The 144,179-nt window shown below is 40.1% G+C and overlaps 2 protein-coding genes across 2 annotated transcripts; one reads left to right on the plus strand and one right to left on the minus strand.

The window, feature by feature from the left end:
- Positions 1-33,138: 33,138 nt before the first annotated feature.
- Positions 33,139-41,329, minus strand: LOC124267150. Its single transcript, XM_046702044.1, has 5 exons — positions 40,621-41,329; positions 38,297-38,451; positions 36,655-36,743; positions 34,631-34,823; positions 33,139-33,683 (listed from the first exon to the last, which is right to left on the minus strand). Exons 1-5 carry the CDS (start codon positions 40,925-40,927, stop codon positions 33,567-33,569), a joined length of 861 nt encoding a protein of 286 aa, XP_046558000.1. The 5' UTR covers positions 40,928-41,329; the 3' UTR covers positions 33,139-33,566.
- An 8,223-nt stretch (positions 41,330-49,552) lies between these two features.
- On the plus strand, positions 49,553-92,751 carry LOC124267127. Its single transcript, XM_046702006.1, has 11 exons — positions 49,553-49,724; positions 69,572-69,928; positions 70,549-70,605; positions 78,928-79,116; positions 80,729-80,917; positions 82,722-82,931; positions 83,795-83,836; positions 84,841-85,071; positions 86,931-87,179; positions 88,292-88,588; positions 92,525-92,751. Exons 1-11 carry the CDS (start codon positions 49,553-49,555, stop codon positions 92,749-92,751), a joined length of 2,220 nt encoding a protein of 739 aa, XP_046557962.1.
- Positions 92,752-144,179: the final 51,428 nt, after the last annotated feature.

Raw genomic sequence — 144,179 nt, forward strand, 5'->3', positions numbered from 1 at the left:
TATTGATCTTCAGTAACCCATGCTTGCATCGTAACGGGCGACTCAACGGGAGATCAGATTTGGTCAGACTCCGCTGACTGGGTTGACACATGTCATTGGTTCCCCAATTGCGCAGATCGATGCTCATGCTGTTGGTCACCGGATTGTCTGGTCAGACTCGATTATTTACAGACCGCCTTCATATGGCTGGAATATTGCTGAGTGCGGCGTAAATCCTCAACTCCTTCACTCATTTGTTTGTAGAGAATACGCCAGCTGGAATGGCAAGCTAACTGGACCTGCACTCACTCACCCATTCATTTTTATAAAGAAAATATCCAAGAAATCGAGCCCCATAGTAAATACACGCACGCGCACACACGCAATTCCATTTCATATCCATGTAATGTCCATATATGGATTTATACGTATAGTTATCATGCTAGCCATTTAAAATTAAAATTTCATGAGTGAAAAGAAAGAGTCCAAATAGCGAAAGTATTGTCCATAAAAGAGTGTTTCAACATGGATGTTGCTAACGGCCATATTCATTTTTCATATTTGGAATATCTTCATCGGTAGTCCTATCGTTCGTTGGAATGGTCATCATAGCTTAGCTATAGAGTAAGGAGCCAGTTGGTTATCAGATAGTCGCCTTCCAGGCCCACGTGCGTTCTACCACAGGGGAGCTGTGGTCGAGTACAGTTGTCTCCCATGGATTGTGATAACCGTTGGCACCTTCGTTGAGTCTCAATACTAACGCTACCGCCAGTATAAAGCGATCGAGGGATGCCGGTTATTTTTGGGAGAACGCGACCGACATTATTAGCAGGTCGAACAATCTTGTCCCAGATACACATTAATTTTGCTTGTTGAAGTCGAATTTAAGATTTGCATGTTTATGCCAACTATTACTATTTGGAAATATTACCAAGGATAGAGGGCACGTCGTGGCGTGCTTTATCCATTAGTTTGGGGTGCTGAACCAGATCGATCTCTGAGAGCAAGCACGGCATGAGTTATAGGTAAGCGTGGTGTAGGAATTGGTTTTAAGTTTTGCGAATTAAGGTTGGGGCCGTTATGATTTTCGATATGTGCGCTACGGTTTTCCAGCACGGTTATGTTAATAACCTACAAATGCCATTTAGAGGATTGGTCCAAATGTAACATATGTCATGTTTAGGATTACACTTTCTCCAGAAGGTGTTGGTTCAAATCCAGATGGAACCCGACCCTGAATAATGTGCAAAGAGTCTGTACTTTACTGAAAAGAAATGTAATTGGGGGGATGAGGCATGCTGTGATTTGGAAAATCAGAGTATCTCGAAATTATAATTGCTTTCTAAGGGCTGCGATTTGGCTTTCAGACACTTGTATGTTTCTATCTCGGTCTGCCATAAGCTGGGTTGGTAAGATTTTCAAAGTAACACCTGGTAGTGGTGCTTGCTGTGTTGGAAAATCAGGTAGGTATATAATGATTGTATATATACCCTCTGAATGACTTCTAATTAACCAAGTACAGTCAGTATTAGCTACGAGTCGTGATGGAAGTCCCCAGGTAACGTATTGTTGCAAAGAGTCTGTCTGGAGTTTGTAATAAGTCAAGACATACACACGAGAAAGATGTTAAATACCGCCATCCGCTGGAAGGTTTGAGTTCGATTTGACTCATCCCTTAAAAGGCGAGAGAGTCCATCGTGTTAATTCTGACATTCCACCCGCCAAGCCTGCTTACGCCATAGGGAATTCAAATAAATTTATATTCCTCACTACTCGAAAATACTAACAGATTTGAAACTTCTCCCTTCAATAAATTAACACTAAACAGAGGTGTCTACCTTAGACTCCCAACTTTACTGGAAATATCCACGAATACATCCTAAATAAACACCTACTCACTGAACACTGCTTGGACACTTATGTTTTGAACAAAAACTCCAGCACTTCATACAGGTCGAGGATCCTAATGGAGTCTGTCAGACCACAATGATGTATATTTAAGGTTCCTGATTAGTCCAACTGTTCCAGTTTTTATGTAATATGGTGTGCGCCGAGCCAGTTGGCCCAAGAAGGTCTCCTCCCGCAGGTCTCTTCTATGACTTTATAAACGAAGATGGTTTTCACACATACGAAGGCAAGGCTACCTGCAAAAGCAAGTCCAGCAATTAGATACCAGCGCTACCTATCCAGGAGTTTGCGGGATCCGGCGCTGTAATCATGGGGCATCCTGCTTAGAGACTTCTCGTGCGTTTGTTTACTGAATTAATATAAACGAAGAAATGGAATTCAAATGGTTTTTGAATTTCAAGAAACTAGATGCTCAGGCGAAAATGTTTCATTCCAGCCCTCCACTGACCTACGGATTTGTTTTCGTTTGTTTATAAGTCAATTACAACAGAGTCTAGCAGAAAGAAATAATATTAGTTGTATGTTATTACTTGTCAAGTGTTTTGCCTGTCTAGTATTCCTGAAACCCCACACCCAAGAAGGTAGAGAGGAAAATACATTAATGCTTTGTTTTGCTAAATAAAAGCATTTCACACGACGGGGAGACTCCCACAAGAGATATACTTGTGATGTAGTGTAATCGATATAATTTATTTACATTGTTCAAAACTGCAAATAGAAACAAATTTATTCACATTTGTTATTGTATTGGCATAAAATTAATATATTCTAAAGACGTTCTCGAAAAGAAATAACTCTTGGTCGTTTTTACGCTGCACCAGGGACGTTGCACTGCTGAAGGACAAACCACATTATATAAGCGGTGTTTTGTGTATGTTTATTGTTTCACACACCACTCCAACAATAATTCCAGCTATATGACGGCGGTCTGTAAATAGTATGTAATCCAGTCTGGACCGGATGATCAAACGCCGAGCATCGACCCTTGCAACTAGGAACCGATGACATGTTAATGTCAACCAAATCAAGCGAGCCTGACGGTCGTTTGGTCGCCTCTTGCGGCGAGGGCATGGGTTAACGGAAGAGACCAGTTCTAACCCGGATGCTTTGTTGGGTTTCACGGGGATGATACGATGCGCACTATGCAGGTGCTTGGCGGAGGTCCTAGGACGCGGGTTTGGTGGCAGCTCTGGCAGAAGCAGGCGCTGTCAATGAAATTAATCTGTTTCGTACGGTGTGAGAAGTTTGAGCCTTGCGTTTGTTTGCGGTGCATTGTCAGCACGAATCACTTTGCCCAATCAGCCAGGTATGGTATACCAGAACGTGTTCGGGGGTCCGTCTGGACGGGGTGAGATGAGTGAGTTTTAGTTTGTACGAGCGCTTTGGTAATGTTCCGGCAATGGCCAATATCACGTGGGGGACATCGGAAATGGGTTTCGCGCATTGTGCCCATCGGCATGACGACCGAACGCTTTGCCGATGGCTGCACTTGCTTCCATCCTGAACCAGAGGCTTTTGCGCGGGCGGTTTGAATAGCTGACGGTATTTTGTTTCCGTGTGACTCTTGCCCCCGCTTTCCGTTTGCGTTTTGCAGTTTACGGTTTGCGCTAGGGGAACTGTTTTGGCAGAATAGGCCGGCGGTATGCATAGCATAATCTCCGTGATCGGCAGACTGTGTTTATTCTAGAGACTTCAAACACAGCCCACAACAACAAACACCTTTAACGGCCCTGCAGCAACGTTTGACGAGGTTAAAGATTTGCACTGAGAGTCAGAGTATTTAAAAATATGTTACTACTGCTCTGAGTGTTAGCCGTTGTATGTGTGAGATTCGCAATTTACCGTGCGCTAATTCAAAATTAGCATATATTTTACAACCCTTGTGTTGAAATGCAAATCCAACCAAAATAACCGTATGGCGCCTACAGTTATCAATTTGTTTTGGGTGTCCAGTAAATAATGGCGACAGAAACATTTTTCCAGAATCATAAGAAAATCCATCTCTGCTTTTCGCAAAATTGAAGTACTTATGACACCAGGTGTTTCGCGAATAAAGTGGAAGCAGGAGTTAAGAAATCATTACCAAGTTAAAACCATATTCTCGTTTATCTACAATATAGCTGAGATATTTCCGGTGTTTAATGCTGATGCACGAGATACCTAAGAGGAAATATATCATCACATCTTCATCTCATCATCATTATCATCTTCGTCATCATCATGTCATCGTCATTGGCGAGATTATGTTTACTGGAGATGCATGGGAAGAGTTATTGAACACGTTGTTCGCCGCAAAATCCAGTAGTGTGACGACGAGGATCAAGAAGAGTGATGCTTCACATCTTGCACGAGTTAAAGAGTCAAAACCGGGATTGTGGCGTCACCGACTGTTTCAGAAGAAAATATATTTTGTGGTTTGAACTGAAATTACCATTACCCTCACAAACGATTCAACATACACGGAATTTGAGAAGTGTAATACTGTGGGAAGCGGGAGTGTAGCACTGCAGTTAGATGCGGTTATCGCACCTACAGGCCGTGTTCTATTCCCACACGTGGCTTACGATGTGTGCGGTGCGTGCCCAAACTTTGCTTGAGGGGCGACAAAGTGGAATGCATAAAGGAAGCAAGATTTATGGATGTCGAAGCTTCTTTTCATTGAGAATATAACACACGTAATGAAAAGTGGACGTCCACACAAATCTGCTTGTTCTAAATTATAACATTTCAAACATAGAAGAGGATTCCAGAGAGGTGCATAGACGGATCAAGAGGGGTGGTGCAGGGGTGTGCGCTATGGAAACTCTCGTAGAAAACTCTCGTCCTGAAAGTAATGCTTCATAACGTTCAATGAGGAAATGGACGCATAACCCTACCCCTACCCCCTACCCCACCAACTTTAACACCACAAGGACACCCTGGCGCAGGCTTTACAAAGGCGCTCATAATCTACTTTCGCCGATGCGAGTCGTACCGAAATATTTGCCGGATCAGGGGAGTTCGGGTCCCCGATTTAGATTTGTCGGCGTCGTACGCATTCTCGATTGTTTTGCTACTTAATCCACGGTGGGGAGATCGTGCGAGCTAACGGACTCGGTACGGGTGAGGGGCTTTCGCTGACTTGGTTCATGTCACGTAAATATCTCAATGGCGGCGATCGATGCTCATGTGGTGTTGATCACTGGATTGTCTGGCCCAGACTGGATTACTTACAGACCGCTGCCACGCAGCTGGAATATTGCACGAGAGCTGCATTGAGCTAAACTCACTCACTCACTGACTCACTTTCTGTTAGATCATGCATCATGAGGACGCATCTTCCCTCTTTGGCAACTACCAAGGGCCTGTCCTCTACAGCGCTGCATTTCGCTATGCCAAGAGTTACGCCCATTATTCTCGTAAGGATCTGATCACCGTAGGTTGCCAGGCTCCTAGCGAAGGGTCATTTCGAGAGCTTTCCCCAACATATGGCTGGCGTGTAAAATAACTCCCAGCAGCGCAGCACCGCTCCACCTCAAACTCCACTGCTGCAGCTGTTCTTGCGATAAAGACAATAACATAAGCTAGAAGCCCGCTGTGAATCACTAAGTAAAATCGACAGTCTTTGAATCACCCCAATCTTTTCTGAGGCTGACCTGCTGGAGGACGGTCATTTGGTCACATATTTTAGGACAGTAATGCTTCCGCTGATTTTAGATGATTGCACATCCTAAGAACTATGTTATAGGAACCACTGGCGGCAGAAGTTGTAGAAGACAACATACCGATTCCAGTTGACTGTATCAGAAAATAGGTCAACAGGGGCTAAGATAGAGACCCTAAGGATTTTCCACTTGTACTGCCGCACTGTTATATAGAACGCTGTCCAAGTGTGAAACTAATCTCTAAGCAATCTCTGTAAACTTTGCGTCGCGTGGCACGGAACATTAACACGCAGATTGGGAATGGGGACTACAGGGCGTGAGGTAGGACATTGTTACCCAGCTTGACCAGAACTGGGATAACTACCATGAAATTATATGTATTTACCTTTAATTAATATGCATTTAATCGACACACAATTATTAGGATTAGGGAATCACCTGCAGCTGTCTTAACTGCTGTTTACAAATGATGAAACGTTATAGAGCTGAAGTGGAACAGGAATTCTGCGTTTTCATATTGCGCTTTGGTGTAATTACGCTATCGTGGAGTTCAAACACCACAAGGGAACGACCAATTAATATTACTGGTTGTGGAGATTGAATTCCACATCGATCACGTTCGTTCCTGGTTTTAGTGTTAACCAGAAAATGGGGTTTTACGAATTTGTTTATCTCAGTTGTGGTGGCTGCAAATGTGTGCAGTATTGTCGTTTTTTATTTATATTGGGTGATGACAGGTTATCAAAGTGGTATTTCTTGTTAGAGGTTCGGCAAATGCTGCAAAATATGCAAATATTTTTGTGTTGGGATGGAACAGTTCTAGCAGCCAACGTTTAGTTTTGTCCACGTTACGTCAGCCATTGTCCACCGAATAAGCGTTTTTTACCTTTCCTTTTCAAACCTGCGGTCAAATTATGCTCATCGGTATTTTCAGGATCATAATCCCTGGTCGTAGTCCGTCTCCTGAGACCCAAGACAATACAGTAGTATAAAAGAGTCTAAATCAGCGCAGCCTGGAATGAGCTTCTGCTCATGTCTAGATCTAGATTGCCTCAGACTTAACATTCCTGGGGATTGTTTCTGGACCCCTTTCCGGATTTTATTCATTTGCTTTTATTTGCCGGCTATATTTTCAAGAAGGATAACCTTCTTTCTTTTAAAATACATGTCAGTCTGTTATCACATGGTAGGTCCCTATCATCCCATCACACACCATCATCGTCATTAATATAATGCTCATCAGTATGTATATTATATATACTCGTATCTTCACTTTCTCTAGCTAGTAGTGTTTTGGATGATTCGAACTCCGCTCTAGACCCGTAATCGCCAGCACACAAAGGCCTCCGATCTAAGCCATTCCGTGTATACCTCTGACCAAGTTGCATGAAGTGGCATGGCTCTCATGGTCAGCTATGAATACATGCAATGCCATTTTAGAAAGTGGTGTTATAAGGTAGAAATGCATCTCTAAAACCTTCTGCCACTTAGAAATTACGGCATACATTATTTTCATTTTGCGGTAAATCTCATTATTGCTCCAGTGCTGCGGATCTTTGTGGGAAAGTAATGAGAGACGAAATGTGGCGAGAATTGATAAAGATATGTGTATTTTTAATTGTTTTAGCTTGATCGTGCCATTTAATTAGATGGAAAGAGCAGAACACATCCGTCATGAGAGATGAACAGATTAAGCTGACGTTAGTAATACTATCAAGAACAACTGTGAAGGGATGTTTCGCCGATCACTCACTAACTCACTCACTCACTCACTCACTCGTCGTGCAGTCACAGTCACCGTCGTCGACCGCCCTCATCGAATTGAATGTAGCAGCGGTCATCATCAGCTTCATCATCGAGTGACGACATCGTCAGCAATATCATCGTCAACAAAAACACCATCGTCAGCAATGTCATGATCAACGATAACACAATCGTCAGCAATATAATCATCATGCAATAAAACACCATCGTCGGCAATATCATCAACGAAGCGAAACCACCATCGTCAGCAACATAATCACCAGCAATAACACCATCGTCAACAACCACCATCATCAACAACAATAACTTACCGTCGTCAGTAATATCATCATCAACAATAACGCACTATCGTCAATGGCAACATAATCAACAGCAATAGCCATAATTCGTAATATCATCAACGAAGTAAGATTTTAAAACCACCATCGTCAGCTACATAATCAACAGCAATAAATAACACCGTCGTCAGCAATATAATCAACGAAATAAAACCACTATCGTCAGCTACATAATCAACACAAAACCATCATCGTCAGTCAGTAACATAATCAACAGCAATAAATAACACCATCGTCAGCAATATAATCAACGACAAAACCACTATCGTCAGCTCATGATCAATAGCCAAAGCAAAACCACCGTCGTCAGCAACATAATCAACGAAGCAAAAAGGTATCATCGTCGGTAATATAATCAACAGCAAACACAGCATCCTCATTAACATGGTTAAAGAGAAACAGATATCATCATTGTTTGGGCGATAATCGTCGTTCTATTGATAGCATCAAATTATTCAATATCATCAAAGCATCACATTCCTAGCAATCACCAATTCAACATCAATATTTATTATTTTTGCATACAATTGTCATTCGTCCTCGGAATCGATACCATAAATAATACCCTGAACTTGATGATCAAAGAACGCATAGCTCTGTCAAACATTCAAGAAAAATTGGAAACTGACAGATTTTATAAGCATGAAAGTAAATTTGAAACAGAGCTTTTTGTATTTGTTAAAAGTTCTGGTGCTTGCATTTTTCTTTCGCAGCCTATGCACCGCCCAATTTACAGCTGCATCTTAACGAACATTCGATTTCTTTTTTGAGACAGTTTTCACCCAGGCCATAGGGGCGCCTTTGATATTCCATCTTTGGGGAGGCTGATCCCCGGCAGAAGGCTGACAAAACATATAATGTTTGGGTTGTAAGTTTTTTCCTGTTTAACGTGCAGAAGAATTCAAAATAGAACATCGCGAACCACTACCGCAAACTGTAGAGGGTTAGAGCAACCACAATGTAAGACTCGTCATGGCCGTGGCTCCTAACCTCGCACAGAAAGCTACGATCTGAAGTCATACTCAGAAAGTTTACAAATTGCAGATCGTAAAAATGAAACGGACGTAAAAATGGGTATTCCGTACGCCTCTATCTGATGATGGTGGTGGTGAGTGAGGTGGAGTTGTTTTACGCCGCTTTGTAATATTTTCATCAATATCACGCCGGGACAGCAGAAATGGGCTTCTCACGTTATTGCCATGTGGGAATCAGGGCGGTTTAAAAATAATAACAAAGATTAAAATTGGAAGAACGTTTGCCCTAACTTGCGCTGTTCACCTAGGGGAGGGGGATGTTTGGTTGTCTAATGGTTAATGCGTTAAACTCGACACACCAAAACCCGGTTCGATTCCCCTATATTGTACCGCGATTGTAGCGGCGCATTTCTGGAAATATTACTAAAATCGGCGTAAAGCATACTCCTCTGTATTTGTATGTATTTGCCATTTAAGCCGTTTTTAATACCTTTTGTTATTTTTTGGTGAGACACCGCACTGCTGGGGTTAGTGCTCACCGACTTGGTACAGCGCCAACAAGAGATCTGGAACGCCGGGTTTTATACTCACAGTCCGCTGATTCTTGTTAGAGTTACGTTAAACAAGTGTAAAACACAAAGAAAGCTGAAATGAAAAGAACACTGACACGCCTTAACCTGTACATGGGGGTCTATGTCCCAGAGCTTACAAGACAGATTTCATTTATTAGCTGCAGGACAAAAGAAAACAGACACATGCTTGATGATGGCTTAATAATACAAATATCATTGTAGGCCTACTCGATTTTTCCTCTGAACTCCTTGGAAGTATACTAAACTTACCTCTCAGGCAGTAGATGGTTAACAGTCTTACGTTATTCCATCCTGCAGGAGTACCATTAACAGCTGGGTGAACAGGGACATGTTTCGACCAAAGGATTGTCCACAGAGACACACCATATGTGCTATATGTGCTTCAGTGAATGGTAGAGTTTAGTTTTACGCCGCTTTTAGCAATATTCCAGCAATATCACGGCTGGGGACACCAAAAATGGCTTCACACATTGTACCCATGTAGTAAATGGAACTCGGCGTGACGGGCCAATACATTAACCACTAGGCTACCCACCGCCCCATATGTGCTTCAATGTAGGACAAGACCGAAGCTGTGGAAACTCATATGAGGTCAAGCTGTCGATACCAATCCAACTACTGTAAGCCAAGGGGCATATTTATTACAATGTGTTGGACGTTTCGGTGTAGTAATTGAGTGAGTTTAGTTTTTACGCCGCACTCAGCAATATTCCAGCTATATGGCGGCGGTCTGTAAATAATTGAGTCTGGACCAGACAATCCAGTGATCAACAGCATGAGCATCGATCTGCGCAATCGTTTCGGTGTAGATGATAAAACCGTTATCAAGCAAATGATGGATTGTCCACCGAGACATCATATGTGTTTCTGTTTCTAACCTCATCACCCGTGAAGATCCGGGTTAGAATTGATCTGCAGTAACCTATGCTTGTAGTTACAGGCGACTAACGGGATCGGGTGGTCAGTCGGACTTGCTTGATACGCTGACTTGGTATCGAATTTTAGATCGATCCTTATGCTGCTGATCACCGGATTGTCTGGTCCGGACTCGATTATATACAGACCGTCGCCATATAAGCTGGAATATTGCTGAGTGCGGCGTAAAACAACAAAGAAGCAAAATTCATCACTTGCTTGATAACAATGTCAGCATCTATACCGGAACATCGCATATATTGAAATAAAGGTGTAAATCAATAAAACTATTCACCACACCTATTCCTAAATGCCACTGAAAGAAGTAACTCTCATTTACAAAACCCTCGTGTCACCCCATCTTCATACGCTGTGGAATGGACAGTGACATAGCCAGCTTATCAGAGCGTTCGCTCGTCACGCCAGGTTGCTTCCACTCATAGCTACAGTAGTGGTGAACCCGGTTTATGGTATCCCCGCTGTGATATTGTTGGAATATTCTTTACAACAGCGCCAAGCCTCAGCCACTCATATTGTGGCAAAGTAGGCTTGCCTTGGCATGTTTTGCAAACATAAGCTCTAAAGTCAGGGAGACCTACATCCAAACTTTTCAGAGCGTTATGCGAAGCTTGTTGTCGCATTGCCAGGGGAGATAAACCTGTCATAACTAAAATGTTGTTAACGTGTTACATTCACAATAAACATTTAAGCCGAGTCAAGTTTCGAGAAAAACATCAAAATGGTGGACCTGCTACCTGTACATATATCACCAGTAGATCGATGCTCATGGTGTCAATCACTGGACTGTCTGGTCCAGACGCGATTATTTACAGCTGGAACAATGCTGAGTGTAAACAATAAACAAACGTATAACACACCCACAGCACATCTAAGTTTTACGGATCTATGAGTTAAGGATATATCCTTTGAGTTTCTGACATTTTTGGCTTTGCTTGTTATCGTCGACTTCATTTTAACGACAATCAAAGGGTATGTCATCCTCGATATCTCCAGGGTATACGTTACGATCACTCACTGCACTATACCTGGATGCATCCGCACTTGGCCCGATAATTATATTACCTCCTTTGCACCGCGTCCTCATTCTCACAGTAGCCAATCAGCTAAGCCGCGTTACGTCAAGGCTTGCCAGTGTCAACAGCTTGACAGCGGTCGCGATCGCGAAGGTTTGTTCTGGCAATACCACTCAGATTTGAAAATAATACAAACAAATTGACAGATCTGAAACTTTACAAAACATGTAAATTAAACTCCTTCCACATCTTCAGAGTAACCTCTGCATCTATTGTGTTGCCAAAGTTTAAACGGTTAGATAATTTAAGAAGTGAAAGTGAGTTGTAACTGGTTCCTTTTAACTTCCCAGCGTAGACATCTGATTGGATAAAAATCCAGGCAAAGGGAGGTAATAAAATCAACATAAAAAGCCGTGGATGCATCCAGGGGTATCAGTCTGAAGAGAATGAAAATGTAACGTATACCCTAAGAATATCGAAGATGATGTTATATGTTATGTTATACCCAGAGAAAACGCAAACGCTGGGAGATGAGGATGATTTTCGTATCCCGAGTCAGCATGGTGGATGTACAAACGGCTGATAGCTGAGTGAGTGAGATTAGTTCTTACGCATGCTCTCGGCGATATTGGCAGGGGTGTGTAAATAATCGAGTCTGGACCACACAATCCAATGATCAACACCATGAGCATCGATCTACACAACTACGACACGATGGCATGTGTCAACCAAGCGAGCCTGACAATCCGATCGCCTCTTACGACTGTCAGCATGGAGTTACTAAAGATCAATTCCACCATGCGGCTGAAATGAGGTAGTACGCACTGAAATGAATTCTAAATATATTAATCACTAAAGCACCAGATTATTGTTCAAAGCGTATTCGGCACCATATTCCACTGCTGTCACTGACAAAATACAAAATACAAATATGTACGTACAGAGTCAAATACAAGGAAGATATATCAACTCAGTTAGCTCTCCGCAGTGAAATCCGCTGATGGATGAAGCGCTCGTAAAATATCTTTGACAGAATCTTAATGTACGAAGTAGCAAGCTGGAGTGAGATGCGCTGTAAAATATTCTTTCGAAGAAACATTATCAGTGTTGATAAAAGGCATATATAGACAATTCTGTCTTTGTTGGCCATGTTAGTAGAAGGATACCTTAATTTTTACAGTACTAACTATATTTACAATTGAAAGTGCCGCAGGTCACCCGTGACGATCCGGGTTAGAATCGATCGTGAGCAGCAATCCATGCTTGTCGTAAGTGGCGACTAACGGGATCAGGCGGTCAGGCTAACTGACATGTATATTTGTAACAGTTCACCGTATCCCGGTTGCGTAGATCGATGCTCCATGACATTGATCACAGGATTGTTTGGTCCAAATTCGATTATTTACAGACCGCCTCTATATATCTGGAACATTGCTGAGTGCGGTGTTATACAACAAACGAACATCCACAGTTAACTAGGTAGAACCCCTGTTATGTAATACACCATAATTTAAGGATGTCATTTGGATATATTCTTCAACTACTACCGTACGCAAAAAGCTGACAGAGTGTTTGCGTCTTCCAGCTCTTGTGACCACATTATGGCTCACTTTAAAAAACGAGGCGCCACAATCCGCCGTGCAGATTGAGCGATTGAGTAAGTGAGTCTGGTCTTACGCCACTCTTAGCAATATTACAGGAATATCACGGTGGGGGGCACCAGAAATGGGCTTCACACATTGTAACCATGTGGGGAATCGAACCCGGGTCTTCAAGCGTGACGAGGCGGACGCTTTAACCACTAGGTTACCCATCGCCCCTTGCACCAGTGACACCCACGCGTTTGATGATTATTGCCATTCTCGGTCCGTCTAGATTGCGTTTCGATGTTAATCAGCACCATAATGACGCTTCTAGTGAGTATTACGGTAAGGGGTTGTAGGGTAGCCTATAAAGCGTTCGCTCGTCACGCCGAGGTCCCGGGTTCGATTCTCCACATGACGGCAATATAAAGGCCATAAGTGGAACATTGATGAAAGCGAGGTAAACACTTTACTCACTCACTCAATTCGTTCTGTTCCTTAATATTTTTTTATCAACTAGTTTTCATATTCAAGCGATATAAATCCGTGTAATAAAGGGAGGTAACTATTGTAAAGCTGAAACACCGGCTGTCAAACAAAGCTCCTTCTATGGCGCCTGGTCAAAAGACGTTCTCGGCATGCTTCAGGGGGACTCTGGGAGGGGCAGGGCATTCAGTGTTCAAGGGGTGGAGTTATCAAGGCTGTCCGGAAATGTCTATGACAATCTCCAGCATGACACGTAGGTGTCGAAATGATGAGGTTGATTGTCGTCTCCATCATCTGATCTCAGCTTCCCAGGACAGACTCACACAGAGGTAGTTCCTTTGATGCACAGGATGACGTACCAGAAGAACGATCGGACATGACACAACGGACGAGGTATCCTTCCTTTCAGATGTCATCAAATTCGTCAAACATGCCTGGGAACACCATCACTGAAGCATAATCTGCATTTATGAAAACACAAATACTATAATCACCTTCTGTGTTTCGATGAAAAGGTTGAATTCCTTAAATGAATTCTGTTCTTGAACCCAGAGCAGAGCAATATTATTTCACACCTTTCTTTCTCATAATGTCAGTATTTCCCCAGCAAACGATGCACTTCGTCATTAAATGTTTAAACCATTCAAGGTATTCATTCAGTATCTTTTTTCAACAAAAGATGGACTCACATATAATGATGTGCTTTGTTTGTTGTTTAAAGCCGCACTCAGCAATATTCCAGCTATATGGAGAAATAGTGAAAGAGTGCATTCAAACCAAGCATTACGAATTACTCCTGTTCCCACACCGAGAGAGATTGATCAACCTAACCATCACTGTCACAATTTTATTATCTGTACTGAGGACTATCAATGCTGCTTTCAAATGGCAACGTTTGACAAACATTGTGTTCAGCAGTATTGGTCTGTGTTGAGTCAACTACAAAGAAATTTTTCATCCCAAAACATGCAAGCTGACCCCACTTTGCTGTAAAACAAAACGGGGGCGGTGGAGTAACCCTAGTGGTTAAAGCGTTGGCTCATCACGCCGAAGACCCGGGTTCGATTCCCCACATGGGCACAATGTGTGAAGCCACTTTCTGGTGTCACCCGCCGTGATATTGCTGGAATATTGCTAAAAGCGGCGTAAACTAAACTCAGTCAGTGTAAAACAAATCTATTTCCAAAACATGTTTCGATCTTTATTTGTAAGCAGCGGAATGTCTGAACTTTTACACAGTAGCCATAATTCAGATTTATCAACAGGGTGTTCTAGGTCATTGATCACTTGATTGTCTGGTTCGTTTGCTAAAGTCGCCGTCGCATGGCAGGGGTGTTTCTGTGTGTCGTAGGGCTGTAATTAGTAATTACTTCTCTTTTGACCCATGTAGATCCGGGTTATTATTGGTCTTCAGTAACCCATGCTTGTCGGAAGAGGCGACGAACGGGATCGAATTGGTCAGACTCGCTGGCTTTGTTGACACATGTCATCGTATGCCAGTTGAGTAGATCGATGCTTATGCTTTTGACCACTGGATTGTCTGGTCCAGACTCGATTATTTATTTACAGACCGCCGCCATATAGCTGGAACACTGCTGAGTGCGGCGTAAAACAATAACTAACCAACTTACTGTATGAATGGCGCTTGTTGCCGGTAGGACAGAACATGTTCAGCCCTTTGGGTTACACAACACCAAATGTTTTCTCAAAGACTTCTATAGTAACGTTACATTTTTTAAATTCATCCATGCTGTCAACAGCCATTCCATGTACACACATGGGTACAGTCTGGCCTTTAATCTACACTAAAAACACAAATCCCGGCTAACTTATCAGGCTAATTATCCGACCACAGGAAGCTGAGCACATCAACCCCAGTTCCGCACCAAATGTCACCTACTGGAAAATATCTGTACACACATTAAGCATCAGTCATGGTGATAAAAATGACAGCACTAAATACTTAAAAATGTGGTTGCAGATGGGTATTCCCGTGATTTCCGGCGACATAGTCTACCGTCGAGATATCGGACACGAGATTGTTGTCGTTCGTGTTTTCCAGTAGGAGGTGGTGTGCGATCGATTTGCTGCACCGAATGCTCATTTCTTGGAAAGTTGCTGCGATTGCTTTGCCGTAGTTGTTGTTGTCGGAGTGTATCCTGTATACTGTAGCAACTCCATTTGTCTAATTGGAAGTTCGAGCAACCTTGGTGTCGGGTCGAAAACAAATAGTTGCTGAAAAATGGGTAGCCCTAGCGAAAATGAGATTCTTATACCTTCATTAGGTTAATTAAGACTTAATTACGACAATACCTTGAACATTTAGCCTTTTGCCAGACGGACCCCATGCTCACTTAACAGTCAATATTTCCCAAAACGTTACACCGATTTTAGTGAAATTTTGCATGTACCTCCACCAGTAGTATACACAATGGTGGAACGGGATTAGGGACTTACCAAGGCCTTAATTTGGCTGCTAAAGTTTGTAGTTCCACTTATCATCGGATGGTGAAACCATCGTCACTCAGCAGCAAGATAGGGTAGGTATCAAATCCTGCACGACAGATTGTCCGGAAGATATTTGTGCATATCTGTAGAAATTGGTTTACGAATACTAGCAAAGATTGCTAAATCATGTGGCAAAATACGTAGAATAACAGGTTCAGATGTTAAATGTTTAAATGTTACATCTCTGTGTTGTTGTTTGATTTTAAGCGACGTATTTAGTGTTAAGCGAGGTTTGCTTTCGTCCCATGTGTTAGTTGCTGTTTTTGATAGTAACCGGAGATAAAATGCAGTTTTTCCAGCTAAAGATTTTGCTCCAAGTTTTGGGAACATTTTGGATTCTATGCCTAGCAAAAAGCAGACAAGACAAAAACAAAACTGTCCAGAAAAATTATTTAGATATGAATCATGTCATATTTAAACGAAGTCAAAAACTCATGGAAAAATTGTACCGGCGAATCCTGTCACGAGTGAGTGAGTGAGTTGGGTTTTATGCCGCTTTTAGGCGGGGGACAGTTCATTCACGAGCTTGACAAACATGTTACAAACACGATAAAACATTGTTTTCAAACTCTATGAAAATTAATACATTGAATATAATAGCCGAATGAGTTATTATAAAATAGAGCATGTTGCAGCTTGCATTTTGCATAGAGTATGATGATTGAATTGAAAAATCTTTTAATCTTCAGATAAGTGAGATTACTTAAGCTTATCACATGACAAATATATGGCACTGAAATGAATCCGACGAAAACCATTTGTTTCGATGATTGATCAGCTGTTATAAACCAATTACCAATAATGAGAATTCAACCAATTCCCAACACTAGTCAATACACATGGTTGTCATAGCTACTTTGCCTTTACAGCAAATTGAATCTATTCTCTGGGGAGAGGCAAAGCGTTTGGGTTGAATGAACCTCTCAAATTCAAAATGTCAAAACCGAAGATTATTTTTTTTTGTAAACAACCAAGTTTATTAATTATGAATGCCTGGAAATTACATTCTACTGTGATAAGTTCTTATCACTGAAATGATTTTGCGAACAAAGAATTATAATCTACATGATGTAGGAACATCTCGTAGGTTTAATGTACCGAAGATGAACAAGGTGGTGTAGATTTGATGATTTGCTGAACAAAGTATTGTCACTTGTCATCTGAGAATAGTTCGGAAAATGAGTTTCATTTTAAAGAAAGATTTAATTGATTAGCATACTTCTTGCTAAACACAATCAGTGCATCCCCACATCGCCGTTCCAGCCACGAGGGGCTCCATACATCCCCCGGCGCCAACACAACATCAACCCACAACAGCTAAATGGTTATCCATAAGATATTGTTATTATACTGTTTACAAAGAGCCACAGAGAAAGTCGGTTTTCCCAGTTAATGAGACTTTCTCCAGAGAATATATGTTAGCGATTTGTTTGTTCATCCGAACATAGGTGGTTGTGGTATGACATCGATCTGTTGTTACAATGGCATGGCGATGTCATTTTTAATTGTCGAATTAATGTTTTTCCACGACGATTTATGAACCGAAAATACGTTTACAAATAGCTTGGAATAACGGGTTCGTTCTGAAAGACCATAAACAGACAGGAAACTTATATGAGTGAGTGGGGTGTACAAGTGGCCCAGTATATAAACCGTGCTAGGATTATGTGACTGTGGGTTCGAATCCTGGATACGCTCTAATGATAATCACAGCTTGGCAGCATCAAAACCTTGCTTGGGATTCACCGAAGAAGTAACAGTTGTATGACGTGAGTGAGTGAGTGAGTGAATGGGTGGGTGAGTGGGTGGGTGGATGAGTGAATGAGTGAGAGAGTGAGTGAGTGGTTTTTTATGAATGAGTGAGTGAGTGAGTGTGGTTGGGTGGGTGAGTGAGTGAGTGAGTGAGTGAGTGAGTGGGTGGGTGGGTGGGTGGGTGGGTGGGTGGGTGGGTGAGTGAGTGAGTGAGTGAGTGAGTGAGGTGAGTGAGTGAGTGTGAGTGTGGATGAGTGAGTGAGTGAGTGAGTGGTGGTGAGTGAGTGACACCAATAATGGTCTCACGTGGCGTAGCTAAACTGGGATTCAAGCCCGGACCTCCAGCGTGTCGGGCGAACACTTTAACCACTCAATTACCCAACCGATCCCTCTTACATCAGAGACACACATCATGTAATACAACGTTCGCTGTTCAAAGTGTCCTGAAACCAAATTCACTCACAGCTATATAGAGTTTACCCAATACTGTTTATGAGTAAGCATGTTAAAGTCCATGAGTCTCATTAACCTGTTCAGACAATGACCTACATTTCAGCCGATCCGAATTTTCTTGTGTGAAAGTGAAACAAGACATCACAAACAACTATGGTTACACTGAATTCCAAGTCCTTCTTTCATAAGAAAATGGTATTTACAATTTTAAACTTTAATAACATCGTATTTCTATATTTTATGGCGAGGTGTAGGCAGCATGACCTTAACTAAGACGTCACAGACTGCCCCTGTTTGGTGAGGTCGTAAAATGATTCACAATACATCTGGCACACTGTTATGTGTTGTTTGTGCTTATTCAATGTAGTTCTGTAACGCAAAATGTGATTGAAATAATATCAAGTCCGTACCAGGCCGGCAAACTTTTCTAGCAGGAGAGAGCCTCGTTTTGAGATTTCCACGATTACCAGGTTTCCGTTTGTCAGAGTTCGCTGTACGACAGAGCACGCTGCACGACGTGTTTGCAAGGATTACAAGGAGCGTAGTGTTGCAATATACAAGTGTTTAGATGTATCAAATAATACTGATTAATAATTTATATGTATCCGGTTAAATGAATTGGTCCCAAAATTCTGGACTGGTTATTGTACGAAGTTGCGCAATAGGACGGGACCCAGTCAACAGGAAACGAGACTGTTGTGTAACCAATGTTTTGACTTGGAGGCGGGATCGGGTGGTCAGGCCCCGACTATATAGTAAAAATAAGACCTTAAAACTTTCTCTACCTTTTATTGGTATATTGAACTCTAAACACCGTCCCTCCTATCTGAAGGGTTAACAAGAAAACACTTACAACAATAATATTGATTTTGATTTTATGAAAAAAAGCAAAAATTATCTGTTGACTTGGCGCATTTTCACAGCGAGTCAGTGAAAATTCCGTCATTTATAGCGGAAGTTGTTTGTTTGGAGACGGGAGACGAGAAATGCCCACTGCACCTCCTCCGTCATAACTAGCATCAGCCACATTATTGTTTAAACACGACATAGCTTTATGTGAAAAATTATTTTAGGAACAACGAACAGACGACCCTAATTTCTTAGTTTTGTTTAAAGTGTTAATATTCTTCCGCCCCACCCAGAGTCACGTCGTCCTCTCTTCCGGGAGATATTTTAGCTTAACGGATATTTTAAGATTTTGCAACTTGATGAAATACTGGCGAAATTGTGACCAACGGGTTTCATGTCTTTCCAACATCCGATGATTTTTTTTTCTGGGTGAGTTGTGGATGCATCCTTTGACGCAAAAATAGTTTATTATCTGTTTGATAGAACAAATAATCTATTCCGTTTTCGAAAGGCAAGGTGTTTCGGACATGGTCAAGTGTGAATAGGTCAATTGTCATTAAAATACAGAAAGAATATCCCCGTAAAGATTGCTGTTCAGATTTGGCCTTCAGTAACCCATGCTTGTCGTAAGAGGTGGCGAGTGATCGGGAAGTCAGGCTCGCTGACTTGGGGAAAATCGTATCCCGTGATGACAGTCACCGGATTGCTTAGCCCGGTTTCGATTATATTCAGACCATGGCCATATAGCTGTAATACTGTTGAGTGGGTCATTAAACAACAAAATATAACCTCCACCCCCGAACCCCCCGGGGGTAAACGGAGGTCCCCGCATCTTATGTTGGTCGTAAGAGGTGACCAAAGGTCGTCCGTCCCGATGACCCCATCATTATTAGTTGGGTTGTTTTTTAAAGCCTCACTCAGCAATATTCCAGCTATTTGGTGGTGATCTGTAAATAATCGAATCTGGATCAGACAATCCAGTGATCAACATCATGAGCATCTATCTACGCAATTGGGATACGATGACATGTGTCAACCAAGTCAGCGAGCCTGACCACCCGATCCCGTTAGTCGCCTCTTCCGACAAGCATGTGTTATCAATTCTAACACGGATCTTCACGATGTTCATTAAGGTACCATAGTACCGCAAATGTGTCCGTCGTTCTGTCAATCCAACATGAACTACTGGATTGAGTAGATCGATGTTCATGATGTCAATCACCTGTCAAGTTCTCGTGGTGATCGTGTAAATGTTGGTAACGATTGTTGGTTGTCCAACACGTTTCCCCCATGTTACACTGCTTATGTCGGATCGCCCGTATATAATTCAAGTGGGATGAGGGGATTTGTATTAAAAGTACTACCGGAAATAGAAATAAACTGTTTTAGGCTGTTACTCTGTATCCTAAAATTACACAATTGCAAATGGCATATTATGTCGAAATAACCCACTTCGGCCTAACTGGGCGTTCAGTGGGATGTGTAATAGGATATCCAGAAAAGCACGTTGACTCGTAAAATCGGGCAAAACTTAAAAAATACGAATAGCTGCTGAAAACAATAGATTAGACTATAGATGGCAATTAGGTCGCTCAGCCAGGTATGACGACGGACCGTCGACTCACCTGGCATGAAATGCATGCGCTGTGTACAGGCACAGGGGTCATCTCAATGATATTTTATGCTTTTCATGTGTGTTGAACATGTCTCATCTATTGATTAACATCTTACGTGTCTTTCTTTCATAAAGTTTATGTTGTGATATGTACAAGAGGATGGTACCCATACCCATAGAAAAGTTTAAATCAGCCATCGTTTTAAATGTCTCAAAATATATGGGTCTCAAAATATCTTATCTCTATCTCCCAGCCCGACCCCAACCACCGTCTGCGACACCCGTTGTGGTTTTGCTTTTGTGATGACCCTCTTACCTGTTTCTTTTTATAGTGATAGTGAGACGCCATGGTAGCTATATCCTTAATAGTTTCAGTATGAAAGTTATTATTTTGTACGTCAGCTATCATTTATAATGAAGCTAAGTTTAATTTCAAACTGGGAATTTAAAAAGTGTCCTTTGTAATACAATATCATCGCACACTAATTTGCATAAAGCCATGGTCTGTCCCAAATAAGTGGCTTTGGACTTAGAAAACCCCCGCATTGCTCATTTCTGCACTAATTTCCCCCTCAGTAAAGTCCGTTTTCTACATATTCTATCTCCCTACCATTGAGACTGTAGTTAGGCCGAACTTAGTTTAACAGATACTAGTATTTCATACTTTCACATGTTAACCACACTTAAACTGTAGATATAAATGCGAAAAAACAGTTATTTTCTATTTCCGATAGTACTTTTAGATATATTTCTTTAGACAGCTCTTCAAGATATTATTTTGTCCCGTAAGAGTAGACACCAAACACAGTAAACACACAGTTATTATTTTCAGTGTACGGTGGTAGTGTGTATAATCACATCCCAGTTGCAATGCATGATGTTGATCACTGGGTTGTCTGGTCCAGACTCGATTATTTACAGACCGCCGCCATATAGCTAGAATGTTGTTGAATGCGGCGTTAAACGACCAACCAACCAATGTAACGTGTGTGCAGCCTGATTTCAAACCAGAATCCCAGTGACTGACATTCTGCTCAACATCTATCGCCGTCAGACAGGATTCTAACCCATCAACTAGAGTGACCACCCGGTGTCATTAGACGCCCTTGGACCATCATTGATTCCCAAGATGAAAAAAACAGATGGATGTTTTATTTAGAACTTGCATAACAAATGCACAAGCCCTTGTGGGAATGCTGCTGTTTGGTTGCAAACAGGAAAGATAACTTATGTAATTGACGTTTGACGTAGAAATATTCATTTGTTTTCATTTTACTAGTTGCATGAATATTTATTGAAGTTACATTTATAAAATGAAGTCAGGACTAGTTTACGCACAAAGGATATTTGCATGCAGATTTGCATGAAAAAGTCTCAGTACCATACCGGACAAAAAATATGTCGTCATAAATAGTAACGTTATTACATAAAGGACGGCTTTCTAGACCTTAACGGGTGATATTTGAGTAATGATATGAAGGTAAAATGCTCGAAGATACAGAGCACGGACTTCAACGAGCAATACCCGACATACACATTGTTGCGGTTCCAGCCATGCATACCCTGTGTTTCATGAGATCACGTCTCATTGTTCTTTCTGTTCTCGTCAAATCTCGAGTTATTTCGCGTGTGCTCGCTAACCCCTGGTGTCAATAGGACCCCGCGGAGAGAGGTTCTTCAGTCACGTCTCCACAACGAGGGTGTTATTTCTATCTTTCTGCAGCTGCGAAACAAACACGGTGTTGACAGAGCGGTCAAGCAGCACGCTTTCTGACCGTCAAGAGTCACATATACATGTCTGTATCTACTTGGACACTCTGTGTATAGGTCGGTTGGGCAGTTGTTGTTTTCCTGCCCATCCACAACGGTTCCTGAAGTGTTCCCCGACGGTTGCAGATGTTTGGAACTTTATCTCATCACGCGAGACCTGCTTCAGAAGCAAATCCCTTCGAGAAAAACTTTGGATTTTCGGTGAGGTGAAATGGTCTGTGCGTGTGTGTGAGGGAGTGTAAGTGAATGTGTGTTTGAGATTGTGTGTGTTTGAGATTGTGTGTGTTTGAGATTTTTGTGTGATTTTGTGTGTGTTTGAGATTGTGTGTGTGTGTGTGTGTGTGTGTGTGTGTGTGTGTGTGTGTGTGTGTGTGTGTGTGAGCGTGTGAATGTCTGTTCCCGCGTCAAACAATACTCACCTACTTCACGATTCATTTATCTTTTGCAACACAACATCATGCGCAGTTGTAACCGTGTTTTATTGTTTTAACATGATTTATTGAATTTGAGTGGTTTCATTCTGATAAACATTTGTTTTATGAATCTGAATTTTGAAGCAAAGTCGATTTTTTCTGCTTTGGTTTTCCTTTCATGAGTTTTGAGGGACAGCTGTATTAATTCTGTGGCCTTGCGCTAGAACTGGTTTCGAAGTCCCAAGATCCGCTGGATGTTGGATCGAATCCCATTTTTGACCCGACAATGTATTTCATTGTGTGTGTGTCTTCAGTGTACCTAGTCTCGTGGACTTGAGTGGAACTTTTTGGAAATACATCGGTCGAGTTTCCCGTGTATACATAGTATCTACTATACACACAAGAAAATGAAGTACATAGCATCCAGTAAACACACAAATAAGCGCTATAGCATCAAGTACACACACAAATAAACGATATAGCATACAGGACACACACAAATAAACGATATAGCATCCAGGACACACAAATAAACGATATAGCATTCGGTACACACACAAATAAACGATATAGCATCCAGGACAAACACAAATAATCTATATAGCATCCGGTACACACAAATAAACGATATAGCATCCAGGATACACTAATAAACGATATAGCATTCAGTACACACACAAATAAACGTTATATAGCATCCAGTACACACAAATAAACGATATAGCATCCAGGACAGACAAATAAACGATACAGCATTCGGTACACACACAAATAAACGACAAAACATCCAGGACACACACAAATAATCGATATAGCATCCAGTACAGACACAAATAAGCGATATAGCATCCGGTACGCACACAAATAAGCGATATAGCATCCAGTACACAAACAAATAAACGATATAGCATCCATGATACACAAATAAACGATATAGCATCCAGTACACACACAAATAAACGATATAGCATCCGGTACACACACAAATAAACGATATAGCATCCGGTACACACACAAATAAACGATATAGCATCCAGTACACACACAAATAAACGATATAGCATCCGGTACACACACAAATAAACGATATAGCATCCAGTACACACACAAATAAACGATATAGCATCCGGTACACACACAAATAAACGATATAGCATCCGGTACACACACAAATAAACGATATAGCATCCGGTACACACACAAATAAACGATATAGCATCCAGTGCACACACAAATAAACGATATAGCATCCGGTACACACACAAATAAACGATATAGCATCCGGTACACACACAAATAAACGATATAGCATCCGGTACACACACAAATAAACGATATAGCATCCATGATACACAAATAAACGATATAGCATCCAGTACACACACAAATAAACGATATAGCATCCAGTACACAAACAAATAAACGATATAGCATCCATGATACACAAATAAACGATATAGCATCCAGGACACACATAAATAAACGATATAGCATCCGGTACACACACAAATAAACGATATACACAAATAAACGATATAGCATCCGGTACACACACAAATAAACGATATAGCATCCGGTACACACACAAATAAACGATATAGCATCCAGTGCACACACAAATAAACGATATAGCATCCGGTACACACACAAATAAACGATATAGCATCCGGTGCACACACAAATAAACGATATAGCATCCGGTACACACACAAATAAACGATATAGCATCCAGGACACACACAAATAAACGATATAGCATCCGGTACACACACAAATAAACGATATAGCATCCAGGACACAAATAAACGATATAGCATCCGGTACACACACAAATAAACGATATAGCATCCGGTACACATAAACAAATAAACGATATAGCATCCGGTAAACGATACACACAAATAAACGATATAGCATCCGGTACACACACAAATAAACGATATAGCATCCAGGACACACACAAATAAACGATATAGCATCCAGTACAGACACAAATAAACGATATAGCATCCGGTACAATAACAAATAAACGATATAGCATCCAGTACACACACAAATAAACGATATAGCATCCGGTACACACACAAATAAACGATATAGCATCCAGTACACACATAAATAAACGATATAGCATCCGGTACACACACAAATAAACGATATAGCATCCGGTACACACACAAATAAACGATATAGCATCCAGTACACACACAAATAAACGATATAGCATCCGGTACACACAAACAAATAAACGATATAGCATCCAGTACACACAACAAATAAACGATATAGCATCCATGTACACACACAAATAAACGATATAGCATCCGGTACACAATAAAATAAACGATATAGCATAAACGGTTAGCATCCACAATAAACGATATAGCATCCAGTACACACAAAATAAACGATATAGCATCCAGTACACACACAAATAAACGATATAAAGCATCTCGGTACACACAAATAAACGATATAGCATCCGGTACACACACAAATAAACGATATAGCATCCAGTACAGACACAAATAAACGATATAGCATCCAGTACACACACAAATAAACGATATAGCATCCAGTACACAAACAAATAAACGATATAGCATCCATGATACACAAATAAACGATATAGCATCCAGGACACACATAAATAAACGATATAGCATCCGGTACACACACAAATAAACGATATAGCATCCAGTACACAAATAAACGATATAGCATCCGGTACACACACAAATAAAAGATATAGCATCCAGTGCACACACAAATAAAGGATATAGCATTGGTACACACACAAATAAACGATATAGCATCCAGTGCACACACAAATAAACGATATAGCATCCAGGACACACACAAATAAACGATATAGCATCCGGTACACACAAATAAACGATATAGCATCCAGGTTACACTAATAAACGATATAGCATTCAGTACACACACAAATAAACGTTATATAGCATCCAGTACACACAAATAAACGATATAGCATCCAGTGCACAGACAAATAAACGATATAGCATCCGGTACACACACAAATAAACGATATAGCATCCAGGACACACACAAATAATCGATATAGCATCCAGTACAGACACAAATAAGCGATATAGCATCCGGTACGCACACAAATAAGCGATATAGCATCCAGTACACAAACAAATAAACGATATAGCATCCATGATACACAAATAAACGATATAGCATCCAGTACACACATAAATAAACGATATAGCATCCGGTACACATAAATAAACGATATAGCATCCGGTACACACACAAATAAACGATATAGCATCCAGTGCACACACAAATACACGATATAGCATCCGGTACACACACAAATAAACGATATAGCATCCAGTGCACACACAAATAAAGGATATAGCATTTGGTACACACAAATACACGATATAGCATCCGGTACACACACAAATAAACGATATAGCATCCGGTACACACACAAATAAACGATATAGCATCCGGTACACACACAAATAAACGATATAGCATCCGGTACACACACAAATAAACGATATAGCATCCGGTACACACACAAATAAACGATATAGCATCCGGTACACACACAAATAAACGATATAGCATCCATGATAATATCCACAATAAACAAATAAACGATATAGCATCCAGTACACACACAAATAAACGATATAGCATCCAGTACACAAACAAATAAACGATATAGCATCCATGATACACAAATAAACGATATCCGGCATCCAGACATAATACACAAATAAACGATATAGCATCCGGTACACACACAAATAAACGATATAGCATCCGGTACACACAAATAAACGATATAGCATCAGGTACACACACACAAATAAACGATATAGCATCCGGTACACACACAAATAAACGATATAGCATCCAGTGCACACACAAATAAACGATATAGCATTTGGTACACACACAAATAAACGATATAGCATCCATACACAAATAAACGATATAGCATCCGGTACACACACAAATAAACGATATAGCATCCAGTACACACACAAATAAACGATATAGCATCCAGTACACACACAAATAAACGATATAGCATCCAGTGCACACACAAATAAACGATATAGCATCCAGTACACACACAAATAAACGATATAGCATCCGGTGACACACAAATAAACGATATAGCATCCGGTCCACACACAAATAAACGATATAGCATCCAGTGCACACACAAATAAACGATATAGCATCTGGTACACACACAAATAAACGATATGGCATCTGGTACACACACAAATACACGATATAGCATCCAGTACACACACAAATAAAACGATATAGCATCCGGGTACACACACAAATACGACGATTAACGATATTACACAAATAAACGATATAGCATCTGGACACACACAAATAAACGATATAGCATCCGGTACACACACAAATAAACGATATAGCATCCAGTACACATACAAATAAACGATATAGCATCCGGTACACACACAAATAAACGATATAGCATCCGGTACACACACAAATAAACGATATAGCATCCAGTACACACAAATAAACGATATAGCATCCGGTACACACACAAAATAAACGATATAGCATCCGGTACACACATAAATACACGATATAGCATCTGGTACACACAAATAAACGATATAGCATCCAGTGCACACACAAATAAACGATATAGCATCCGGTACACACAAATAAACGATATAGCATCCAGTACACACACAAATAAACGATATAGCATCGGTACACAATACACAAATAAACGATATAGCATCCGGTACACACATAAATAAACGATATAGCATCCGGTACACACACAAATACACGATATAGCATCCGGATTGCAGCATACAATAACAATATAAACGATATGGCATCTGGTACGCACAAATAAACGATATAGCATCCGGTACACAAATAAACGATATAGCATCCATACATACATAAATAAGCGATATAGCATCCGTCCACAATTACACAAAATAATAAACGATATAGCATCTGGTACACACACAAATAAACGATATAGCATCCGGTACACACAACAAATAAACGATATATAGCATCCGGTACACACACAAATAAACGATATAGCATCCGGTACAATACACAAATAAACGATAGCATCTGGCACCAATACAGATAATAAATAAACGATATAGCATCCGGTACACACAATAAACGATATAGCATCCAGTGAAACACAAATAAACGATATAGCATCCATGGTACACAACATAAATAAAACGATATAGCATCCGGTACACACACAAATAAACGATATAGCATCCGGTACACACACAAATAAACGATATAGCATCCAGTGCACACACAAATAAACGATATAGCATAATAAACATAGCATCCGGCACAAATAAACGATATAGCATCCGGCACACACAAATAAACGATATAGCATCCGGTAATAATGCACACAAATAAACGATATAGCATCCGGTACACACACAAATAAACGATATAGCATCCGGTACACACACAAATAAACGATATAGCATCCGGTACACACACAAATAAACGATATAGCATCTGGTACACACACAAATAAACGATATAGCATCCAGTACACAAATAAACGATATAGCATCCGGTACACACACAAATAAACGATATAGCATCCAGTACACACACAAATAAACGATATAGCATCCAGTACGCACACAAATAAACGATATAGCATCCGGTACACACAAATAAACGATAAAGCATCCGGTACACACACAAATAAACGATATAGCATCTGGTACACACACAAATAAACGATATAGCATCCAGTACACACACAAATAAACGATATAGCATCCAGTGCAGACAAATAAACGATGTAGCATCCAGGACACACAAATAAACGATATAGCATCCAGTACACACACAAATAAACGATATAGCATCCGGATAAACGATATAGCATCCAGTACACACAAATAAACATATATAGCATCCGGTACACACACAAATAAACGATATAGCATCCGGTACACACACAAATAAACGATATAGCATCCAGTACACACACAAATAAACGCTATAGCATCCGCTACACACACAAATAAACGATATAGCATCCAGTACACATACAAATAAACGATATAGCATCCAGTACACACACAAATAAACGATATGGCATCCGGTACACACACAAATAAACGATATAGCATCCGGTACACTCACAAATACACGATATAGCATCCGGTACACACACAAATAAAGGATATAAAGCATCCAGTACACACACAAATACACGATATAGCATCTGGTACGCACACAAATAAACGATATAGCATCTGGTACACACACAAATAAACGATATGGCATCCGGTACACACACAAATAAACGATATAGCATCCAGTACACACACAAATACACGACATAGCATCTGGTACACACACAAATAAACGATATAGCATCTGGTACACACACAAATAAACGATATAGCATCCGGTACACACACAAATAAACGATATAGCATCCGGTACACACAAATAAACGATAAAGCATCCAGTACAGACACAAATAAACGATATAGCATCCAGTGCACACACAAATGAACGATATAGCACCCATGAAACACAAATAAACAATATAGCATCCAGTACACACACAAATAAACGATATAGCATCCGGTACACACACAAATACACGATATAGCATCCGGTACACACACAAATAAACGATATAGCATCCAGTACACACACAAATAAACGATATAGCATTCGGTACACATACAAATAAACGATATAGCATCCGGTACACACACAAATAAACGATATAGCATCCGGTACACACACAAATAAACGATATAGCATCCGGTACACACACAAATAAACGATATAGCATCCGGTACACTAACAAATAAACGATATAGCATCCAGTACACACACAAATAAACGATATAGCATCCAGTACACACACAAATAAACGATATAGGATCCAGTGCACACAAAAAACCAATATAGCATCCAGTACGCACACAAATAAACGACATAGCATCTGGTACACACACAAATCAGCGATAAAGCATTTGGTACACACATAAATAAACGACATAGCATCTGGTACACACACAAATAAACGATATAGCATCCAGTACACAACAAAAATAAAGACAAATAAACGATGTAGCATCCAGGACACACAAATAAACGATATAGCATCCAGTGCACACACAAATACACGATATAGCACCCAGGACACACAAATAAACAATATAGCATCCGGTACACACACAAATAAACGATATAGCATCCGGTACACACACATAAACGATATAGCATCCAGTACACACGCTAATAAACGATATAGCATTCGGTACACACACTAATAAACGACATAGCATCCGGTACACAGACATATATACGATATAACATCCAGTACACACACAAATAAACGATATAGTACTCAGTGCACACAAATAACCGATATAGCACCCAGGACACACAAATAAACGATATAGCATTCGGTACGCACACAAATAAACAATATCGCATCCGGTACACACACAAATAAACGATATAGCATCCGGTACACACACAAATAAACGATATAGCATCCGGTACACACACAAATAAACGATTCAGCATCCAGTACACACACAAATAAACGATATAGCATCCAGGACACACCGATAAACGATATACCATCAAGTACATACCCAAATAAACGATGTACCATCCAGGACACACACAAATAAACGATATACAAACCAGGACAAACAAATAAACGATATGGCCTCCAGTACACACACAAATAAACGATATAGCATCCAGGACACACAAATAAACGACATATAGCTTCCAGTGCACACACAAATAAACGATAGATAGCATCCAGTACACACACAAATAAACGATAGATAGCATCCAGTACACACACAAATAAACGATGTATAGTATCCAGTGCACACACAAATAAAGGATATATAGCATCCAGTACACGCACAAATGAACGATAGAGCACCCAGTGCACACACACAAAAACGATAGAGCACCCAGTATTCGCAAAAATCATGCGACAGCAAAAGGTTCACGCACAAAGTGTACGATTTAGCATCTAGTAAACACACGAAGTGTACGATTAGTAATTTAATACACCAACAAAGTGTACAATTTAGCATCTAGCGCACACACAAAGCGTACGATTTAGCATCTGGTACACACACGAAAATATACGATATAGCTTCAAGTATGTACAGGAACTTTCGATAGCATCTAGTACACACAAACAAAGTGTACGATTTAGCATCTAGTGCACACACAAAGTGTACGATTTAGCATCTAGTGCACACACAAAGTGTACGATTTAGCATCTAGTACACACACAAAGTGTACGATTTAGCATCTAGTGCACACACAAAGTGTACGATTTAGCATCTAGAACACACACAAAGTGTACGATTTAGCATCTAGTACACACACAAAGTGGACGATTTAGCATCTAGTGCACACGACCATTTAGGTCACATAACGACCTTATAGAAATCACTGGAATAAATCCCACTGCCGGAAGCAACAATAACAACAGCTTCCTCTCTGAGCAGGTCAAATTACACAGCCCAAGTTCAAGGTGTGAGTTCAAATCCACACTCAGCGCTTTAAACTTTTGTGACCCACAATAACTAAAAGTTAATTAATGTGACATTTTAATTAACAAAAACACATCCTCATAACACAGCAGGCACCAACACAAACGTAAAGTAAAACTACTTGGTTAACAACCTGCCATAGAATTACTATCTTATTTATTTACAAGCAAAGAGAGATACAACAGCCAAATTGGACACGACAAATATGACCTGTGTGTCAATGTTAGATAAAATATACTCATTGTCAACGTCGGGTTTAGTGGACTCATAGCTTTGATTGTCAACATCTGCTTTATATACACCTGACTGTACATGTCTTTGATATCAACGTCAGATATAACATACACATGACCTTAATATCAACGTCAGATATAAAATACACATGGCTTTGATATCAACGTCAGATATAACATACTAATGACATTGATATCAAGGCCAGATATAATATACTCATGACATGGATATCAACGTCAGATATAATGTACTCATGGCTTTGATATCAACGTCAGATATAACATACTAATGACATTGATATCAAGGCCAGAAATAACATACTCATGACATGGATATCAACGTCAGATATAACATACTAATGACATGGATATCAAGGACAGATATAATATACTCATGACTTTGACATCAATGTCAGATATAACATACTCATGACTTTGATATCAACGTCAGATATAATATACTCATGACATTGATATCAACGTCAGATATAACATACTCATGACTTTGATATCAACGTCAGATATAACATACTCATGACTTTGATATCAACGTCAGATATAACATACCCACGACTTTGATATCAACGTTAGATATGATATACTCATGACATGGATATCAACGTCAGATATAATGTACTCATGACTTTGATATCAACGTCAGATATAACATACCCATGACTTTGATATCAACGTCAGATATGATATACTCATGACATGGATATCAACGTCAGGTATAACATACTCATGACTTGGATATCAACGTCAGATATAACATACTCATGACTTTGATATCAACGTCAGATATAACATACTCATGACTTTGATATCAACGACTTTGATATCAACGTCAGATATGATATCAACGTCAGATATGATATACTCATGACATGGATATCAACGTCAGATATAACATACTCATGACTTTGATATCAACGTCAGATATAACATACTCATGACTTTGATATCAACGTCAGATATAATATACTCATGACTTTGATATCAACGTCAGATATAATGTACTCATGACTTTGATATCAACGTCAGATATAACATACCCATGACTTTGATATCAACGTCAGTCATACCATGACTTTGATATCAACGTCAGATATAAATATACTCATGACTTTGATATCAACGTCAGATAACATATGACTTTGATATACTCAGATATGATTTACTCATGACATGGATATCAACGTCAGATATAACATACTCATGACTTTGATATCAACGTCAGATATGATATACTCATGACTTTGATATCAACGTCAGATATAACATACTCATGACTTTGATATCAACGTCAGATATAATATACTCATGACTTTGATATCAACGTCAGATATAATATACTCATGACTTTGATATCAACGTCAGATATAACATACTTTTGACTTTGATATCAACGTCAGATATAACATACTTTTGACTTTGATATCAACGTCAGATATAATATACTCATGACATGGATATCAACGTCAGATATAATGTACTCATGGCTTTGAAATCAACGTCAGATATAACATACCCATGACTTTGATATCAACGTCAGATATAACATACTCATGGCTTTAATATACTCATGACTTTGATATAAACGTCAGATATAATATACTCATGATATAACATACTCATGACCTGGATATCAACGTCAGATATGATATATACTCACGACTTTGATATCAACGTCAGATATAATACTACTTTGATATCAACGTCAGATATCATGACTTTGATATCAACGTCAGATATGATATACTCATGACTTTGATATCAACGTCAGATATAATTTACTCATGATATTGACATCACGTCAGATATGATATACTCATGACTTTGATATAAACGTCAGATATAATATACACAGGACGTTGATATCAACGTCAGATATAATCTACATATGCTTTGATATCAACGTCAGATATAACATACTTTTGACATTGATATCAAGGCCAGATATAATGTACTGAAGTCTTTGATCTCAACGTCAGCTTTAATGTACTCATTTCATAGATGGCAATGTAACAATAGTGTGCACATACAACGGAGAATAAACATCATAGTATACACACACGAGTTCCAGTCAGTATAAGGCGTGACTAGTACAGTATCAGTGATAGCGACCTCCTATACTTGTCTATATGCTAATGATGATTTCATCAACTGCGTGAACTTTTTCCATCAGCCATTTTGTTGTTGGTTGCAGAGAACGTCTTTGAGTGAAGGACTTGAAGTGAGCCCCGTCCACATAGATCTGAGATAACAAGACAGTGAGTGGGTCAGTTGATTTGAGTGTCTGTTCGTTTGCTTGTTGTTTAAAGTCGAACTCCGCAATAGTCCAGCAATATGGCGTCGGTTTGTAAATAATCGAGTCTGGGTCAGACAATCCTGTGATCAACATCATGAGCATCGACCTACACAATTGCGATACGATAAAATGTGTCGTTCAAGTCAGAGAGCCTGACCGCCTAAGTCGTATCTTTCGATTATTAACTGACCACCGCCATATAGCTGGAATGTTACTGAATTCGGCCTTCAACAACAAACAAAGGAAGAGACTTCTGAAATTCGAAGTTCCGACACAAAACGTGTATCCTTCAAACACTACGTTTCACCATATACGTTTATCTGAACATTAGCTATGACATGAAGACACGCTTTAAACGTGAAACTTTTATACCAAATTGAGAAAGTTATCATCAACAAAACTGAACTTTATAAAATGTGGGCGTTGGGGTGTTTTAATGTATGTTGTCATAGTTTGATATTATATAGTGTAAGAAGCCCGAATTTGCCGAAAACGGTAAACTTCTGTTATAACGAAATCAAAGAGACCACTAATTTTAGTTCGATAGTACCGTAGTTCGTTATACGCATTTCGACTAAAATACTGCAAGAGGCGGGGACCGAAAACTAAATCTTTCAGTTCTGTATAGGCGAGTTTGCTGTAAACGTAGTTACTACACTCCTAAGGGCGGCTTAAAGCCATACCAGTTGGGATTCGGATAAACATTTCACCTTCGATAAAATGGTACAGCCTTCTGTTGTTTTTCACAAATCAACACCCTGCATTGGTTTGACTACCTTAAAAAACAACATTTCCCCCCTTCCTTGAACCAGTTAACTTTAACTAAATTCTCAGTCACAGATCACTCACTCACTCACTCACTTCACCGCCTTCATATATAATTGTCCGCTTACCTCAAACGTGTTCGCTGTTATTTGGATTGTAAGATTAAACTGTTGATTGGCCACAAACGGAAATACATCATTTATATATTCTTCACTTTCCCAATATGTGCCGTAAGTGTTGAAAACTGTGCACTGGCAAGAAAATCTTGGCCCAATTACCAAAGACTTGACAGCCCCGTCATAGCACAAGTAGAAAACGGCGCTGAAACAACGAAACATGTTTTATGTTATGTATGGTGGCTGATTAGGGCCATCGCTTTCTCGCCTTAAAATTCGGAGGCGAGAAATGACCCTAATCAGCCACCATAGTTATGCCCTATCCTTTGTCCAGTGTTATACTCAAGCTCTATGCTACGTTCTATGTTTTTCACATTGGTATTGACCCGTGAAGATCCGGGATAGAATAGGGCTTCAGCAACCCATGCTTGCCACAAAAGGCGACTATGCTTGTCGTAAGAGGCGACTAACGGGATCGGGTGGTAAGGCTCGCTGACTTGGTTGACACATGTCATCGGTTCCCAGTTGCGCAGATCGATGTTCATGCTGTTGATCACTGGATTTTCTGGTCCACACTCGATTATTTACAGACCGCCGCCATATAGCTGGAATATTGCTGAGTGCGGCGTAAAACTAAACTCACTCACTCACATTGGTATTCAGTATAATTTCAATAAATGAGTGAATTTGTGGTAACGTTTCTTTGATTTGCTTTTTGTTTAACGTCACACTATATACAATATTCAAGCTATATGATGTCGGTCTGTAAATACTCGATTCTGGACCAGAGAAATCAGTGATTGATATCATGAGCATCGATCTACGCGGCTGGAGCACGATGACATGCTGAACCCAGTGAGCGAGCCTGACCAACCGATACCGTCTCTACTAACAATGGTCGCTGAAGACCAGTTCTAACTGAGAACGCGACTTTCAGCGGTATTCATCGCGTTAATTTAACGCAAGATGGGTGGTGGGGTAGCCAAGTGGTTTTGTCGTCCGAAAACCCCGGATTCGACTCTCAACATGGGTAAAATGTGGGAAGCCCATTTGTTTGTCCCCCGCTGTGATATTGCTGAAATATTGCTAGGAGCGGCGTAAAACTGTTTACCATGTAGGTGAAACCAACAAGGACGGATGTGTTCCTGATAAACCTAGGAACATGGCGGAGAACAGGGATTCAAAACCACGATCATGGGTGTCTTGCCTGCCAAAGGGGAACTGCGGCTCCTCAGGCAACTGGCATGTGTTTAGTACCCCAAAATACGGGCATCAATGTGCCGGGGATAAAAACGTGACAACAAAAGTTCCATTTATGTACTTGCATCAAAGACATAACAAGAAAAACGATTGAACTTATTTCACATCCACGGGAAATCTAATGTGTTTGCTGTCAGCAATTTTTGAATCGTATAAATATGACTTCTTTGATGTCATCATTCTTCATGTAAAGATAATCGAGTCTGGGCCAGACAGTCCAGTGATTTACATCATTAGGATCCATCTAAGCATCTGGGATACGATGTGTCAGCCATATCAGTGACGCTGACCATCGTATTACGTTATTCGTCTCTTACAAGTGTAACAAGTGTCACGGAATGGTGTTGGTGTGAAATAGTGATGATACCAAGTGTTAAAGAAAAAGGTGAGCGCATCCTGCTCTACAGTGGCATACACGTCCCCTGTCGATCGTCTACAGGAGACCCGTGAAGATCCGAGTTAGACTTGGTTTTCAGAAACCCATGATTGCCGTAAGAGGCGACGAACGGGATCATGTGGTCAGGCTCTCTGACTTGGTTGACGCATGACATCGCCTTCGTATCCCAATTGCGATGAATGCTGTTGATCATTGGATTGTCTGGTCCAGACTCGATTATTTACAGATCCCCATCATATAGCTGGAATATTGCTGAGTGCGGCTTTAACCAACCAACCAACCAACCAACAACCAACCAAAAATCTACAGGATATAAACTTGTATTATAACACGTATAGGTAAATTGATACAGAGAAAGGAGAATTATTCAGGGAAATACCTGGCAATACCGTCAAGTTGTCCGAGAACCGTCAGCGTCATTCCTGTGTGCAGCTCGGAACTGAAGAAGACAGTGTGCGTTTTCGCTACCTGGAAGAGAATATTTGTCCGATAAAGTGGACCCTGTAAACACCACTCGGTTAAATCGGTGGGTATGGTTCTGTACATAATTTAGCAATGCTCAAGTGACATAGTGAGTAAGCGAGTGAATTTAGTTTTACGTCGCTAATATTCCATCAATATCACGGCGGGGGACACCAGAAATGGGCTACACACATAGTACCCATGTGGGAATCGAACCCGGGTTTTCAGCGTGACGAACGAACGTTTAAACCACTGGGCTACCCCACCGCCCGGGAGTAATGTAACAATGATACATTTTAGATTCATACACAGACGAGTGTACACTGAACCACGAGACTAAAACATGACCCCAAGGCATGATGTATATACATGTTTTTTCTTTGTTTTATTCGTTATTTCTGGTTATCGTTTAGTTCCTCACTTAGAACTAGGGCTGCGTAATATAACCGATTTACCGGTATTTACCGGTTCAAACATGAAAACGATACGTATTGCGATACGCTGATCGAAAACCGGTATTTTGAAATGCATTCGGAAAACTTTGTAACACTCGGAAATCTTCGGATATTTCCGTTTTTAAATTGTTCCTTTCCTTGTTTCATTTGTGCCAAACATTATTCACATTTATATTTTGCCATGATTAAAAGTTTTCCTAAAGCCTAATCAAGCATTGTGATTTTGTTGTGTTTTTGCTTTACAAATCAAGCATTAACTCTATTATAAGTAGTTTTTTTGTTAAAAATATATCTTGCAATATATTGCAATACATATCGCAATACATGCTTTCGCATCACAATATATCGCAATACGAAAATTCCCTGCAATACCCACCCCTGCTTAGAACTATTTCAACGGTTAAATTTCAACTTTATATGAGTTACAGAAATGCCAAATGACCTCACGATAACCTATTTACGTAGTCGCCTCTTGTTTCTAACATGGGTTGCCGATTACCCGGATCGTCTTGTGGAACTGCCTTCTTTAAACTTCCATAGCTCACTAACCCAGTAGTCTCAATAGGAACGCATGTTTGTCAAATATTTGAGATAACAAGCTCTGAAAACTGCATAATGACGTTTTTGATTCCTATTCCTGGAACATTTTGGAAGACACATTCGTACAGTCACGAATCACTGGAGTGAGTGAGTGAATGAGTATGATTTAACGCCGCTTTTAGCAATATTCCAGCAATAGCACGGCGGGGAACACCAGAAATGGGTTTCACACATTGTACCCATGTGGGGAATCGAACCGGGGTCTTCAGCGTGACGAGCGAACGCTTTAACCATTAGGCTACCCCACCGTCCCTCACAAATCACTGGAAGTGACCACACTGAATCAGAGTCTGCCCTGACGGATTAAACATACACATTCTTTTGGTTGTTGTTTAACGCCGAACCCAGCAATATTCCAGCTATATGGCATAAGTCTATATAGTGGCAGTCGGTATATATTCATCTTCGATGTAACTATATAGTGGCAGTCGGTATATAATCAGGTCAGACAAACCAGTGATCAACATCATCAGCATAAATACATAAGCGAATTAGAAGACCTACTGCGTTATGTTCGAATGAATGGACACAATTTCGAACTCCCAGATGTTTCCATCGTCCATTGTCCAAACACTCCTGTTGGACGCCAGGGTACATAAACGATGTTCCATCCCGGCACAAGGGCGCCATCACCATGGATACGTTCAGAGAACAGTCAACTGTACCAAAACACATTTTGCAATTAAAAACTGATGTAAGAAAACAGACACGTTCCGTAGCTGGATTATATATATCACGCATTTGGTGCGAATTAGGTCAGGATTCCACACAAGATCAGGCCTAAGGCACATAACTTCGTAAACCGAATACCTGTCGATATTGCAAGAAACCATTGAATTAATGCACGAAGAACAAGAGGATAATATATCAAGAACAAAATACATTATGAAGTAGAGGCGAGGTGAGGTGAAATTGGGTTTTACGTCGTGCTTGAGAATATTTCGCTCTTGTGACGACGTGCATGCGTGTGTATGTGTAGGTGCGGCTGCTTGTACTAGCCCAGACTTAAGCTGGTTTTATAGTGCTAGCCCACTGAGATACCATGCCGCAGTGAAGCATGAATACCCCACTCAGACACATTATACTGACTCCGAGCCGACCAGTCCTTGTTGTACCCATTAATGCCGAGCGCCAGGCAGGGACCAACAAGTACCATATTTTAACGTCTTTTGGTATGACGCGGTCGGGGATCGAACCCGCGACCTTCCGCTCTCCGGGCGGACGCTCTAACCACTACACCACGGAGGCGGTCCTATGAAGCAGATAATGCATATGGAAAGAGATCGGCCAGGACGTGAAGATAGCACATCGGATATACTACATCTTGATAATATGTCAAAAAGAGAAAATGATAAGACATCAATGATACAATTGTCCAGCAAGAGGAAAATATAAGTACTTAACATTAAGAGTCAAGTAGATGTGTAACGATTCTAAGATACATCCGAAAAAGGACAAGATACGTCAAAATAAGACTTCAAGAATTTGATAATAAATCAAGAGAGTACTCATACACCAGGGAAAGAGGACACAGAGCAAACAGAATACATAGATACAGATACAGATACAGATACAGATACAGATACAGATACAGATACAGAAGATCACATATGTAGACGGCGATAACACAGAAAGGGGAAGATAATATATCAGAGAGAAAATAAGAAATAATCAATAATATACTCATGCCAATAATGGTTGTCACCCCCTTCAATTTCTTTTATTGGAGAGGGGGTGTGGGGTTTGGGTGGGGGGGGATGACAACCATTATTGGCATGAGTATATATCAGAAAGAAATGTCTTTGAACGACATTTAGAAGTGATATACATATGGTTTCAGAACTTATGACAACTTCTTTTTGTAAGTATCATAACATTTCGGAATATATTCTTACTCCTTCATCAGGTGATAAGATAAGATAGATAAGATTACAGATTGTAAGATAACACCTCGTGAAATGTAATATCAAGAGAATATAATATAACAAGGCATAAAAATGAATGCGCAACATGCTGGTAATACAATAGGAAAACATTCATCAGGAAGATAAAGTTTCAAGGAAGGATTCCTGGCTCCTGTCAGTTCGTTGATAGTGAAAACTAGAAATAATAAGGTCTTCTTTGTGAAGGGTTTTGTTAGAGATCTTTCACATAAAACATGAAAAAAAGTAAGTCTGACCTTTAAACTTCACCACACATAATTATGAATGAATGAATGAATGAGTTAAGAATTAACGTCACATCGGCAATATTTCAGCAATATCGTGACGAGAACATATTTGATACTGAAATGAAACATGTGTATATTATATAAACCTGTCGTCAAAGGACAGTAAAACAACTAGAATATCACAATAAGAGTTCAATAACTAGCGTGGAAAGTTAAAACTGATAGTACTATTTGGACAATACAATATATAAACAGGCTATAGATCGCCAACACCTGAAAGTAGATCACCATACCAGGGACCATGGGGACTTACAGTACCTTTGCTACCTGCATGGACACATAATTATGAACTAAAGCCTTTGTAATATGATATTTATTCCCGCTTGGAGATTGTTTTGATAGGAAATAATATCCAGCGGAGTGTTTCAAAGGGCAAATAATATCCAGCGGAGTGTTTTAAAGGGCAATAATATCCAGCGGAGTGTTTCAAAGGGCAATATTTACATATAGGAATTATATCTCCCATGAAGACGTTCTCCTCCGGAAGATGTTTGCTTCAGACACATTATTCGTTTATACCTTCCTCATACATTTACATGATAGTTTTCAAATTCTAAATCAGAAAATCTTTCCTTCTGTTTTATAAGTTTAGACATACCAATATAGGTCATCCATCCTGCCTCTTCTACGGCACTGACCACTGACCATGAAGGGATGGAGTAAAGCCTGCACTGGTTTGTTGAAGGTCGGACAGAAGCCTGTCGGCAGTCAGGGTCCAATCCGCATGCATTTATACAGTCAAGGCGATCCAAAGAAACGTTGGACAGCTCATTTCCATGGAATATATAGTTGTCTAATCCCTCATAGTAGAACAGGGTGAGGTTTTTGTCACATCCACAGAACACTTCCCAAACTCCAAGAAGAAGGAGAAAGCTTTTCATCAGCCAAAACAGCAGCATTGTCATACCACCCGGTTCCCAACTAACCAGCTTCTGCTACACTCTTGGCTTTTAGATATTATTGATCTTCTGAATATCCTCTTGCTGAAGTGGAGTCAACAACAAGCATGGTTACTACGGCCGTCAGTATCAATATTAGGGACGAGAATTGTATGGATGTCAACTTCTTTATAATGAGGAAAACTATGCAACAGCATCAACATGCATGAAGAAAGAGCAATTGAAGTGATCAAGCCCTTTCCAATTTCATAAGACGCCACGAAAAGTGCCCATTTTGCGATTCCAACTTTCTCACAGCATGCGTTTAGGAATCGATATTGAGTTGATACGATGCCACTTGTTTGCAGAATAGAGACCATTTGCTGTCATAAACACAAGCACAGGCCAGTCAATTGTTCACCAACAAGAACACGGGAACATATTGTGCAGGGGTTCCTTTCACGCAGCAACCTTTACTAAGGTTAACCTATATCCCATTCTTTAACATTGCGCTAACGTTACCTTAGTGACTTACCATCACCTTAGTGCTTTGTGAAAGGAGTCCCAGGTCAATATTTGAATTGCATCGGACATCTTTTTGTCACTAATTCGTCAGACTTTCTACTAAACTAACTACTAGAACATGGGGACATATCCGCATTTCAACCATGATTCGTTTTGAAAGTTAACGATAAGTACAGGTGTAAAAAGGTGAATGAACTTGTCCGGTAAAATGTATTATTGTATATAATTGTATAATTTGGCAGGGCAGGGCAGGGCAGGGCGTTGTGATGTATGATTACTGACTAAAAACAGCAAACAAGTCATGAGTAATGACCTTGATGATCTTAAACAAGATGTCAGTGTGTAAAGTTCGATAAACCTTATAACCAACAGATAGTGACCATTAACCAAGTACATGACTGTATAAAAGATGACTGTTTACCGGCAATCATGTATGGAAAAAGTGAACATATTCTAGTTATTTATACCTGTTTACCTTAGGTCGGTTACTTGAACTGTAATACGAAAATATTGATCTGCCACAAATGGAAACGTATAAACACATCCTTTCCAGTCTCAAGTGTCCTGACTGAGATGACAACTGTTGACGACTACACAATGAAGCATGTCGTGGTTGAATGCAGCGAGTCTATGAGCCCGTCCCACAAGGGATGCAACAGACTGAACAAAATGTAAACGATTGTTTTTCAAGACTATGTCAAGTCCTATGTTTTGCTTCATTGAATGTCATGCTTTACAGTATGTTCTGCAATGCTCGCTTGTATCTTAGTATGTGAAGGGCCAAGCGTTCGCTCGTCACGCCGAAGACCCGGGTTCGATTCCACACATGGGTACAATGTGTGAAGCCCATTTCCGCCCTGATATTCCTGGAATATTGCTAAAAGCGGCGTAAACCTAAACTCACTCACTCACTTTGTGTGTGAAGCCCATTTCTGGTGACATGTCATGCCCTACGTTTTGGCTCATTGAATGTTATGCTAAAAGCATATATTCAGTCACTATGTTGTATTTCTGTGAGTGAGTGAGTGAGTTAAGTTTTACGCTGTACTCAGCAATATTCCAGCCATATATCTGTAAATAATCGAGTCTGGACCAGACAATCCAGTGATCAACAGCATGAGCATCGATCTGCGCAATTGGGAACCGATGACATGTGTCAACCAAGTCAGCGAGCCTGACCACAAGCATGGGTTGCTGAAGGTACATTCTAACCCGGACCTTCACGGGTTGTATTTCTGTGTGCATAGATGTCGCTATAGACGTGAAATATAATCGTGAACGTGACGTTAAATAATTTTGTGTCACCTGTCTGTATGCACTTCTGTATCGCTGTGTTAAATGTTGCACTCAGGGCAGTGGCGTAATGATACTCAATCCGTTCTCTCCCGATATTGCTGGATTATTCACTCACGAACGCCGTTTCAGGGCTAATCCTTGCTCCTTCATCAGGTGAATGTCACTGAACTTCATTCACAACGACAGTAAACCCAATAAAGGTGACCACTGTTGTACAATTATCATCCATTAAGCTCGCCCCCACAGAATTCGTGTTCCCGTGAAGCAGAGAAGGAACTGTGGTATGTTTCACTAAACCGATGACAGGAAACCACATTTCGTCACCTGATCATTTCATTGTCAAATGACAGCTCTGTCTTAATGTGTGTACCGTGTGTGTCATCCCAAGCATTTCAACCTGAATGGTGTTAGTCATTTATACAACCATTCCCTTAGAAATACTTGTCGCTTTGTTTGTTGCCCCCCCCCCCCCCCACTTCTCTCACGTTGTTACATTGTTCACATACAAGAAAATTTTCCCCGAATCAGAAAATATTGTTAACACAGTCTTAACTCACCTTGTTGAAAAACTACCATTTTGGAAAAGTTATTTCTGACCATTGCTGATATTTATTTAAAATGAGTGAATGATTTTAGCTTTACGCCGCTTTAGCAATATGCCAGCAATATGCCAGCAATATCACGGCAGGAGAAACCAGAAATGGGCTTCACACATTGTACCCATGTGTGGATTCGAACCCGGGTCTTCCGTGTGATGAGCGAACGCTTAAACCAAATACCTCATCGCCCCTCTTTTATGACAGACTTGATGAAAGTTGATACATGTGTATTCAGTAGTGAGGCTAAACAAATATGTTATTTATTTACATTATTTATTCATGTTATTTAAAATTTGGCTTTTATTTGACAATTGCAATTTTCTCAGAATGCAGTTCCACTTCTGACAAAACTGTGGAACGATGGATCTCAAGCTTCAAATGCTAATTCAAACCGGTGAGAACCCCATCTTTATTCAAGACGTTCGAATATATTTTCGAGTTTGTACATGACCGCCACGGCAGACATCTTAGAAAATCGTTTGAACTTTAGTGTTTTCTTTGGAAATATTCACAATGTATGGTATTGGAGCATTTTATCTCCTTAGAAAATATTAACAGCTCAGGATTTGAAACTGAATTACTATCGTCGTTGGATATGTTTAAAATCTAACGCTATATGGCTGAGGTACAGTAGATGCGACATTAAATATTAACTCAATCTGTAATAATATAATTGTCATGAATATCAAACTCATTAGGGTAAAAGGTCTGAGTTCTTCAAAGCTCCACTTTCAACATATGACACATATGGCATGGTGCTCTGCAAATATTCCAAATGAACAAAGACACTAGTTAGTTGTTGACACACAGTTCACACAAGGGTTTACACCAATCCTGCATTTCATATAAAAATACAATCATGTATATAGATTAAATTCACATGCACAATCTACAGAGTAGTTTCACAGATGCAAATGACTGTAGAATGTAATATTTGATGATTAAAAGTTGTGGCCTAATAGTGTCATTGTGAATAGATCTTTGTTCTTGTGAACCATTGGTCAATATGGAGACTATTTAATGGTCGCCTTATACGACCGGAAATCTGTTGACTGACGCGTTGTGTTCCAGATCCGTATGAAGTCAGGTGCCAGATTTATCCAAATAATATTTGTTTGTTTGTTTGTTGTTTAACGCCCCATGCAGCAAATGGCGGCTATGTGAAGGTGGTCTGTAAATAATCGAGTCGGAACCAGATATGAACCATCGGTCTAGACAGTAGGGATACGATGACATGTATTACATATGTCAGCGAGTTTGATCTACACACACACACACACACACATCTACACACACACACACATCTACACACACACACATTTTATATATACGTTGTACAACAGTATGTTTCAACAGTTATATATTGTTCCTGTATATTCAAATCTTTGAAGGGCATCTAGAAGTGGAATGCATAGGAAAAGCAAGATTTTATGGATGTCAACTTCTTTGTTGTGAATAACACGACGTTTCGGAGTGTATGCTTGCTCCTTCATCAGGTGAATGGTAGGGAGTATAAGGGGGACACACACACACACACACACACACACACACACACACACACACACACACACACACACACACACACACACACACACACACACACACACACACACACACACACACACACATGGCCACACACACATTTCAACAACATGATTGTTCCCCGGTTAACCGTTTCGTTTCAACTTGGAAATCATCACGTAACAGAAATCGGGAGCTCGTCTGGGATCGACATTTAGTATGTTACAAAATTATTTTTCAGCATTTTTTTTATTAGAATTGTTTTGTTAAATATTGTGTGAAAGCACTTTGTTGTTCAGTGAAGAAAGGTTTCTTAGTCATCCTTCTACTTGACAAGTCTCTCTTTAAAAATGTGTGAACTGTTCAAATTGGCCAAATATTACAAACTTAACGTCAAATGTTGTATGCTTAACGTCGATGTCAAGATATATTTACATTCCTGGTCACATTTTGATCACTTTCCTGGTTGAGATAGAAACTTTGATTAATGACGAGTTGGCATTGATTGAGGAGAAGACGCTTCGTTTGTCTCTGATGAAATTGAAATGCGAAAGAGAAAATGACTTTGGAACACAAAATTCAGATGAAGCATTTGGAAGATGAAACAGAAACAAAGTTGAAACAACTTGATCTCTCTAACACAATATCTCAACAGGTATTGTTACATATTTGCAGGCAGATTAGACGTGTTCCGCCTTTTCAGATGTCGAAAAATATTTCTTTTATTTTGAAAAGGTGCATTACAAATTGAAATGGCCCGAAAATCAGTAGAATATGTTGTTGTAGCATATGTTGAGTGTTAAATTGGGAATTAACATTTATGGGCGATGTATGTCCTTGGTGTGTACAACGAAATTCTATTGACACGGGTGAACTGTGGAGTTTAAATATATCTGAAATAATAACCATCTGCATTCACGAATCAGGTGAATGCATTACGATTCTTAACAACGACCATTGTATGGCAGGAATATAAGGTCAAGGTTCCAAAAATACCCTGTAGTACCTTCTAGCACTCCAGCCAGCAATAAAGGCAGAGGTGGTGATATTCAACTCACTGCACAATGGCGAAGGTTCCAAAAATAGCCTGGGCTGAGTATCCAGGCTAAGAGTGATCTTCACACAATTGCTGGTCTGATTGTAACTTGAGATGTAATTTGAGATGCGAGACAAGAGGAAGGTCACCTTATATACAACCGAAAAAGAACTCCAGAAGATTATTAAACTTAATGGGTTGGCATTTAATGGAACGACCCATGGGGCTGTAGTACCCTGTATAACATTACCTTCCTGCACTCGACAACAATGTATTACACCCGACGACAATATTGTTACCCGATGAATACCAAACAGAGGTCATTGCAGATATTGTTGTTTTATTTTGTTTTTACGCTAAGAACTGTTCCAGCTATATGACGGCGGTCTGTAAATAATCGAGTCTGGACCAGACAATCCAATGATCAACATCATGAGTGTCGATCAACGCAATTGTGATGCGATGTCATGCGTCAACCAAGTCAGCGAGCATCACCACTCGATCCGGTTAGTCGCCTGTTACGACGAGTGTGGGAAGTCGCGGTGGCTGACTTTGTGTGCTGGCGATAAGGTGCCTGACTCTGAGGGTGTGGGTTCGAATCACGGATGGGACTCAACCCAACCCAACAAAGTACTTGATTCTCGTACTTTACTGAGAAAGTGTAATCCCAAATATAACATATGTTACATTTGACCACTTTCTCAATGGGATTGTGTATTCATGGGGATAGCTGAAGGACAAGTATAACCCCGATCTTCACGGGTTTGCCGATATTGATGAAAGCGTCAAAATAATAGGCTAGCGAAAGATACCGAAAACACAGAAAAATAAATGATTTATTTGAAATGTACGTTTAAACAAAAAAGTAAAATATGACCGGTTGTTTTTATGATTTCATTACTAGACCTCAGGCAATGACGAATAACAAATTTGTTCTGTTTTATGTTTGCACAAACATATCCAAGTATATTCTATTTTGCCCTAAAGCATATCTTTGAGGAAGTGAACAGCAAAGTGTTGTTTTCATTCAATTCATGAAAGTTTACTTTACACAGTCGTTTAAGCAAATGAAAGCAGTTCTCATCAAATAATGAAAAGTAGGTCCCACCGCCAGGCTGTGAAGGAACGACGGCCCCCGCCACCGGCGGCGTGTACGTGTACGCCGACATTGATTTGTGATGGAAAGGTCAACATCGGGAGTTGTCTTCATTTGAAAAAGGCGTAAGAAATGTTTGGAAGATTTGCTGGGTTTATCCTGTATTTGCCTCAGATTAAAGACCAAGCATTTACCGCAGATTAAAGATTTGGTATTCTCCGCAGATTAAAAGATAGTGAGGGGAAAGAGCAACGGCACTTCCCAAGAACAAGCACAATGAATGCCAGAAACTAAATTTCTTCATTGTTGCAGCTGGACATTATCGGTCACAAATTGGCAGTTTTCAGACCAACTGTCTGTGATCTGATTACAACCATGCCTTGATCGAAGATCATATTCACGCATTGATCAAATCGCGCTAACACCACATGCACCACGTATTTGCGAGCTGGTTTAAACACAGCTCGAATATAGATACACGAAGTAAACTATTCTCATATATAGCATATTTGTATTAGTATATTTTTTATTTAACTTATTACTTGTGATTTTAAAATTAAAATTGTATTTTCAATATTAACCAAAATCCATTCTGATTTTTCTTTAATGTAATTTATGAAGCTTGGTTTGTTTACTGCATATGCTCTTTCCTATTCAAAGTTCGTGTGCTTATGTTGTGATTGATATTTCTCATGTAATGGCTAATAGTTCTAATACCAATCTGATCTATAAACTTGGCATCATGATCTGATAAATATGCACATTTTATGAGATCGCCAAGCATGAACCTCTACACGTTCCCCACATCAATGACTTCCTTCATCAACAGAGTGAGTGAGTGAGTGAATTATGATTTAAAGTCACATCGGCAATATTTCAGCCATATCGTGACTAAAACTAGTTCTAAATTCATAATACATACATACAATATATAAAACCGTGTCAACGAAGGACAGTCAAACCACTAGATTATCACAGATTGAGTTAAAACAACCTAGCATATATTTTTAAAAGTAGAAAATTATTTTTGGACAATACAATGTATAAATGGGCTATATATCGCCAACAACTGACAAAACAGTGAGTGAGTGAGTTTAGTTTTACGCCGCTTTTTACAGTATTCCAGCAATATCACGGCGGGGGGACACCTGAAATGGGCTTCACACATTGTACCCATGTAGGGAATCGAACCCGGGTCTTCGGCGTGACCACCAAACGCTTTAACCACTAGGCTACCCACTGACCCTTCATGAGAACGGGTCTAGGGCACAAGCCAGCCGGACAAATGCAACCCGGACAAATGCCACCTAGGACAAATGCCACCCACATAAGAAACAACAACACCAACATAATATCATGTTTCTCATGTGTATTTGCATGATAATTCATTTTCATTTACACTCAAAAGAACAAAATAACATTCATTTTGATTTCACTATCATTTGGTTTTCATTTTTCTTTTTCAATATTAACAATAGACACTAGATTTATTTATATCCAACATTGGCACTAGTCGCACTATCTAGTACTAAATACGTTATAAAATACTTTATAAAAGATGCTGTATGTTTCAAACATGAGCACAAGCAATATTCGATCTGGAACAGGCGCCATCCCGGCAATGACTCCATCTGAGATGTTGATAGCAGCTACTGTCAGGCTGGGCCGATTCCTCCCATGTATATAATCCGACACTCTGAACCTACAAAAATATTGGAAATAGTAAAATATAGTAACATGGTAAAAATATATAAGTAAAGTATAGATGTTATAGATACATAAAGTCAACATTACCATGAAATTCAAATTTTACATCAAAATTGACTTCAGTATATCATCCCAGTTCACTGCAATACAATTTCACAAATCTGATGTTATGAGCTACAATCCTCGGGAATTCTCTTTGGTGCCTGTTTCTGAAATCTGCAGCAATGGCCTGGAGACGCTGCTGGCAATCCCGATATTGCTCCTGTGACTTATGATTTTCTGCCCGGCAAACATCTGGGTAATCACCTGGTCGGTCGGAGCTTGCTTCCTCCTCAACATATTCAAGAAACGCCAGATGCTGGGATGAAAACCTGCCACGCTTGTGAGTAATCTCCTGTGCCACCCTTCCAGGTTGTTGTTCGTCCTTGGTGGGTTGTCCAAAGTCCTCTGGTGCTGGTTCCAGCTTGATACCGAGAGCATTGATGGTCGTCGTCCTCGGTTGTGTTGGCGGCCGATGTAACTGTCCTCAGAGTAGTCCAGGTTCTCGAAGACATCGACCACCTGGTCTTCAGGGATGAACGCCAGGGCTGGTATCATCCCGGAGTGCATCTGCAGCTTGGGCGATGTTTCATATTCTGCCTGAAGTCCTGCACTCTGGATCCGCCAGTAGATGTTTTGACTGAGGTGGTAAAAACATCCCTTCACCTCGATTCCCTGAAATTCAGAGGCAACGGCATTCAATATGGCTTTCTTAAAGACTAGCATCAGCGTGCCTGGGGCACAGTCTGGGGCAAGTTCCTTGGCGAACACTTCCCTGTATGTCGTCTCCTGTTTGTTGGGCATGAGAGCATACACGCATTGCTGGTCAAGCAATGGATGGTGAAAAGCTGGAAATAGAGCCATGGGACTATCTTGAATGCTACATCAGCAAACCAGTGCTGGGAACGTGCGAGCAGGTCGAGATTCCATGTCGTCGAAAAGATGAGGATGCGGTTTGGGTTGTCTACGCCGCCATCGTCCTGAAGAAACTGCTCACCAGCTCCTGTTGTCTTATACCTCTCATGTATCAGCATTGCTCCTGGACTCTCTTGCTCGGGTAGTGCACCGTCATACCTTCGTCTCCGGCGTCGCACGTTCCGGCGTAGATCTGGAACAGGCAACATAGTTTTAATACCAAAAGTTTAATTAATAGTTAATTCAGTTTAGCATCAATTTAAGCTATATTACTTCAATAGCATACCTCTGATTGCACCTGGTCTGGGGCATGTGTGTGTTCGTGTAGGATGCCAACACACATCCAATACCTTCATCGACACCTTACACTCTCCCTTACTCTCTCCTTGGACTATCGACTAATATTCACGATATGTTAGATAGGCGTTTCCTAATGTTTGTCTAAACGGGATTCGGTCCTATAAGATACAGGGTGGTATCATACCTTGCCTTTATACATGTTCATCTTTCCAACGCTATTTAGCGAATGAACTGACGTCTTAAACATGCATTGTGTTAAATGCGACATTTTGTCATAATGCGATCATTGCCCTCGTGTTTTCTTGCGGTAAATATCTAATATTAGGAATAGCGAAACGTTCGCGCAATATATCATGTTGACCATTGGGAATCACAAGAGGTCCAAGATCGCTGTATCAGTTGTTTTCTGTTTCAGTGTACTGTGTATCTATTGTGAGTGTACTGTGTGTTTATTGTGTTAACTATTATTGTTCTGTGTGTGTAATATGCGTATACTGTCTGCTCTGAGCACAGTGTGCTAACACTTTTTATTACTCGCCCGTGGAAGATACTTCAGTGTAATATTTGTACACTAGTATGACGTCATAACTGTTTACAGTTATGACGTCACAATGCTAATACAATGGTATGACTCGCGGAAAGTCGTCACACTTTAGGCAGTTTCTCTCAGTTTATGTTGGAGAGTAATAAACAGAATACTAAACTTGCTTCCGTGAAATGCCATTTTCATAAAACTCGTGAAAGATTTTGATACCAAATCATTAACTCGTTTATCAAAAATAGTATTATACGGAAGGGCGTTTAGTATCCTCTATGAGTATTCGTACTGTGTATACTGTGAACGTACTGGATGTATACTTGAAAATTAGGAACAGTAGAGAAGAGTTTTCGATATGTGGAGATATTTGAATGAGATCTCCATCTGTAGATAATCATTTACAAATCATGATCAATCATCTAATTAAGCATTTAGTTTACAGACTAGCGATACTGACTGAACACAAGACATCTTACAAAAAACTCATCCAGTTACATTAACTAAAGACGAGCACAAACTATCAGTCTCTTTCAGGTCCAAGCAAAAAACCACATGTCTTTTGGTGCAGCAAAGAATACAAAAGCACTTGTTTTGAAAACAATGTAACTGACGTTGACAAAGATCGCTCAATTATGTGCTCTGTTGACCAAGTATTTAATGGAAACATTTCATCCCCGCCGCATATCAACCCACATAACATGCCTGAACCCTGGCTTAACTCCATGCAGCGGTAGGGGCATTCAAACACGTGTTATAATGCTTGGAACGATTGAAAAACATGCGTGCATGTTTACCTTCCGAGCTTTTTGTATTGGTTAGCTAAGCAAGACATTTAGACAGATGAACAAGTTATTTTGGAGGGGAGACACAAACGGAGGTTGGTTTTGAAGCACATGCTACACATTGCTGCTGATGCCACGAGCGCTGGGGGATGACTTTGGGGCAAACGGTGCAGACTGTTTTGGAAGATTGAAATATGGGAAGATATGTGGTTACTGTCAGTCTTTATTTCCCAACGTTACATGGATTGTCGGTCATTTCTGGGTTTGTGGACAAAACAATAGCGGATGAGGTTTGGGCTGGTATCTTACTAAAATTGTTTTACTCCGTGTTCTAGATCGGAGACACATGGAGTAGTTAGAAAAAGATAGCTTTTAAGTTTATAAGTCATAAATAAACAATATTCCATTGTATACCTATTAAACGTTATGATAATGGGCCATATGAAATGCACAAAATTATATATTATTAAGCATCTCAAAGCAATGCATGTATAATTGACAGTGTCATTATTTTGGTATTATTATCAATATTGATATTACTAAGTCTACAGTGACTCAACCCATAGCCATTCAATATAGAGTGGACAGAAGCACGTTTATCTACAAGGACCAGAACCCCAGAAGTCAAGCTTGCCAAACATGACAACCATCCACCTACTCTCCGTAGTATCTACATACCCGTAAAGATCCGGTTATATTAGGTCTTATCGTAAGAGGCGACTAACGGGATCGGGTGGTCAGGCTCGCTGACTTGGTTGACACATATCATCGTATCCCGATTGCGTTGATCGATGCTCATGATGTCAATCACTGGATTTTGATCTGGTCCAGACTCGATTATTTACAGACCGCCGCCATATAGCTGGAATATTGCTGAGTGCGGCGTTAACAACAAACAAACAAACAAACAAACAAACAAAAGGACATGTCGAGTAAATGGAGTTCAAGTTATTTAAATATTATTGAACAAAATCCCGCACTGATTAAAACCACAAAGAAGAAATCGAAAGAATTCCATTTGAATGTTTCCCAAATAAACAAATATGCCGACTACATGAATCTTTTGAATTGTTCTTCCTACTTAACCTCTGTGTGTTTGGATTGACATTGGCCTTGTAAACAAACCTTACGTTAAGTGTATAAGCAGACGATTCGAAGTGTTTCACTTGTGTTAATTAACAGACAGGGATTTTTTGTATACTTAAAAAATCGCTGGAAAAGAAAGCATACACCCAGAAAAGGTTGTGCAATTAGTTCCAAAATCAGCTTGGTTATTTTCAACCCAGGATCTAGTGAAGTTGTTTAGCATAGAACAACACTTATCAAAGTATACGTCAGGCATTTTTCGGATGACCATTATACCAATTTTACATAAGATGGTAGTTTCGGGCTTTGGGTCGGTTTAGTAACACTGTAAGAAAGATTAGAACCATGAGAGAAAGACGTTTTTACAACACTCACCCAACACCCAAACACCAAAACTCAAACCCACTCAACCCTAACACTCAAACCCATTCAGTTCTATTTCCTCAGTCAATTGCCGCAAACTTGTCTTTATAGCTCATTATCCCTAAAATTCTCTTTTTTGTCCATCTAACCAATCTTTTGGCATTAGAAATACTATGTAACCACGGGGCTGCACTGCTAGTCATTCAAGTATAGGTTTGGGAGAGTCCATTGGTAAAAAACACATTGTTCTATCACTGAACCAAGAATGTTTGAAACTGAACATTCTGGAAGTGTCTGCGATACGGCGTGACAAACATATACACTTCATCTCCAAATGGGATCCTTATTTTCTACACCTCACTTTGGCAATAACATTAACTGCCGCGAAAACGAACGGGTTTACCCAATATGCAAAGTTTGACGTTACCACAATGTTACTAAGCTGATGACAACCGATGGATGGATGGGACATTTGGACAACAACTTGTTTCTATCAACAGGAGCAATGTTGTGATGTAAGCTCTAACACCGATATTCAGCAAGTGATGATCCTACCACGAAACGTTGTTAATATTTTATAAACAAGTTGTCCATATATCTTGTCCTTAACTAGAGCTCCAATAATAAACGTCCAAAAGGCAACTAGATAATGGTATAGAACATATTACCATCGAAAAAAACTTGTTCGTTTCATATTGCAACCTTCAATTATGGATGTACTTTTTTCAAAATGTCTTTTGCCAGGGCGTGTGGCGACTTTATATTATATTTAGTTAACTTCGGAGAATTATTTATCAAAGGCGATTCATTGTACATGTATGTTGATCAGCAGCTGAGTGAGATTCGGTAAACACAACTAGCGATATTTATCTTCATATAATTAATCATAACTTCAGAATACCCGAAGCAAAAACATTAAAATTATTCCTACAACAACACAACGTCTGTCAACTGGTTTTGAAGTAACCTGAGTTACAACCACGCACACAGCCATAACAAATCACACAAACAGGTCTCGAACAAACCCAAACTTTCGGAATGTGGGTTGAAAGGTAATATATATGGACACTTGCTCACGCAAATATTTTCCTGCTGAATGCTTCCCCCCGACCGTCTACATGCCGCATTTGATGATGTTCGTACGGCCACTGACCAATATTGTCAGAACGATCTGCGCGGTGTGAAACAAAATTTGCACAGATTACAAAAGATTTTCTTGCGTGGTGTTTTGTTTGGGCATATGTTAGATCAGAAACCACATCTTGTTTGAATTGCCACGCATCTGGAATTGGCCAGCTTTAGGGGCGTGACACAATATTGGCCAGCACTCGCTTGCAATATGAAAAAGACCAAAGTGCAAAGTTTTATTCACAAAAGAACCTCGGCTGTCAGTTTTCGGCTGTTTGGCGTGAGGAAGGCGTGGTATTAGGCAGTAGTATGGTGTATCACGTCTCCACGAAAGACAAAAAAAAATTTCCGCGAAAATATTATTGTTACCTTGGTCCTATACACAATGCACAGAAATGACTTAATTGACAGAACTGCATCAGCTGTTATGTATCTTTACTGACAAAATATTTAACAAATATATTTTCAGAAACCATAATAAATAAAATTTTATAATAATCTGTACACTATGTTCTTTATATAAATTGGGCGGTGAAGTTAAAATGCTTTGGATTGCGTACTATAGAGGAGTTGGTAACATCTGAGGGAATGGGTATAGTCGGTGTACGGACAATCCCCATCAGGACAATTCCCCACTAGGACAATTCCCCACTAGGACAATTCCCCATACCTGTTTTGTAACCACTAGGGCTCATATTGGCAAAGCCAAACCAGAAAAATTTGGCCAGGAAGGTTAACTTTGGCTTAGGTATATCGATGACCTGAAAATATCAAATTGCCAATTTCCTTTAACTGCTTTACCTACCTGAATAAAAATACAGATATTCTCACCTGTTTTATGTTCAATTCAGTGTATATCAACGATTCACAGTGACAAAACACTCCCCTGAAAATTGTATGATGAGGGATATGTCTGTGACGGGTGCAGTCCTCGGGGCCTTGCCCTACCATCTATTATCGTTTATGTTCGATAGTGATTAGAGGTTTCATGTGATTCCTTCATTGTATTATGACCTCTGCAAATTATACCGAATTTTACACCTGTCACTATATTAATATCATGCAACAATCTTAAGAAATGACATAATGGACAGTGGTGTTGCGAATCATGACCACGAGTTTGAAATTGAGAATAGAAAAATAGGTAAAGGTTATTTTTCCGTTGAAAGGAAAGTTAAAACCTTGCATCTAATCAGGGCGTTGCACGGGTTAAGTTGGTTCTCACCACTAGGTGTTGACTCATTGACGTCTCGCCACCAGAGCTGTGTAGGTTAACGTTTGTTACGACAGTTAGAGTCAACACAGATTAACACACCCGAGTCCCTGCTGTGTATTTTTTCCAATCGGGCAAACTGTTAACGCAATAGCCCTCATGTTCAGACAATTTGTGACAGTTATTGCAAAATTATGGAAATGTATTTCGGCCAGTCTAAACAAAATTATCATCTACGTAAATATAGTAAAGTTTCATTTACGCAGAATATTCTTCCATCTACGTCGGAGGTATATCAAGGATATACTTTCATCAACTTTGAAGATACTTTCGTTGACGTAGATGATAGTTAGATGATACACTTATTATCCTACGTATCTTGGTTCGGACGTTGATATCGTGATATAATGTTAATAGACATATAGTTCATACAGATGTGACTATAGTTTTGTTTAATGAATTCATTTAATTCGGTTTTATATATTCTAACGCTGATACGTTACAAGAATTTCAGTTGTGAAATTAAAAAAAAAGCCAGATGAAAATATACCACCAACATGCTGCTAAACATTTAAATATACATATGTTGGAAGAGTATTCATAAGTGGTATTATGTATGGAAAAAATATCCAAATGCTTTTATGCAGATTGGTCGTTTTGAAAATAAATTCATTAAACCAAACTTCGACAATTAAATTGAGAGTTACTTTAATAAATGTTCTGTATTTCAATAAATACACGTCAAGTTTGAACGTGGAACAACTATTATCAATAAATATTAGGACAGAGGTTACATAAAACTATTGTCGATTACAGGAGAAGAAAGGTTACCAAGTTGACAATATTATATTAGATTATACGTTTTCCAACGTAGATTATTACAATCATATACAATGTACTTAAGTTTAAGCGTCATCTAAGTTGATGTTAAAACTACTTAAGACAGTGGTACTAATACACTTCCATAGAAAATGCCCGAATAGATATGGAAGAATACCCGTGAAGGTCCGGGTAAGAATGTGCCTTCAGTAACCCATGCTTGTAAGAGGCGACTAACGGGATCGGGTGGTCAGGCTCGCTGACTTGGTTGACGTATGTCATCGGTTCCCAATTGCACAGATCCATGCTCATGCCGTTGATCACTGGATTGTCTGGTCCAGACTTTATTATTTACAGACCGCCACCATATAGCTGGAATATTGTTGAGTGCGGCGTAAAACTAAACTCACTCACTCACTCATGAACAATATTTAACTGTTTTTCTTTCATATGTATGTTTATCTGAAACATAAATACATCACGTTCTTACTTCCATTATTCACTTCACCATGACACTGACATGGATCATATTTCTTTATCTTCTGTTATACACATATTTCACATCCGTAGATTGTGAATCATATACACCTTGTGTCACACGTAAGATGCAGTACAGTCAGGTATGATCGCTTCGAAAATTCCTTATGATTGTCCCCAGTGGGACACGTACCTGTCACCATCCAGTGTTTAAATGCAACTCGTGGCTGAGAACATTTTTGTACTTGCTAGTATTGCTGACAACCACAAGTCGCTAAATGATGCTGTAAATGCTCCGGGGGTAATATCATGGAGGATGCTGAGGTAATGATCATCCCAAAATCCCCATGCTCCCTAGTGAGGGGACCAACTTTAGTTGCTGGTGGCTTCAATAGTTAAGGATTTAACGATTGTAAAATAATATTGTGGCCAATTTGCTTTTAAATATTTTAGTTAAACTCTCACACCCATATGATCAAAATAACCATAGCTTTCATAACCCACTGTTATAATAATCAGATCCTTCCTGGTGATCAGAGTGAGCTGTGAGTTACATACATGGATGGATGGATGGATGGATGCATAGATCAATAGATGGATGGACCAATGGGTGGATGGATCAATGCATAGATCAATAGATGGATGGACCAATGGGTGGATGGATCAATGGATAGATCAATGGATGCATGGATGGAAAATGTCCTAGACCAACCAGTCCTGCTGAAATAGACGATTGTTTAAATGGATTACTGGCATTCAATAACAACACCAGGTGTTCGCGAATTGGGTAAGCGTCCTCCGCGCTACCGGTAACACATTTTTTATAAACACATATGTTCGTTACCAGACTTGGCACAACAGTACTCCAGATGACGGCATGTTAGCAAACCAGACAATCAAGTGATGTACCACACATTCAGTCACACGAGGACTACTGACTTTGTTCACAGTAAGGCGTAAGCTTGAAGACAAGGGAAAGCCCGAATTGACAGTTCTTAACAGTTTCCCTACTGGTATAGCATACAACCACAGTATCCCACAGTGTTAGCATTTATGTTTATCAACAATTTTATGCCAGGCAAGATATTGACAATACCTGGACAGTACCTAGCTTTTCCTGACGGTATCTTACCGACTGAACAAGTTTTCTCATTTTCAAATTCCTAAATGTGTAGTTTCAACTGTTTTAATAATAAGCGACAAGATCCATATTATTTAAGTCTCCATAATCACTAAAAAGCCTATGCTAAATGAAGAGTCCATTGTAAGCTTCCCAGGTATATTGACTTGCCTTTGTATGTGTTTGTGTCTCATTCCAATCCATGTTTAAACTTTGCTTACTCAATACATTATGATGTTGTTTTTGTTATGACGTCTTATTATGATAGTGTGACGGTTGAACGCATTAACTGACTGACTGACTGACTGATTATTGTTTTACGCCGTTTTTTGCAATATTCCAGCAATATCACGGCGGGGGACACCAGAAATGGGCGTTATACATTGTACCCAGAACGCATTAACCACAATGTTACCCAGGAAGCATAATAAAACGAATTACGAATTTATTTGCATCGACAACATGTACTAATTCACTATCTGATCGATAAATCACATATTTATTCACTATCCGTATACACCATTGTTGCAAGAGGTAGATCGTTTTCCCCGACAAAGAATGTGAATCCCATCCCTCAAAACGATATTTTTGTAAAAAAGATAATCTCTTAACATTCTTCCACATCTTACAGACTGAAAAAGCACACGTTACAGTATTGTGTTGTTGTGTCCAGTATTCTGAAGGTTAAGGATAAACAAGTGTCTTCTTCAATAAATTATCCAAATATTACAGCATATACACAAAGAGGGGTGTTCCATGCGAAGGGAACTCTAAATCCTAGAGATGATAAGCACCGTATGTCAAGGCAGTTTACAGAGCATCATGTAAGTATTTTGAAGGATTGTTTTACAGAGTGTGTATATGCGAACAGAACTATGTGACCTTTTAAGCAACAAAGCCATAACACTTGACATTCACTTTCACAGACAAAAGCATGCTTTGCTACAAACCAACAAGGCGAGTGTACAAAAATACCCGTCAAAGCGCTTTCTGGGACGTTCCGTAAACACCAGTTTGCCACACATACAGGTTTAGAAACACAAAGAATGTGGAAGGACATTCCCAATTCCAGCACCACCATGAAGACCAGGTAAGCCCAACCAACGCTGGGGTCGATGAAGAGCTTAGGATGGTCAACTAGGGAGCGAGGGGGTTCTTTATTGACTGGGTGGAGTTGGGGCTATTTGAGGCGTTTCGGACAACACACAGAAATGGTTTGATAAGGATGTGTAAAATGTCGCCAAATCAATTCTTCAAGTTTCAAAAATTCGATAGGTTCAATATTCAGAGCAATTTAATGACAAGTGCCTTACAAGTAGGTTCTTTAGGAACTTCTCTTTGGTTAGAATTAATAACAAACGCCAGTGTTCACAGACTGTTACTTTGTAATATAAGCATGCAGACACTGAACCAACTTGTGTATTTGAATTCTGCCTGGAGTCTAACTCAACATCTACTTAAACCTTATGTCACATTCCTGTAATTCGAATTGTAAAACAAGGTACATTTGAATAAAGGAACAACCGAATTAATGGTCAAATGGATGGATGGATCGATGGAAAATATAATAATAATAATAATAATAATAATATGTAGTTCCTAATTTGAAGAGTTCAAATTGCTGATTATCAACCATTCCTGTTCACAAGACCCACCTAGAAGTACAAACATGTTATCATGCATTTGACTTGTATGTTACTACACTCCGTCTTGCTGAATGAACTAACGAAATTATTACTACTCCCTATACAAATCTGGATGCTTGGTCAGTTTCATCACAAACTATAATATAATATGACTTATTGTTATTGTAAACCACATTGAACAGGCCTTCTCACTGCATTTACAGAATGTCATCCGTTTCTTAATAATGATGAAGATATGGAAAACCACATGTATTTCCATGATCTTAAATCAACACAATTAGCTTGTCTCATAGTGAGTGACTCGCGTTTTACGCCGATTTTAGCAACATTACAGCAATATCACCACAGGGGACAACAGAAATTGGCTTCATACGTTGTACCCATGTGGGGAACAGAACCCGAACGTACGTCGTGACGAGCGAACGCTTTAACCACTAGGCCACCACACCGGCCTGCTTGCCTTATACACACACAGGTGAGATTCAACTTTCGTTATATGCCTAGCAATATTCAAGCAGCTCACGAGTCGGCTCATGTTGCCATCTCGCTGGGGTTTCTTTTCGATTCAAATGAAACTATTTGTTTCTGTCAATCTAACATAATTTCAGAAACTAATTATAAGCGTTAGTCTAATTAGTCGCCTCTTAAGACAAGCATGGGCTGCAGAAGACCAATTCTAACTCGGATCTGTAGATTGTCATGCGACTCCTGCTCAAAAAGTGGTTTGATGAAGGTTACAACATTCAAGGCCTCAGTAAAGCTCTCAAAACAAAATTAAGACAGACATGCGGAGGATATTTCCAAAACTTGAAGCATCGGTGACAAACACACTATCCGATGCAGAACCCCATATTGACTACCCAATGTTCCCGTGTTGTTTCTGGTGAACACTTGACTTGGTTTGGCTTGTGTTTGTGACGGATGTCAACTGTCATCACTGTTTAGTGACGATTCACGACGGAATGCTCACGATATATGATCACAACTGTACAACGACCACTGCTTTTAGTAGAGATTTCTTTTGAATATGGAAAAGGATTTTTTAAACACACATATTTAGTACTTACACATTTATCTGTTGAAAAGATCTTGAGACAAGAATATTCATCTAAAATTGTCACAAACATACAAAGGCCCGCATATACATGTTTTCTATCAAATCGTTTGATGGTGCATAATTAGAATTTAACCCATCAGAGTCAACAAGCCCCCACACATTTGTATTGATTTGCATTGTGTATTTGGATCGTTTACCTTTGTCAACGAAAAATAGAAACTAGAATGCACTCTAATTTCTACAACACACCTTTCAAGAATGTGCAGTATTTGCTCAATGCCACACGAGGACCTGCTTGCAGGAGACTTGCTCAATGAGATGAGCTAACTTCAACTGCCAGTTTCGGCTCAGGTTTGCGCTTCACACTATTCTCAGACAATATTGAGAACTTTGTGAAAAAAAAGAAATAAACATTACCGTTCCGTGAAATGTTAAACAGTGATGTAAATTCAACACAAAGCGCTGACGAGACGTTTGATGTGAAACTTCAAGAAAATACTGAAAATGGCCGATTCTGTCTTGTGTCTGCGTTGTTTCATTCTACAAGCAGGGGATTTAGCGTGTACATATTCAGACCTTTATCTACTCATTTCTTTTATCTTGTGTCCTTTTGTCTCTTTTGTTTTAAAACTAAACTCCCTCGCAAGAGAAAGTCTACACCCATGTTTGAAGGTGGCTAAAAAGAAACGGTAAGAAATTGTTATTCCATGGGGGAGTATTTGAGAGTATCATAGTTTTGATTTTAACCTTGAGGACATTGTTTTGGCGACTTTTGAGCCTGGTCACGTTTGTAACTTCTGGTTTAAATCCATATTTTTAGTGTTTTCTTTCGATTGCCCTGCATTTTACAACAATGGACTTAGGAATGGATTCAGTCTCACTATGAAGTCCTTCAACATATAACTGATGAATGAAAGCGCCAAACACTTTCCACATCCACAAGAAATCTCAGCCAACAGCATTGACGATTGTACAATTTCTGTTAAATAGTGATGACACCCGGTGTTTGCGAAAAGGTGGGCGTATCCAGACTCACCAGTGGCACTGGTCATAAACATCATAAAGGCAAGTCAAGTTCTTGAAAGGCATATAGAAGTTGGACGAACATGAATACATGACGCGTTTTTATGGATAACAACTTCTTTTTATTCTTTATACCAGCTAGTCAAATGTTCACCTGGAAAATTCGGAAGAATATGGCATAAGTCAAAATAGGTAATGACATTGAACATCGTTTGCTGTCACCTTGTCACATTGTGAAATTTTCTCCACATATCTACAATCAATAGTTTTTAAAGCTTTACTGAGGCCTCGAATGTTGTAACATCAACTGAGCAAGAGTCAACATGCAAGTTGCAAGTTGCTATCTAGCACGTTTCAGGTCTTCATTTGTTTCCACTTTCTAAATGCACATCAAAGACGTAAGTGATCTGTCACATCTAACATACATATAATATAATTCAGGGTGAATTATTCAACCATTGACAATCATCGTGAATGGGGCGTTAATATTTGCACTGCACCCTTTAGAAACCTTCATGAGAACCACCCAAAGTCAAAGTCAAACAATAGAAACCGTAAAGGAGATGAACATTCCAGTACAGCAGATACATCGTGAATGTGGCGTGTAATATTTGCGATGCACACTCAAGACACTGTCATAAAACACCGAGTTGCAAACAGTTGATAATGGGAACTACAAAGTCAAAGTCATAGTCAAATAATAGAAGCCACACAGGCGATCAGCAGCTCGGTGCAGCAAATGAAACAGACAGCAAAATGTAAATCGGATAAAAAGTATAGGATTTTTCTAGGTGAACGTTCTTTATTTATTCCATGGCTTCTCGAACACATTGGTGTTTTTACTTTCACTAAGCAGACAGTATCTTAAGAGGAGCAAAATGAAAGCTATCGGGAATCCATGATCACCGAAACACAAAAATATCACTCTCTTCTCGTCACGTTTCGGAGAGGATTGTTTTCTGTGTGCAGACTTAATCTTTGTGTTTGTCGTGGATGAGGCCTTTAGCTTGTCTAGCAATCGTACATTGTGTTTTTTTATCTTTTTATCTCCGCAATCTGCTGAGGAAAGCCTGATGCTTTTTGTTGGTTTTAAACATATTATATGTTAATTAAAGGACAGGAAGAGTGTTTCGAGAAGCCGATGACATGTGCCTCCTAAAACCGTGTGAGTGTACATTGCGGTTGCAGTTGAAACATGTCACATCCATGTTTAGGATGAACAGATGAAGTATTAACACGCATTTCCCTTCAGAACTAACATATAACATGAAGAAAAAGTGACTAAACTAATTTCAAGTTCAAAGACAATAAGGATCATTTTGCATTATTGTTCTCTTTTTTCAATTTAACATATGAGGGTCAGTATACTTATCTTCACAATTTTGTTGTAAATATTTCTGCGTCTCTTTCTTAAAATGACTGTCATACAAAGCAATCATTATATCTCGATGTACCGAAAATAATTAATCATTCTGTCTATTCGATTTATACGCAGTTTGACTACATTATGAATACAACCATGTTGAACTACTATCACTGTTAAGACGCTGTGATATAGCTAGAATACTGTGTAAAGGACGTTAAACGCAACTAACTCACTCTGTGTTGTATGAGATATGAGTCAAACGACCAAATATATTAGTCACCATGAAACACTTAGTAAGTGAAATATGATAATTTTTAACATTGCACCTTTTTAAAGCATTATTCTTAACATTCAAGCTGCATTATTTACATGTCTTTGAAAGACAAAGGACATTAAATCACATATCTTGTGCTAATATATTTTAAGCATCAAATTGTTGCAGCGTTCGTGGCGTGACCTTGAAACCTGCGAGTTGCAAGCGCGCAGAGTGTTAATATTTCCTACAGTGTGATGTTTGGCAAAATGTCTGGCCACGAAATTCATAGCGATGTTTACATATGTGTTCTAATCTCTGTAACGCTGACTTTTTCATGTCGTTTACTTTTTGGAGCGTAGCGGCTTGTCTTTTCTCACGAAAAGATATTTGTAAGGATGATTACGTACATTTACAGAGAAAAGCTGTTTGCTAGTGCTCATGTAGATGGTGCCAGCATGCACATAGTGTATTCTTGAATCCCCGCCCTTCAAAACAGGAAGTCAACAGGGCGAGCATTTACCTCCGTCGTTATTTCATCTCACTTTTTGGTGTAGTGCATATTTGCCATTATGTCAGATCGTTCAGTCATGTTTGATTGGAAATGTTTTCCGCCAACAATGGTGTTTTATAACGTCAATAAAGCATTTCAATTTCAATGCCGTCGATGAAAAACGGCTCACATACATAGCAAAATTGGGCGGCACTTTGAAGGCAAAGCGAGAACGTGGATGATTTGGTTCAAACACAAATTGGTGTTTACAAATATTATATAAAATGTCACTTCACACAGAATGATGAATTCGTTACACTGCAGAAACATATTTTTGTTTCATGCTGACGAATATTTCTAATTTGCCAGTGTTTCAATCCATTTATGGAAAACATTCACGAAAAACATTTCATATTTGCACTGTTTGCTGTTTCTAAATATTATAGTTCAAAAGAAACGTCTTGACACATGAATGACAAATGCACATCAATACTTCTTGTGATATCGCCGTTGAAATTCAAAGCTGTTTCCAGTCACAAATAATGCGTCAGGTTTGCAGAAAGATGACAATATTTTTGCGAGCAAGTGTCAGCTCTGGACAAAGGGAAGGAGTCACACTTTGGTCAGCTATTGCAAATATGTATCCAGCAGGTGGATAAACAAACAGGCAGTTGGCAAAATAACCCAAACAGGTCATAAATACACCAGAATCTGCAATTAGTTCGAGCGCAAACTTTTTAAATTTATACACAATGGTAAAATATGACACCTATTCATTCACGTTTACAAAAAGTCAGTTTTCAGTTTGCTGTGAACATGCCCCCGACAACTCCAGGTTATTTCTGTAAGTTAGGACGAGACGCAACCCGAAACAAGATTCTCAACGCTGGTTCCACAAACGGAGCCAGTTGATACAATATTCCCGTGATGTTAGCTTTTCCAGTTAAATGGGGCTTTTGTACTTGACATGACGGATAACATGGTGACGCAAACGTGCTTCACCAAAGGTGGCCTTTTTTCCCCTTCCGTCCAATGAAAAGCCGAGATACATACCTGATCTGCGACTGCGCACGGCTCGTTTCTTCTGTAGTGTTAGCTTTCCCGAAATAAAAACTAGCCGAGGACTGGGTATTTAAGCAATCGGCTCCACGAGGGGATCATTGTCAAAGTTCCTTGTCACAGAGAACGGTCAGAGCCCAGGACCTACTGCAGTAATTATGGGCGTCTCATTCACTTTAGTTGTCTTATCAGGTGAGTGAGTTGATGCCTCTAATTTAGTAATTTAGTAGCTACTTCTTGATGGAGGTCATACAAGGGGATGGCCTATGTCATCTATTCTCTTCGTTTTTTTATGTTGTTAATGGATTTTGTTTCGGAAGTGATCCGAGATTGATTGCTCTTTTACAATGAGATCTTATATTTCATAAACTAACAACTATTTATACCGTGGTTTTTTGTCATCTGTACTGTGAATGTATGGTTTAAGGAACAAATTATCAGATGGGTGATATACAAAATGAGATGGCAGAGCCTTTCTTATAGTATAATATGAAACATGTCTATGCTTTTGGAGAATCTGTATCTGTATCCGTATGTCTACAGGTACCATTAGTGATCCACGCGCATACTATTTTGCCTGTCATGCCTCATGGAAAAATATTTGGCAGTTAATTGAGACTCATTATTGTCTGACGTTGGGTTTTTATATAAAATTTTCTATAAATCTAAAATCTATAAAATGTTAATGCTAAGAGCAAAAAAATTCCTTTCTTGGTTATTCTAACATGCGGCAATTGAGAATGAAACGATTTCGTTTTACTGGGGAGTCAATATTACATTTGACTCTTGAAAGGTGTGTGTGAGTCAGAGTTGGGTTGTACTCCGCTTGTAGCAATATTCCAGCATTATTACGGCAGGGGGCCCCGGGAATGGGCTTCACTCATTGTACCCATGTGGGAACCGAACCTTGTTCTTCTACTGGTTCTACCTTACTGCTTCTAACAGCTATAGAAACTGATATGTCAAAACAACGAAGATGTAAACCTAAGCACGTAAATATGTGTTTATTGAGTAACCTCAATCCAGGGCTTTCATACCCTATCTGCTCTGTAATACAATGACTAAAAGTCAAGGCTGGGTAAGTGTAAGGGCGATGGGATAGCCTAGTGGTTAAACCGTTCGCTCGTCACGCCGAAGACCCGGGTTTGATTCTACACATGGGCACAATGTGTGAAACCCATTTCTGGTGTGCCCTGCCGTGATATTGCTGGAAAATTGCTAAAAGCGGCGTAAAACTAATCTCATTCACCCACAATCGAGAACTACAGTGCTTTGATAAGCCTGCAACAAAGCAAAACTGCGATATTTAAGTAAAATGTTCCCGTGTGGAACTGTCGTGCTTGCTCATCGTCATCCAAATGCAATGTAAGACATTACTATTGTGATATAGACAAACACATCTCCATATAATACTACATGTTTGCGTAAAGGCCAACGTTTAATTCCACACTGGTTGTCGCGTTGGGGTAGCCTCGTGGGTTCGATTCTCCACATGGGTACAATGTGTGATGCCCTTTTCTTGTGTCCCCGCCGTGATATTGATGGAATATTGCTAAAAGCGGCGTAAAACTAAAACTGGGTGGGTAAGTGTAAACTCTCACTCACTCACCTGGGTACGTGTGGAGAAGATTCAGCTTTAATGAATCTATAAACATACATTGTTATACCCCAAACCTGCTTAATGTGTAGTTATAAGGACATATTCTATAATACATTATGTTGGTACTTTTGGGGACATTTTAACTGTGCTGATGTGCAGGCTGTCAGGCATAATATTGTAATATGCCAGCGGAATGACGATTCTTTAACTTGAGAGTTCATAACTATATTAGTCTAGATAGTTCGGTAGATAACGTGACGGGGCACCCACGGGTTGGACCATATTACCGAGCGAACACTCTACCCATCGTATTAACGTACCTCCCGTCAATGACACATAGTTTAATACTGAGGACAGTTTGTATCCTATAGTTTGTCAATGGTTCCATGCAGATACCACTATTCGGTAAGAGAGGAGAATCAGATCTCATAGCAAAATGACTTTCCTTTTGGAGGTTGCAACTGCATGTATAACAAGAGGATTTTGGGAGTTTGATCAATTTACCATTAACATATCGTTTTTATGGACATGTTTAATATGTGGAAGATGTTTCTCTATCAGATCTTTGTATTTATCACAAACTAATTATACAGTGCCTTGTGAACGTTAATTACTGATAATAAGTATATGTTTCGTTTTCAATAAGATGAGTCAGTCAAGGTTATTACAGCTTCTGCGACAAGCAGAACCTCTTTTAAACTTTACTGGCGAGTTACAGTGTACGATGCCATAAAACTATTTGTGTCCATTTGACTACTGTGTATATCGGAACCTACTACAAACACGGTGAATCCACCGTGTACTTAACAAATATTACAGAAATCTGATTATTTTATGTTAGTGTGGCTTATACGACTTTGCGTGATAGATAGTTTCATTGTAGGAAAGAATCTCGTGGTCTCTAACTTTTTTGAGTAGTGTATCGGTGGGTTGGTTACGCATGAAATGTTCAAGTGATGATCACCAGTCACCCATAAATTGCAGTGACCTGCCTGCTTTAATTAGCAGCTGTATCGTCTTGTCACAAACAGAATAATTCAATCCCAAGTTCAGAAAACAGACATTTGCGAACCGCTGCCATTCTATGTTGTTAATGTTGTAGAAACTTAAAGCGTGTCATACGCTTCTTTCTCAGACCTTAGTAAAGGCTTCAAAAGAAGTCTTTTTGCAGACATGTGGTTGACAGCTAAACCATTGGGGCTTAGTGACAAAATTATATCCGATGCTATTGTCCAAGTTAAGCATATTGTAGCAAGATTTCTAACTGAAAGGTGCTTGCTTTCAAGTGGTTGTAACAGTGGCCACCAATGGGGCAGCGATATCACGACGGGAGACATCAGAAATGGGTTCCACACATTGTACCCACGTGGTGAATCGAACCTGGTTCGTCGGTGTGACGAGCGAACGCTGTAACCACTAGGTTACCTGTAGCCATTATAAACTATAATGACTCACATAATTACGGACCACCTCCGTGGTGTAGTGGTTAGAGCGTCCGCCCGAAGAGCGGAAGGTCGCGGGTTCGATCCCCGACCGCGTCATACCAAAAGACGTTAAAATATGGTACTTGTTGGTCCCTGCCTGGCGCTCGGCATTAATGGGTACAACAAGGACTGGTCGGCTCGGAATCAGTATAATGTGTCTAAGTGGGGTATTCATGCTTCACTGCGGCATGGTATCTCAGTGGGCTAGCACTATAAAACCAGCTTCAGTCTGGGCTAGTACAAGCATCCGCACATACACATACACACGCATGCACGTCGTCATATGAGCGAAATATTCTCAAGCGCGACGTTAAACCCAATTTCACCTCACCTCATCTCACCTTACCTCACTTCACCTCACCTCACATAATTACGATTCATTTGTGTAGATATGTACATTACAAACTAATATTAAGATTATTATTATTATTATCATTAATATCCCGATAATAGGACAAATGGTCTTTCAGTTATCAGCTTCCTTGGGAGAATATGAAACAGGTGGTCCGAGAACGCTTTATCAGCAAATATTCCACTTGAAGTCGAAATTTCGTTGTCTGGTAGATTGACAGGGTTAATTCTTAGAGGGGACATGTCTAAGGCTGTTAGTGTAAATATTGAGTTTACTGGTTACTCTCTGCACGGTAAAAGACCATCTTCATCTAGCTGTTCCTTGGGATCAGCTCACGAACAGCTAGCTAACAGCTCGGCAGATTTTCTGGAGTAGCCGGTGAGACCCAAATATCAACCATCAATGATATTCGGAAATCAAAGACAAGTCATGTTCTAGGATATCTGTGTAAAATTTCAAAACACTTTTGGTTTTAGGAGTTAACAGTACAAACATTGGCAAATCTCATACATGACTTTCGCTAACAAAACACGCTTTGTCAAAGATTCAACAAACACCAGTCCATGGGGAAAAAATGGCGGCACTCTAATGTGAATAAACAAGGGGATCTGTATGTGTTGTTTCTCAAATAGAGGAATGCCTAGCTGTCATTGTGATCTCTGTGGAAAGAAAGGGCTTTGAAGTTGCCTTTTGTGATGGTATTAAGCTCAGATACTTCCAAATATTAAAACGTGCAACTTTCATATCCTTACAACAGAGCTCTCATCTGACGTCAGAGTTAATTCCTTTGTACTCTTATTAAACAGATCTTGAGGCAAAGATGGGCCAAGGCCGGGGTTAAAAAGCTCAATGATGTCATAATTCCCTAAGTGTATTATTTTCATGAGCACTGTGACTACTACTGACAAATCAGGGCAGACTATCATGGCACCCCTTTTTAACACGAAAATAGATTTGTTTCGTTATTGTTTATTTTTCATATGATGATATAGTAATTTCAAAGGGGGCGTTTTACGCATCTTGGGGTCAAAGTGTCTGGGTTTGATTTCCCCATTGGTACAATATGTTGAGCCATTTTTTTTTCCACCATGTCATCGTAGAATTATCACTCAAAGCTGTGGGGCGATTGGGTACCGGGTAGCCTAGTGGTTTAAGCGTACGCTCGTCACGCCGACGACCCGGGCTCGATTTCCCAAATAGGTACAATGTGTGAAGCCCATTTCTGGTGTCCCCCGCCTTAATATTGCTGGAATATTGCTATAAGCGGCGTAAAACCAAACTCACTCACTCATTAAAAGATGTCGTTATGCGGTATTACCAAACACTGTTTTCATTAGGACATTGTTAATATGCCCAGAAGTTGGTTGATAACAACATATTACTCGTATTACTACAATTTATATCAAAGGACTGGATACTAATTGGTCTCTTCTGAGACAATATTCTTTATGTTGAAGTGTGATTTAAACATATTTTATTCACAAATGTGAAAGGGATTGGGGACAAGTTATCCAACTTAAAATACCCGCTCCCTAATATTTACATGCATACAATTTCAAGTATATACATCTTAGGAAAGAATACAGAGAAGAGATAGGAAAATAAAAGAGAGAAGAGAGGAAGGGACACGACTTATGTGATCACTCAAAACGTTTTGATTGATGAATAAAAGTTTGCACACATTTGAAAATGCATTCATTCTGTTGAATAGTCAGGTCAGGACTTCCAAGTAACATCAGTGACAACGGTGATATAAACGGCCATATTTTTCCTTTCAGGCCTGCTGGGTCTCTCAGTAGCGTTTACCTGCATAGAATCAGACGGCCACTTCCAGCATGAAACCCGATGCGACCTCTACTACTGGTGTGTCGGGGGTGTCGCGCACGTCACCCACTGCCCACCCGGATCATTCTTCAGCACCATCACCAACTTCTGCAACTGGCCGTACGCCGTCTCTGGCTGCAGTGATGACGGAGCAAGAACTGATGTAGGAGGTGGTGGTTGGAGTCAGCCCCAACCTCAACCTCAGCCTCAGCCTCCCCGTCAGCCCCCACAGCATCTCAACAGCTGGGAGCAGGATAACCACAGGTGGAACGACCAGGGATGGGACAGCTACATGGCCAAAGCTTTAACAGGTTAGTTTAAGTCATGTGTGTTTTAGGACTAAATTCAACCCGTGTAGATCCGAGTTAGAATTTCTCTTCAGCAACCCATGCTTATCGTAAGAGGCGACTGACGGGATCAGGTGGTCAGGCTCGCTGACTTGGTTAGCACATGTCATCGTATCCCAGTTGCGTAGATCGATGCTCATTATGTTGATCACTGGACTGTCTGGTCCAGACTCGATAATTACAGACCGCCGCAATACAGCTGGGATATTGCTGAGTGCGGCGTAAAACAACAATCCGACCAAACTAAAATCATCAATGTGCCCCTGGTGGGACATGACATACCTGTTCGCGAAAACCCGGTGTCATGGTTTAGTGGGGATCATAAAATCGATTTTGCTTTTTGTGATTTCATGTGAATATATAACGGGATTTCGCGTTGTTATTTACCGTACTTAGTCTTTGAATTCTTATTTAACTTCAGACTTAGACTTTCTGTTTAACAATGATTTGTGTGGGGTTTGAAAGTACAGTTTTCGTTCAGTTGAACAGTTTTGAAATATTCAGAGATGCTCAATATGAAGAAACCCAATATGCCGTAATATTTGAATATGCACAGATATATATTTGTAAACTTTATTCTGAAGGTGTTCTGTCCAAGGTCAAGTCAAGTGGAAGACAGAAGCGTGAAGCTGACGTGAAAGGTGAGTGTCTCTCTGGTGTGAGTGAGTGAGTGAATGAGTTTAGTTTTACGCCGCGTTTAGCAATATTCCTGCGATATCACGGCGGGGGACACCAAAATGGTCTTCACACATTGTAACCATGTAGGGAATCGAACCCAGGTCTTCGCGTGAGGAGCGAACGCTTTTACCACTAGGCTACCCCAACGGCCGGGAAGGAACCGTCGACCTTACGCAAACATCTAGTATTATATGGCTTTTTTTCTTTTATTATTTCGAAATAATTCTTCCACTCAATGGGTGCATCAACATTGCATTTTTTGCACCATTTAGTCAATGTTGTTTTTCGACGCAATGGAAAGTATTCAAGCTGTAACAGTTTTTTGTAAATAATCACGAATTTACCAGATCATTCCGTGTTTGCTGGCATACATTTGTTTTGTTGCGATCGGTCAGCCAAGTTGGACCAATACTGCTGAATGTGTCAAACAAACACATCTCATGATGAAGTCAGAATTGTACAGTCGACTAAGAAATGTCTTACGAAAGTGAAAATGGTTTTGTCGTTTCTCTTTAATCAACTCGGGATAGTAATCGGATTACACAAAACTGATGTTCATACCCTACCAGTATGGTACGCGCAGAAATAACGTTAAATAAACCATTTTCCAAACATTTCATCTGATGTGAGAATATTGTTGATGAAAGTGTTAATGCATACGTTTTTACTTCTTAGCTGTGGCATACCAAGGATTTGATATCTGTGGAGGAGACGATGGTTACTTCCGACACGCTGATGACTGTACAATGTATTGGTGGTGCATCAATAGTGTGCCTCGTATTCAGATGTGTCAGGGAGGTCTCTTCTTTGACCCTGTCATCCATCGCTGCTCTTGGCCTAGGTCCATTCCTGATTGCAGCTTAGATGGAAAAAGATCCCTTCCCTATAAGAGTAAAAATATGCAATAAGTTGATCAGAAATATTTTAAGCCAAAGTCATTGTCCTGATCCAATAATTAACAGCCAGCGAAAATGGACATTGTTGTATGAGTGAGTAATCGAGATGTACTACCTCAAGACCGTGAAGCATCCGATCTCATTTTGGTTCCACAGAATCATATTTCTTTACTCTTTTTGTCTCATGACAGTATAATAGGACGTTGTCTCTTGCAAGTCAATGTAACGTCAATCATTTGTAGATCACAGTATTATCGAGATAACCTTAAAGCCTTTACTTTAATTTTAAAAGGCGAAATGAACGCTGTACATTGAAAATAGATGTGTTTCACTCTCATGTTTCAAATAAAACAAGACAGCTCATGCAGTGAGTCTTTTATTTAATGAAATACTAACATTTTACTAACACCGTATTCATTCAAATTGAAGAGCACCCATTGACCTGTAATTGTCATTGACGTTGCTTTGACTTAACCTTGAAATAACAGTGACTATACCTATGTTGCTTAGTCAGCATTTCTATATTTATGTCCTGTCGTTCTCATTTGACCTAAATTTCAAAACTGTGTCATAATCCATCAACACATTATAAAAGTCAATGCATATATGTTGTACAACTATGAACGTTGAAAAGTCACTTTTTTCAAAGTTAAATGAAAGCAAACAGGCATGGATCAGCTATGAAGCCAAGCGTACGGATGTTCAGCGAAGGAGGAGAGCGGATAAAGGATTAATATGTATTATGTGAACTGGATTCAATCCCGATTTTCCATTTGACAGGTTCACATGAATTATCAAGACATAAGCGAAGCGTCATTAAAGGTAATCTCTTTTGTGAAACTGCACATTGCAATTAGGTGAAGGAAGGTATTGGCTAGTCACAGGAGCCGTATCTATGCACATTGCATATTACATTGCTTTTCACCACATGTATGCACTTTGTTCTTAGTTATTAGTTAGATCAACGCTTTTCACACGTACATAATGCACTATTAGCCTCTAGCTGTTGATGCACATCATTTCACAAGCGCAAATGCATCCATTACCCTTCATGGTGAAATAACCTGTTCCATTGGACACCATTTCGCATGGGAGAGGACATTCAACTGCCATAGGGCGTGCGCATGTGTGTTTGCGTGTTTCGTGTGCGTGCGTCTGTGTGTTTACCTTCGCTGGATGGAATGGGCTTCTTGTAACGGTAACATGAACTGCAAAAGATGCATAGATGGTGATGTTGTGTAAAATGCTTGAATGGGTGTTAGTATTGTGAAGCTCTCTGCAAATTGTACTGGAGAGGCAATAGCGTTAGTTTTGATTACAGCTTCTTAAAAAGACACATGGATTTGGCACGTATTTTAAGATTGTTTGATAAAAGATGAGGGAAATATACATTTAGGTTGTGCTTTTTGTTCTGCTACGTTCAGTTTACTTGAGATAATGCGAAAAAGAAAAATCCCGTGCATTTATCACACTTTCGTAAAATACCGTAATAGTTACTGCATCATGAATATTGTTTACTGTTAACTCTCAAATACATACCCGTCATATAGCTGGAATATTGCTGAGTGCGGCGTTAAACAACAATCAGTCAAACAGATACCTGAATAATCCTGACCCGGATCCTGTTCCGAAAGCAGCCTGTAACATAGGACTGCGATCATCACAGCACTAAGATCGATTTGTATAGCACTTTGTTTAGATCGTCTCTGGCAAATATACCATCAACTAACGGGATCGGGTGGTCAGGCGAGCTGACATCGTATACCAGTTCCGTAGATCGATGTTTATGCTGTTGATCACTGGATTTTCTGGTCCAAACTTGATTAGTTACAGACCGCCGCCATATAGCTGGAATCTTGCTGTGTGTGGCGTAAAACTAAACTCACTCACTCACTCTGAATATAGAACATTAGTGCAAGAAATACCCTTGGCTATCCTGACGAAACATGTTCCGTTTAGTGTGAAGGGGAAAACAGCTGATATCAATTGATCACTGAATATTATTGATGCCAAAGGGTCAGCGTGTCCTTCCGTACCGGTAGCACCAGCCATTTACACAATTTACCTAAAAAAGGAATTACTATTTGCCTAACGTCACACAGTACTCCATTGTGCTCTAAACCAATCATCACTACGAGTTCTATAACATCCACCTCCTCTACCTGGCCTCTACACGTACCTTCTCTACCATCTCTGTAACAGTTCTATTAACGGACCTTCCATGCTGATCCTCTAAACCCAGCTTCTATATTCGTCCAGTAAATATATCCTCTCAATCCGCCTCCTCTACCCGTCTAAACCCACTTTCTACACCAGTACTGTAAAACCCACCTTCTCTACCAGTACGATAAAACCCACCTTCTTTATAGTACCATAAAACCCACCTTCTTTACATTACTATAAAATCCACCTTCTTTACAGTACTATAAAATCCACCTTCTTCACAGTACTATAAAACCCACCTTCTTTACAGTACTATAAAATCCACCTTCTTTACAGTACTATAAAACCCACCTTCTTCACAGTACTATAAAACCCACCTTCTTTACAGTACTATAAAACCCACCTTCTTCACAGTACTATAAAACCCACCTTCTTTACAGTACTATAAAACCCACCTTCTTTACAGTACTATAAAACCCACCTTCTTTACAGTACTATAAAACCTACCTTCTTTACAGTACTATAAAACCCACCTTCTTTACAGTACTATAAAACCCACCTTCTTCACAGTATTATTACTATAAAATCCACTTTCTTTACAGTGCTATAAAACCCACCTTCTTTACAGTACTATAAAACCCACCTTCGTTACAGTACTATAAAACCCACTGTCTTTACAGTACTATAAAACCCACCTTCATTACAGTACTATAAAACCCACTTTCTTTACAGTACTATAAAACCCACCTTCGTTACAGTACTATAAAACCCACCTTCCACACCAGTATTAATTATTAAACCCAACTTTCCATCAGTACAATAAGGGGCGATTGGATAACCTAGTGGTTAAAGCGTTCACTCGTCAAGCCGAACACCCGGGTTCGATTCCCCACATGAGTGAAATGTATGAAGCCAATTTCTGGTGTCCCCCGCCGTGGTATTGCTGGAGTATTGCTACAAGCGGCGTAAAACTGAACTCACTCACTGGCTAATTCACTCACCAGTAATTTACAACCCACCTTCTCTACCAGTACAGTAAAATCCATGTTCTCCACCAGTACTATACAACTCACGTTTTACGCCAGTACTATAAAGCCCATCTTCTTCACCAGTACAATAAAATCCATCTTCTCTGCTAGGTACTTTAAAATACACCTTCTCCACCAGTACTATAAAACCCACCTTCTTTATCAGTACAATAAAATCCATCTTCTCTACTAGTACTATAAAACCCACCTTCTCCACCAGTACTATAAAACCCACCTTCTTTACCAGCAACATAAAATCCATCTTATCTAACCGTCCCCTCTGCCTGTGCTCGGAACCCGCCCTCTACCAGTTCTGTAACGGGCTCTCTTTATTCGTCCTCCAAGTCCATCTTCTAAATCAGTTCTATAATTCCGTCTCCATTGTCCGTCCCCTGCCCCGCACCGTAAATATTGCCACTGTATCGTTAAACTGCCCCTCCATTTAAACCCGAGATGATCTTTTACATACAATTAACCACATATCAAGCCTGCTTATAGACAGTACAACAAATGGTTTCAGTAACACATCATGGTTTTAATGCTCCAGTTACCTTTAGCTTCTCTCCAAGGGGGGACGGTGTGGTAGCCTAGTGGTTAAGGCGTTCGCTCGGCACTCTGAAGACCCGGGTTCGATTTCCCACATGTGTACAATGTGTGAAGCCCATTTGTGCTGATCGTAAACCCGTGCTGATCGTAAGATAGTGGTGTAGCCTAGTAGTTAAAGCGTTCGCTCGTCACACCGAAGACCTGGTTTTGATTCCCCATTGCTGGTGTCCCCCGTCGTGATATTGCTAAAGTCGGCGTCAAACCCAACTCACTCACTCACTCACCTAGGTATTTCGTCTACCAATACTAAAACGGGATCCCGAGTAGAGAACACATAAATACACCATTTCTCGGCACTTGAAATATAATAACGAAATATCGCGATTGAGGATTGTCCCAGCTGTATCTGTTCTGTTGTGTCTCCGGAACTAAGGTTTCATCACGTGGTAACTCTCCAGAGAAGGGTCGTCACGTGACTTTATTTGGCAAGTCCCTCTCGTAGTAGGTCCAAGCGCACTTTCCATCTTTTGTCATAACTGTAAATATCATATCACTTATGGACATATAATGACATATTTTCAGTTGATGTATAAGAAACTACACGCGGCTGTCAACTCAACACACATGAATATTTCTTAATAGTTATGTTTAGATTTTGTTCTGGATTTTAAGTGTAAATGCACTGACGTAGTATATCGATTGAATAAGACTATTACACACTAATCTTCAATCAGTATATGAAGCCCTTGTCAAGGAAGCGATAAAACCAATCGATTTAATCAAAAGCGGTATAAGGAAATTTAATCAAATCCTCAACCTTAAATGTCATCAAAACATTTATGTGTGATGATGGAAAAAATAATACTAACAAAAAATGTTTAATCGATGGTATATGCTACGGGCATGACAGTTGGGACAAGGACCTTAACTTCACAGTGCTTTGACGACGGTTTTAATCTAGTAACGTTTTGATTACGTTTTGTTACGGTGCTTTTCTCAAGTCCAATTTTCAAGCGTTTTCTCTGTATTATCTCGAAATGCAAGGTTTAAGAGTCGCATAGGCCACGCGGTGTTTAGTGTGTGTGTTTAGGTAATGAAAGGTAACCTTGGCAACACCGTACACGACGTCAAAGTAACACATAGCTCCGTCTCCACGCCACAACGCTACACCCGTGTCATAAAACCACAATTTGCAAAGTTATAAGTAATGTTTAAATTAAAAGGAAAAACACTGTTTAGCTTCAATAAACGTCTATAACAGTCACTCCATTCACAAAGACAAAGTGACGTCGACCAAACAAACCAACACCGACGTCTCAGCTGACCTTGACGGCGCCGCCGTGGCACGCGACATGTCGGTGAAGAACAGTGTATTTTAGGGGCTGATGCTGTAGACTTTTGATGATACTTGTGAGTGGTTGACAGATTGAGAACAGTCAAGACAACATGCTCAGTTGCCGAGACAATTTCAGGAAGTTGTTGTTATCGATCGCGGGAACGTTGTTTTTACTTTAGGGATTGGGATCGAAGGTGATGTTTGATAGACAAATAATTAAACAAGTGGGTTAATCTGATTGACAACACATGCTGGGGTATGAAGATGGCTGAGGGCGGAAGGAATTTATATAATGTTGGCGTGGTCTTTTGATAGAGGTTCGGATGTAAGGAATTAGGATTACGATAAGCATGGTATTACCCAGAGGATACAACCGACGCAAAGAGTTTAGTTTATCTATGATAATCTGCTGAGATATGCCCATCCTAAATCGGCGGTTTGAACATAACAATGAACTTTATTCTCTTAGCCTAGCTTTACAAATTCATATGCGTGCTCTATCTAGTTAATGCAGCTGTAAATATGCATAAGCCTGCTTTAGTCAGCAAACCTAGCTTTGCACATACATATGCATGATGTATTCAGTCATATTTTCACACATGCATAAGCATGAGAAAAACACGACGTTTCGGAGTGTATGCTTGCTCCTTCATGACGTAAATAGTAGGGAGTACCAGGGGATATATACGAGGGGCGTTCAAAAAGGTAGTCAGCCTCACTATATTCTCGATGTCCAATATGTTTGAAAAGTTTCCATTTTATTTTGAAGGAAACATTAGCAAAGCCATATCCCAAAGTTCACATATTTGGGTAATGTGGTTAACGAGATATTAGTCATCACAACATATAGGGGTATAACATTTCTCTAAAAATTGCAGGAAATGAAAAACGATCTTTCATTTGGTACCTCTTGGATAAAGGTATGCCCTCGGATAATATCGTGTAAAATATGTTCGGTATAGTATTGGATGACTTCCCGTCATAATATACATTCAAAGATTTGGATTGCTTGATTTAGATTTAGACGAAGGCTGTTTTTTAAGGACACCCCAATTTTAAACTTTCAAAAACATTGTGTCCAGATATTCAAGCTGGCACTGTATACAATATATTGAGAGCTGACACTTGTGTGACAATTCAGTATTTAGTTTGAGCCCTTGGTATCATGTATGAATAAGTGAAAACACTAGCCTGTCGGGCCAGAGATTTACTGGCCCGAGTGGATTTTTACTAGCCACGGGCTGGCGGGCCAGTTGCTATTTGGCACACTGCCTGTGGGTAGTATTGAGATTCTCATCACACGGGGAAGCAGGACTGACTCAAATACCATCTGCTTGGTTACCGTAACGTTTCACATATAATTAACTTGTATGTTTTTTCAATAAGGAAATGACAATACTTTTTTTTACACACAAGATGATAATTGGAATTTATTAGCGATGTATTAGAAACTAGCATCATCTGCATTTAGGGATAGTGGTGACAGTATTGTTGAAAGATTGATGATCACGGCATAAAACAACACTCACTCATGAAAATCACCATGTCACAGCGCAATACTAGACTGATACATGGGTTTAATGTTTTCAATTACAGTTATGTATTCAAACTGAATATATCATGGTGAAAATGTCTTCCGAGTAAAACTAAACTCACTCACTCACTTTCACTGTGTTAACTGACGTAACAGGATCATCATGATTATGTAAGAGTCAATAACACCTTTACATGAACCACCAACGCCCTAATATAGTTGTGTATATCCTCCCAGTGACGTTGAACCCGATTCTACAAAAAAAATTAATATATGCAGAATGTAGGGCGTATTTTGGCAATAATATTTTGCACAACAGAACCTTAGGATCTGCAGTCGGATCAGATAAAGACGCAGTTCGTTACTGTGACAACGATTGTAAACATGTCGTAACATATAACCCTGTATGTATACCGACCACCGCACACCATCGTACCTCGTCCCCAATTATTGTTACAACATACACTTGTGTGCATATATATCTGCATGTCTATCAACAGTCATCCTATCTTGAACCTGAAAGCCATTATTCAACTGTTTGCTTGTTCAAATGTCCTCATTCTAATAAGGACCGTTAATAGTATATACACATATGTAAGCGTTGAATATTTACGCATCATGATGGAGAAGTCCCATTCGTTGTTAGGGCTGCGTGTAGAGGTTACAGGGGTATCTGAGCTGATGATGAGCCTTACCAGTGAGTGAGTGAGTGTGGTTTTATTATAGTCTGTAAAGCATAATGTTGATCTAAAATAATAAAGAAAATATAACCTATTTTCCAGGGTTCCAGTGCCCGTCTTCCCACGGCTACTACCGTCACCCGACCACGTGTAACGAGTACATCTGGTGCGTGAACAGCGTACCCCGTCTCCAGGCTTGTCTAGGAGATAACCTCTTCAATTACGACATTAAGCGGTGCGACCAACGCAATAAAGTTTTTGGTTGCGATGGTAACCAGAGAACAGACCAAGGTAATTCCTGAAGTCTGCCTTACCGTAATGCATTACAAGTGAGCCACAATAATTATAGCAATAAAGATGTTTGTTTTCAATTTAAAAGAAATATGTTATGTCGTGCTTCCATTAAATCCCTATACCCCAGACATGGTCAAAAACGTCACCTACCTGTATTGCACGTGTATTTCACATTTAGAAAGCTTGGAAATAATCTGTGAATACACAATGCCATTTAGAAAGTGGTCAAATGTAACATATGTTATATTTAGGATTACACTTTCTTAGTAAAGTACAAATTCTAGTACTTTTGTTGGGTTGAGTCCCATTCGGGATTCGAACCCACACCCTCAGAGTCAGGCACCTGATCGCCAACACTCAACGTAAGCGATTTGAAATTATCGTATTTGTCAAATGTGTATTTACGTTGTTATTTTCAAGGAAAGGATGGCTATTTTACTATTCCCAATACCTCGTGTAATCGTCAGTTACCCAAAGCCTAGGTCCGTGGTTTTTCGGGTCTTATAAAATATACTGCAATGTTTCAATGCAGGCACAAGACTTTTAAATTAATTTGTATTTCTTTTTCACTTTTTGATCGATACTCATAAACGACATGTTTACGATATATGGAAGTCGTATAATGGTACGATTTCAGTAGCACAAACTACGATCCCTTTAGTACTGTTACGTTAAAAAGCATTCCTGAGTCGTTTTAACTATTTATTCAGTAACATGAGAAAAAGTGACATTTGACATTGTTTCAGATGTTGGATTTAATTTGAGATGGTAAAAACGTGTCTTGTATGAAAAGAATCTTTTATTCCAGATCCACTACACCTGTCAAGAAATAAACGAGATGTGGTCAAAGGTAAATACACAACTCTAAACTTTTATTGGTGTAAACTTAATTTAAAGAAACTGATTTGTTAACAATGAAAACTACATTGTGTATGTGTGTTAACATTCATCTGTAGTCAAATCTATAAAATGAGGTGAGGTGAAATTGGGTTTAACGTCGTGCTTGAGAATATTTCGCTCATATGACGACGTGCATGCGTGTGTAAGTGTATGTGCGGCTGCTTGTACTAGCCCAGACTGAAGCTGGTTTTATAGTGCTAGCTCACTGAGATACCATGCCGCAGTTAAGCATGAATACCCCACTCAGACACATTATACTGACTCCGAGCCGACCTCGAACTCCGAACCTGAAAGCCATTATTCAACTGTTTGGTTGTTCAAATGTCCTCATTCTAATAAGGACCGTTAATAGTATAGTCATGCCAATAATGGTTGTCACCCCCTCCATACCATACCAACCCCACCCCACCCCCACACACACACATCACACCCCCACCCCCTCTCCAATTAAAAAGATTGAAGGGGGGGACAACCATTATTGGCATGAGTATATATACACATATTGAATATTTACGCATCATGATATTAATTGACAAGGCAGCGCTTCCTGGGAGAAGTCCCATTCGTTGTCAGGGCTGCGTGTAGAGGTTACAGGGGTATCTGAGCTGATGATGAGCCTTGCCAGTGAGTGAGTGAGTGTGGTTTTATTATAGTCTGTAAAGCATAATGTTGATCTAAAATAATAAAGAAAATATAACCTATTTTCCAGGGTTCCAGTGCCCGTCTTCCACCGGCTACTACCGTCACCCGACCACGTGTAACGAGTACATCTGGTGCGTGGACAGCGTACCCCATCTCCAGGCCTGTCTAGGAGATAACCTCTTCAATTACGACATTAAGCGGTGCGACCAACGCAATAAAGTTTTTGGTTGCGATGGTAACCAGAGAACAGACCAAGGTAATTCCTGAAGTCTGCCTTACCGTAATGCATTACAAGTGAGCCACAATAATTATAGCAATAAAGATGTTTGTTTTCAATTTAAAAGAAATACGTTATGTCGTGCTTCCATTAAATCCCTATAGCCCAGACATGGTCAAAAACGTCACCTACCTGTATAGCACGTGTATTTCACATTTAGAAAGCTTGGAAATAATCTGTGAATACACAATGCCATTTAGAAAGTGGTCAAATGTAACATATGTTATGTTTGGGATTACACTTTCTTAGTAAAGTACAAATTCTAGTACTTTTGTTGGGTTGAGGTCCATCCGGGATTCGAACCCACACCCTCAGAGTCAGGCACCTGATCGCCAACACTCAACGTAAGCGATTTGAAATTATCGTGATTGTCAACTATGTGTATGTACGTTGTTATTTTCAAGGGAAAGGATGGCTATTTTACTATTCCCAATACCTCGTGTAATCGTCAGTTACCCTAAAGCCTAGGTCCGTGGTTTTTCGTGTCTTATAAAATATACTGCAATGTTTCAATGCAGGCACAAGACTTTTAAATTAATTTGTATTTCTTTTTCACTTTTTGATCGATACTCATAAACGACATGTTTACGATATATGGAAGTCGTATAATGGTACGATTTCAGTAGCACAAACTACGATCCCTGTAGCATTGATACGTTTAAAAGCATTCCTGAGTCGTTTTAACTATTTATTCAGTAACATGAGAAAAAAGTGACATTTGACATTGTTTCAGATGCTGGATTTAATTTGAGATGGTAAAAACGTGTCTTGTATGAAAAGAATCTTTTATTCCAGATCCACTACACCTGTCAAGAAATAAACGAGATGTGGTCAAAGGTAAATACACAACTCTAAACTTTCATTGGTGTAAACTAAATTTAAAGAAACTGATTTGTTAACAATGAAAACTACATTGTGTATGTGTGTTAACATTCATCTGTAGTCAAATCTATAAAATGAGGTGAGGTGAAATTGGGTTTAACGTCGTGCTTGAGAATATTTCGCTCATATGACGACGTGAATGTGTGTGTATGTGTATGTGCGGCTGCTTGTACTAGCCCAGACTGAAGCTGGTTTTATAGTGCTAGCCCACTGAGATACCATGCCGCAGTGAAGCATGAATACCCCACTCAGACACATTATACTGATTCCGAGCCGACCAGTCCTTGTTGTACCCATTAATGCCGAGCGCCAGGCAGGGACCAACAAGTACCATATTTTAACGTCTTTGGGTATGACACGGTCGGGGATCGAACCCGCGACCTTCCGCTCTCCGGGCGGACGCTCTAACCACTACACTACAGAGGCGGTCTCGATAAAATGAGTTTTGCTGGATCTGTATGATATGGATTCGAACTATACACTCGCCCGGATTATATGCCTTGTTGTTTTTAAACTGATTAAAACACAAATTTGGAAAGTGGCGTGTGCACCGGTGGAGCAGGATATGCCAACCCTAGGGTGAACACCTGGTGTCATCACTGATTTTCGGGGGCGGTGGGGTAGCCTAGTGGTTAAAGTGTGCGCTCGTCACGCCGAAGGCCCGGGTTCGATTCCCCCTAGAGTACAATCTGTGAAGCCCATTTCTGGTGTCCCCCGCCGTGATATTGCTGGGATATTGCTAAAAGCGGCGTAAAATCATACTCACTCGCCCACGTAGGATGTGATAGACACAAATCCAGCACCCCACCACCTTACGACCAACACGGGTGGCTTGGAACCAATTCTATCCCAGAATTCCCCCATGGACGCCACTGCTGATATACCGTTATCAATGTTACAGGGTACCAGTGCCCCACCTCCTACGGGTATTTCCGCCACCCCACAAGCTGCCGTGAATACATCTGGTGTATTGGGAGTGTACCCAACAGGATGGAATGTGAGGGAGAGAACCTGTTCGACTACAATATCAGAAGGTGCAACAAGCCTTGGGTGGTGAAAGACTGTGACAACAGCGCCAGGAGAATAAACCCTGAGAGGACGCCATTTAAATGTGAGTTGTAAACAGGTGTTACACCATGTGAGGGAAATACATCGCAGTGATTTAGTGTTTGAATTGAGGTTTGTTTTCGTATTAACGACGTGGGACGGGGAATGGCTCCAAAGATTGCCATCTTGCTAAATGAGAGTGAGTTTAGTTTTACGCCGCCTTTAGCCATATTCCAGCAATATCACGGCGGGGGACACCAGAAATGGGCTTCACACATTGTACCCATGTGGGGAATGGAACCCGGGTCTTCAGCTCGACAAGCGAACGCCTTAACCACTAGGCTACCCAACCGCTCCACCGCTCCTCTTGTGGGGATAGGTGATGGGTTGACAAAACAAGAATCACAATCAAGACACATGATAGGCTGATCTATGATTGATGGGCATGGTAAGAGAATGTCCGGCCGGAGAGCGGAAGGTCGTGGGTTCGATCCCCAGCCGCGCCATACCAAAAGGCGTTAAAAAGACTTGCTGGTCCCTGCCTGGCACTCGGCATTAATGGGTACAAAAAGGACTGGTCGGCTCGGAGTATAATGTGTCTGAGTAGGGTATTCATGCTTAACTGCGGCATGGTATCTCAATTAACTAGCACTATAAATCCAGCTTAAGTCTGGGCTAGTACAAGCAGCCACACATACACACGCATGCACGTCGTCATATGAGCGAAATATTCTTAAGTACGATGTTAAACCCCATTTCACCTCACAACCTCACGTATCTAATACTTATTCTATGATATATATTTATCATTCATTTGTTATTATTCGTTAGTTAATGCTTGCCATTGAAGAGTCTTTGGTTATACATGGCTCTTGAAATGTCTTAGGAAATGGTCTGCTTGGCATCAGCATTTTATGTCTGTTTCAGCTTCAACTCGGTTGTCAAGAACGAAGCGCAGCATCTTCCAAGGTACGTTCCTTGTGATATATTGCCAAACAATCTTGTAGAATTCGTTGTACTACCCGGTTTAGAATGCGGGTTGGAATTGGTCTTGTGCTTGTCGTCAGAGCGTGGTGAGGCCTTGCTTGTCACATATCATCAAATCCCATAATGTTGATCACCGGATTGTCTGGTCCAGACTCGATTATTTACAGACCTCCGACATATAGCTGCAATATAGCTGCGTACGGCGTTAAACCAGAATACAAACAAACAAATAAATCATACATTTTACAGCCAATTTCAGACCTGCCTCAATATTGTGTATAAGATATACACGACTCCCGGAGCGGCATCTGACGAGTTTATTTTGGTATCTTTATCTGGGTGTCCAAAAGGACTATACACGAGGAGAGACATATGTGATCCCATTTAACACTTGTACATTGTGCAACATATTCCTGAAAATTCGTCAATCACATGATTGTCTGGTCAGATTAATCACAGACCGCCGTCATATAGCTGGAATATTGTTGTGTGAGGCGTTCAACAACAAGCAAACCAATATTCCTGTTAGTTGAGCCACTAACCCACAAAGAGCTGTCAGAATAGTATGTCTTAAAATGTTAAAATCTTCCTCAAGTTGAGGGTTTGGTGTCAACATTTCACACCTTTTCACACCTGTACTCTCTCCACCAGAATACCAATACGATAATGGCGGTAAGGCTCTAGGCGCCTACCTTTTTTCGAACTGCTGGTATCGTCACTATTTGAAAGTGATTCATAAATATATGCCCTTGATATAATCCTAAAATAGACTCTTCTTTTAGCCGAAATTTCTTATGAATAAGGAAAGGTCTTTGATTGGCATCTTTAAGTGATACACATAAAAGGGAACTATATGGATGTCAAAATCTCTCAAAGGGGAACACGGCGTTTCAGAGTATATTCTTACTTCTTCATCAGGTCTTAAGCATCCTATTTAAATACAGCGATCTTGCATACAAGCCTACCACGATCATGTATGATGATAGGTTTCCAGTGCCCCAATTCCTATGGGTATTTCCGTCACCCAACGAGTTGTCGTCAGTACGTGTGGTGTGTGGATGGAATACCCAGGCTGATGGAATGCAACGGCGGAAGCGTCTTTGACATCTCCATCAAAAGATGCAACTTCCCGTCACAAGTGAAAGGCTGCAGTGGAGGAGAGAGAAGGACCGACCCAGAGGGAACCCCGTTTACCCACCTGGGTCTCCATCCTGTTGGTATGGGTGTGGCTAGGCTGATGTAACTCACATACCCCGTTAATCAGGACGATACCTCTACCGAAAATGTCAAGGCCTGATAGAGATTAGAAATCTGCCCTGTTGTTTGTTTAGGTGTTTAGGGGTGGTACCCTAACTTATGAAGGACCAAGGTCTGACAGGAGCAAAACGTGAAATCTCTTTGATGAGTAGCCCGGTAGATGAAGCGTTCGCTCCTCACGTCGAATTTCCGGGTTCGATTCCCAAAATGAGTACAATGAGTGACGCACATATCTGGAGTCGTGATATTGTTGGAGTATTGCTAAAAGCGATGTCAAACCTTATTCAAATGAGTAAGAAATCGGTTTGGTTCTATCCAAATTGACATGTTTTGGAAGAATTACGTCAATGTGGCTTTAAAGCTGCAATACTAGAAAATGGCTGATGTTTGAGGTTATTATTATGCTAATGTGTAAAAATGAGTAAATGTTTGATCGAAATTCGTTGTTTAATTATTTAACCATTATGTGGTACTTGACCACTGAGACTGACTGAGTTTGGTTTTACGCCGCTCTTAGCAATATTTCAGCAACATCACGGCGGGGGACACCAGAAATGGGCTTCACACATTTTACCCATGTGGGGATTCGAACCCGGGTCTTCGGCGTGACGAGCCAACGCTTTAAACACTATGGCTACCCCACCGCCCCTGACCACTGAGAAGTTTATACTTTTAAAGTTTATGAAAGACTAAAGTTTACTTGTTCTTTTAAACATTGTTCCTAATTATTGAAACTTATCCTGTCTTTATTTCATATTAAATTAATGAAAGATGTGCAGAATGTCCTTTTGAATCACAATCGCCATTCCTTGTATGGAATTAAGGGAACCTCGACTACAGGGGTTGAGGTGTCCGGATTACCGGGGTTAAGTGAACAAAGTCAGAAGGCTTCTGAACTCAGAAGCACGCCTGATTCAAGCTTTGCCTACGCTACCCTTTGCTATCAGTGCTTGGCCTACTATCATTGCTTTTCTACACAAAAGCAGACAATAATTATATCTTTAAGTCAAATCCAGAACACCTTTCAATAATCATAAGACGTCGTTACTAAAAGCGGAGTCCACTGAACGATTGTCACTGCATCATGAACGTTGTGTTAATGGTCACTATTGAGCATGCATCAGGGAAGTCATAGCGACATAACGCTTTACTTGAATGTTATGAATTATGTCTGAGCCTGTAGGCATATATTTCGTATATACGTTATACCATCAAGCTTGGTGTTACTGTTCATCGATGGGGCAGTTGCTGTCCTACAACGTATGTTTGCAATAGCTTCATTAGCGAAGTACTCGACATGGTAGAACTACCCGTGAAGATCCGGGTTAAAATGGGTCTTCAACAAACCCTGCTTGTCCTACGAGGCGACTAATTGGATCTGGATCACGATCCATAAAACGTTCACAAAACGACCTATCGTAACTCTATATTTTATCATAGGCCTACGAATGGTACAGTGCTACAAACATTTTGTGGATTGGGTCCCAGGTGATCAACTATGCCGACTTGGTCGATGCATAAGTTGATCGATGTTCATAGTGTTAATCACTGGATTCTCTGGCCCAATCTCGATTATGTACAAGCCGTCGTCATTTAGCTGGAATAGTGTTGAGTTTAAACAACAAACTAAGAAACAATAACACTCTGAGGACAAATGCAATTTTGGATGATGCTTTGCGCTTCGAATTTAGCAACTAAATACTATATAGCCAGGCTTGGAAAATATTTGATATTGCAAGGAGTGCTCCATGCGCTTTGAGTTACCGCTAAATGGAAATAACCCACATTGTAAATAAAACCCTTGGCTGGTCTGTTGTAGAAGAGCCAGAATACACATGTGAGGGCGAGGAGGACGGTCTGTGGGGGCACCCCAAAAACTGCTCAATCTACTACCATTGTAACCGGGGCAAGGGGACGCGGTTCACCTGTAGTCCTGGGACGTTCTTCAACCCATCCACGTTAGTGTGTTCCTGGCCGGGGGAAGTTCATGATTGTGCCAAAGACGGAACCGTCAAGGAATTCTTTTTTAGAAAACGAAGGAGTGCTTATCTCAAGCGAGAAACGAAAGGTGCGATTGAACTGCGCTTGCTAAATAATTCTTATGTCAGATCGCCGGTATAAATTGTTGATTGGTGGACATTTTAGAGCTGATCCTGTAATGAAATCAATTTTTACCAAGACGACAATGTTTCTGGTTTTTGGTAGGGACACATTTCAATGGGATCCCAATGGAGCAAAGTTCGGATCCCCACAAACAAGGGGTGGCAACTCCGTTTAACAATTTGTGGTACCGTATATCACTGGGCCACCGATAGCTCCCGAATATGTAGGAACAAAACTGTGTGGCTGATATTGGATTCGATCCTAGGATGATAGGATCTTGCACAGCCGTTGGACTAAGACATTATTTTACAGTTGTTGTTTACTTTTAAAGGATCGGCACACTCACCCTTGATGCAAGACAGGAGAAGAAGAAACGTGTTTCATGACGAGATAAGAGGTGAGTAGATAGTTGTTGTGTACCTCAGACCTCAGATGAACGTTTCGTTATCAAATCAATGTGAGATATAGGCGAGTGTAGGGTAGGGATGTAATGCTAAGATAGCATATCAAAATGGGGTTTAACGTCATGTTCAAGATCAGAGCACTTATAAAGGGAACTTGCATGTATATAGGTGTGGTTGCCTATTATAGTCCAAACTAGTCCTAGCTCACTCAGATGGCATGCCACAGTGGGCTATCCAGTCCGACACAAACTGACTCCGAGCCAACCAGCCCTTGTTTTATTCCCTTAATGCCAAGCACCAGGCAGAGCAACAACAAGTAACATCTTTAACGTCTTTTGCAATGACGCGTCCCTGGTATTAAACCACAGACCTTCTGCTGTCAGTACAGACTCGCTGTCAACTCCACCACAGAGGAGGTAGAAAATCAGGATTGGTTTCATGACATACTAATAACGTATTGCATCCGTGGAAGGGTAGAACATAATTCACCAAGTTGACTACCACAGATTGGATAATGTGCTTGGCGCAATATTGTCCTGAGTCACGCAGAAGGCGCGGGTTTTATTTGCACATGGGTACAATGTGTGAAACCCATATCTGGTGTCCCCCGCTGTGATATTGCTGGAATATTACTAAAAGTAGCATCTCACTTACTTACATGTCTACCTTCCAGACAATCACCGACCCCACGGGAAGGATGATGAACTCCCATTCCTCATCCCAGAAGAAACATACCCCTGCCCCATTACGGATGGCTATTACCCCCACAAGACGAACTGCTCCGTGTACTTCCGCTGTACCCAGGGTAAATCTACCCGCTTTACCTGTAACCCTGGTACGTTCTACCACGCCAGGATATTCGGGTGCTCCTGGCCGGACCACGTTCTAGAATGCGACAGTGAAGGCAACAGAAAGGAGCGGGTCAAACGGAAGAGGAGAAGTATTTTCTCTGAACCTGGACAAAAGGAAGGTACGCACGCTCATGCTATTTTTTTGTCTTTTTAAAATGTACCCAAAAAAAATCAGGTTTCAGGACCAGATCTACGAAACGTATTGAAATGTCCATCTATGCAAATCATCCAACAAAATATCTTAAAGTAAAATTGAAAAGGTTGCTGTTGGTGTGTTTCCTTGTCGTTGCTGAAAATAAACACATAAAAGTCTGCGGTTTCAAAACTTAACACTTGATGAAGCTGTTGGATGTACTGTAGGGAAATGAAGGTTTATTCCCATATTTGATTAAAGAAATGGATTCAGTGATGATGAATGTGATACAGATATGTCTTCATGGCAGTTTACATGCATTCACAAACGTGTAGCAGCAGATGCATTTGGCTCATATCTGATTAGTTTTAAGTGTAAGTGTACAGGTAAACCTAACGATTCTGCTGTGAAAAATATAACTCTCTTCCACTCGAATAAGCATAATGGAGATACAACTCTATGGTATGGTAAAATCCGTAGAAGGAAGCTGATCTGACAATTTTCTTCTCGAAATACGGATAACACGAGATGAGACTGATTAGCCTAAAGTGTAACTGTCGATTACTGTATAGGACGTCTGACCGTCGGCAGCGAATTCCAGCGTTGTCGGCCTTCTAAACATGTCACACATACTTCACATGGTAACATATCTTACGGGTTAAATCCACAAATTTTATTAATTAACAAATATTAACTGTTGCTTCCGGATTCTTGCGCGGGTTCCGGGTTGTATTTTAACATGTTGGAATCTTTCATGAAATACTAGAAAAGGGGGAAATTTATGGATGTCAACTTCCGTAAGATGAGGAACGCACGTTTTTGAAGTATATACTTACTCCTTCATCTGGAAAACGTTTCGTCATTACCAAAGAAAATACATCATCAACTGGACACGATGGCTGAGTTGTGGGTAGATTAAAAGTGAGAAAAGCTATTTCCATAATCATAAGAGATCTCTACTAAAAGCGGAGTCAATCTTAAGATTCCAAATCATAAGCATGTGTCTGTAAATCATTATCACTATCTTGGTTCGAGAGAAACAATCCGCATCCACCAGTGGCACTCGTCATAAACACATGATATTACTGGCAAACAAGGATACGTTGGGCACCGACCTGACAGTTGACCCGTATTAGCATGGTATGAGTACCGGAATCAACTTCATCGTCATGTAATGCACGTGCACTGGCCTACATCTGCTCTACCTTTCACAAACCAAATGGGTTTGTTCATTGCCGTGCACCGCCTACTTCTCGTAAACGCGTTCTCTGCGCCGGTCCAACTTATCCTTGTTTGCCAGTAGCTCATTCGTTTAGAGAATGATTGTCAGATATTTATTGTCGAACTCGACCTGCACTCCAGCTTGCCCTGAATCACTAGAATATTCTGTGGATGGTTATAGTACATCTGACCAGCATGTAGCGACAATCAACCTGTTCACAAGGTTATGTTAGCAGTGGTTTAACAAGGTCAATGTTAGCTGTTTAGGCATACTTCGCGTCTAACACCATTCTAGTAGAAGCTCTCGACCATCTCTGTCCGGTCAAATTTAGCTATGTTTATTCAACAAATATTTGAAACTTCCTAACTGTAAACACACGTAATTGAAGCCAGTTGCGTTGTGTTTGCGAACGTTAATGAACGTTAATTTTAGTGTTGGTCAGTCTTGGGTGACTAATGCTGCTTACGGTCAACACGTTGTTGATTTTAAGACGTGGCAAAATATTTGATAATTACTTGACCACATCGTCCCCTGAAACCAATATACTCTAGTGATGACTGTCGCATTTCAGGGTCTAAATACATTGTTTATGTACAACGAAACATTGACAAAATTATTTATTTATTATTAATAATTATCAATTATTGTGTATTTATGATTTCAACAAAACACTGATTGTTCTTCAGTTTTCAGGTAATAAACTTATTGATTTTATAATTTCTCGATAATCGTCAACATTTTCTATTAAGTCTGTCGAGAGGTAAACGTCATGTATTCATTCCTTTGTATTTGTGTGTCCATTCTTACTATTACGTCATACAGCCGTATAGAAGCTTTTTTGTGTCGATATATACTGGGTGTTGTAAAATCGGATTGATATCAAAACTTCATTTTGTAATATCTGTGAAGAGATTATTAGTATAAAACAGAGACTTAAATGTAACACGGCGCTCATTGGAAACACGTCTTCTTTGTAGATATATGCAGTACACGATTTGTATCAAAGTATCTTTGAAAAATTCATCAATTTCTATTTGGATGCAATCAAAGGTAAAGCGCACCTAAAAATACCTTAGCGTCACTTACTGATGTCAAAGTGGTGAATGTCGTCACTGTTATTTCAATGCGTTTCATTCTATTTTATATATACTCATGGAAAAGAATAAGGGAACACATGAAAGTACAAGTGTACCTTTATTCTTTTCCTGGTTTCTTCACAAGGTATGTATTGCACTGTGAGTGAAATTCTTGAAATAAATAAAGGAACACTTGTACTTTCATGTGTTCCCTTATTCGTTTCCATGAGTATATAAATAATTGGTGTGTAATTGTGTTCATGTGACAAACATTTCTATTCTCTGCGCAATGAAGACGATACTGATGTCAATCACTGCATTGTCCCGTCCAGACTTGATCATTACCAGATTGCTTCACTTTGCTGGCGAGGCGGTAGGGTAGCCTAGTTGTTTAAGTGTTCGCTTGTCACGCTGAAGACCCGGGTTTGATTCTCCACATGGGTACAATGTGTGAAGCCCATTTCTGGTGTCCCCCGCCGTGCTGCTGCTGGAAAATTTGCTAAAAGCCGCCTCAAACCAAACTCACTCACTCATTTTGCTGGCATTCTGAAGCGGTGAACAACAGACAAACGCATTGAAACATTGTTAATTCGAACACTATTAACGAGCTTTATCATTTAAGACAAAGCACATCGTGTTTCAGCTAAAGTCCTCATATGCATTTGTCTTTCATTACCATTCATCTTGTCTCTGAACATAAATTTCTATAAATACATTTATGGGTAATTTTACTTTGCAATTGGAATATTTGCTTTTGGACTTACACATGTTTCACCGCAGCGTGATAGCAATAGTATTGATAATAACATAGCGTCTGTTATTGTATTGCCAATCTGGATATCTGTGTATTAAAACAGGGTAGTGAACAGAAAATGGAAAAATGTTACTTTGCAAGCAAAAATGTTAACAAAGATAATTTTAGATGTTCCTAAACACTTTTTCACAATATCAAAGACACGATTTACTTGTTTTCACTTATGCAAATCAGCAGAAATTGTTTTAAAAGACTGAAATCATAGGAATGATTATTACACACACTCTACAACAGTTGTTTCTTGTTTTAATAGTTGAAAAATGGTGACTTTAAATGATTTATATTTTTCTCAAAGCAGAATTTTATTTCAACCTTTCTTTTGGACATCTAAATCACTGTTATTGATTTAATTCGGCATGGACGAAAAGAGGACAATTTAACTCTTCTGAAAAAGATGCATTTCACCTAAATATGAATACATTTGAGAATTTCTTTCGTGATTTGCATAAAGCTGTGTTGTTAAGCTTTCTTGTAAACTAATACCTTCTAACATATCTCTGATAGTTTTTAAGTAATTCATAAAGGTAGGAGGGTAACGTTTCTTTTGGCGTTTAGTGTATTCAGCATGCTATTACTCCTTACCCACGATTCGTAAATCCGAAAAGGCGTTAATACGGAATACGTCACCGAGTACGTCGCACTAGTCATACGAAATCTAAAACTAGAGTCCAGGGTACGAATCCGACTACATCATGAACATGTGTCAATGAATCACTATCAATTAGTGATGAAACCAGGTGTTCACGAAAAGGTGAGCGGATCCTGCTCCACCTGTGTCAGTTTCCTTCATATGTAACTCTCTGTCGACAGCACCACTCAGAGGATTCCGCTGCCCCTTCATGGACGGATATTACCGCCACCCCACCGACTGCACCTCCTACTTCTGGTGTGTCAACCGGAAGTCAACCAAATACAGCTGCGCTAACGGAACCTTCTTCAACCCTAAGATGAAGCTGTGCACCTGGCCTGCCCAGGTGACTGACTGCGATATGGACGGCGTCCGGATCTCCCACAGCCCATACCAGTCCAGTACGTAGATGTGTAATCACTGACCACTGGGTGAATGAATGTTGTTTAATGCCGTTGTTAGCATTATGCCCTGCAGCACGGGTTGTAGAAAATGGCGTCTGTGGCAGATCACAGAGAATGATCACAGAAAGTTATCACCGAGAATGACTACAGAGCCTAACCCCAGAGCGCAATCACAGAACCTAACCACAAGCCTTATCACTAAAAGCCTAATCACAAGCCTGATCTCAAAGTGGAATCACAAAGCCTTATCGCAGAACCTGGCTTGCTATTCGTAGCCGTACGAACTTCTTAAGCCCAATCGTAATACATCGGCTACGATCAAAGATAAGAATTCTTAGGGCTATGAACGTTTCGAGAATAACGGCTCTGGTCGCAGAGCCTTTTCACAGAGCCTGATCACAAACCTGATCACAAACCTGGTCGCAGAGCATGATCACAAAGAATGATCACAGAGCCTGATCACAAAGAATGATCACAGAGCCTGATCACAAACCTGATAGCAGAGCCTGATCACAGAGAAGGATCACAAGTCTTATCGTGGAGCCTGATCGCTGAGCCTAATCACAAAGCCTCTTATCGTTCTTACGATATGATACTCGAGCCCCATCCTAACCTATAATTTCCATCGGCGCATGTAAACATGTTACTCGGATACAACCCTAAATGGAAGGCTGTGACTAGCAACATCAGTAAGCCATGACAAATATACTTGAACTTTCCTTGAGTAGCATACGAAACGGATTGTTCATGTTTGTATTATTAATTTAAACAGGTAATATTACTTGTTTTTTGCAACTTATTCAGTGTTTAGGTTAATATTTTGTTACGCAATCCTTCGCAGTACTCTAGTAATCCATGTATTGCAGTCACTGGTCAGGTTTTTGTATCAGTGGCAAAAAGCTGTGAGCAGGAGAGGCAGCGCCGCATATGTGTCTACTAGAACAATTGTTATCATCTGTTGTTATCACTTCTCTTGCAGGAGTGAAGGAATTCTCATGTCCCACTGAAGATGGCTACTACAGACATCCCACTGACTGCGCCGCCTACTTCCGGTGCAATGAGCGGAAGTTGACAAGATACAGGTGCACCCCGGGTACCCTGTTTGATGCCAAGAACAGCGTGTGTGCCTGGCCATCTCAGGTCAACGACTGCAACGACAAGGGAGAAGTGATCGCAAGCCCCTTTGTAAACACACCAGTGCGACATTCCGACGTGGACATAAAGACGGACAAGAACTCGACCGTCACGGCCACAGCTACAGATAGTCTCACAAATAAAACGAAAGAAGAGACGACGTTCCAAACACTGCCTACCCGCACGACACCTGCACCTGCTGCAACTACATCGACGACCGGAAAGGTCAGAAGCACCACAGCTAAGACAATGAAGAATGTTACAAGCAGGGTCACGAGCAAGGTCACAAACAAGGTCACGAGCAGGGTCACAAGCAAGGTCACATTGAGGACTAAGACAACATCTACAACGAAGGCCACGACTACAAGCCCAAATGCATCTACATCAACCACAACTGTTCCTTCAACTTCAACATCTGCACCGACGACATCTGCGAATGTTACCGAACGTCATTCGGCAAATGATGGATTCGGACATGGTATAAGCACTGACGATAAAGGAAGCGATGCATACAAATTTGGAAGTAAGTTTTGGCTCTCTACTTCATGTAAAAGTATTAATTTGGTTTTGCTTCCTCCATTAATCGGTGTATGAATCCTGAACGTATTCTGGACGTAATCGCCATTTTTTGCTACGTTCCGGAAGTGAACTTGCATGAGTACGGGATGCTATGAGCTAAGTGAGTGAGTTTAGTTTTACGCCGCATTCAACAATATTCCAGCTATATGGCGGCGATCTGTAAATAATCCAGTCTTGGCCTAACAATATCAGGTGATCAACAGCATGAGCTTCGATATACGCGATTGTTATACCATGACATGTATCAACCAAGTCAGAGAGCCTGACCACCCGATCCCGTTAGTCACCACTTACTGAATAAGATTGTGAGAAATAATCACATTCCGTGAAACTGTTGTGTGTGACAAATACATGTTTTCTTAACGTCTTTAGAGACTCAATAGGTTAAGACGTAATGTCATGGTCTCTGCAAAGTCCTGTTGTATGGGTACTCGCAAGAAAACTACCCCGTGAAGATCCGGGTTAGAATTGGTCTTCCCATGCTTGTCGTAAGAGGCGACTAAAGGGATCGGGTGGTCATGATCGCTGACGTGGTTGACACAAGTCATATCCCAATGCGTAGATCAATGCTCATTATTTTGAACACTGGACCGCCGTCATATAGCTGGAATATTGCAGAGTGCTTCGTTAAACAACCAACTAAAACAAATATAAGACAACGACTCACCAATCAGATGGCTAGACCCTTGACTGGATAATGATATGGTATTATCATAATTACAGCATATTTGTACCGCACATATATGCATGCCTTAGCATGTTCACAGTGTACAAGCAATCTGATTATCATTACCTCGGTAACCCAAACTGCCTGTGAGGCGCTTGTTGGTTAATAGCCACATGACTTATCCCACCGGGTACCCATTTTCTGCTGGGTGAATGTACATAATGTACCCATTTGATAGCATCAATATAATCGCATTACAGCAACCGTCCACTCGCCATTTGTTTGCCCCGACGCCGAAGGCTACTTCTCCGACATGGATGACTGCGCCTCCTACTACCATTGCGAGCAGGGCGTGCCCTACAAGAAAGAGTGTGGTGTGGGGGACTTCTACTCTCCCCTCAGCCAAACGTGTATCCCTGGCAACCTCGTTCCCGACTGCAACTACGACGACGAAATGCCAGAAGACACCACGTACCCTGAGTGGACCAAGGACTATTACAAAAGCTGTGAGTTTTTTTGTGGCTGGTTTAACTTCGGTTTTATTTGTATTGCTAACTAACTTATTGTAAGATGTAACCTTTATTTGTTCGTTGATGGAAGTATGTACGTTTACTGGCCATACTGTGCCCTTCAAAAAAGTAAAAACATTCAAGTCAGTTTCTTACAAATAGGGAATATAAAATTAACTAAAAATAATAAATTAACAGACTGCTGTTTAAAATATAGTACGTCAGTACAAAACAACACCCAGTCTTGAATTTCTTGAGAAACAAATTCCGTTTTGTGTGAAGAAAAATATAGCTGTGAAAATTATATAAGTGGATAACTGTAAATTAGTGTTTATACAGGTGTTCTCGATAAGGGTAAGCACGTGCTGCGATGCCAGTGGCACCCACTATTCACAAAATTTACCTGAAAACGGAAATATTTTTTCTTCTTTGGTTGTCATTCTGGAAGTTGGGTACAGAAGAATTAGGACTATTTCTATGGATATACAAGTTCTGTATAGGCGACGTTTCGATATAGATTCTAATGTCGTTGTCAAGCAAGCGTGGAAGTATTTTGGCCTGACATAGGATTTTCAGGATTCAGGATCTTTTTATTCTCATAAAACATACAAAATGACATAGAAAACATACATATATGTGCAATGATACACTCTGTCACGCCTCGCATCAGCCAATCGGAAAACAACAGACACCTAGTAGTGTTTCTTGTGTTTCGGTTAGCAAACCAATATATCATGGAATCACTATGTATTCATTGTTATTAGTCCTAACCTAACCACCAGACAGCTAAAATACCAATGTTGACATTACAAGTAAATGTGTATTTAATTTTAATTAAATAACAAAACAATAATTATGGCGGCATGTGGTCTTGTGCATAGAGCCCAAGTGAAAAATCAGTTGAAGTTAAGCAACGTTGGGCGCGGAGAGTCCTTAGATGGATGACCGTGTTTGGCAGCTAGACTCCTGAGAGTTTCTAAACATTCAGTACTGCGCCACAACAAAGCACCTTAGGAAAGTACGTTTGTTCAAACTTACCTTTGTTCGCCTAGTAGTAAATGGGTACCAGGTAGGATAAGATGGTCATATGACTGTTAACCTCCTAGCTCCTCACATGCAGCTTTTGTTAACCGAGGTTATAATGGATGCGCTTGGCACTGAGGCGGATATGAGGCCCTCTACAGATATATTATATAATTATATAATGTAATGTTTCAATGACAGACACTAGCGACTTTGAATGCCCCGACCTTCATGGCTACTTTGCCGACGACGTCGACTGCACTGGCTACTACGAATGCATCAACGGCAATGCCTACCAAAGAAAGTGCAACGCGGGCACATACTTCGACGAGAAGAAGGAAAAGTGCACCTGGGACAAGGCCAATGTCAACTGCCCAGCAGTGGTCAAGGAAGAAACGATCAAAGAGACACTGGGCAGTAAGTGACCACAGTCAAAGTTATTAAAGTCTAGATGAACAATTACACCTCTTTGGCAATGTAACGATATAACTAACATCATTGTCGCAATCCATACATCTTTGTTATCCATACAGAAACCGTAACATTTATTTGGTGTGATTGTTCAAGGATTTTAATGTGTGGTGTTCAAAGCTTGTTAGCCTTACTCATGCAAGTTTAAAGGAACATTTGAGAATTTTTGCTCACGTTATGTTTTGATTTGACGCATAGGGAACATTCAACTAATACTATGAAAGTATCGGAATTATTGCAAACTAACTTTTTATCACTTTCGTTTTTAAAACACGCCTAGGGAACATTTGTCTCATGAGATGAAAGAAAGTTATAAACGAGCTATTGAATTTTTTTAAATGTTCACGTTTCATATAAAAATACTTTCTTTGTTTGATACTTGTTTGTTTGATGCAAAAACTTTGCAGGTGATGAAAAGTAATACATCTAGGACTCTGTGAATATTCCATGTGGCATTTGAAAAATATATATGGCATTTAACAGAAATATGTTGCAACTATAGTATGGAAGCTGGCATATATATAATAGTTTTTACTTTGAGGTCGGCTTTTCACTCTTTGTCATTGAACAGTGTAGTGTATTTCATATATTTGGTGTTTGCGTGCTCAATATATATCATAAATGTCATAAACGGAAACGACATGCATATTTGACAATAGGTTTCAGCTGAGTGACGTTTTGATACCGTTTGTTAGTATTGAGTTGAAACTAACTTCAATGCGTCCACTCTTTTGTCCGGTAGTGTATACGTGATTGTTGAAACAAACTTCAAAAGTGAAATCGGAATCCGTGTTAAATATGCAGTCGTTTCCAAAACTGGGATTTGTGAAAAATTGGAATTGGTGGAAATGGGGTATCATTTATTGTTTTGGATATTAATAATGCATATATCTATATTCATCGATTTATATGCAGTGCTTTTCAGTAGCGTTTGCCATGTTACACACATACGATAGTATTTTGTACACTTACGAGTTTAGCTGTGATCTGTCATTTGTTTGAGAATATTTGCGTCTTAGGGTAGAAATATGTTACAGCTATCTCTAATATTTCATTATTCGTTTCTTTTTAAAGAAATCATGAAATCGGGACCATTTGTTTGCCCGAGCCGTGAGGGATATTTTCGGGACCCCAAAACCTGTACTATGTTTTATGAGTGTAAAGAGGGTGTCCCCAAATCCAAGTCGTGCGGCCCTGAAACATTGTTTGATGATAAAAAGAAGAAATGCACGTGGCCCGAGCTTGTGTCCGACTGTGACGTGTATGGGAGGGTCATCTCCAAGGAGCAGACACTCTTCACTAACAAGGAGCCACAACAGCTTGAAAGTACGTCGTCGTCAGACGTAGTAGTCGTAGTCGTAGTAGTAGTAGTCGTAGTAGTAGTAGTCGTAATAGTAGTAGTAGTAGTAGTAGTCGTAATAGTAGTAGTCGTAATAGTAGTAGTAGTAGTAGTCGTAGTAGTCGTAGTAGTAGTAGTAGTAACAGCAGCAGCAGTAGTAGTATTAGTATTAGTATTAGTATTAGTATTAGTAGTAGTAGTAGTAGAGGGATCCACAATCGCAGTGGATATATACTTATATTCCTAATTATGCCGACAGTAAAGACAAGTTAGACCAAACGAAGCACGTATTGAAACAGCAGTATCGTAGACGACGGTGTATTGACTGTAGCCACCCCCAGGAATGCTCCAGCAACGACATGCACAACAATGTGGTATTCAGCAGAATGTCATTTAAGTGAAACATTGCACTTGTAGCTTTTGTTTAATCACGTGTTCGTTATGTGCAAGTACTCATGTACACAAAATATCAAGTTCGCAATTTGATATTTTGTAGCATTTTGGATGGCAGGTAACTGATGATTATTTATCACAAATATATTATGCGTTGGTGATGTGGATTCCAGGTGTGGGATGGTGGATATTCGGTTTATATTACTTTCAACAATCTGTATGTTCTTAAGGTGCTTGGTGATTGTTGGCTCATGGTATTCTTTGTCACTTGCTTCAACCAATTTACCGTTACTCCATTACCGCTATCGTAATTACCATGTATCCAAATAGTCTGATTTTCAGACATTGTAAACCTATGTAACTAATCCATTACAGGCAATTCATATTTCATGTGAATCCCCCATTCCAGAAAATCCCAACGGTTTTGCCTGCCCGCTGCCCAGTGGTCATTTCCGTGACCCACGGGACTGTTCAGTGTTCTATCACTGCGTGAAGAGCGTGGCTTACCGTGGCAAGTGTGTAAACAACCACGTGTTTGACCTCGGAGCATTAAAATGCGTTGACCCGGAACTGGTTCCTGGTTGTGACGTGGCCCCCAAGGCTCCCCTGATTGAAGCAACAACTGAAGGTATATATATTTTCTAAATCATAATCATTCACATGTGTAATATGTCTTAGTATATGAAAGGGCAGTTTGGTAGCCAAGTGGTTAAGCGTTCGCTCGTCAGGCTAAAGACCCGTGTTCGATTCCTCACATGAGTACAATGTGTGAAGCCCAATTCTAGTGTCCCCAGCCGTGATATTTCTGGACTATTGCTAAAAGCGGTGTAAAACCCAGCTCACTTACTTAATGTATGTGTATAAGACTCTGGTATGCATAAGCCAAACTTGAAACATGATAGAAGCTGAGTCAACGAATCAGTGAACATTTGAATCATAATCTCAGCTTCCTGGGGAGTATAAATCCTGTTTGTTTTGCTGCTTCGTTATGGTTTTGATAAACTAATAACTACTGATTTATCACATTTATCAGGCGAAACTCTTGATTCGTGACGTAAAAGCAATATATGAGATATCTAGAAACATCTACAGTCATAAGAAATATTTCCTAGCAACAGATGCCTTGGCACCAGATAAACTATGAATCACTACCAAATGGTGATGATATTTACAAACATTCTATGAATCAAACGCTATTCTTTAGTGTAGAAATATTTTGAAAAGTCTTATTAATGCGGCGCCAGGGGTTCGCTTCCAGTGAAGATCCGGGTTAGAATTGATCTTGAGCAATCACTTGCTTGTCGTAAAAGGCGTGGGGTTGATATATGTCATCATATCCCAAATTCGATCGATGATCATCATGTCACTTCATTGTCTGGTCCAGACTCGATTATTTACAGACCGCAGCCATATAGCTAGAATAGTGCTGATAAGAGGCGCGAGTAACCAGCCCATTAAAAACACAAACATGTCTTTCTTAAAACGACATTTCTGTCCCAGAAACCGCTCACTTTGACTGTCCAAGCGATGGCTACTTCCGGGAGAAGACCGACTGTTCCGTGTACTATAACTGTAAAGATGGCGTCTACTTCCGGCATGAGTGTAAACCAAATACAGTGTTCAGTGAAGCGAAGGGTCTCTGCACGTGGCCTCACCTAGTGCCCGGATGTGAGGAGAAGAATGACGCCCCGACAGTTGACGTTACCTCAGAGAGCATGTCCGAAGCTGCTCCACCAGCTGAAGGTAAGTCGAGCTAATGTGTTGATGTCTTGGATCATGGATCATGAACATTGTCGGGCCGTCCACCTGGTTGGTGATTGTTTTCTTTGTAAAATGTCCTACATCTGATAACCTGCAGTTGTTTGTTACCTTCGCATTGATGTGATGTTCTTGACACCAGAGACCATATAATAGTTGAGACCAAATGAACTATCCGGTCTCCGTGGGGATTTCGGGTTGGCTGTAATTAACATCTACCACATCTTGTTACTTGTCGGTTGAAATACTGTCCTCAGGTTATACCATTTTTAAAAGCAGCGATTCAGCGAGCGCGTGTGTGTGCCTCAACGAGCATATTTGTGTGATTCATAGAGCACCTTTAGAGCACAGATTAATGTTAATAATAATACCATTTGCAAAAGATTTTCGACACCAAGGTCCGTCATTCACATATAAAAGCTACAAAAAAAATCGCGTAACTATGAGGAAATTTCTGCTTAATGCGGAATCCTTTGTGCACCTTTAATTTATGGAAAAAGTCACTACAGATTTAAGCATGACAACTCATGTTGGTGGTTGACCTTGTTGGAGACTCCATGAGTAACGTTGTCCATAACGTCTCCTTCACCTTGGTGTGTCCAAGGAACACGCTCAAACTTCGCTCTGTTATTTGGTTGATTTATTTCAAATGTGTTATCGAGTAGTTGTATGTATAATCTGTTTTTACGTCTTTGTTGTGTACAGGTGTCCACAGTTGTACTTTGTTGTGTACAGGTGTTCACAGTTGTACTTTATTGTGTACAGGTGTTCACAGTTGTACTTTGTTGTGTACAGGTGTTCACAGTTGTACTTTATTGTGTACAGGTGTTCACAGTTGTACTTTGTAGTGTACAGCTGTCCACAGTTGTACTTTGTTGTGTATTGTGTATTGTTGTGTACTGTAGTGTATTGTGTATTGTGTGTGACGTCATATCTGTACGGTTTGTAGCACAAGCACCAACCAGTGCCGATGAGTTTGGAGAATCAGTTGATAAAGGTGAGTCTTGAAACCAAATGAAACTTCCGCGTCCATGATTCCGCTTTGAACTCTTACTCTGCCACCCCCATAATGTTGGAGAGTAAACTATTCTGTTACCATCTGTTCCTAGTCTGCGTCCCGCAGTCTTACATAAACAGTGCAACTTGTGAAAGAAATTTTATTATGGTGAACCAATTGAAGCAAAAATGAAAGTAGATTGTGCCTTTTTTTGGTATGTTGATGAAACTGTCTTAAATGTTCACACGTCCCCAGAGTGTATTTGTTTAAACATTGACCAATCAGCCGCATAAGGTGATGCACGTCACCGATTGTTCTGAAGGAATGTCATTGGCCATACGATATATACACGATATCTGTAACGTGACGATTCCTGTAACAGCGGTATCTGTAACGCGAATATATTTGTAACTGTAACACATCGATTTTTGAAACAGCAATATCTATAGTGTATGGGTATCTGTAACATATCGATATCTGTCACAGCGGTATCTGAAACAACTCTTACTGTAACAAGAAGATATCTGTAACAGTGATGTCTGTAACAATCGAATCTATACCGATATACGAACAACGGTAGCTGTAACGCAACGATATTTGTAACAGCGATATCTATAATGTATCAGTATCTGTAACATATCGATATCCGTCACAGCGGTATCTGAAACAACTCTTACTGTAACAAGAAGATATCTGTAACAGTGATGTCTGTAACAATCGAATCTATACCGATATACGAACAACGGTAGCTGTAACGCAACGATATTTGTAACAGCAATAGCCCTAACATATCGGTCTCTGTGGCATATTGATATCAGTAACAGCGACATCGGTACTCGATAATCGAAAACCACGTGTGATGGCACACTGGAAACCTTCTCATATAGATTGGCTAACAGTTAGATAACCGATGATTAATTATGCTTAGTTACACACTCAGTTTTCGTATTCGGTGAATACATTTCATGCAGTGTTGATATTGTGACACTGACTTACATTACTGTGTAGAAACCGAGAATAAACCGAGTACAACTAATACCCCTGCGTCGGAGCAAGGTAAGAGTGGTGGCAGGTCTTGTAGCAGATACTGACGAGGGTGACCGGCCATATAACGTATCAATGTACATTGATCGAGGTGATCGAGTGATTGGCAGTCTTGAAAACAACCAGCCCGTTATATCATGGCTGAAATTAGTTTAGTCGGAATACTGGTTCAACTATAATCTCCTGCATGTCTAAGAACAGACATTTAACTCCCATTAAGCTGGACGATGGATGTCTTAGTAAAATCGTCCGGGGTGCCAAATGTATGGATAAACGATTAAGGGTATGCTTCTGTGGAATGTTTTAAGGCGGGTGTACAGGGTTTATTTCGTCATTTTTATCAGAGGAAATGCTTCTAATGATACAACGGGTATGGCTCGCGCTCAAAGTAAGATCATATATGTTTTTAACATGTCCACCTTTTTTGAGACATCATGCTTTTGTTGCCTTGTTATAGAGTTCAGTTCAGTCCTCTTTATTTCCGTAAACTTTATTTCCTTGTTACAGAGTAGACATACGAGTATGTGGATTTTAGTGTCGGTGTGACACAGGGTGATATTTCAAACACTCGTTATTGGGAAATAGGGAGAAACGAGGACTACCATACTAAAATTAAAGGCGTTGTTTCTCTACAGAAGAGTGTGTGGTATCGAGAGGCCCGGATGCTAGATAAGTAGGCTAGTATGGTGGAGGGTTAATGTCCATGTGAAATTGTATTTGACAACTGCGAGGTTATTTTTTGTTTTGTTTTGTTTCGTATTTTTATGTCATATTGCCTGTTTGAACATATTATTCTGGTTTCTGTCTTGGTATTGTGTCAGAAATTTTGTATTGTCCGAAAATCCTCTGCTTTTGAATACTTCATATAAATTATGAATTGTATCCAGTATAACTTTATCCCTCCTATACTCCAAGCATTCATATTTCTAGTGAAATGCTTTCTGTCCATTCAAATCCATATGTCCATTTCCTGGCCACAGAGCCTTACGAAAACGTGACATTAATTTCACTAGTCAGTTACCATTGTTTCTAAAGTCTTACAAGGAGATACTTCAACACGGTTGCATGCAATGGTGGACGTTCTCTAGACGCATGACTTTCTTTATCTGGCCTTGTTATACAAAAGGGCATTCTAAATCAGGAAGCACGGGTTGCACAGTTTACAATGCAGAGATGCATCCCTTAGCTGTGTCAGAGTGAGTGAGTGAGTTTAGTTTTACGCCGCTTTTAACAATATTCCCGCAATATCACGGCGGGGGACACTAGAAATAGGGTTCACGCATTGTACCAATGTGGAGACTTGAACCCGGACATGATGAGCGAACGCTTTAACCACTAGGCTACCCCACCGCCCCTAGCTGTGCCAGAAACCTCTGATCGTGGGTTCGAATCTTGGTTAACCATGATTATGCTTCTGTAACTGTCGGTACGATACCTGTGATCGTGGGTTTCATTAAGTGCTCCCCATCTGAGAGCGTTGGCCCCACATCAAGTCGTCATGCCGTGCTGTACCTGCACGGCGTTGAACACAACTCGCTAATTTCAAATCAACAATTTTGTATAATAAATACATATAATAAACTATATAATGTATTCATTAAGGCTGTAAAGATGCATCGAACTATCGATGGATTGCAATTGTTGAGTCTCCGATAGCAATTAATCGATGGTAGAAAAACGAAAAACTATCGATGCATCGATAGTATGTGTGACTATCGATAGTTTAGTAATTGACTTCCGTTGATAAATGCGCAGCGCAAAATACAGGCTGTTTGGGTGCAGACTTGCAGCTTCATTGCGTTCATGTTTTAACTGTTTACTTGATCTGGGTTTCAAGATTCATGTCCGTTATTAAGAGAGACTGAAGCTACTTCAACTTGTTTTTATTTCATATAAACTATACATTCATTTCGGAAATGACTTCACATGAGACAATTCAAGGAGAAAAAGCTATTGTAATAGTATTGCAATAGTTGGTCGCAACAGACTATCGCTATCGCAATAGTATGTTACAATAGACTATCGCTATCGCAATAGTATGTTACAATAGACTACCGCTATCGCAATAGTTGTTTCCCCCTCAATAGTCACCCCTAGTATTCATACACCATGTTGATATCCAGGATGAGTATTCGAGGTATATAGGAGTATTCGATACACCCAGGAATGTTATCTAGAGATATGTAACAATATCAAATATATCTAAGGTCTTTTTTCTCTGTTGTAGCCTCGGGACCAGCTGGGAATGATCAAGAGAAAACAGATGTTGAGAGTGAACGTAAGCACTTAGTCCATAATGCAATATTTGTCGCTTAATGTTTGTGTCGCTTACAGGTAATACTTGAAACTCTTTGTTAATACGGGAGTACTGTTACAAGCGTCCCTTGTACTATGAATACCGTATATCACAACACATTCAGCATTGAGGTAGTGTTAACCCTAAGATCCCTTGGTGCATACGGCCGGAATATGCTTTTAAGCTTTGAGCTGAGAAAATATGCTCCTGACTTGCTCTGCATTGTTCTCTTTGATGTCGATCTTTATGCATTCATTTTGTATCAATATGTACACTATTCACTTTCAACCCCTCACCCACATCCACACCCACACCCCTCACGAACACACACACATCAACATAATGTTTATACGAAGTTTCCTTATTAAACACTTTGATTAACATGTTGCACAATAACTGCAGCATACAAAATGAGTGAGTCTTAAACTTTTGATGGGTATTCAAATATATACGTTTATAACGATATCGTTGTCCTGCCAGGTGTGGAATATTTCATGTATATTACTTTTTTTCTGGAGTGAATATGGTTTTAGCAATTTTCCAGCAATTCACGGTAGGGGGCACCAAAAATGGGCTTCGCACATTGTACCCATGTTGGGAATCGAACGTCTTCAGCGTGACGAACGGACGCTTTAACCACTAGGCTACCCCGCCTCCCCTTTTCCGGAAGAAAGCAATAACCTAAGTACATCATTTCAACGGAAGAATTTTCCATGGGGAGCGGAAGGTGAATCATCATTTATCTGTTACATACACACTTTGCTCATTAAAATTCAAAATTACATCAAGTTTTCGCAGATGATTGTAAAATTAAGGGCAACAAAAAATCAAACCCCACTCAGATGCACTACACGTACTCAATTCCACACCTATATACTGCCGATCCTTAGGATCAAATGAAAGCTGAATGGCATCACCCCCAGCTCGTAATGTTTGTCTGTCGTGTTACAGCTAAGTACACAGAATGCTGCAAGCTTTGTATATACTCGCCGTTATTTGTTGTGAAAATACACGGCACCGCGACGGCACTAGCGAATGCAGTTTCAACAAAAATGTTTTTAAAGTTATAAACAATCATATTTGTTGTTCTTGTAAAACAAACTACTGTTCGTTGCCCTCGCTCTTTTATTTACTGCTGCATGCCGATGTAATGCTCCCAACAATTTGCCATACTTGTTGTCCCGTTCGTATTTTCAGGTGTACCATACATTGTGGTATTTGACACATTCTTCTTGAATACGTAGAGAATTAAGTGAAACGCTATTATGTATTTACACCATTTTGACGTATTTGAGCAATATTGCAATACTATTTTTGCAAACAGCAGGTTTCCATCTCCGTATGGTGACATGTTTGTGGTCAGTGAGGTGTGTTCATGAAGACCATTCTTCACGTCTTAGACGTTCAATATTTTTATCAGGTCTTTGAATGGTATTTAGAAGTGATACACATAAGGAAGCGAGTTTTATGGACGGTATCTTCTTTATTATGAGGAACACAAGGTTTCGGAGTATATCCTTACTCCTTCACCTGATGAAGGAGTACGGATATACTCCGAAATGTTGTGTTACGTAAGTTGAGGTTGACATCCGTAAAACTCTCTTCCTTATATATTTTTTATGTTTTTGTTCTCTGCTCTTCTGATGAATATGGACTGCTTGTCTTATGTTTTAACTGTTCTGCTTTAAAGGTCAACAATAGAAGATTCTCTTTATTTTATGTGTATAACATATTTTGCATGGAATTATTATTTGCAGATATTTATTTTACCAGCTTAGTTGAACATGTGGTTGCAAGTGATGCCATTCCAAACAAGTCACTGACTGGAGTGGGGCCACAAGACACTTGATTATTCGATGCATGTTTATTTGAGAAACAAGCATACTGTGTTTTGAAATTTGACATAGCCTATGTGTACATTAAATACCCCTTATTTTAAAGCGAGTGAATAAGGTTTTACACCGCTTAACACTATTCCAACAACATCCGAACCAGAATGGGCTTCGCATATTTAAGCCACTTGGAGAATCAAACCAAGGCCTTCGGTGCAACCATCGGTTTAACCACTATGCTGCCTCTCCTCCATTTATTACTGGGTACGAAGTGAGATGAATGATTAAATAAGAGGAATCTAATACACAGTTAGACTCGCTCAGATTTCAAAACACTTCAGGTTATTTTAATCTACCATGACAACATGATTGCTTATATCGGTACACAGTACCAAATTAGTCGGTCATAGTGACAGTGCTATTTACATATGCATGAAAACAGAGGACAATGTCTGTCTGCCGATGTGTTTAGCATTGACCTGATTGATTACTGATGGGAGTGAACCATCTAGACGTATGGCTGAATACCGCTCATTATGGGCTGAAGACGTTAAAACTACTGAGTCTTTTCGCACAGTGGATACCGTGCTTTACACATCTGTACATGTATGTATTTTGGAATAGTTTTGATAATTATGTAGCTGTTGCAAGCAAGTGTTTTGACAATATCATTCATGTACTGACATGTTCAAATGCATTATCCACAACCATTGATAGGTACAACAACCCACTGTTCAAAGCGATCAATAGCACACACGTTTTGTAGTTAAAACGTTTTTAGTGTACGTAATGGAATAAGTTTTCTGATTGTCATGTTAGTTATTAGTTGGACCAATCAGAATCAAGTATTCTTCAGTGTCATGGTAGAATACCAATAACTGGTTCTCCATCAATGCAACTACTGCGCTAAGATATATTCATTGTGACAGTTCTACCTTTCTCTCTGGTGCAGCTGCGGAAGTCGGTTCTGACTGTATACTTACTGAGATGGGTGATGATGATGATGCCAGTAAGATGCTTTTTGCCCATACCCTTGGTGCTTTTATGCAGGAATACCTCCTTTAAGAATGAACACTCCCCTCAGTTTAAAGTCATCGGTTTAAATTATCTGGCGTCTCCATGGTTATTGGAAGCACTTTCCACCGGTGATCTCATGGTGATACCATCCTCGATAATCTAGTGCATATTCTCTCCATTAAAATATATGCTGGACAAAAAATGTTTAGGATCATGAATATTTGGGGGATATTTTGGTGTACTATTTTGCTCACTATTTCATGGAATGAATCCCCACAAATATATAATCACGAACTTTATTTGTACAGCATAATACACTAGATAATTGAACATTGGCTACGGTTAATTGGACGTTCTCTTTTCCTGGTGTGGTGCAGGTTGGGTTGCACGGGTTTGACACATATTTATGTAGACAAAGCTTATTATCATTGCAATGAAAAGTAATCTACATAATGGCATAGATGTATTGAAGCCTTCGTCAAGAACATACAATAATTAATTGTTTCATTTATCTTATATTTGACTCACATATGTTTTCAGCATAATATATCTAGGCTTGAAGATATAAATATAATTTATAACATATTCAATATTAAACCAGTATGTATATGTATAAGTGTTTATGGAATGACGTATAGGTGAAGAGGAAGGCACGAGTTCCCAAGTTGCAGATCCTGGATCTAGTAAGACAATGCTTCATTTCTACATTATTTTACAAAAATGTTGCATACGATTTCATGCCTCATAATGATAACATTGTTAGTGTAAGGATAGGGAACACAGGTGACTCAGTATTCGTCCAATGACCAAACACAGCTTAATACTCAGGCTAACTATCCCCGAAACGTTCGTAGCCCTACGAACTTCTTAAGCCCATTGGCTACGATCAAGGTTATGAATTCTTAGGGCTACGAACGTTCGAAAATAAGGGCTCAGGTTACAATGACTTTCTTTTTTATCTCTTTGTAATCTCGGTTGTTATGTACCCGAGAAGATCCATGTTTGTCGGAAAGGCGAGTAAGGGGCTTCGGCGGTCAGACTCGCTGACTTGGTTGACATGTCATCATTTTACGATGGCATGATCGATGCTCATGATGTCAATCACCTGATTATCTACAGATCGACGTTATTTGGCTGGAATTACTTTAAAATGTCCTTTTGTCTCGATGTTTAGCTTCTGCAACAAGTAGTGGTGCATCAAGTGAAGAAAAGGATGGAGGAAAATGTAAGGCATCGATCATAACCATTTAACGATGAAGTATATGACTATTTCTTACGATGGAAGTGGTGACGATTCTTGAAAACCTTCCACGCATGTCCACGCGTTAGAGAGTTCAGATAAGTCCATTTGAGATGAAAATATTTGTAAAATTACAAAACGTTTCCGTTTATTCCACGTCTATTTTCACTATAGCGAGCGCTGAAAGCTCGGAAGGCTCCAAGGCAGATGACGAGGGTAGTGCACAATGTTAGCTTCCTGCTTCTTTCTTTAATAAATCAATAACGTTGCAATATGTGTAAGGAATGTTTATTTTATGAACTGTTGGATAAATGAAAGACAACACATGAAACATGGATTTGTGAACAAAATTACAGATATTCTCAAACGCTAGTAGTCTAAAGAAGCAAGTTTAAGGTTCAAAACAAAACTTTGATACCTGTATGTAGTACTGTACCTCAATTTAATTACCATAGAATAACCCTTTCTTGTTGGTTTCATTTTGACCATCAAACATGAATGAATAAATTCTTTGTTATCTTGGTTAAATCATGGCTGAAAATGTCTCAAAACACGGAACTATTGGAAATGAGTTAAGGTTCAGATAGTAATATGATAGCATAAGTGACTAGACAATTCAACATCTAGATCAACATCATTATGCTTCCATATTTAGATATCCATCATTTTGCTTTTGCTAAATAAATGAATTCGACAATTGATTATCTTGACGCTGATGTAGCAATCGGGAAGACGGAGGGCGAAGCTGAGAACGGAGGGGAGGAGAAGAGTAAGATTATGTTACTAATACATGTTATGAGTCAGTAAATATGGATAGGCTTAAACTCTCTCCCTGTCCTACATTTATATAATAATCAACTGACATGACAATTTCTCCTTGTTTGTTCAGTTCGTCTCGATAAATACCCTCTATTACCCAGGCTGATTCGATTCTATCTTGACAAATACCCTCGATTATTACGTTTGTCTATAATTCATTTTGGCAAATACCCTCGATTATCACGTTTGTCTCGAATCTTTTTTGGTAAATACTTTCGGGTATTCAGTTTGTGCCGAATCTTGTCTAACACCTTAGATTATCTAGATGGTCTCAATTCTGTCTGGATTTCTCCAGATAAAAATCCTCGATTATCCAGTTTGTCTCTAGTCTCTTTGGTAAAAACCCTCGATTGTCCAGTTTGGTTCGAATCTATCTTGACAAATATCCCCGATTATCACGTTTGGTTCGATTTTATCTTGACAAATACCCTCGATTATCACGTATGTCTCATATCTATCTTGATAAACACCCTCGATTATCACGTTTGTCTCAATTCTGTCTTGATCTATCTTGATAAATACCCTCAATTATTACGTTTAAGTTACGTTTAGCTTAGTTCTGAAATGATTAATAGCTTCGATTATCCAGTTTGTCCCAGTTTTGTTTAAGATAAAACCCAGATAAGTTCTATGTTCCTGTTGTATAGCTGGTGTACAAGCTAATGGTGGTACAAGTGACGACAAGCGTCGTAAGATTTGACATACGCAATCATTACATATTTGTAATAGCGTAAGTCTCTTCCAACTTTGTTAAGCAATTGTTCCCTTGGTTTCCTGACTTATAACGAATGGCAGCCTAAATTCACAGTGTAATCTGAAGTCACATGTGTTATAATGGGATTGAGGAAACTATAGTCTGTTTCCAGAATGATATCGAGGTCCACCCAGACATTTTTTGTAATTTTGTTGGGCAGAATCCCTTAATGAAACTCCCAACTGATTGGGGCCCTTTTTCAATATCAATAGAAATAGAGGTTTGGGTTTTTCTTTGTTTTGTTTTTAATAAAATCTATCAACATTATGTCAAAAATGGCAAGGCGTTAGTTTACGGTAACTAGCAATTTCAGTTTAGATACTTCGGCTTCTTATCGTTCTGCTACCAATTCAGCCAGTGGAGAAATCAATAAAGGAGGCTGCGCAGTGAAAACTGATAAAAGACAAATTTAGAACACAACTATCAGCAAAACAAAATCATAGTATTCAATAAGATAAACGCAAATTACTGTTGTGTTGTTTTTCAAGATGGATGCCAGTTACACTTTCCTACCCCACTGAAACGGTAGTCGTTGTGAACCACTCAAGTCATATTGTTTGTATGATAACTAAAAAGGTTAACACCCTTTGCTGAATTTACCAATTTCTGACTGTAACATTGCGTTTTCCTAACTGTAACATTGTGGAAGTATATACATGTAAATTGAAGTCATATGTTCAGTTAAATACTTCAACTAATCGGATTCTTGTAAGAGTTACAACTTGTGTCACACAATCATATATCATCATGATCATGTCTTGTGATACAGCTGGTGGGCCAAGTGAAAGTGGTTCCAGCAAAGGTAGTTCCGGTGAAAGTGGGACAAATGAAAGTGGTGTGAGCGACGGTAGTTCCAATGAAAGTGGATCAACAGGTGGTGGTCCGAGTAAAAGCGGTTCTGATGGAGGTAGTTCCGATGAAGGTGGTTCTGGTAAAGGTACTTCAAGTGAAAGCGGTTCTAATGAAGGAAGTTCCGGTGAAGATGGTTCTAGTGAAGGGACCTCAAGCAAAAGCGGTTCTGATGGAGGTGGTTCCGATGAAGGCGGTTCTGGTAAAGGTACTTCAAGTGAAAGCGGTTCTAATGAAGGAAGTTCCGGTGAAGATGGTTCTAGTGAAGGGTCCTCAGGCGAAAGCGGTTCTGATGGAGGTAGTTCCGATGAAAGCGGTTCTAGTAAAGGTACTTCAAGCGAAAGCGGTTCTAATGAAGGAAGTTCCGGTGAAGATGGTTCTAGTGAAGGTACCTCAAGCAAAAGCGGTTCTAATGAAGGAAGTACCGGTGAAGGCGGTTCTAGTAAAGGTAGTACCGGTGAAGGCGGTTCTAATGAAGGTAGTTCCGGTAAAGGCACCTCAGGCGAAAGCGGTTCTAATAAAGGTAGTCCCGGTGAAGGTGGCTCTAGTGAAGGTACCTCAGGCGAAAGCGGTTCTAATGAAGGTAGTTCCGGTAAAGGCGGCTCTAGTGTAGGTACCTCAGGCGAAAGCGGTTCTAATGAAGGTAGTTCCGGTAAAGGCGGCTCGAGTGAAGGTAGCTCCGGTGAAAGCGGTTCTAATGAAGGTAGTTCCGGTAAAGGCGGCTCGAGTGAAGGTAGCTCCGGTGAAAGCGGTTGGACCGAAGAAAGCTCCAATGAAAGCGGTTCGATTGAAGAAAGCTCAAATGAAAGTGGTTCTGTCGAAGTTAGTCCCGGTGAAGGCGGTTCTAGTGAAGGTACTTCAAGCAAAAGCGGTTCTAATGAAGGCAGTTCCGGTAAAGGTGGCTCGAGTGAAGGTAGTTCCGTTGAAGGTGGCTCGAGTGAAGGTAGTTCCGGTGAAAGCAGTTGGACCGAAGAAAGCTCAAATGAAAGTGGTTCTGTCGAAGGTGGTTCAAGTGAAAGCGGTTCTAGTGAAGTTACCTCAAGTGAAAGTGGATCAACTGGAGGTAGTTCCAGTGAAGGTGGTTCAAGTGAAAGCGGTTCCAGCCAAGGTAGTTCAAATAAAGCTGTTCGAAAGAATAAATTTTAAGTGGAAGTTGTTAAATTGAAACTAAGAAATTAAAAAGATAATTATGAGAGATCATATGATATATTCCAACCATCATTTAACAAACGTTTTGTGATTTATGCTTCGAAGTACAAAATTTGCATTTGCATAATGTCTTACCCTAACCATAGATTTAAAAATTAGTTCGTTCTTCAACTCTAGCGGAAGGGGAAAATGGCTGGAGTGAAGAGAAAGGTGACGAATCGCGTAAGATGCTTTGAATAAACCCATAAACCCAAACTCATTACTACTTGACCATCACAGATCAGTTCGCCTTAAGTGCTGAGACATTAACCGTCACTGTGCAACAGTGAAAAGATGCTGAAGTTAAAAAATCAATAAGGTAACATCCACATCTGTGTAGGAATTTAAGCATAAACTGATGAAGAAGAATGTTTCTTTTGAGACAATATATCTTGTTTGATTCAGCTACTGAAGCAGACTCTAGCAGTGGGTCAGATAGTCAGGATGGTGGAAGCTGTAAGCATAACCATACACAATAGCATCATAAGCATAAACTAAAAGATTATTCACATGTATAAACATTTCTTCTGAAGAAGACGTTGAATATCAAGAACATCTTCAGCAACCTATCATTTACATGTTGTAGATTTTGAACTTCATCGTACCTAATGAACACTTTGCTTCAGGGGGTATTGTTCTGTAAGGAATATGGAGAATGACGGAGAGTTAGTGATTGTACATAAATGTATAATCATCTCATCCATTTGCATTTAAGCCGCTGTGGTAGACTGTGAACCTGCGAGCAACAGTGATGGGAAATGTAAGCATGTAATGTATCTATATTTAAGTCGCGAACATGTTAATTGATTACATAAATATCTCGCGAATAACAAAAATAATATTGACACATCAAAGTTGTATTTTCGTCCATATTAACCCAAACTTCCAGATGGACACGCCGTTTCATGAATGATGTTATGTCGTTACATCAATAAACATATTTAAAACATATTTTCGGAGTTACAGTCAACTACGGATATAACGAGTGAGTGAGTTAAGATTTAAAGTCACAGCGGCAATATTTCAGCCATATCGTGACTAAAATAGCGGATATAACGAACTTATAAGAAGTACAAATTTTAGTTGGTTATAACAGTTGTTAGTTTTACGCATTTGGACTCATTTGGATATATACAGCAACTATCCGGTACCAAACAGTTCGTTATATCCGTCAGTTCGTTATAAACGTACTTTACTGTACTTTAGCATGCATATATTCGGCACATAAGACAATGTTCTTGGTCCTTGACTGTCTATGTCATGTCTTTAGGAGAGAAGTGATTTACATTCATGTAAGTTTTACTCATTAAACTACCGGCTCTCTTGTACCAAAGCCTATTATTAATAAACGAAATTAGTGGCAATGTTGGACATCAATTTCAGTGTTTTACTGAAGTAATAAATATCTGATCTTGAGATAATGTTGATACATTCACAGTGGAATCTCGTTCACTCCAGCAGCACATTAACACCTTTGTGTGAACACCCGGTGTTATGACTATGTCACAGTGATTCATAAACACATGTTCATGACATAGTCGGAATAGTAATTTGGAATCGTCTTTCAGCAAATGCTTTTTGAACGTGGAAAGGATTTTTGTCACTTATAATTACTTGCTAGTCTCATTATGAACATAAATTGCGTGTAAATTAACACATTATGCCAGCGCATACTGGTTGGCGGGAGCCCTGCTTTAAACTGATCGGATTCTTATATTAAATGATCAAATCTCCTTCAAAGGATGCACTACCAGTTTAGGCCCGTGTTAGGCTGATACTACTTCTAAATTGGTTTCTAGTAACTCGAATATATTCGAATTAACGAGGCGATTCTGTTACCTAGTATACGTGAGGTTGTTAAAAAGAATGTAACATGCATTGCACACACGTGCATTTGTGCTGAAAATTTGTAACATCCAGTTTAGTCGAGGGAACAAACAACGACAGTGACAGTGGAGAGAGTAAGCTTTATATTGATTATTTCATTACGTTGTAGGAAATATTATCTGTAAAAATGCGTACGTATGATATACAATGTAGTAATGTAATCATTTAAACTTGGGCAATGTAATATCTCCTTCGAATGTCGTATCACACCCGTATACGATTTGAATGGATTCAATAGTAACATGAATAAAATTCATTACATTGAATGCATTGAAGAAGTCCAAAACGCATAGTCGAAACACTTTACAACACATCTTTGTGTTAATTCAGTAGTAACTGTTACATTTTACATACATCTGTATATTGCTTCTGCAGAAACAATCTACACAGCATCTTATGTTAATTCAATAATAACATTTTCTATACATCTTTATGTTAATTTGTAGCAACATTTTACATACTTCTTTGTCAGTTTCGTAGTGTGACTTTACACAATAGCTGTATGTTTATTCATTAGTAACATTTTACTAACGCTTTATGTTAATCAGCTGACAGTACCTTGGAAGCAGAGGAAACTGACAAACTCTGTAAGAAATCTTAACATTACACACATAGGTTTATATTGTAGAAACCAATGATTGGTGTATCAGCATTTAGAGACATCCGCGTTGGTTACAATTTACAATATTTGTTTTCATATATTTAATTATCCATTCTTAGGATAATTTAAAGGATAATTATTTGAATCCAAAGTATATTAATATCTAGATACGTGCAAATATGTCGTAAATTATCCATTGTGCAGGATAATATGAATGCAAATGTATTTGCATCAAAAGTATTATTCATTTGTAGATACGTGTAAATACATATAAGTTGTATGTTATTGCGCAGTGATATCTACATCAAATATCACATCAAGACACAATAATTTCGTAAAATATTTCAGCTGATGGAGAAAACAATAGTGGAGAGAAATTGGGATCCGAATGTAAGAATTTTAACATCATTTCCATTTATGCAAAGAATCTGTCTAATAACATATTTCCTTATTTGTAATACGCTGGAAAACAGTGACACCAACTCATAGAACCTAATAGTGCCAGTTGGTGTTTAATTCTCTACAGTAACACAAACTCATAGAATCTAATAGTGCCAGTTGGTGTTTAATTCTCTACAGTAACACCAACTCATAGAACCTAATAGTGCCAGTTGGTGTTTAATTCTCTACAGTGACACATGGACAGCAAACCAGTAAAAGAAACAAATATGATAAATGGTTAAAACTACAATTATATGTTTCATGGAGATATATATCGCATCTATTCTATTTGTGCATCAGCTGGTGGGGCTGACACCAAAACCTCTGGATCTGCATCTGAAGGCAACGTGGAAAGTAAGACAACGTTACACCCGTCAACGTTATATGCAGTATAAATTGTCAAGGTCATTCGTGATGCATTTTCTTATTAGTAATAGCCTAACGGAGATTTAGCAAAAGTTGATAACTCATTAACAAATATTTCAAAATAACAAGCTCCAGGTGCAAAGACCGGTGAAGGTCCGGGTTAGAATGAACCTTCAGTAACCCATGCTTGTCGTAAGAGGCGGCTAAGGGGATCGGGTGGTGAGGCTCGCTGGCTTGGTTGACACGTGTCATCGGTTCCCAGTTGCGCAGATCGATGCTCATGCTGTTGATCACTGGATTGTCTGGCCCAGACTCGATTATTGACCGCCGCCATATAACTGGAATATTGCTGAGTGTGGCGTAAATCTAAACTCACTCACTCGCTCCAGGTGCAAAGTAGTTGAATTTTAAAAAACGCTTCGTTGTTAGAAAGCCCAATTGTAAATAGCTTTTAGGTTGCTTACTTTGGGTGATCTTTGCATCACCTCAGACAGATGTCTTGTTAATCTGTTACACATGGTTCAGCAGGTGACTCGGCTGTGTCTAGCGACTCGGAGAAGCAAGGAGGGGATGAAACAGTCCGTAAGCAGGTTTTAGGTTGTGGAATTATACATCGTCTGAAACCATCAGAGAGAAAATAACATTGGATGATCATAACCGTTTGGCAAATGTGACAGAAACGATTTTTGACTTTACTTGTCAAACTATATTTGAACGTTACTGTAATCAACTTACTTCAGCAACATATTTTCAGGTGAAAATTTGTAATGCCATGTGCTTTAAAGATCCACCCAATGTTCATTATCTGATGGTTTCAACTGGGGGTAAACTGCTGAACTACACCTTTTCTATCCAAACACTTTAAGGACATTTGGAGTGGGACAATGGACGATTCCCCATTGCGGGAGTCGATGTGGTACCAGGGAATGGTTTTGGTATTATGAGCTTGAACTCCTCCTGGAGGTGGCATTCTTTATCTTATTCTTACCTTTACCTGATTCCGAAGGACATTTTTGTTTACTTTGCATGATTTGGGGTTTTCATGTATCTGTTGAATTAACGTGACCTAGAATCTGTGCATGATAGGCAGAATAACACTCACGAAGGTTTAGGCAGAATAACACTCACGAAGGTTTAGGCAGAATAACACTCACGAAGGTTTAGGCAGAATAACACTCACGAAGGTTTAGGCAGAATAACACTCACGAAGGTTTAGGCAGAATAACACTCACGAAGGTTTAGGCAGAATAACACTCACGACGAGGTTTAGGCAGAATAACACTCACGAAGGTTTAGGCAGAATAACACTCACGAAGGTTTAGGCAGAATAACACTCACGAAGGTTTCAAGATGACCAAGTTTTAATAACTCACAAACATGTCAGATTTAAACACATGTCACAACAAACATTTCCGAATATGATATGTTTCATCAAATATTCCAGGGTTTTGATAGTTTTAGAATTTGTAAACCAAAATTGCAGAAAAAAAATTCACAAACAAATTCGATGATCAGCTGCCGATACGGTTTTGGTATTATGCGTTCTGAGAAAAAATGTCCTGAGTGGAACTCCTTCTGGTAGTGACATCCTATTTATCCTATTCTTACCTTACCTTGAGTCCTGAGGTATTTGTTTATTTACTTTGCATGATATTGGGTTTTGATACATTTGTTGAATGTATGTGACCTAGAATAAGTGTCTGTTCTTTTATAGCGTCAATGATAAAAATGATAAAACATGCATTGTGACGAACAGAATAGCTGAAGTATGCGCTGCTTAGTAAGGTTTCAAGATGGCCCTGTCAGGTTTTAATAACTCTCAAACATGTCAGATTTAAACACATGTCAAAACAAACTTTTCTGAATATTATTACTGCTAAAATTAAGATCATACTACAGCACTTTATAGCGATAAGCTTACCCTGCAGTTCATTCACATCACTGATCATTGAATAACCTTAATGAAATCATGAAATCTTGTTTTAGCAAAGACGGGTTTAGTGTCTGAGACAGAGACAAAGACAGGTGGAGAACGTAAGATCCATTCATATGCCTGTGTGGTATATTCGGGAATGTGTATAGGTGTATGGAGAACTCATAAAGCTGATCATTCTTTAGACTTGGTTATATACAAGACAAATACAGGTGATGTGCACAGTTACATGGTGATGTGGCCCGTGACAAATACAGGTGATGTGCACAGTTACATGGTGGTGTGGCCCGTGACAAATAGAGGTGATGTGCACAGTTACATGGTGATGTGGCCCGTGACAAATAGAGGTGATGTGCACAGTTACATGGTGGTGTGGCCCGTGACAAATACAGGCGATGTGCACAGTTACATGGTGGTGTGGCCCGTGACAAATACAGGTGATGTGCACAGTTACATGGTGATGTTGCCCGTGACAAATACAGGTGATGTGCACAGTTACATGGTGGTGTGGCCCGTGACAAATACAGGTGATGTGCACAGTTACATGGTGGTGTGGCCCGTGACAAATGTTAAGTCGCGTGACAAGGTGGTATGTTTTGTAACAGGTGCTTAGGCACGTGATATGGTGATATGAAACGTTACAAGTTGATATGTGACAGGTGGATTGTAATGTGATATGGTCCGTGACATGGTGATACAGACTGCAGCTGGTGATAGATATACATACTGCTTACTGGCTTGAGATTAATACATTTTACAGGTGGTTCATCTGTATTCAACATCGGTGGCATAATCAGCAGCTGGTCAATGTATAGGAATACATGTAGATTGACAGCAAATGGTTTTGTAATCGTTTTCTTTTCACATGTGGTGAACGGCGTTTTCATGTTTCGGTCTGGTTATGGTACCTACATCTGCTTTTATTTTCATTAACTCAGTATTCCTTTTCAGCAGCTTCAAGACTGCAAGTTACCTCTAAAAGTTTAATTATCATCTGATATGGAATAGAGGATGATGGGTTTTTTTTTGTATTTAACGAAAGATGCATGTTTTTGTCAAAGAAACGGTACAAATATGTAAATGCAAGAACATAAAACCTGCAATCGGTTCTCCCAAGGATTGAGTCAACTTTCCTAGAAGAAATGATCTTATCTTCTACCAATCTTTTTTTCAGTTATGCAAGGAGATACTGGGTTTGTATGCCCTCCAGTAATGGACGGTTTCTATGGTGACCCCATCTACTGCCAGAGATTCTACAGGTGTGTTGGGGACAAGAAGTTCTCCTTCACGTGTCCCTCCGGAACATTCTTTGACAACGGACGATTCATCTGTAACTTCAAGGAGAAGGTTACTGAGTGTACATCAAGTGGCCTTAGGATTTCCCAGGCGGGCAATGGTACGATGGGCAAACCTCTTTTCTTTGTGACTATAGAGATATGACGTTGTACCCACTATACATGCATCTAGGCTTATGTCTGGGGCCAGGACGGTAGGGTAGCCTAGTGGTTAAGGGTAGCCTAGTGGTTAACTTGTTTGTTTTGAGGCATTTCCAGACGTCGGGGCACTAAGGATTTGATCACTGAAAGCGGATAACGGCGTTTTACACCTACACCGAAACGTAGCTCACGCTGTAATATTGAAGATGTTCATCGATATATTATTATTCCTTAGTGGCTTAAGCGTTGGTCTATCACGCTAAAAGTCTAGGTACTATTCTCTGATTGGATACAATGTGTAAAGACTTTGCTAACTGAAGCGTCCCATCCTGTAATATTGCTGGAATATTGCTATAGAGGTCTGAACCCAACTCGTTTAACATTATATATTTTGTTTTGTTGTGTGGTCTTTGTTTAGTTGCAATAATGATGACACGAAATCGTGACACTATATTGACTTTATAGCACTCAGGTATATCTTTGAAATAGGGAATGGTGACTCCAGGTGCAGAGTGATTGACGAAATCTTGGCTTTGTTTCAGATGCACCGGAAGAAGTCGTTGAGACGGAGATGGCTCCGGAGGTCTCGGCCGTCGTGACCGCGGGTATGTTAGTGTGATCCTACGGATAAAAATAGCTGTTCTTATACATGTCAAGTCGATTCTGCATCGTTATTTTGTAATCAAAGATGTTTTTGTTGTCTAGCATGGAGAATTGAAAACAGTGTTACCGGGAATCGGAACTTATATAATTCCGGATACCATATTGGGATGGGGGTTAGAATTGCAAGTAACTCATTTGGAGGTTGGTCGTTAACCTGAAACCTAGATCGAGTTATAAAGGCTCGGAGAATTGTTTGAATAAGAGTCATAGTGTGAAGTGTTCCTCATAATATCAGGGCGGTGGGGTAGCCAAGTGGTTAAAGCGTCCGCTGATGACCCGGGTTCGATTCCCCACATGGGTACAATGTGTGAAGCCCATTTATGGTGTCCCCCGCCGTGATTTTGCTGGAATATTGCTAAAAGCCGCGTAAAACCGAACTCACTCACTCACTCATAATATCAATGACTGGATTTTCTAATCAACACTTAAAAACCGCCGCCATATAGTTGGAATATCGCTGAATATAGAAGACAGAAAATCAATTCAATTTTATTCAGACTGTAGGATATTGTTAACAAGAGCACATCATGCAGATCAGCGTAAAGGGGTGGCGGATGTGGGAATATGGTATTAATGTAAATTTCTCATAAAAAAGATACTGTCACGGGGATGATGTAGAAAGGCTCCATCTGATATACTATGACACCAGTAACATTGAAATCTCTAATATATGCCGATCAAACCATACATTTTCAGAGGAAGACTGGTAAGTAGAAGCAATTTCTGGTATTCAGGGATTGTGACTGGGCAGTTTCGTCATATACAATTGTCCTTCCTTTAAAGATGATATTGGTATCAGGCAATGTATTAAACTGACACATACAATGCCCCTCTATATCCTGCTGATTACCTATATCTGCGGATACTGCTGTTTGAATGGTGGTTTGTGAGGATGCGTACGTGAAACGGTTTCATGGAAATGAGGTCATCTGGTTCTGGTACGCCTGGTTTTGGAACTGGTGTTTTCAGAGGTTTCAGCTATCCAAACATATATTTTTCACCGGTATCATGCATTTCACAACATTACGGCAGATAATCAGATTTGTTATTATCTGACGTAGATGTCCCATAATTATACAACTGTTAAATTATCCATGTTGTTCTTTTAACCAATTGACTAATTATGTGTTTATACTATTTAGGTATTAAGAACATCGTGTTTAGCTATGGTCGATATAGAGTTAAATGGGCTCCAACTTGTATGGGCTCCAAAGAAATTTAAATTAGGCAAAATTGAAAGTATTTACTTTTATAATGAAAATACGTTAATTGCGAAAAATATTAATTCATGAAAAGGAAACACATAAATCATTGTCATAAATTTGAATTTGAGTTCTTGTTTGTTTTTTATTATATTTCTTATTATTTGTTTTTTTTTACTAATCTTTGTTCGTTTTTATTGACAGAACCAGTTCCGCCGTGCCCTGAGTCGGATGGGCTGTTCCCTCATCCGTATTCATGTTCCAAGTTTTTGTATTGCGCTCGCTTCTCTGCCATGGTGTTGACGTGTCCGAAAGACCTTGTGTACAACATGGAGAAAAAGACATGTGACTACAGTGAAAACGTGGTCTGTATTCGGTACGACTGAACCACGTCGACGACGACGACAATTCAAATTCGGGTTGTGGGATTCCACGGGTTTCTGTGAACACTTAAAGCGATATGTGACGTTACAAGGTCAAGTGCATTGACACGCCACCTTGAAGAAGGGGAGATAACCCTGTTCCTGTTTACCAAGTGTATTGTGCACGATAGTGTTGGTGACTATACCGCACACACGTCAGTATTCCTATTTTTTACAAAGGAAACTCCTGGTTGGGAGTATATATTTACTGAATATTCCCACCACATCCCACAGAGTGAATGCTTTTCTATAATCTGCGGCTTTTTTATACAGATCACGAATGACCTTCAATGTTATGGAGGAAATGGCCAATTAACACATATCTGGAGATGTTGAAGGACATAAAACATGGAACACCAGAAAACGCATCCTGGCCTTGCATTTAACCATATAATCCCAAAATATCCCATAACTGATATGACTGTTTGAAATCTGTCAAGAAAGTATTGATGCAGTCTTAAAGCGAAATGCATCTGAAAAATTGGCAAGGTAACATAATTCGGAGATGCGTACATAAAAGGTGAATGAATGAGTTAAAATGTAACGTCACCTCGGCAGTATTTCAACCGTTAAGGCGTTGTGTAGGTAAGATGCTTGTGTTATATTCCCAAACGTTAACGCCTCAAGGAACACCTTTCAAAAGGGTTATCCGGATGTAATATTTCCCCAGTGATCTACGTATTCTGATTTATAATCCAGTGATCCATGACGACAACAATGTGTTTCATTATGAAGCCATGACTTTGTATATTGCTTGTGAAGTATTGTTTTTGTTAGTTTTTTACTTGCTTTTTTACATTGTATAGTTTTATCCTAACTTTTGTATAAAAATATTGAATGATATTCTGTGTTGTGTTCTTGATTTTATGCAGTCGGTTTTCTTGATTTTTTGAGTGAATGAGTGAGTTTGGTTTGACGCCGCTTTTAGCAATATTACAGGAATATGACGGCGGGGAACACCGGAAATGGGCTTCACACATTGTACCCATGTGGGGAATCAAACCCGGGTCTTCGGCGTGACCAGGGAACGGTTTAACCACTAGGCTACCCCACCGCCCCTCTTGATCTATTGAACAGTATTAGTTATTTGTGTGTGGGCGTCATGATTTCTTCCCGATTATACTGATCATGGCATCACTGATTGATTACCAAAACCTTCACTGAAGCCATACAACTGACCATCCCATCGTATCCGTATCTAACACGGGGAATATCTGGATGTGTTTTGCTGTTGTTTAACACCGCACTCCGCAATATTCCAGCTATGTGGCGACGTCTGTACATAATCAAGTCTGGACCAGACAATCCGGTGATCAACAACATGAACATCGATCTACGCAACTGGGATACGATGACATAAGTCAACCAAGTCAGCGAGCTTGACCATCCGGTCCCGCCTCTTACAACAAGCATGGGTTGCTGAAGATCAATTCTAACCCGGATCTTCACGGGTATGCACTGATCATGACACACTGGTGACCAAAACCTTCGTTAAAACCATACATCTGACACACCCTTTGAGACAATCCCATATGTATCTGACACGGCATGTGTGGGTGTGATTGTGTAGTTGTAACAAGCGTCATGTCAGCTTCCTCATGAGTGAGTGAGTGAGTATGGTTTTACGCCGCTTTTAGCAATATTCCAGCAATATCACGGCGGGGGACACCAGAAATGGGCTTCACACATTATGCCCATGTAGGGATTCGAACCCGGGTCTTCGGCGTGACGAGCCAACGCTTTAACCATTAGGCTACCCCAACGCCCCCCTGGCCCCAGACATAAGCGTAGATGCTCACTCACTCCTCATGAACCCATAGATAAAGTACTCTTGATCCAAAACATAACCATGATAACGATATCAAATACGCCACCATCGCATAACTATTTCTTGGTTTTATTTTTAGCCAGCATCTAACATGGTTGTGTGTTCTCTTTTGTCCGGTAGTGTAGTATATAAACGCTAGTGCATTTCACACACGCCTGAAGAACTATGCGCGTTGCTCCAACAACGGTCCCCAAACATGATTGTGTGTTCTCTTTTGTCCGGTAGTGTAGTATAAACGCTAGTGCATTTCACACACGCCTGAAGAACTATGCGCGTTGCTCGAACAACGGTCCCCCACACTGATCATGTCAGGTATTTCCGGCCTACATTTCTCAGTGTCATGTTTTGGATGGTAAGGATGCACTGTTGGGACGACTGTTGTTCGCCCAGTACGTTCTGATAACGTTTGTCGTGTTTTTGCCACTTCCAAATATTTGGCGGTTTGGTGTAAGTTGCTAGTATTACGCTGACTGACTGACTGAGTTTAGTTTTACGCCGCTTTTAGCAATATTCCAGCAATATCACGGCGGGGGACACCAGAAATGGGCTTAACACATTGTGCCCATGTGGGGCTAGTATTACGAGACGCATAGGACACACTGTTTAACATGTGTTGTTCTTTTGAAGGGGGGTGGTGGGGTAGCCTAGTGGTTAAAGCGTTCGCTCGTCACGCCGAAGGCCCGGGTTCGTTTCCCCACATGGGTACAATGTGTGAAGCCCATTTCTGGTGTCCTCCGCCGTGATATTGCTGGAATACTGCTAAAAGCGGCGTAAAACCAAACTCACTCACTCACTTTTTTGAAGGGTAAAGCAAGATCACCTTGATGACATCCAAAATGTTGGTGTACATAGTTCGTCTTTCTACATCGTTTTTACGTTGCAATGCATTTCTGCGGAGAGTTTCAATAATCTAATATCTAGTCAAATAGCCAAGACCAACGACACATTCCGAGTAATAGGCGATTATACCTCAGTTCTAATTCCATCACAGATACATATTGTTCTAAAGTTGGATGAACACAATAGTTCAATTGCATTGCATTGCAAACACACCGTGTAGAGAGTACACGCATGCATTGTATAAGTTATATACTGATAAAACCCCGTATTTACCGAGACACGATGTGATCACGCATTTATCTAGCCGAATGTTTTTACTAAATCAAAAGAATACAATACGCATCGAATCGACATGTTTTTACTTATGTGAGATGCCATGTTGACAACAGCTGATCGATTGTCCTCAATGCAGCGCACATTACTAAAGGCTTGGCGATGCACGCTTTTCTCACTTCGCGTGGTCACCGAGGCGTGGCGGGATAATACGACTTTTGTACTCCCTGCTCGCGGATCGTGACGGGTGTACATGGTATGTTATCAGAGTCACGTGAACCAATCAAAACTCGACATTCTTACATTAGGTTGGATAAGATACGTTGTATACCGTGGTCTTGAATCTGAACGCTACATATGATCACAATAACATTTCACAACTTGCATGAGAGAGACAAAGAAATAATGATTGACCATGACTATTTGGGGACGGTAGTGTCGTATTTTGGGGACATTCAGATGATTAGATTGTCCATTGTTATAGAAACATAATTCATCAATATTCCAGCCATATGTCGGCTGTCTGTAAATAATCGAGTCTGGACCAGACAATCAGTAATCAAAGTCATGAACATCGATCTGCGCAGCTGGGATACGATGACATGTCAGCACTTGTTAGGTGAACAATTGTGATTATTGCAGATGTATATTTGATTGGCCGGCGAGGTGTTGACGGAATAATACGTCCAGTCGCTGTTCCATTTGGAACCGCACAATTACAATGCCAAACCACATGTTGCCAAGGGCCTAGATAGGGAGGAGTGCAGAGAAAGGGACAGCCAGGTGTTTGAGAAGCACGTTTACAGACAAAGTTATTTATTCATTAACCTGTGCTGTGCCGTCTCCATCCGTTCTCGAACACCTGGCTGTCCCTTTCTCTGCGCTCGTCCCTCGTAACAAACAGTGAACTGTGTCAATATTTTAATGATACAACTTTTTTTAATTTAAGGACAAAAATTCTGCAAAAACCTCACATAGTATGATGTTTTGATTATGATCAGCGTTTCATTGAGTATTTTATGTTTATTAGTTTTCGAGCCAGATTCATCTGTGCGCATTTGAGCCAAACGGACTATAGCGCTAATATAGTCGTAAGTTAATTTTCAATGTATGGCACTTGTGACTATCTTAGCGATAAGAGAGCTTCGAAAATCTAGGCCAAGGTCATCACCGATCATCTCTCACCCCAGCGCCGCGTGAAGGTCCGGGTTAGATTTGGTCTTCAGTAACCCATGCTTGTCGTAAGAGGTGACTAGCGGTATCGGGTGGTCATCGGTTCCAAATTGCGCAGTTCGATGCTCATGCTGTTGATCACTGGATTGTCTGGTCCAGACTCGATTATTTACAGACCGCCGTCATATAGCTGGAATATTGCTGAGTGCGACGTAAAACTAAACTCACTCACTCACCCCAGCTGTGATGGAAGGGCAACCATATGAAAATTAATTAACAGTATGCCGTGAATGTGTCGTGCAGGTGTTGCCCAACATGGTGAACACACCAGCGGCGAATGCCTTGCATATGGTTAGTGGACAGAAAGGAAGGATTCCAAACGAATGGGAGACAAAACGACGGCTTGTTGCGTGGAGGTATTCATGTCGTATGGTGGAGGATTGTATATTATGTGAGGAATGTTTGGGCAGGAGACGTCGTTGTTGACGGAAATTCAGCATGATAGGGATGGCATTCTCCGTCCAATTGTCTTTGCTTATCATGACAACACGAGACCCCAAACTTCCTAAATTGTATAAAACTTCCTTGAGCCAACAACGTCCACGTGCTGCCGTAGTCTGCATACTCCCCAGATTCGTTTTGCCGGATATCACGGACTGTATAATTCTACAGCGACCACACCCGCAATTCAACTGCCATGGCCTGATCAAGACCCAAGAAGAATGGCGTCATACAGAACTTAATGTCAGCAGTCGACTGACTTTTTCTGTGCACCGGATGGTTTTTCGTCTCGTAGCAGGGTGACCATACATTCTATCAATGTGACGGGTCATTGATTTAGAGCGACTTATGATGTGTTAGCCCGTGTTCATTACGCTGAAAGCCTGTTTTCTGATCACATCAATTCGATCAGCGGGGGGTGTTATGATTTTATTTTATTTTATTTTTATTTTTTTTATATATGTATATATATATATATATTTATTTATATTTATTTATTTATTTTATTTTTTTTTGGGGGGTCGGGGAAGGGGAGGGCTAATTCACAAGTTTATAATTAATTCGGGGAATCTGTTTTATATGGTATTAAACTGAATAAAATCTGGAAATGTGTTAGGTATTTTTTGTAAGTATACAGCAGATCAAATGTCTTGATATGCATAAATCCAGCATATCTATGGTAAAGGAACACTGATGTTCTATTCGATTCCACTTTAAGTCTTCCTTTGATTCCGCACCACTGAAAAAGTTTTAAATACCAAAAGTATTATTAATATATCTATATCATTGTAATTTATCTGATTATTTTTATCATTTGTTACATTTCTGCATCATTGTCAGTGGTTAGATGAGATACTGGATGAAGCACACGTAAATACACTTAGAGTGTTTGCTTGTTTGATCTTTAACGCCGAACTCAGCAATATTCCAGCTATATGGCGACGGTATGTAAATAATCGAGTCTGGACCAGACAATCCAGTGATCAACATCAAGAGCATCGATCAGCGCAGTTGGGATACAATGACATGTGTCGACCAAGTCAGCGAGTCTGATCACCAGATCCTATTAGTCGCCTCTTACAAACATGGGTAGCTCTAGACCAATTCTAATCCGGATCTTCACGGGTCCCAGTGATTTTGGAGATTCGGAACCTGTGGAGTGAGTGAGTTAGAATTTAACGTCACGTCGGCAATATTTCAGCCATATAGTGACCGGAACCTTTGGAAATCTAGTCTTGCTTCATCTAGGGCTTTAGCATTGCAGAAAGGGCTGGAAGGATGGGGAAATAATGTGGTTCGGCGATGTAGACTAGGAGAATGTGGACGTTTGCCGTTACATGTTTTCCAATATATCAATGGTATAGAATACCTGTGGAAAATACTTAATGTGGCATGTTACTGATTACCACCCATAGATGTTGCAATATCATGTTGTATGAAAATCACGGATAAAAGGAAATGTGTTTAGCTGGCGTAATTCAAAATTAACTTCTGAATTTTCTGATCCGTCGATCACTTGATTGTCGGGTTTGCTAACAGGTCGCCGTCGCATGGCAGCAGCACTCGCCCCTTTCCGTAACCTCCACGAAGACTTGTCACCCTCTCGATGAGTTTTATATGCGAAAATATGACAAACCAATTAAAATTCAGGTACTTTGAGAAAATGATCCCAAGCACTTAAATCTGTTATGGCAATATGTATCGTCATTTTGACATTCTAAAGAACTTACCTAACGTAAGTGAGTTACCTAATTTGATGATTTTCATTAGGATAGGTCCATGAACTGTGATAGATTCAAATACAGGTTGGTTGGTTTTCATAACGTCTCTCATGGGTCCAATTGAGTGTTTTCTCTGACGAGCTTCAGGGCATGATTTCGAGATTTTACGTGCGTTTTCGACATTTTTAGGAATTAGTTATAAATAGCTACGAGTTTCAAAACAATATGTTTATCTATAACTATAAACTAATCAACTTTATTCTTAAACACTGTGCTTAAATTTCACTTCGCTGGGGATATTTTAGTCTCACTTTTGCTGGGGTCCTCCATACTTGTTTTCAGGTTTATGGCAGCAGTCTTTTATAAACATGCAAGTTAACACAACTGACACTAAGTCATGTTTGGACACTCCACGAATTCTTTAGTTTGAAATATATTTGAATTTAAATTTTGTGTTTCTAGTTTTTGACATGTTAGAGCTGAAATAAAATGTTATGGTAATTGCATATTCATTCATAAATTCCATATTCTTTTCTACAAGTTTTATTAAAGACAAGTAATTTGTGAATCCGATTCCGCTCCATGATACCCTTTCACAATCCACCTAGTAACGGTAGGGAATATTACCTTCCACCCTTGAATCCGACTTTTGTATCTGATGCCATGTGAGCTGTACAACATGCTGCTCTTGAGTGAGGGTGTGTGTGACACCTTGATGCTATGAAGCGGTATTTGATACCTGAACCTATGAATTAAACTTATGAAACCACAACCAGCATTTACTATTTTTCAAGTTTTTAGAAATACACATTTGGTATATCTGACCAAGAACTCATGTGCGTCATACTCGGAGAAAACGAGCATCACTGATTGGTAAATCATCCCTTCACAACTGTTCTTACATTTTGATTATTTTAACGAAAACTAAATCTGTTCTGTCTCCGTCGAATGTGTTCTGCTCTTACCATCTAATTAAATGGCAATTTCACGCAAAACAATTATTAAACACGTATATCTCTGTCGATTTGGGGCGGTGGGGTAGCCTAATGGTTAAAGCCCATTTCTGGTGTCCCCCGCCGTGATGTTGCTGGAACATTGCTAAAAGCGGCCTAAAACCAAACTCAGTCAGTCAGTTCAAAACAACTGTCGATTTCTTGCGACATCTTGTGATCCGTGAGGATCCGAGTTAGAACTGAGGCGTAAGAGGCTACTAACGGGATCGGGTGGTCAGACTCGCTGACTTGATTGACACATGTCATCGCATACCAACTGTGCAGATCGATGCTCATGCTGTTAATTACTGGATTGTCTGGTCCAGAGTCGATTATTTACAGACCACCGCCATATAGCTGGAATATTGCTGAGTGAAACGCAAAAATAAACGCACTCACTCACTCACTCGCGACATCCTGTCTTCATTTGTCTTTCTACAATATCCGTGCCTGCGTGACAATGAAGCAATCATGATTGTAATCGTAAATCTAGATAATGAATTTGTTGTAATGTTCTAATGTTGCATTTTAACCTTATAACACCATCCAACTTAACGTGTGATTATACAAGTGCCAAAAAGATACAAGGACGGTTTAAAATATATTAAGCTCACATACCATAGCATATTTTAGAAATGTGCTTTTCTTGCAAAAGGACGCTTTAAAAATGTGCAATGTTGTATTATAATTTATTCCTGTTCTGAATACGTGTGTTTTGCATGAAACTGCTCTCCCAAACGCAACCAGTGCATACTGGTCGTGTCGCGTGAATACACCCGGAGATGGTTGATAGCGCACGTGAAACACGTGAAATGAGAGATAGTGTAGAAGTATTTAAGACGGTGGAAAACGACAGACCGGGCGTTTGGGTTTAGACCGATGCAGTAAGTGAGACTGCATTGCATTGCATTGCATTGCATTGCATTGCATTGCATTGCATTGGAATGGAATGCTGTGGGGTTTGTTAGCGGTCCTACTTAGACAATTAGCTTTAATCAGACGTTTCAGTCAGAGTTCTTAATTTACTTCACATAGAATCACATTAAGAGAATCACAATTAGTTGCTTTTAAATCATCCAAGATTTATCACTTGTAATCGTTACACTTAGTTCCTTGTTAAGGCCAAGGTAAGTGTTTCAAATTTTAGGTGATTAGTTTCGGTTACATTTTAGACAAGCTCTGCACCTTAATTCCACTGCGCAACATGGTTTTCCAGGTTAGAATTTTTTTGTTAGTTAATTTGTATTAGCATTTAGTTACGTTTAGCACAAGGGATAGGAATAGTCACTTTGAATAACTACTGTGAAATAGTTATTCATTGTATGGGAGTCGGTCAACTGCTAGGGACATGAAAGAGGTCGCTCCTTCTGTAATAAGCCGTGAATAGCCAGACTTAAGCATCAGAAGCGCCAAAGTCAGCTTTAACTAAAGAAAAGAACAACTTGTTGACTATAGTGGAGATTGAGACTCCAGATCGTAAAACAATCGGGTGTCGTTGATCAGGTAAGTTCTCTGCAGAGCAAAGCTGTAGGCGGCATAGTTGATTGCAGTGCAGCAATTACTGTACAACATAGTTGATTGCAGTGCAGCAATTACTGTACAACATAGTTGATTGCAGTGCAGCAATTACTGTACAACATAGTTGATTGCAGTGCAGCAATTACTGTACAACATAGCTGATTGCAGTGCAGCAATTACTGTACAACATAGCTGATTGCAGTGCAGCAATTACTGTACAACATAGTTGATTGCAGTGCAGCAATTACTGTACAACATAGTTGATTGCAGTGCAGCAATTACTGTACAACATAGTTGATTGCAGTGCAGCAATTACTGTACAACATAGTTGATTGCAGTGCAGCAATTACTGTACAACATAGTTGATTGCAGTGCAGCAATTACTGTACAACATAGTCGCTTGTTGTATATAAGCAGGGGTAAGACTTTGATTAGCAACTGCCGTAGGTCCTGGACTATTCCTAAACGGGAACTAAATACCATTGTATCACTGCAGTGGTATAAGGGTTTTAATGGTTAAATAGTTCCATTAAATTTCGTGAGTTCGTGTATGTACAGTGAAACTTGGAGTTTACTGATTTACATGAACTTGATGGATTTTGTTGACTTATTTGGGGGACTTGCATTGTTTAACAATCTGATATCCCTATTTACCAAGATTCTGTCCTCTCCATCGGGAGACAGTTGGGAATCAAAGTTGTTAAAGCGTTGGCTTGTCACACCGAAGATCCGGGTTCGATTCTCTATATTGCTAAAATGTGTGAAGCCATTTCTCCATGGATGAGGGTTTAGCCCCAGACGGTGAAAAATAATGAAAACGATTGTTTAGAATAATTTAGAGATGAGACCGAATTTCTTATCTCTACATTAAATGTAGATGGATCACAGGAGTTCATATATGAACATATCACAACTCCACCGACTTCTAACCTTTCTCCCTGGGGAAAAGCAAACTACTAAGAGCAACAATTGACAATCATCATCATAACCGTTTTATTCAGAGTGAGTGAGTTTAGTTTTACGCTGCCGTCAGCATGATTCCGACTTGGAACTGGAGGTAAATAACAAGACTTGTGATTTGTTCATGAGCATTATCTGCGCAATTTAAATGTTCAACCTTACTTTAAATCCCAGGCGTTGTCCTTAAGACCGAATAATTAGCATAGGGCTAAAGTTAAATCTACCCCGGATCTTACGGGTCCGTTTTTTCAAACAGGCGTTGTCCTTATGATCCGACTTGGAATGGAAAAAGCAAGATTGGGCATATAAGTTAAATGTTCCTTACTTTAATGTTCCTTACTTTAAACAGGCGTTGTCCTTAAGCCGAATAATTAGCATAGGGCTAAAGTTAAATGTTTCCTTACTTTAAACAGGCGTTGTCCTTAAGCCGAATAATTAGCATAGGGCTACAGTTAAATGTTCGTTTACAATCTATATGTAATAACTGCAGAGAATATGCATGATTTTATAAAAGTGAATGGTAGTACCTATTGTCTGGGGGCCTGCATATACCCAGAACAATTTTCTTAATCACTCAGTGGTGTTTGGTCGCTCTACAAATATAAATGACGGGCATTCAACATTGTAAGCATCCGGAACATTCGGGTCAACACTGTCGCATAACCCGGTACTTTCAAACTGTACAAATATGCAGATTTTCAAATTTAACAATGAAACATTTTCAACTCAGAAACTCACATGTATGTCCAACTATCTTTGTTTCTGTTTTCTGCCATAGCAAACTGTCCTGGTGAAAACACGGAGGCCTTCTGTCATGTGACCAGATGCCGATTTGATTTAAAAATATCAAAGTTCAGGCAGCAGCCTAGGTTTGAACCCTTCACCTCTGTATTGGTGAAGCTTAACTTGACGGCCCCATTGAATAATCTCTTGTATAAGAGGCACTTGCAGAGGTGTGTTCGTATGTTTGCAATATTTTAATCAACTCACTTTTTCTACTTGTTATGCAAATCGTAGTCTAGTTCATGAACTTCAGAAGTAGGCACTTGAATAACCAATTTTATATATTGGTGTAATAGAAACGGTAACATCAATGGCGGCGGCGGCATTATATCCGGACATGTCTATCTTTGCACAACGTCGCAAATGTGCATGTTATACGTTGTTAGAAGTGCACTGGAAAGGCCTTTCAAATACATTATAGATGTCAAGGATCCAACAGATATAGAAATAATTACCGAACGAAACATGCGCTGATAGCGTCGGCGACGAACACAAGATGCAGCATTATGTACAGACGTTTGCAGCTTTGCAAAATGTCGCACATGTAAGTGTTATACGTTGTTAGAAACAAATTTGAAAGGGCTTTCATATGCGTTATAGATATTTAAGTCGAACCATGGATATAGAAATTATAGATGAGAAAAGACCTTTTAAACGGTATATATAAATAATCGTATAAATGAATGATAAATATTACGAAATACACGTACGTCTACATATCAAATAAGTTGTACAATGGTGATTTTGGTTCGTCGGAACCAACCCAAAGAAACATTTAAGAGCTATTCATATTAACCAGCACTCACCACGTGGAGGTTGCTCTTTTAAGAGTGCCATTTTCATTTTCCTGCACAATTCCCACAACAGTAAGTTCGAACAGCGAACCCCTTTACTACTGTTGCATAAACCTAATGGGTCAAAACTGACATTAGGTTATGGAATTACAGGTTATATCCTATTACTTCTATCATATAGTTGATCATGTTTCCCTGTTACTTTTACCTTTCCCTTCCCCCTACCTTCCACTATCCACCTAATTGGGCTTGATGAGTTTTCCTTTGCCTTTACTTTTGTCTTTTCTTTGCCCCCCCCCCTACCTTCAGGGGTTGGGGCTGGGTGGAGGAATCTGTTGGAATTGACGTCGAGACAGGTTCCTGAACGTGTGATGTACTAGCTGCTTGCTTGATGACACCCTCTACAAATGCATTCACTAGCAGCCTGTAAGGGTGTTTTTTAAGCATAGTTTTTACGTACTGTTTTTTGGCCATGAGCAAGATAGTCACTGGCCATCTTACGTTTTGCAGCATCATTAGGATGCTGCCTTGCCACTTCAGTCTCCAAAGCTTTTCGAACATCCGTGGCTGTAAATGTCCCTACGTTTATTTCCCTCGTTGGTTTTAAAGAAACCTCTTTGAGCTCTGGAAGCGGGCCAACTCGAGGGACATGTTTTCCACTTCGGTACCGTCCACTTTTCAGAAGAAAGGCGACTTTTCCAGCTGGACATCTTCAGGCATGTCACCACGTAAATACCGGCGGTAATCCCTGAACATATTGTACTCCTTTGCACAAGGTTATGCTGACCAGGAAGCTCGTGTACGTCTTGTGGGCCATGAAAGAAATCTGGTACCTGCAGGCAACAGATCGTGCCTTATCAAAGTCAGCCAACTTCATACAGGATGCCACTGAGATCTTTGGGAATGACCAAGTTGAATTATCCCACAAGACAGGTACCGCATCACCAGGCGCTGATCATCATCGGATTATCGATCTGCCTTGGCCCGATCCAGGATGTCCCTCACATCCTGTCTGGTTGCGGGATCCGTGTACCCCTTCCGAGCAACGGAAATGGGCGGCGGTTGTCTGGTTTCATCTCTGAATTCTGCAACAGATGGGCTTCTTCGCGTTTATATTTTAACATATGTTTGACAGTAGGTGACATTTTAACATAACAGTAGGATTTGACTGCTGACATGTAATTTTTAATGCTACCTGCAGAAACCCCGTTTTGCGAAAGTACCAAGTTAAAATGATGTATTTCATCTACGTGCTCAAATATATCAAAATTGATACAAGCCATATTACTATTTGGGAATGCATGTTTTTGGATATTATAGAAAAACTTAGAAACGCGGCGACATGTCACCAGCATAACGCCTTGCTTTTTTTAAGAATATTGGTTAAATATTGCTTCAACCCTGAAAGTGTGGGTTCACTCTCAGGGAAGCTATCATATAAGCCAGTGTTAGATTAGCCCTGACTGAGTTGTTTGTAATTATACAGAGTACCACTTCTGGTCGACCCATTTTAAACCAGTACTGGTACTCGGCATTGGATTATTATTTGAAGGCGAGGCTACAGGTGCGTCCTCTCCTTGTATTGTATGACCAAAGTGTTTTAGTACCCTGATGTACTCAGGGATTTGGGTTTTGTTGATGGTGTATGTGCTACAAAAATGCCAATAGAGCCGACATGGATACAAGCTGAGTAGCGGTATAGGACTCACTTTGGCGGCGATTTTTGGGCATGTATGGCGTTTATAGCAGCAATAGAACTGTTATGAGAATAGTTTTTAAATGCGCAACGCCTTTGTAGTATGTTTTGCACTTAAAACCACTGATACTTTTGTGGAAAGCAAATTGGCACAAATTCACTGTACTATGTTTCTGGGAGCTACCGAAAAGGGCCTGGATGTCCTTTGTACTTGGATATTTTATCATATTATACCGTATTTATGCTATGTATTAGTTTGATATATTGAGCAGCGTAGATGACTTGTTAAAGGATGGGAATGCTACATTATCTCGGTGCGCCCAGTGGCTGCAATAGTTGTATGCTCCCCAGGAGTTGAGATTGACAATACGATGTTCCGTTGAGATTGACATCCAGTGAACGAGGAAAAAAACTAAGCGCCTTTGAGCAGCTTAACTGGAGCTGGATATCAGCGCTATACAAATGTTAGTATGGATTGATGGATTAAAAACAAGCAAAAGGTAATAAAAGTAAAGTTCACTTGCCAATAGGGATCGTCAACGCCGACTGGTAATCATCCACTAAGAGAATCGGTCTGTGATGATGATATTGTGAGCATTCAGTTATATTACCACGTCCCAGACAGATAGCCAATGGAATGATTTAGATGAAGCTCACTGTCATGTGACCAAGTCGGATGTTTTTAAGGGTGAGGAGGAAATTGTGAATTGCCCATCTCCATTCTATGCCTGACGTCCATTTGGAGGGGCAAGGACATGCCAAAAGGTGTGAATTGCCCATGCCAAAGAAAAACAAGCATTCTATGCAAAAGGTTGAAATCAGTCGGGCGACAAGATTATAAAATCACAAAGCTGCTTATCAAAAGGAGATGGCCCAGGCAAAGAGATATTAACCAAACGTGAGCAAAACAGGTGACGAAAATAAATTTGCTGATTAGTGGTACATCTCCGGCAATTACCCGCCACGCCTCAGACTAAGCAGATAACACAGCGGGGTCTTCTCGTTTATCCACCACCTATTGTTCTAGGTGGACAAGTCCACTGAAGCGGAATAATCCTCAAGACAATAGATGTCCCTGAAATTTTGTTCCCTGTGAAATAAGATCCCCCTTGAATGTAGTAGTAAAAAGTAAGTCTTTCTACATTTTTTTTATTTCAACAATACATACAATATCAAAATTAACAATACATTCAATATCTATGACAATCCTCAATAGCCTGTTAAATGGGATACTGCATCCCAATATGCATATACATCCATATGGCCAGCCAAGAATTGCTGTTTGATGTTACATAATCTGTTTGTTAAATTGACATATTTAACTTTCTTGCGAGGAGGTTTGGCACCTCCTCTTAATTGCATACATGATGCCTCTACGTAAGATTGTTCTTTTTTCAAGAATTCAATAATCTTGAAGATATTGGGATGGTTTCTAAACAGGAAAGCTTCCCTGTGCCAGCCCCTCAACATGATTAGTAGTGCGGGGCCTTCGGTGGCGAAGTGGTTCCACATGGTCCTGCCATGGTCACCCTCCACCCAGTACGATGTCATATAGTCTGTAAACTGTTCCACCCCAGGAGGTGCATCTTCCAGGGCCTGCCACCACACATCACTCACACAGTCCACTGGTACCAGGGCAAAGCAATCGCTCGTCTTACAAGACGACCTATGTCCAGGTTGTCCTTATATTCAGTTACCATTCCAAGCTTCTGAACTTTTCTCCAAACACTCTGGCTAAAGTGAAAGTAGCAACCCTTTAATATGGCATTTTGAAAAGTCATCTTGATGGCGTTTTGAGCAGCTGACTCAAAATCAGTGAACACACTCACTGGATCCAATACAATGTTCTTAGAGGCCGCTACATTCTTCACATTTTCAAAGAAACGTTCATATGTCGACTGCTTTTTATCTGGGAGCAGACCATACACCAAAGGGCACATCTTATTTTGCACAAATGCATGAATGGTGTAAAGCTGGGTGAACACACCAGGGCACTTGTCAAATGTTCCGTCACAGTAGTACACATCTGCTTCGGAGAGAAGTCGCAGGTTCTCGTCAGTCGCGAAGGTCAGGATCTTGTCATGGTCGCCGTGAGAAAACAGCAGGAAGTTGTCATTGGCATGCGTCTTAGTATATGCATCGGGAAGATCTATTGCTGATCTAGTTGCTGGCAGATGGGGGATGTCTTTGGCTCGGGAGCGGTATAGAGCAGGACGTACACTGTCAAAGATGGGCACTTCTGCAATGATGTCAGGATTCATCACTCTCAGACCTAGAACAGAGAAACACAATGTTAAATTCAAAGAAAACTGTTGTAGTATTTTAGTATTTAATAGTAATTAAAAGTTGCCAAGTATTTATGTTAATATTTACCTGATAACTCCTCCTGATAAAGAGATGGAATTGGTTTGGAATCTTTTCGGACAAGGTCCTTAAGATTGGCCAAGAAAGAATCTACAGCGATTCTATTCTCCACAGATGCATGGTTATGCTGGTCTCTGTAGGACGTGAGAATATTATCTTTGGTGTTAACCGTGGCATGGCAGTTCTTCTGGGCGCAGTTCCAATGGACAGATGTTCCTCGTCTTCTTTTTAACTACAAACTTGTAATTTTGGAACACTAAGTACTGACCACCTCTACCATTAGGAATAAACTGGACATTAACCTGTTGGTTAGCCATCGTGACTGACCTTAAAGAACCTCATGTACCATTTTATAATCGTGTAATAGTGAAAAGTGTTCACTGAATTAAAAACACAAATAGCATAATCGACACAATTTAATTAAAGTTCACGAACACTGTTCACTGTAACAGGGCAAATCAGCTAATTAGTGTCACCCACCAGGACCAAATTTCAGAGTGAGCAGTGTAATCACTAACCCGTGTCAACTAATCCCATCTAATCCCTTGTCAAAACTAAAGGGTGGTGGATAAGTGAGAATGAACCAACACAGCAGAGTGATATACAGATAATGAAGTGATAATTGGATTTACAGGAAGCTAGAGATGTGCATGTATATACAACCAATCCATGAGGACAGATTTAACAGACGTTATAAAAACAATGATACGTAGATGTGATATATAGAATGTGATATACAGCTAATTAAGTGACAATAGAGGCGGCTTTTGTGATACATTATTATAGCTGGCCTATAATAGGCCGAACGGAATATTATCGATCGGTAGGTTCCCCAACCTGTGTAAACTTGAGATGTCAAAGAGCATGCAAGAAGTGAGTAAGTTCCTTCTGCACAAAGTAGTATGGTGACAGCACATTTCCGAGGTGACGCAACCTCGAAAATATGAAGCCACACTGACGTCATACACTTATGACGTCACGACGATAGGTCTCGTGACGTCACGATCTACAAACGAAGGTAGTGACGTCACTTGATGGTGACGCAACCGCGAAAATATACTGCCACACTGACGTCACGACCTACAACGACGGTATTGACGTCACGTGGTCATTGAATCGTCACAAATAGGGGAATGGTCATCTAGTACGTGTGCGTGCAAGTACGTGTGTGTGTGTGCGCGTGCGCGCGCACACGTGTGACATAATGCTCACTTCTACCTTTCCGCACTCCCACAATTCGCGAATCAGCACCAACTAAATCAAAAAAATTTAATACAGGTATATACAACATATAACAATATATATATATATATATATATATATACAATTTGGTCATGCATTTCACAAAATTAGTCTGCCTCTGCGGTTGCGCACACGGATACAGCGAGTAGGTGTCTCGCCGTTCCTGTGTACTTCCGCAGCCACTGTCACTGTATTGTCTGAGGGGCGACGGTTATGTGAGGCCTCAAAATTAGCGAAAATCCCTTCATCGTTGTCGTCGTCGTCCCACGACAGCCGCTGGGCATGTTCTCCTTCCTCTTCATCGTCGTAGATGAAGAGGGGGGAGTGTACCGATGTCGGACAGTCGGGCAAAGGGGAGGGCTCCATCTTCCTCGTCTTCTTCCACCTCTGTTGGCATGCTCCTCACAATAGGGGTAGCCACCCCCAAGGTCCCACCTCTTTCACCCCCATCCACACTACGAGACAGTCCGGCAATGTTTCTGTATTGTAAGCTCGACATTACCGTCCCCGTAGTCTGTGTGGCAGCATCAGCTGTCTTCGCTACACATTTGGCACACCTCTCTACGGGAATCACCATCACATCCTCGTTGGCCCAGTCATCTGTCGTAGGTGTTGGTTCAGTCTTGACCTTCTTAGTGGTGGGGGTGACATCACCCGTGCATGACCGGGCGTAGTGGCCACTCCCTCCTCACTTGTAGCATGTGGCCGTCGGACATATGGGGGAGCAGTGACCAGAGTCCCCACACCTATAACAACGACCATAAGAAGAAGTAGTCGGTGTAGGAGTCGTGGACGTCTTGGAAGGTGGGGTGGTCATTACAGAGGAGGAGGCCATGTTAAAGGACAGGCAGGTCCTCCTGTAATGGCCACTCTGTTGGCAAACGGTGCACGGCATGGGGCAATATTTTCCCCAGTGCCCCTGTCCCCCACACCTATTTCCACACACCGCCAATGGACAGTTCTTAAACACATGATCATTCTTTTGAGGACACTTCCAACAGTATAACATGGCTGTTGGAGCAGCATTGCACATCTTACTTGAAGCAGTAGTAGTAGTAGTAGTAGTAGTAGCAAATTAGTAGTAGTAGTAGTAGTAGTAGTGGGAAAAGCAAATTAAAAATACTAAGAGCAACAATTGAAAATCATAACCGTTTTATTCAGATTACTTATGTGGAACAAAGACAACTTTGGAATCTTTCAAATTACAAAGAACATGGATCCGATCAACAGTGGAAAATCAGCTGAAAACACGGTTTATTAAACTATCGTATAGAATGCTGAATAGATAAATCCAGCTAAGGGTGAACTGAGAAGCTGTTTATTTACAGACGTGTGACAAAGCTGAAAAACCATTTGACCAAGCAGATATTTCCATTTTATTAAGGTGTTATCCGTCCGAACAATGTCAATACTGGAATAAATAGCTTTTTATTCACGGGTATAAATGTACTTCAGCACAATGCTATTTCTAATAAGTAGATCCCTCTCAAGCTTAAGGTTTATGTGCATGGACCAGTGTTAGGGCAATATAAGTATGACCTTTGACTTTACTGTTACTAGTAGTATATAGATATAGTGATGGCTTAATTATCTGGGTAATCTGAATAACTTGATAGTTACTAAGATATTAATTTGCGTCTGTGTTCGAAAAGTGCAGTCTATCTATAGCATCAGCTATTATAATTATGTAAGGACAAGGGGAACTTTTGGGCTGAATTATCTGCCCTTGGTTTGTAACTGACCTGTAGACTGCCAAAGTCAGAATGACCCAACATGGGTCTCACCGTATTTATAGGTGTGAGAAAATGGTCACATGTCAGTTCTAGACCAATCAAATTACGAGATATTACGTCCCGTTACGTCCTTATTCTTTGAGGGATCTACTTTCACAACATGAAACCACTGAAATAAAGAGGAAGGCGAATTATCTCAGGAGGTAATCAGGTAGGAAAATGACTATTTTACCAACCAATTAATTAAGTGTAATTAATTCATTAATTGCCTTCCAATATCATAAGATCAACAATTGCGTCTCTACGTCTTTGCTACGTCCTTGCTGCCCGCTGAGGGGACGTAATATCAACAAGTAGCATCGGCTGGGAATTATGATGGACAATTCAAAAGAGGAAGATTACAGATGTCAGGAGGCAATAGGAGTTTATCTGACACATAAGATGTTTAAAAACATGACTCAGCCCCTTATGCAATTAGACAGTGGCACTGGAAGTCATATTTATGAAAACACGTTCATAAATAATGATGCTGAACATCGCGTATGAATACAACAGTGAGAATCACATAGTTCCTGTTGTCAGAATTAACATCGGCTTTGGAAACATGACCTGATACATCATCAAGTACAATTCTGGGTTCCTCTACGTAATTCACAAGATTACATAAACTTTACAATGCAAAACACTAAGCTGAGTCAAAGTAGCGGTAACCCCGTTGCGAAATAGACTGGCTGTCACAAAGTTAAAATGGCGGGCGTCACCAAAACATGTAGCTCGGCCCTGATCACAAATTCACCAAAGAATGGATAATTAACGAGTGTCAAGGGATTATGATCAGTTTGTCGAAGGACAAGGTAAGATTAATCCATATCGGATAGTTAGTTTTCGTAACTAGACGCTTAGAGCAAGGAAATGTCAAAAAGTTACGGTCAATTCAAAAACTCTTGAAAAGGTAAACAAGATCGTTCTGACAGGAGACGTTGTTGACATTGACTCTTACAAAGTACAACTGTGTTCTAAACAAATAGCGTAATGTGATGGCACTAGCTTATGATGTTTTACGAATGCAATACATGTTATAATGCTCAAAACAACATGCTACGATCTTTTTGCTAGATTTCTTACCAAAACAGATTTCAAAACACTGAATTACGTGAAAACGAGGTTGCCAATAATACTCGTATATAGCTGCAAAACTAATTACACGATAATTATAATAACAATTTCTGCACTGCCATAAACTATCAAAAATACAGATGGGAAATACCTAACAGATATGTCATGATGCCTAATCATTTACAAGCTTTTTATAACTTATGAATTTTGCAATTAAAATGCAGGAGTATTATTTAAATCTTCGTGATGGCCATCACAACATCCCCCTCTTCAAAGGTCAGGTCCCCTGACCTATAAATCTGCCTCCAGACGAAGACCGATCCTCTCTGCCTCAATGCAGTGAACAACTCTGTCGGTGTCGGTGGTCCTGTGGCGCTGGGCAGCTTGGTACATCAGGATCGTGGCTCTGGCAGTCTGACCACAGATCCTTCCTTGTGAGATGTCTTGCAAGGTACGATAGTGTACAGCCGCGACTTTCTGGAGGGTGAATGGTCTTCAGCGTTTAGAGCTGTGCCAGGAAGAGCGAGCATATTCCACTTGTCATGGAGGAGACTTCTGTCCATCCTTGGGATCCGTCCTTGTAGGCCTTCCTCGAGAGTCATTGCCGCGAATTCCCACTGGAGGAGTCTCTGGTCAGGGCTGAGGAGGGTCTCCCAGCTCCTAGGAGGCCAAGCGATGTTTCTGTTGCCGGCGGGGAGACGGATGATGTGATTCGTCCAGTCTCGTCTAGCTGGTGGCAAGAGTGGCATGCAGCCGACAGACAGAATCTTTCTAGCTTCTCTCGCCGTGTCTTCGTCTCTGGACCTCCTGGGAGAGCTGGGTCGTTGGTGGCCTGTACCCTCAACTCTTCTAGGAAACTTGGAAGAAACCTTCAGCGGGACTTGCTGGCATTCCTAGATCTTTTCTGCTGTCTCTCTGGGGTTCTCGTCTCCCGAGACTTTGGTGACGTTCTCGATGCGAATGGAGAGGTCCAGTGCGTGACATTGTTGATTAGGCTTTTCTTTATACCAAGAAGCGATGCCAAAGTGGCTCTTCTTGTCTCCAACTGGCCTCCCTCCAATTGCTTGCCCTTTCCACTGGGCCGAGGAACGGGTTCAGCCCTTCCAAGAGTCCTCATCCGTCTAGTGAGATTATCGAACGACTTAGCATCCATGATCGCCTCTTCAGAGATGCAGGCCTCATAAACAAATCCACCTCCAGGCGTGAAGAACATGGCCGTGGCATTGCTACTCTGGAGGGTGATGTTCTTCAGCTCGAGCTGGGCTGACGCATCACACTGGCTGCTAAGGGGATTGTATTCCATGGTTGGTGTTTCTCCTCCTGTCCGATGCTAATGTCGCCCTCTGTGATGATGGACAAGACATCGTCTAGAGCTTCAGATGACTCAGCAGGTACAGCCTTTGATGGTGTTAGCCTTCAGGTTTTCCCAACCCTCTTCCCATTCCTCCTCAGTCTTCAGTGCACCTCCTTGGGTGGATGCCCAAAGGAGGACCATTTCCCGCGTGGAACATGACAGAGGTGTTTTCCAAGCTGGAGCAGGCACCACCCTCTTGTAAACTGTCGGGTTAAGTGAGAACCAAGCAGCATTGCTCTCCGATGAGAAGTCGGGATCCAAGTCCAGCAGTTGAACTTTATGCTTGGCTTCACAATGTCGCTTCCACTCTGATACCCTTGCAAAGGTCTGGAACACTGGGCATAGGATGCAGGCAACCTTTAGCTTGCGATGAGGTGCAGCGGCAAAATGGTTCTTCAGTTCCTTCTTCGTTGGGAATGACTTGTCACATGCTCCAATTCCACATGCATACTTGCTTGCCATACTTGCTTCTTTGAATTAGGTAGTGTATTCTGTAACACAAATGTTTTCTTTTAGGATGTCCCATACACCCAATAAAGCAGCATACAATTCTGTCTTAAAATGCCATCACATTCAATTACACTTAAGTTTATGTTGTAAGGTCAACTCTACAACCCTGACTCTGGTTTGCATGGATCCTAATAAATGTTAAGCATCACAGGACACATCACAGCTTCAATCTCTACGTGGGTCACCTACATCCGTTCTGTGTACTCCATTCTCATACGATGCCCAGATCAATTTCCACAGAAAGAACAGTAAACAACATCAAGTCAGCAGGTTCCAGGGTGATCAGGCCCTAGTCTTACTGCGTTACGTGATGGATCCATCGTCGTCCGCTGCAGCACTTTCATCAACATGTTCTTCCTGCTTGCAGATATCTGGCGCTGTATGATGACACAAGTTAAGGTTCCACCTTAGAAGTTTTAAGTCCTAGTACAGCTCCCTACGACTTATTAGAGCAATCCATGCAAGAAATGAAACTTCATCACATCAGTTCAAGATTCTTCTTCAGGACACAACTTGTTCCATCCAACTATATATGTTCCAAATGTTAATAAAAACACCAACATTGTTAACAATAAAGATAAACTTCTGAACTTTTCCAAAGTGTTGAGGACAGATTCTCAAGGGCCAATCTACTGGTTTCTTGAAATTGACTGCTGACATCTTTTTGATCCAAGAGGGAAGGTTCCTCCCTCTGTAGAGTAGCAGCCGGTCCACATGGAAACACCTTGGAAGGTTGCTTGAGGGACCTTCTCACAAGGTAGGTGACATCGTCTATCCTTTTCTCTCCACCTACATGAGATAGGGTCCTTTCCAACTTGAAGTGAGCTTCTGGCAGACGCCACGTTTCCGGACGGGTTGTGGAGCCATGCAGCTTGTCCCTCTTTAAGACTTCGTCCCTTGGTCTTGAGATCATAGTTCTTTTTTCCTATATTCTGCTGTTTGTTTCAGGGATCTTCTGCCAGCTTTCATGGAGCTTGTTTCAGTTTATCTTCCAATGTTAAGAGATAACTTTCAACATCAGACTGATCGCGAAGTTCTTCTGGCCTCCCCAATGAGCTGCTTGCATGGGTAGGGCTATCTCCTCCCAAAGACCATTTTGTTGGGTGAGGCCCTGTGCTGGAATGCACCGAAGCTCTGTAAGCCATCATAGCGGGAGGGCAAGTACTCGTCCCAAC

The sequence above is a fragment of the Haliotis rubra genome, unplaced genomic scaffold, assembly GCF_003918875.1.
Source record: "Haliotis rubra isolate DU_JTF1 unplaced genomic scaffold, ASM391887v1 Scf1001, whole genome shotgun sequence".
NCBI classification, from domain to species: domain Eukaryota; kingdom Metazoa; phylum Mollusca; class Gastropoda; order Lepetellida; family Haliotidae; genus Haliotis; species Haliotis rubra.

What these genes read in the sequence shown, in the direction of transcription:
- LOC124267150 (XM_046702044.1), bottom strand. Translation starts at nt 40,927, where the DNA reads ATGACAATGCTGCTGTTTTGGCTGATGAAAAGCTTTCTCCTTCTTCTT. An exon ending in AGGATGGATGACCTATATTG is followed by an intron (nt 38,452 to 40,620) that starts GTATGTCTAAAC and finishes GTTTTGGTACAG; the next exon opens with TTGACTGTTCTCTGAACGTA. An exon ending in TAACAGCGAACACGTTTGAG is followed by an intron (nt 33,684 to 34,630) that starts GTAAGCGGACAA and finishes TTGTTATCTCAG; the next exon opens with ATCTATGTGGACGGGGCTCA.
- LOC124267127 (XM_046702006.1), top strand. Translation starts at nt 49,553, where the DNA reads ATGGATGGTGAAAAGCTGGAAATAGAGCCATGGGACTATCTTGAATGC. An exon ending in TAACCAGAGAACAGACCAAG is followed by an intron (nt 79,117 to 80,728) that starts GTAATTCCTGAA and finishes CCTATTTTCCAG; the next exon opens with GGTTCCAGTGCCCGTCTTCC. An exon ending in TCTCAAGCGAGAAACGAAAG is followed by an intron (nt 87,180 to 88,291) that starts GTGCGATTGAAC and finishes TCTACCTTCCAG; the next exon opens with ACAATCACCGACCCCACGGG.